The 144,179-nt window shown below is 35.3% G+C and overlaps 1 protein-coding gene across 1 annotated transcript; it reads left to right on the forward strand.

Moving 5' to 3' along the window:
• The first annotated feature begins 3,633 nt into the window (after positions 1-3,633).
• On the forward strand, positions 3,634-65,285 carry LOC127538646 (uncharacterized). Its single transcript, XM_051962418.1, has 3 exons — positions 3,634-4,033; positions 61,748-62,005; positions 65,172-65,285. Exons 1-3 carry the CDS (start codon positions 3,653-3,655, stop codon positions 65,283-65,285), a joined length of 753 nt encoding a protein of 250 aa, XP_051818378.1. The 5' UTR covers positions 3,634-3,652.
• The last annotated feature ends 78,894 nt before the right edge of the window (positions 65,286-144,179 follow it).

Here is a 144,179-nt window from a genome sequence, read left to right on the forward strand (position 1 = left end):
GTAGTGGTGCATACCAATTGAAAACAAAAAAAGATATGCTTGATGTTCAAGAACATCCCAGAAAACTGAAATTGTTTCCTGCACCATTAGATATGGGCATGTGTGTCTGCGCAGGTGAGAATTTCTTTATATTACCTAAAGCCCAGCAGGAAAAGATGGAAAGACAAATTCAATTTGAAATAATTGCAGATATTTTACCAAACATTTAAAGATCAACTAATTCCAATATTAAATAAATTATTTGAAATAATAGGCAAAGAAGGAGTCCTACAAAACTCCTTTTACAAAACAAATATGGTGCTGATATCTACATCAGGAAGAGAAAAAAAATGAAGAAAATTATAAACCAATTTCATTAATGAATATGGATGTAAAAATTCTAAATAATATACTAATCAGGAAACTCCAAAAAGTATATCACAAAAGTTATACATGGTGACTAAGTGGGATTTATACCAGAAATGCAGGCATGGTTTAACACAAAGAAAATTATGAATCAACGAGAGAGAGAGCATTGTGAGATGCAAAATGAATAACTTTGATTACATTAAATTAAAAAAAGTTTGTATAAATAAAACCAATGTAGCTAGGATTAAAAGAAAGGCAGAAAATTGGGAGGGGGGGATTTCACAAACAATTTTTCAGTTATAAGTTGTATATCTCAAATATAGAGAGAACTTTACTAATTTTATAAGAATATGAATCATTCCCCAATTGGTAAATGTCAAAGAATATGAATAATCATTATCATGTCAAATTTTTGATATTGTTTCCTTGATGTGTTGAATTTTTAAAGCAATTTTCTTGATGTGTCATTGACGTATAATTGGCATGTTGAATTTTGATACAGTTTTCTTAACATGTCATTGGCATATCACAGGCAGGTTGATTTCTGACGTGGTTTTTTTGGTGAGTCATTGGCACATTAAGTTAAATTTTTGACAAGATTTCTTGGCATGTCATTGGCATGTTAAATTTTGACATTGCTTTCTTGGCATGTCATTGGCATATATGCACAAAAATATTTATAGATGTTTGTTTTGTATTGGCAGAGAATTAGAAATAGAGAGGATGGCCATTCATGGATGTCTGAACCATTTGCAATATATGATTGTGATACTGTGATATAAGAAATGACTAGGGGAGATTTCAGATAAGTCAGGGAAGATTTATATGAACTGACACAAAGTGAATTGAGCAGAGAACCAGGAGAACGCTGTACACAATAACAATAGTTTGGTTAATTATGAATAATTGTGAAAGAGATAGCTACTCTAATCAGAACAATGATTTGAGAGAATACAAAGGACTCATTTGAAAAATACTATGCACTTTCAGAGAGAAAATTGATGGGTTCTGACAGCAGAATACATTTTTAACTTGCTTTATTTGTTTTTTTTTTTTTTTTTTTGGTGGGGGAAGTATAAGGAAATGTTTTTGTGAAGCTTTTCATATATAATTAAAATCATTTTACTTTCTGTCTTAATGGGTAGGGAAGCAGTTGGTGAGAGGGAGAGAATCTGGAACTCACAATTAAAAAAATTAATGTTAAAATAAATAAAAAGTATATATATATTTAATAGCTTTTTATTTAAAAAATATATGCATAGAAAAAGTATATTTTTAAGAAAAGAAAACCTATGGAGGGAAATTAGAAAAATCCCTTCAATATCAGTTTCAGTGGGAAGACGTGAGAATTGGTAAATGACAATATAAATTCCCATGCTTATTAAAATTGGAGCCAAATGGGAATGGAAAACAGAAATTTTGAGCAATCTCAAAATAAGTTCTTATAGATATTTGTAGAGACCCTGATAGAACAGGTAGGACTGTAAGATATGGGTGAAAAACAGCCAAAGATTTGACCAAGAAGCTGTCAATGCTCTAGTGGTGAAAACAATGAGTATCAACTTTTATCGTAGTTGCCTTCCTCTCCCCTTTCTTCCCCTAGTCTAGTGTAATACTATAAATTGTAGCAGTTGTATAAATCTCTTCAAACTAGAGGTTCCAGAAATGGAGTACTCTATGAGCTCAGAGCAAAGGTCCTGGAGTCAGCTCAAAGAAATAGAAAAGTCCTATTATCAGCTATAAAATTCTGAAGTAATAAGACTGTTCTATTTCTTTATTTGAGTTTTCTTTATTTACTACTTTCTTTAGTGGTAAAGAATTGGAAACAATCCATTGACTAAAGAATTACTAACTAGGGGCAGCTAGGGGGCATAGTGGATAGAGCACCAGCCTTGAAGTCAGGAAGACCTGAGTTCAAATCTAGCATCAGACACTTAATACTTCCTAGCTTTGTGACCCTGGGCAAGTCACTCAACTCCAATTGCCTCAGCAAAAAAAAAAAAAAAAAAAAAGACTAAATATATTCTGGTGCAGGAATATAATGAATTGTTTCTGACCCATAGGAAATGATGATGAACATAGAAAAGCATGGGAAGACTTACATAAAGTGATGCAAAGTGAAGTGATTGGACCTAGAAAACTAGATATGCAAAAGCTATAGCAACATAAATTTAAAAAACTCTAAACTGAATGCAAAATAATTATAATGATCAAAATTAGGCCAAAGAAAAGAGAGAAGAAAATTCCTTTTTCCCCTTTTCATAGAAATCTAAGACTATCTAAGTAAACATGATATATATTGTTAAATTCTGTAGCTGTAGTAAATTTTAATGAAGCTCTCTTTTTTAACGTCTCTTATGAAATTCTTTGTTATAAGAGACTGATCTCTTGGGAAGTAAAGAGGAAATGGGAGGAACAGAGAAAAGGATATATTTGGAAATGAAAGTCATTTAAACCCAAGTATTAAGACAATTAAAAAAATTAAACAAGTTCCTCAACTTAGCCATATATATTTCCAGATGATTAAGGCATATATGGAATGGAATTCCAAAACTGGAAAATTTGTGTAAGCCTTTTTACATGTGGACCAAGAAACCTGAAATGGCTGGAAAAGCTAAGACACCAGGCTTACTTGTAGCTCTCAATTAACAAAGGCTTAAAATTCAACCTGCTTTAGGAACTGCCAAGCTGTGAGTGTCTGTTCAGAGAATCTTCATTAGGTTAGAAAACAGTTTCTGTTTTTTTTTTTTTTTTTAATTTTGTTTTGTTTTGTTTTGTTTGGGCAAATAAATATTTGAAGGAGGGTGTAATGTGAGAGGGCCATGCTGTTGTTATGATGCTACTGATACACACACATTGTGCTATTATAGCAGATGTTATCAGGCTACATTATCATTAGGCTTCCAAGGTAACCTGAGGCAGCAAAGCTATTGACTCAGCACACCTAACACTGGTGTCTCTGTCCAGCTCAGGCACTGTAACCCAAGAAAACAGCCTACCTCACAGAGAATTTTCTTTAGTCGCTGACAGCAGCAGCAAACAGCATGGAGTTGCTGGGTAGAATTAGAGTTATTGGTAATAGCAATCCTATCCACAGAATCTAACAAGGGAATATAACCAGCCAGTTACCAGAGACTTCTCTGTTTTGGCTTCTTAAGTATCTTATCTGGGGATTTGTCTGTAAGGTTCTTGTCTCTGAATGAGAAGTCTTGTAGGAATTATGAGCATAATGCCTTGACCTTGCTCATACTCCCCTCAGTTTTTTCTTTTTTTCCACTGGATTTTATAACCTAGCAATGCTTCAATGTCAACGTGGAAAACAAGGCTGACTCCAAGAATGCATCCGTTTCCTTGCTCGGCCTTCCTCGCCTGCTTTGGGAACACAAGCGATAATGTGCCCTTTGATCAATCCAGTCCAGCTGACTCCCATTCCACTATCTATGTCCAGCCCTTGGCCAAAGCTGATGGTCATGAAAGTCATCCAGGAGGACCAGAGGAAATCCTAGAGGAAAAGCTGAGTTCCTGTACTCACTCAGAGAAAAATGGCAGTACAGGTAACCACGCTGTTGCTCAGCTTGCTCCTGTTCCAGAGGATCTGCCTGTGTTTCCAGCAGATGAGTCAGACTGCAATTCAGTTATGTTCCACACTTCCATACCCAGACCATCCATCATTGAAATGCCAAAGGTTAGTGCCTCTCAGTTCTACAAATTGGTAGTAAAAGGGATCAGTATATAATAGGCTCCTTGAGGATTTTTGTATCCCCATTTCCTGGTATAGTGAGTATTACATAGTTGCTATTTTCTATGTTTATTGATTGAACTATAAACCATGGAAGATAAACTCTTAATATCCTTCATATTTTTGGGAACTTTTTGAATAAACTGAATTTGACTTTGTCACCAATAATGTGACTGTGATACTACCATATACCTATTCAAGACCTCAGTTTCTTCATTCAAAGAAAAGAGAATGGGAAGACAAAATAGATTGTGTTCTGAGAGATCTTTTCTAGTTTGAACAGATCTATATTAATTATTATAATATCAATCTCATCAATAACTGGCTCAAGCAGTTCTTTCTTACAATTCTAATCATATAATGGAGAGAATTAGAGATATTTATATTTGTTTCCCCTTTCCAGGCTGTAAGCTTCATGAGGGCAGGGAATATATGTTACTTAAATTTTTTATTCTTCCTCCCTCTACCATATAGGACACTGCTCTCCATATAATATGTGCTTAATTAATATTTTTTATGATGGTCAAATGAACATTGACCTTGAAGGGAAATAATACCTTCTGGAATTAAATTCACTTCAGTAAGGATTCATTAAATCCCTATATATGTATTGTTCACTTTTTAGAAGGGAGAGGAAGAGGAGTGAGGTTGGACCTGTGATTTTATCTTTCTTCCAACATAGATTAGTGACTATTTTGCAATTTATCTTTAGAAAGTTTCTCGGGTTTCTGACAGATTAAATGACTTGTCTAGGCTCTTATAGCCAGTATGTAAAAGGCAGAATTTGAATACAAGTTGTTCTGATTCCATATCTAGTCCCTCTGTCTATTGTACTATACTATTCTACTCTTGTCTGGAGGCTACCAAGACCAAAAAAATATGGTGTGATATGTAAGAGAAATCTGCCTCTTGAAACTCTTAGGAAGTATTCAATGGATGAGGAGGAAGGAGAAGGTCAAATATAACGAGTGAAAGATAAAGATTTCAATCATCTTAATTGTTGCAAAATGAACTTTCCAGAGGACTCCATAGCTATGAAGAAATTGAACTGATATGGAAAAAAGTTAAGAATGTGGATGTTTTCAGTGTAATTTTCTGAGCTTTTTGCTATTGTTCAGCAATAATTTTGTCTTGGAAAAGTTTATAGTTTTCATTAACACTTATATTTGAGACTGGACTAATGGTGTTGACAAAATGAATATATATATATTTGGGAATGCTGAAGCAAAGATCCTTCATTGGTGTTTGGTTCACTGGGATAGTTTATGAAATTAGAGAACGTTTGAATATTTAATAAGTTTTAACAGGATGACTGTCTGAGTTTCTAGAACATTAATCATTGGAAACATCCTAGTAGAAGATAGGTAGTTATTTTTCAAAGATGTTATAGCAAGGATTAATTCACTAAGCAAAGGATTAGACTAAATGATTTTGGATCAGTTCTACCAAGAGATTCTATGATCTTCTGGCACTTTTCTTGGGCAATATAATCTACTTAGATTTCCTTAGTTGCCAGACTGGGACCCCAGATTCTGAAGTGAAAATCCCCAAATATGATGACATGATATTGTCACTCCTCTCTCTACTCTTTTAGCCTAGCACATCACCTCCTTTGTCCATTCAGATTCCCAGATTGTAAGCAGTCAGCTTCTTGTTTTATATAACAGCCAGACATATTTCTCCCTTCTCTCAGCTCCTTAAGTAGTTTTCAAACAGTTCCTTTTTTCAGATATCCCTTCCATTTGATAAGTCTATGAATATTATACTTATGTATCTACATCTATCATCTATCATCCATCTATCTATCTATCTATCTATCTATCTATCTATCTATCTATCTATCCATCCATCAATCCATCTATCTACAATTCTCAATAGTAGAACACATTAGGCCCTCTATATGCTGTAACTTCAACAAAATTTGTATTTAATGACATGTTTCAGAGAGTGCAATAACCAGCCAGTAGGTTTGGGTGCACAATTTGTTGCTCCTAGCATTATTACCAAAAGTAAGATGGTATCATGCAAAAAACACTGAATTTGGCATGAAAAAACTGATATTTGAGTCCTAGACCTGATAATTAATAGGCAAGTTATTCAACTCTCTGAGTCTGAGTCACTGCTTCCTCTTATCTCCGAATTGGAGATAATACTTGAAACACTATTTCAACATAATATAGTGAAGAAATTACTTTATAAACCACCATATATCCATGAGTTATTTATGATTTCTTTGTTCTTGAAGAATTGTGTCATGGTGAGTATGGAGACCTATGTTGAAGATGTGTATGATCACTTGCTGTACAGATCACAGTCCTGCCCCACAACTCTTGTCGTAATGTTCTCTCATCTAGAGCAAAGTTTCTTAAACTGAAGGGTGTGACACCTTAGAGGGTCACCTAACTGAATGTGGCAGGATCCCCCAAAATTTGGCAAGAGTAAAAGGTTTCTGAATGCAATGACCAAAAATTAATTCAAAATCAATTCATAATAAATCTGAAGTGGTTCTGGCAGCACTTGCCCATTTGTATACCATGACTTCCCTGCAGCTTGGTTCTGAATACACAACATTACTGCCACAAACATCTCAGCTCAAATTAAAGTTGGGGTCATGTACCAATTTCTTGGGAGAAAAGGGATCTTGAGTGGAAAGAATTTAAGAAGCCCTGTTCTAAAAGTCATAACATGATAATCTAAAGATCATCTAGTTCAGGGGTTCTTGATCTTTTTAGCATCATGACCATCTTGGGCAGTCTTGTGAAGCTTATGGACTTCCCTAGCTCTGCTTCTTGGCTTCCCTGGCTTCGTTCAAGTCCCATCTTCTACAAGAAGCTATTCCTTAATCCTCCTTAATGCTAGTATTTTCCCTTTTCTGGTTTCTTTGACTAACTTCAGCTCCCAATACCTCCAATATCTAGCATATTCCCTCTATTGATTATGCCCAATTTACCCTATATGTTACACACAGACACACACACAAACACATAGTCCATACAGAGTTGCTTGCATATTATCTCCTCAATCAGAGTGTGAGTCCCTTGAAAGAAGGGATAGTCTTTTGCTTTTCTTTGTAATGCAAGCACTTTGTACAGTGTCTAGAACATAGTGGATACTTAATAAATGCTTGTTAACTGATTTGCCTTTTTAAAATGACATTTTAAAAATTCATATAATACAGGAGATTACAAAGGAAAAATTATTTTAAAATAGTTATTATATATATATCTATATTTTTCTGAGGCAGTTGGGGTTAAGTGACTTGCCCAAGGTCACAAAGCTAGTAAGTATTAAGTGTCTGAGGTCAGATTTGAACTCAGGTCCTCGACTTCAGGGCTGGTGCTCTATCCACTGCACCACCTAGCTGCCCCAATACACACACACATACACACACACACACACACACACACACACACACACACACACATATATTTATAAGTTCATGGACCCCAGGTTAAGAATCCCTGATCTAGGGGCAGCTTTGTGACCTTGGACAAGTCACTCAACCCCAAGTGCCTCAGCAAAAAACAACAACAACAAACAAACAAAAGGAAGTATCCTTTATCTAATCCAATCCTCCCACCCTGGACCTATTTTTACAGATGATGAACATGAAGTCTAGAAAGTTTATATAGGGTTAGAGGATTATAGATTTAGAACTACAAGAGCCCCTAGAAACCATCTAGTTTACCTCTTTCCCTTTTATTTTAAAAATTAAGAAGTTGAAGTCTAGAGAAATTAGTTAATTTGCCTGAGCCAACAGAGGTTATAAGATAGGAGGTGGTCCTCTGACAGTCCAGCTGTCTTTCTCCTTCATCATGTCCTTGAATAGAAACAATCATAGATTTCTTTTCAATTCTTCAACCAAATTGTATCATTAGTAACTTTCTTAGCTTTTCTAGGTGTCTGTCTCAGGTTAGGGTATACTCACTATCTTGACTTCTCATAAACTGATAATATTTTGTTAATAGTAGCCTGGAACTGCTTGAGATCTTCCAATGAACCACACCAGAGAAGTGCAGGGCTTTATTATTATCCTAGTAATTACGCAACCCCAAGTTTTCCCTCGGCTGATGATGAATGATCTTCTATTATAATCTTGCTTGGCAGGCAAAAATATTTCCACTTAGCTTGCACTGATCTACATCATTTAGACTGACTTACTAGAGACAACAAATTTTAATAATGTTCAATACCAGGACATAATAATAGCTAAGAAATGGGGACATGTCTCTCTATTTGTCTTCAGCTCCCTGGTATTCATGCTGGAGGGCGATTCATTACAAAGGCTTTGAAAAACCTGAAATAACATCTGGTCTAAGAGGAAGGCCATGTAGACTGAGAGGGAATGAAAGATCTTGGTTTATTTTTGTATGTGTGAACACCCAGGTCTTCACATATGAAGATGTGTGAACTTATATTATTCAGTCACCAACAGTTTTTAAACCCACAAAATCTTAAAAAATCAAGACTGGGAGGATTTCAAGATTTTTTACTCTGTTTTAGGGACTTTATTTTGAATGGTCTGTGATTTTGTGCATTTAGGTATTCCTTCCATCATGAGGGATTTGGCTTGAGTAATCTTAAAGGGGCCTTTTCCCTCATCCCTAATCCCCAGTTTTAAATCTGTCTTGGTCTAAGAAGTCATTATTGGGCATCAATGATCTTCCAGTGATTAACCTGTCCATATTTATTTAGCATAGGCCTATTAGACTTTAATTTAAATCGACAATCCTTTGTCATAAATATCTTACAAATGAAGATCTACAATCCCCAATTGAAAAATGGTCAAAGGATCTGAACAGGTAGTTTTCAGAAGAAGAAATCAAAGTTATCAAAAGTCATATGAAAAAATGTTCTAAATCACAAATAATTACGGAAGTGCACATTAAAACAACTCTGAAGTACCACATCATATCCATAAGATAATGGATAAGATGAAAGAAAAGGAAAATGACTAATTCTGGAGGGTATGTGGGAACAGGTACACTGATACATTATTAGTGGAGCTGTGAACTGATCCAACTTTCTGTAGAACAATATGGAACTATAGTTAAAGTGCTATAAGACTATGTATATCCTTTGATCCAACAATACTACTAAAGTTATCAAAGAAAAAGGAAAAGAACTCATATGTACAAAAATATTTATATTTTTTTTTTTTTTTTTTTACTTTTAAAAAGTAACTCTTTTTGTGGAGGCAAAATTAAAAATGGACATGATGCCCATCAATTAGGAATGACTAAACAAATTATAGTACTGGATTGTTATGGAATACTATTGTGTTATAAGAAATGATGAAGAGGATGATTTCAGAAAAACCTGGGAAGATATATAAACTGATAAAAAGTAAAGTGAGAACAATGTGTATGATAAGAAGTAATTTTGTAAGGATGGTCAACTTTGACAGACTTAGCTCCTGATGAAAAAGGCTATCCACTTCCAGATAACTGATTAATTCTGAGTGCAGATTGAGGCACACTTTATTCCACTTCCTTTATTTCTTTTGTTTTTCTCCTCAAAACATGGCTAATATGGAAATATATTTTGCATGGCTTCATATGCACAATGGGAATTATATTGCTTGCATTCTTAATGGGTGGGGGAAGGGGTGGCAGGAGTGAAAGAATTTGGAGCTGAAAATTCTAAAAATTTATTAAATTAACAACAAAGTGGGATTAAGCTAAGTATTGAAGGAAGAAAGAGATGTAGAGGTGAGTAGGGTAAATATTCCATGCTTGGGGATCATCTAGAACAAATGTAAAGATTTGGGAGAGGGAGTATTGGATGTGAAAAACAGCAAATAAACTAGAATAGATAGATTATAGAATATGTAGAAGGGAGAAAAATGTAAGATGACTAGAAAATTAGTAAAGATCAAGGTTGTAAATAGGTTTAAATGCTAAATAGAATTTTATATTTGATTTGAGGTCACTGGAGCTTATATGGCTAGTGGGCACTTAAATTAAAATCTTTAGTAAAATCATTTCAGCAATTGAATGGAGAATGGGGTTGGAATGAGAGAGAAAAGACAGAGAGACCAATGTTTTGGGACAAATAGTCTGAACTAGATTGAAGTAAAGAGATCAGAAATACTCTCCATCATTTGAACAGTCTTTGGTCCTTAAATTATCTTGGAGAGCAGTGAGATGGTACAGTGGTTAGAGCCCTGAATCTGGAGTCAGAAAGAATTGAGTTCAGATTCATCTTCAGACACTTTCTAGCTCCATGGACCCTTGGCAAATCTGTCTCATTTTCTTATCTGGAAAATAAGGATAATAATAGCATCTACCTTCCAAGGTTTTTGTGAGGATCAAATGAGATGATATTTGCAAAGCACTTTGCTAACCTGAAAGTGCTACATAAATGTTAGCTATTATTATTTTTGAAGATGGAGGTCCTACAAAAAATGTTCATTTCATTTTTAAGAAACAGTAATTGATTGAGAAATGAAAATAAAATTGAATTTTAAAACTTTTTTTTTAAATGAGGATCTAGGTTGATCAAGGGTTTTGATTTTTGATAGCATTAAAAAAACAAAACACTATCTCATTCTTCCATGGGATCCAAACACAATTTTCTTGGGTCTTTAAAATTTTAATTGTTGAGAACTAGAAAGTGCTAAATCCATTCTGTACTTCCCACTTTGTCTACAAGCCCAAATAAGTGATGAGTAAAACTGGGATTCTGGAGGTTCCTATCCCATTTCATCAAATTTAAGCCTTGCAAATTTTTACTATGCCTCTCATTGCTGCCCTGATAGAGAGAGATATGCCCAAGTGTACTTAGACACAGGAATTTTCCAACCCAGATATTTGGTTGCATCACTCATTCGGAAAAGAGAAATAAGTTTCTTGGCTTCTATTTCAATGGAATAATGGAAAGATCATGAGGTAGTACAAAAATAATGGGCTGAGGGTCAAAGAAAAACTCTGTTTTGGTATACTAACCTTTCCAAACCCTCAGTTTCCTCAATGGTAAAGTCAAAGGTATGAATTTGATGATCTCAAAGGTTCCTTTCCAAAGCTATGATTCAATATCTGATTTCAGGGAACCAGTGAAGTTTATGGAACTTTTCATGTCTGTAAAAATAAAGTTATCAAACTCTGTTAAGATACACAAACTTTAGATGTCAAGACTGAGATGCACAAGGTTTCTAACATAGAAATAAAAAGAAAAATAAAAGTTTCATACCAGAAGAAAAAAAATCAGAGAAATATATATTTCACCAAATGAGTTGAAATTCTAAAAAATAATTTCACTTACACTAAAGAAAACTGGAGATTTTTTGTTTATTTTTTTAAGTTTGAGAAAGGATATAGTGATGGAGTAGGAATTGTAATAAGAGTAGAACTTGTTTTTGAATAGCCAATTTTAAGCTCATTGGACAAAAAGATTCCTACATTTTGTGTTTTTTGCTTAAGTGCTTCCTTTGTCCTTATTTTAGTAATGAAGATTTATTTGATAAATGGACAAATTAGTCTTTCTTAGGAGAAAGAATTTCCAATTGAAGTTCTATCCCTAGTAGTATGTAAACTTTGATGGAGAAAAAAGGAATCTTTTTTAAAAATAGAATTAGCTTCCTTTGCATCCTATACATTTAAAAACATTATTGTGAGAAAGGGTCCACAGGCTTCACCCAATAGTCAAATGAGTCCATGGCATAAAAATCCCTTGCTCTTGACTAAAATTTCTGAACCACAGAATAAACAACTAGATTTTACTCCATTACTAAGGCACAGTCTCCAAAATACTAGGGTCTGTGAAGTTGGAATTTCCATCATCTTGGTTATGTAATCTACAGTGGCACTTTAGTTAAAAAAAATTCCACTTGCTGGATGTGCTGGAAACTGCAGAAATCTTATGAGCCAGGAACCACGGGGGCCATTTGAATGAATGTGCTATATCAATCATAGGAAATTAAAGATTCTTTCCAGCCAAGAACATGTGCTAACCTGATTTGAACTGCCCGTAAGCTTTCCATTCATGATTCCTTCTTTCCAAAGACAGAACAGGACAGATCACCAAGTTAACACTTTTTCCAATACAAGGTTGAAACATTTGGTTTTGTAATTCTGCACCAAGGACAGTGAGAGGTTGGACATTAAAACCACTTTGGAAGCGAAAGCCAATATTATAAGGACAGGACGTTTATGATCCTGGTCTGGAGAGGGTGACCCTCCATTCAACTAAATAGTAAAATGATGGGTCAGGTAGAGCTCAAACACCCAGAAATGATTGGATTCTTCATAGTAAAAGAGGTGTTTGCTCAAATTATATTGAAGTGAAGAGAAAAAGAAGACAATAAATGTAACCTATGGCTAAAATTCAGACCCAGGGAGTTTCTTACAGATCACTCTTTTTGGCTCATATATCCACCTAGAAGATTTCCCTGGGAATATCAGAATTTGTCATGTCTAGTTCTTTCTGGAAAAGGTATAGGAGGGCCCTCAGCTTTCTTGTAAGCATTCAGACTAACAGCATTTCAACTATATGACAGACTTTATTTCACACAACAGAAAACACAAAATAGAAAGGACTTGGACCCAAGTTCACAAAGAGTCAAAACAACTTTTCTGTTCCAGCACGCTCTAATTTTACCAAAAGACTAATATAATCCTTCACATTTATAGTATGATCCTGTGGTTGAGACCCTAAACAAGGGGAAAATATGTGGGAGCCTCTAGAGAGACAACTCTACTTTCTCTAAACCATATAACCCACAGTGCTAATAGATGGGCACAGACTGAGTTTGATCATCCATATTTTGGCCTTATTGCATGAAGTGGCTTGGCTGCAGATTCTGCTTTGTCTCAGAACTCCTCCACTTGATCCTAGATCTCCTTTTTTTCTTTCCAGATTTTGTCCAAGAGCCCCTCTGTGTCTGGGAGACTTAGCCTCAAAAGTCTTCCACTTGTCCCTTAACTCTGACATTACTCCCTTACTCTTTCTGGGCACTGCTCTTCCCATACCCCCAAAGTTCTTTGGAGAGGCTTCCTCTCAATGGAGACAAGCCTGACTCTCTGTAACTCCTTATTCTGAATTCTCTCCTGAGTTAGAGACCCTCTACTTTGGACTTCGGGAGTCCAACCTACATAACCATATGTGTAGAGTTAAGAGACCAGCTAGCCCAAAACTTTGATTTTTCATTCAGCTCTGTCAGAGCTAAAAATGATCTTGAAAACAAAAGATATTTACTCTTTTGAAAGAGGCATGGTAGATAAGTTGATTATGAACATCAGAAGAAACTAATTTTTATTTTTATTTATATTTATTTCTTTTATTATTATAGCTTTTAATTGACAAAACATATGCATGTAATTTTTCAACATTGATCCTTGCAAAAACTTTTGTTCCAACTTTTCCCCTCCTTCCTCCCTCCCCATCCCCTAGATGGCGGGAAGTCCCATACATGTTAAATATGTTAAAGTATATGTTAAATACAATATATGTATACATATTTATACAGTTGTTTTGCTACACAAGAAAAATCGGATTTAGAAAGAAGGTAAAAATAACCTGGGAAGAAAAACAAAAATGCAAGCAAACAATAATAGAAAGAGTGTAAATGTTACGTTGTGATTCACACTCATAAGAAACTAATTTTGGAACAATTTAGTTTCAAGGAATACATAATTCCTTTAGCATCTTTGACTTGAGAGGATAATTGTAAGGATCCAGTGATATTTTTATTTATTACCACTTCTTGAGGATGGGTCTGATTGTTTGTTGTGCTCTGATGAGGGAGTCATTATGCACCAGGATCAAAGAGGGCTCATAACTGCTCATAAATGGGATTTGGCCATGCTCCATCCTCTCAGTTATAAAAGAACAGTTGGTCTATTTTCCTGAAAGAAGTAGGTATGTCAAGAAGTTGGGCTCCATACAAGTATTTGGGGTTCACCAAGAGCCGAGTTTGAATGAATATTGAAGCTGGGAGTCAGAAGATGTAAAGAACATAAGCTATCACAAGTGAAGGTGCATCTGGATACTCCAGCCTTGTCATGCCCTCAAGTGTAGGTCATGTCCTAGACCTCTTTTTGTCTTGTACTCTCTCATTTGATTTCATCAGCTCCCACTAGTTTGATTATCATCTTTATGCACCTGAATCCCATAATTTTTATGGAGACCCACTCTCTCTCTCTCTCTTTTTTTTTAGAGTTCTAGTCTCATAACATCAACTACCTTTTGGACATTTAAAAAAGGATGGCCTATGGGCATCTCAAATTCAACTTGTTCAAACAGAATTCGTCATTTCCCTACAAACCCTACAAACTTTTTTAGTACTATTGAGGGCATTGCCATCCTTCTAGTAACTTATTTTCACAAACTTGGTGTTAAACTCACCTCACCTCAAGTATTGTTCATCACTATATCTTATAATCTCTTTCTCTAGGGATATATAGATGTAACATCTTTTATGTGTGTCTCTCTGTCTCCACTCACAGAGACACTTCTTGGTAGGAATTCTAACTGATTTTTCTGACACTAATCTCATCCTACTTCAATCCATCCTTTCCAGAGCTGGATGTGGGGTATGTTTAGGGAAGATCAGTACCTCTGGTATGAGGGCTGCTAAGTCCCTGGGAGGTTGCCAGAGCTGCTTTTCACCTTTGGTGTCCACCTGATCCACCTAACTCTCACCTGTGGCTCCAAGAAGCTGTAGAATGCACAATGGCAGCCCCCAGTAAACCATTTCAGCAGACTGGCTAAGTTGAAGGTAATCAAGGGGGTCTCAAATACTACAATGAACTGGGGGATATCTTCCCCAAGTGTGTGAAGACTTCCCCTTTTGGAATGGGCAGATGAGAACAATTTGTTATTGGATGCAAAGGCAGGCTCTGTGGAGAGCTTGGAGCTTAATTAGGCATTGAAGTCACCAAGGTCATCCACTGCATCTTTTTTTTTTTTTTCCTGAGGCAATTGGGTTAAGTGACTTGCCCAGGGTCACATAGTCAGGAAGTATTAAGTATCTGAGGCCAAATTTGAACTCAGGTTCTCCTGACTTTAGGGTTGGTGCTCTATCCACTGTATCACCTAGCTGGCCTATATCCACTGCATCTTGAGCCATTATGATCCATCATGACTCTGTCCTACCCCTGGACAGTGATGATTCAGTAAGAGAGAATGAGACTGATGACTTTGTGTAACTCTGCCTTACTTAAATCCAGTCTACACCTGAATCAAAAGACATCATCCATACCATTTTACCATTTCCACTTATCTCAAACTACTGTGATGATGGGGGAGTGATGAGGCAGCAGATGTGGATACACAGGGATCTTTAGTCACAACTCTGCACACAGGTGGTCTAGAATGTAGGATCATCTCACTGGAAGCAGCAGTAGGATTCGACAGCCCATTGAGTGTCTGAGCAGCTTTTTAAGGATCACATTGTTCACCTCTGGGTGAGAGGAAGGGGATAGAAAATGTGCCCTAAAAATTGTCTGCTTACCCAACCCTGACCTGATTACCATGGCAGGCAGGAATCCAACCCTATTGAAACACAAAAAAAGTACAAAAACTTCTGCAAAGTTGGTTCCAGTCACCACTGGTACCTTGTAGACAACACAAAAACCAGGAGAATTGAAAGATGAACAGCTCTTGTCATGAAAGAACTCAATAGGCAATGCATCCAAATAACAATGCTGAGTGAAACAAAACTGGCAAATAAAGGCCAACTTACATGTTTTTCTGGAGTAGCCATAGGGAAAGAGACCACTGTGAAGTTGATGTACATTGAAAAAAAATCAATAGTATTTTATTTTTCCAAATACATTTAATGATAGTTTTCAACATTCATTTTTTTAGGATTTTTTGTTCCAAATTTCCCTGCCTCCCTTCTCCCTAAGACAGCAAGCAATATGATATAGGTTAAATATGTACAATTCTTTTTAATTCTTTTTATTTGTCATGTCATACAAGAAAAATCAGACCAAAAGGGAAAATACATGAGCAAGAAAAAACAAAATGAAATACCCCCCAAAAGATAAAGATACTATGGTTCAATACCCATTCAGTCTCCACAGTTCTCTCTCTGGATGTGGATGGCATTTTCTATCCCAAGTCTACTGGAATTGCTTTTAATCACTACATTGTTGAGAATAGCCAAGTTCATCACAGTTGATCATCATTTAATCTTGTTACTGTGTATTGCATTGTCTTGGTTCTGCTCATTTCACTCAATACCAATTCATGTAAGTCTTTCCAGGCTTTTCTGAAATCACCTTGCTCATAATTTCTTATAAAGCAGTAGTATTCCATTACATTCATATACCATAACTTATTCAGATATTCCCTATCTGATGGGCACTCAATTTCCACTTCTTTGCCATTACAAAGAGCTGCTACGAACATTTTTGCACATGTTGGTTCTTTTCCCTCTTTTATGAGGATACAAATCCAAGAGAGACTGCTGGATCAAAGAATATGCACTATTTTATAGCCCTTTGGGCATAGTTTTAAATTGCTCTTCAAAATTATTGGATCATTTCACAACTCCCTGGTGTAGGTTTTGCACTCAAAACTTATCTACTCAACAAGCTTGTATTCTTACCAAAAGGAGTGAATGACAGGCTCATGACAATACTATTGCCATTTGGAGGAAAGTGCCATACTACTGTCATCACTGTTCCCACCATGACAAATACTGTTGAGATAAAAGAAATGAAGACCTGGGAGACTTTTATTATCAATGTGTCAAAAGAGAACAAGCTTATAATTCTGAATGACCTTAATACTATGGTAGGACCTACTAGACATGACAGGTAGTCCTTGGGAGGAATGGAATTGAAAACAGCAACAGCAGTGGTCACTTATTACTGAAAACTTGTGCATCTCATGAACTTCTCATTACCATCCCTATCTTAAATTTACCTAAATGCAACAAAACTTCAGGGATGCACCCTCACAGCAAACATCTGTAGTGACTATAAGGAGAAGAGACAGACAGGATGTTACAGAAGGACAGACAAAGTGTGGTGCAGAGTGCTGGACTGATCACAGACTTATCTTCTCCAAAATAAATATTTGCATTCAACAAAAGTGGCAATTCCAAGGTGAAAAACACTCCCAGAAGAATTAATGTCAACAGATAAGAGTATTTCTCTGAAAGGGTAATTTGCTACTAATTTGGAACGTAAGTTGAGCCAATACACAGTTGACAACAATGGAGCAGAAAAGAAGTGGGAAGTTTTTAGAGATTAGAGAGTTCAACACTGCATTTGCTCATTGGGTCAGAACATTCGCAGATATCAGGACTGGTTTGATGAAAATGACAAGGAAATTCAGAAGCTGCTAAATGAAAAACAAGAATTCTACAAAATGTACCAGCAACATAGTTCATCTCTAAGGAGGCAGCATCTAATTCCACCAAAAGTAAGGTACATGCAAGGCTTAGAGAAATGAAGGATTCTTGGCTCAGTAAGAGGGCAGATAAAATTTTATTGTTATGCTGATACTAATAATCCCATGATGCAATAAAGGCTATTTATGGGCAAAGATCTATGGTACATTACTACTACAGTGCAACTCAATTCAGTGCTGAATGAAACCACAATAATTAGTGATAAAGATATGAACATAGAGAGATGGCTGGAAATTTCCATAATGTTCTCAACAGACCTTCATCAATCAATGCTAAAGCCATTGACTATTTGCCAGTCAATCCTTCACTATCTGAAGTTCCAATTGAAGAAGAGATTTTGAATGCCATTAGTCTTCTTTTGGGTGATAAAAATGGGATGTTGATTCTATGCCAGCTGAGATTTACAAGATGGAGGGTCTATTGCTTGTGCAAAAGCTGATTGAAATTTTACAAATTATATAGCCAAAGGAGATTATGTCCCAGGTGTTCAAGGATACCTCAATTGTCCATCTCTATAAAGATAAAAGAATAAATTGTCCTATGTCAATCACAGGCAGGGGGTTCCTCTCTTTTAGTCATTGTAGGCAAGATTCTTTGTAGAGTCCCACTTAAGAGGTTGATCTTACACCAGGAAGAATGTTATAATCCTGAAAGCCAGTGTGGCTTCAGAAAGCACTGAGGAACAATTGATAAGATGTTTATGGCCCGACAACTCCAAAAGAAATGCTAGCAGTGGAACAGAGGTCTGTCCACAATATTTGTAGATCTGACCAAGCCCTTTTATACTATCAATTGTCAAGGCTTATGGAAAATTATGTCAACATTTGGTTGTCCAGAAAAGTTCATCAGTATTGTATGTCAGTTTCACAATAGTATCTTTGCCTAGGTTCTGGACAATGGACAATGCTCTTGTTCTTTCCCAGTCATCAGTAATAAGGCTGTGAGCTTTTTTCCTATGCTTTTTAGCATATTTTCAGTCATGTTTTCAAATTTCTTCCATGAGGACAAAAATGGCATCAAGCCCAACTATTGCACTAATGGTAAATTCTTCAACTTGAAAAGGCTATAAGCCAAAACTGAAATGGAAGGAGTGTAGGTGCATGATTTTTTTTTGTTTGCATATGATTGTGCATTCAGTGCAGCCTCTGAAGTTAAGATGCAACAAAGTATGGGCTAATCCTCTGCTGCTGGTGAGTAAGATTGTCTGGGATTGTGGGTAGGAAGAATTGTAGAGACTGAACACGGATGATTTTTAAAGAAATTTGAATCGTAGGTCAGGGGAGTAAAAGGGTCAAAAGAAGACATTTTTGTTTATTTGATTTTATGATCAGAGATATCTGAGCATGCTTGTGACACCTTGGAAAGAACCAGAACAAGTCTTAAAATGAGGGGATGGATTGTATTATAAAAATTCTAAAGTCACTTTTATGTATATAATTTTATGATTCTGTCTTGATGGTTCCCAGAGAACTAGAAACTTGATTCCTTGCAGTGTCTGTCATTGGTTAGAGTTAGCAATTGCCATAGAGATAATTAGGGTGACTGGCAAGAGGAGGAGCAGAGAAGACTGGATCATTGACAAATAGTTTGAAACAAAACAAAACCAAACAAAACAACAAGCCTTTAACCACAGAACATCTGAATTCAAAAAGTTTAAAGAATTCTTTGTTAAGTTTGAAATTGGTGATGGAAAGACTTCTGGATTTGGAGATAGAAAACCTGGATTTGAAGCCTGGATCTGACCTTGGCAGGATAACTTTGGTTTTCTGTACTTCAGTTTCCTTATTTGTAAAATGATGGGGTTGAACAAGATAGCTTCTAAGATCTTTTTCAGCTCTAGATCTATGATCCTATTTTAATCTTTAAAAAGCCTCTCCTACTGCTATAGAGAAGCCATTTTGTGTCCATGAATAATTTGTCACTTGATGAAGGGATCAAATACCTTCTCAGACTGTTTTTAAATGCATAAAATAAATTGCTCTTATTTAGTCATTTCAGTCACATCCAACTCTTTGTGCCCTTATTTGAGGTTTTCTTGGCAAACATATTGGTTTGCCATTTCCTTTTTGAATTCATTTAATAGATGTGGAAACTGAGGTGATTTACAGAACTAGTGAGTATTTGATACTGGATTTGAGTTCAAGAAGATGAATCTTTCTGACTCTACTCCTGGTACTCTATCTACTGAACCTGTCCCATAAAATAAATATAAATAATTAAAGAGAGATCAAAGATTAGCGAAAATAGTGGTGCAATTATTTTTCCATCCAAGTTCACCAGCACCCATTGCAAACTATTTATGGACCATTTGTGGGTATATAGACAACAGATTAAGAAACATTTATTAAATTTGTGCTTACTTGAGCACTTATTTAAGTGCTTACCTGCTCCTAGCTTGCTATTATCTAAGGACAGCTGATAAAAGATACAGGTGTAATTATCATTTATGAGTCACTGTGGTGTCTGGGGAGGGAATGTATGAGGTTAGCTTTCATCTAGGAGAATCCATAAATTAAAAAAAATGAAACAAAACAAAAACAAAACTATGGAGAAGATAGAAAGGAAGAAGGTGAGGAGAAACTTCTTTCTGATTATAATTGCCAACTTTTTTTTAAGCATTACAAAGTCATTTATCTGGAAGAGGGAAGGCTTGAAAGAAACTGGAGTAATTGTTCTTTTGTAAAGGCTGGAGATAAAAGAGACAAAAAAGATGGAGATTTTTTAAATGAAGCTATTATTAAATTATTTTGCAACGAGGAAGAGAGCATTCTTTCTAAGAGACTTTGTTAGCTTAAATGAACTAAATGGTTTTAAGGCTATGTTTTCAAAAAAGTTATGTCACCTGCAGATTCATTGAGTATTTGAGGTGACTCTGGCTATGATATTTCTTATAGGTAAAATATTTTAAATAATTTCCCATTTTTATTTTATTAATTTAATTAAAAAAGTCAATAGCTTTAATATTTAGTTAATGCTAAGAGATAAAGAGGTCAGACAGATACAAGTAAATACTATTGGAATAAGAAATTTCTTCTGTTTTTTTTTTGCGGGGGGAGATGGTGAGGTAATTGGAGTTAAATGACTTGTCCAGTTTCTCACAAGCTATTAAGTGTTAGGTGTCTGAGGCCAAATTTGATGTTGGGTTCTCCTGACTCAAGGACTGATGTTCAATTCAAGTTTCTTAAAAGAATATTATGTTTAATACATTATGGTTGGAGGTCTGGACCTAGTTGAGTAATTTAATATATTTGTAATATTTTATTAATGCATGAGAAAGTACAGAAATGCACCCTTGGATTATCTAAGAGTCAAGATTATAAAATGAAATATGAGATAAGTCAAGGAGGAGGTTGAGGTCAGAAAACCTAATAATTCTTGCTATTCTATGATCCTTAAGCTATCTCAGTTCCAAACAACTATAGACCCTAAACTACTTTTCCTTAGCTCACTAGAATGCTGTTGTGATCCAGATTTTAATTTTCTTTTCAATTCAGACATTATAGGCACCTCTAGTCCTTCAAAATTCCCTAATTCAAATTCTTAGTAATTTTAGGTTTTTCCCCAGGAAAATTCACTCTCTACCTATGCATAAACTTTCAGCTCTAACCTTCCTTCTTTTTCTACATCCCAAATGGGAAGACATCAGTCTGTAGATAGAATAGAACCAACCCAGCAAGAGCCAATGATGAACCCAATCCCGGTATTATCCCTGAGTAGTACCAGGAAAGAATACTACTCCTGGCCTATGCCCTTTGATCTTATGCTTGCCCTTGTGTAGTATACTTTGGGTTATACTTTTTTTTCCTCTAAGGTCCCAGAGAGTTCTATAATCTGTGACTCCACAATACCATAGAGGCCTTTGTCTTTTGTTTCTTCCCTAGAAACGGGATCCTCACATCTCAATATCTCTTTTATTTTCATTTTGTTCTTATTATATCTTTGGAGTCATTTAAAGAATGTTTAGGCGAAAAAACCCTTTGTTTAAAATTTTTTGTGTACCATCTTGATCTCTTCAAATATATAAATCTGCAGGTGCTGACTACACAGAACAAGATATCTGACTCCATTTTGTGTCTGAGGGCAAATGGCCAATTCATTTGGCATTTTACCTGTGTTTATCTGAGAGCTGCCTAATGGCTTCCAATCTCCTGGATCTAGGATCCTGTGGCTCTGGGCTTGGAAATAATCCTAAAGGAGAAAAATCCCTAAGAGCAAATTTCTTAAAATATTTTAGAACAAAGATGTCATTCTCACTTGACTCCCTTTTTCTTGCTAGTCACTTTGCTGTTTGAATCTCCTCATGTTTCTTTCATGGCAAATGATGGATCATATCATATTTCAGGAGTAAAATGCCAATGTTAGGAAAAATTATTATTTGGAAAGAGATTTCTGCCTATAGGAGAGAATTTTGTTTAGTCATTTCAGTCAGGTCAGCTTGTGATCCCTATGGGTTTTCTTGGCAGAGATACTGGATTGCTTTGCTATTTCCTTTTCCAGCTCATTTTACAAGTGAGGAAATTGAGGCAAATAGGGTTAAATGACTTGTTCATGGTAACACAGGTATTAAGTGCCTGAGATGGTATTTGAACTCAGGAAGATGAATGTTCCTGACTCTAGACCTAGTGCTACATTCACTGTGCTACCTAGCTGCCCTTAGAAAAAAATGCCTCGTGTTAATAATACAAATAATTCAAAAATTAGAATGGTTAAACATCATACATGGAATTTTATCTTTTTATTTTGTATTCTGGCATTAACAGATTAAAAAAAATAATTTTCATGGCCTAGAGGTAGGACCAACATCTGCTAAAGCCTCTGCTACATAGATTAGGTAAAGTTTTCCCCAAAAAAGCTATATATATATGTAGCCAAATCTTAAAGAGATTATATATATGTGTGTAAAATCTAAGATATAAAGATATAAAGAGATTTTATATATATTATATATTTATATATAATTATATGTATAATATAAATGTTATATATATTATATAATTATAGAATAGAATATATATGTGTATATATGCATATATGTGTATTATATATATGCAATTATGTATGTAATTATAGAACAGAATATATATATGTGTATATATGCATATATATGTATATATATATATGCATATATATAATCTCTTTAAGATTTGACTATGGCTCACACTGTTGAAATATTTTCTTGGTCACAGAAATAGAAAATCCCATCCCACAAAGGTGTTGTAGGTTGCTCAGACTTACTTCATGATTCTGACTAGATGTACCAGCCACCATGACAAATGTGGAGGCAAGGAAGCAGCATTTAACCAAATGAATGTTGTCTCTTTGCTGAATATTCTTTCCATGTTACTATTATGTAAATGTCCTCTTATTAGATGCGCTAGTCATTTTATTCATTTCCTAAGTCTGATCCACTGGACCAAGATGAGTCAGGTGTGAATAAGAACAGAAGACTACACAGACTTAAAGTCAAGAAATCTTGGATCCACATTTTGCCTGAGACATTTACCAGTTGAATAAGCATGGGCAAGTCAATCAACCAGCATTTATTAAGCACCTACTGTTGTCAGGCACCATGCTTGGTGCTGGGGGAAAAAAGACAAAAATGAAACAATCCCTGCCCTCAAGTAGCTCACATTTTTAGAGAGAGTTAATATACACATATATAATTAATTATATAAAAAACTAATTAATTATATGCAAAAATCAAGAGAAAACTTTTGTGGAGAGATATTATCATCTGGGAGGTTTAGAAGGCTTCATTGAGTTGCGCTTTAAAGGAAACTAGGAATTCTGGCAGCTGGAAGTAAGTAAGGGATGTATTCCAAACATGGTGACCAGCATCCTGTACAAAGGCAAGGAGAAGGGAAATGAATGAGACAGCAAGAAGGACATTGTTTGGCTGGACCAAACAATAAATGAAGAGAAATTAAAGATGGTATTCCTGGAAAGGCAGGTTGGAGCCAAATTGGGAAGAACATGAAATGTCAAACAGAAGAAGTTATATTTGATCCTAGATTAATAAGGAGCCATTACAGTTTATCGAGCAGAAAAGTAACATGATCAGGCCTGTGCTTTAAGACTATCATCTTCATAGTTATTTGGAAGATGGATTGGAAGGGAGAATCTTGAGGGAAAAGACCTATTAGGAGGCTACTAATGTGCTAAGCAAGGCAAGATTTGATGAGGATCTGAATGAAGTTGGATGGTCATGTGAGTGGGGAGAAGGGGATAGATACAAAAGGTATTGTGGAAGTACAATTGACAATTTTTTTTCTTTTTTAATAGAATTTTATTTTTCCAAACACATGCAAAGATAATTTTTGACATTTACCTCTGCAAAACTTTGTGTTCGAAATTTTTTCCCTCTCTTACCTCCTCCTCCCTCCCCAAGATGGTAAGCAATCCAACATAGGTTAAACATGTGTGATTCTTCTAAATGTATTTCCATATTTGTCATGCTAGGCAAGAAAAATCAGAAAAGAAAAAAAAGAAAAAGAAAAAACCAACAACAATAATAATAACAACCACCACAAAAAGGTGAAAATATTAAGCTCTTCATAGTTCTCTCTCTGGATGTGGATGGCACTTTCCATCAGGTTTATTAGAATTGTCTTGAATCATGTCATTGTTGAAAAGAGCCAGATTTATCACAGTTGATGATCACATAATCTTGTTGTTATTATGTACAATGTTATCTTGGTTCTGCTCACTTCATTTAGGATCAGTTTATATAAGTTTTTCCAGACTTTTATGAAATCAACCTGCTTATCATTTTTTATAGAACAATAGTATTCTATTTCATTTATATGACAAAACTTACTCAGCTTTTTCCCAACTGATGGATATCTATTCGATTTCCAGTCACTAAAAAAAGAGCTGCTACAAACATTTTTGCACATGTGGGTCTTTTTCCTTCTTTTATGATATCTTTGGGATAAGGCCCTGGTAGAGATATTGCTGGATCAAAGGGTATGCAACCCTTTATTTTATTTTATTTTATTTTATTTATTTATTTTAAATTTAATTTTATTTAATAATAACTTTGTATTGACAGAATCCATGCCAGGATAATTTTTACACAACATTATCCCTTGCAATCACTTATGTTTCGTTTTTTCCCCTCCCTCCCTCCTCCCCTCCCCCCCCCCCCCAAGATGGCAAGCAGTCCTATATATGTTAAATATGCAACCCTTTTTTTTAAAAAAGCCCTTTGGATATAGTTCCAAATTGGTTTTCCAGAATGGTTGGATAATTTCACAACGTCACCAACAATGTATTATTGTCCCAGTTTTCCCACATCTCTTCCAACATTTATCATTATCTTTTCCTGGCATCTTAGGCTACAATTGACAAGTCTGACAAGTGATTGCAGATAAAAGGAGAATGAGGAACTTAGAATGAATCTGTCCCTTAACCTCTCAGTGCCCCTAGCCCACCTCTAAAGATGAAAGGTTTCAGATTTGTATTGGCAGAAGAAATTTCCATACTGGGTGCTATATATGCTAATTAAATTATAGTTTTGGACATAATCAATGGCATACAGCATCATGAACTTCAAGCTAGAGGGAACCTTAAAAGCCTATCCAGGTTAACTGCATCATTTAACAAATGAGGAAACTGAGGCTCATAGAAGGTTAAATAACTAGCCTCAGTTGACCAATGATCTAGTATTTATTGAATGCCATTCACATGCTAGACTCTGTCTTAGCCTCTAGGAATACAAAGACAAAAATGAAATTGTCTCTGCTCTCAAAGAGCTTTTACTCCACTGCGGTAGGAGAAACAGGGATGAAATGTACAATAAATAGCAAAAACCTTTTTGGAGAAGGCATTAGAACTAGAAAGGGAAGTAAGAAAGGCTTCATGGAGATGTTAATGCTTGAGCTGCTTCTTGAAAAACATAAGGGATTCCCTGAATTAGAGATGAAGAAGTACATTTAGGGATGGGGAATACTAACCAGTATAAAATGACAGAGATGGTAAATGGTATGCCATGGTGAGGAGCGGGAAAAAGGCTAATTTGGATGGATTAAAAGATGCAGAAATTAAGTAATATATAATGCGGCTAGAAATGTGGGCTATGAAGGATTTTCAAAGACAAACAGCAAAGTTTATATTCTGTTCCAGAGGCTACTTTATGGAGTAGGAGAAGAACATGATCAGTTCTGTGCTTTAGGAAAATCTGTTTAGAGGCTATTAAATTAGCAAGTTATTAAAATCAGGTGAAAGCAGATGGAGGCCTGAACTAAGATGGTGGCTATATGAGTATTGAGAAGGGGATAATTGTGAGACATGTGGAGGGAAAAGTGACAAGACTTTGCAAGTGCTGGGACATGTAGGGTGAGTGAGAGTGAGGAAATGAGAATAATACTGGGATTGAAAAGCTGGGATCTGGAAGAATAGAGTCTCCTTAGTGCTTTTCAGAAAAGCACCACTTTTGGAAGGATATTTAATGATTTAAAGATTTCTGTTTTGTTGAGTTTGAGGTGTTTATTGGATATCCAGTTAGAAATGTCCAAAAGGCAGTTGGTGATGGAGGACTGAAGCTACGAAGAGAAATATAATACATAAACTGGGGAATGAAATGCATAAAGATGATAATGAATTCCAGTGAGGCATCCAAATAAGAAAATGGAGAGAGAGAAAAAAAAAAAAAAGAAATCCCAGGACAGATATAATGATATTAGAGATGCAATTTGTATCTTAGTTCTCTGATTCCAGAAACTATGTTCTTTTTAACATACCAATTATTGATATCAAATAGTAAGAGAGAAATATCAAGTAGGAGTCATGTTTTTATTAAAAATAATGAAGAGTTCAGGATATGAGCTTAATAATACTCCACATACAACCATTTTGTGTACACATTCTAAAATTTCAGGTTTGCCTATTTTTGCTAAATAAATAAATAGTTCATTTGCAGAGGCCTCAGTGGAATAGGATAGACAATAGGAACATGTTTTAAATCTGATTTAAATATGAGGTATATGTTTTTAAAACATATATTTTTTTCCTACTTATTTTTCTACCTGTGAGAAACAGTGGAAAAAGCCTTGATTTTGAGTCAGAAGTCCCATCTCAGACTGGGATAACCATTTCAATTGTTTAAGTCTGAGTTTCTTTATTCACAAAAGAAGGATACTAATTCTGGAATTACTCACAGGGTTTTTGTGGAGAAAGCATTTTTAATTTCACATTATTTATTTATTTATTTTTAAATTAAAAAAAAAATTTTATTAAAGCTTTTTGTTTTTAAAATATATGCATGGATAATGCATGGATAATTTTTCAACAATGAAACTTTATGTTACAAATTTTCCCCTCTTTCCCCCCAACCACCTCTCCTAGATGGCAAGTAATCCAAAATATGTTAAACATGTTAAAATATATATTAAGTCCAATATATATGTGTATGTATGTGTGTGTGTATACACACACACACACACACACACACATACATAGTTATACAATAATCTTGCTGCACTAAAAAAATCAGATCAATAAGGAAAAAAGATGAGAAAGAAAATAAAATACAAGCAAATAACAACAAAAAGAGTGAAAATGTTATGTTGTGATCCACACTCAGTTCCCATAGTCCTCTCTTTGGGTGTAGATCTCTCTCTCCACCACAAATCCATTGGAATTGGCCTGAATTACCTCGTTGTTGGAAAGAGCCACATCCATCAGAACTGATCATCATATAGTCTTGTTGTTACTGTGTACAATGATCTCCTGCTTCTGCTCATTTCACTTAGCATCAGTTCTTGTACGTCTCTCCAAGTCTCTCTCAAATCATTCTGCTGATTGCTTCTTATAGAACAATAATATTCCATAACATTCATTTACCAGAACTTATCCAGCCATTCTCCAACTGATGGGCATCCATTCAGTTTTCAGTGAGAAAGGATTTTTTAAAAGAATTTAATGAAGTTGTATAAATGAGGCCTATAGAGAAAAGCCAATATTTCACACTAAGTGTTGATTCATGAAAGTTCTAGTCTTATACCTCATTGAGACATGGAGGTGTGAGCTCATTTTCTTGAGGGCTGTACCAGTCAGCTTCGATAGATTCTACCAACCTGGAAAGTCTTTGAGTGTGGTTCCCATGGCAGACTGAATCTGTTGTCTCAAGAACGACCTTGCTGACTCTAATTGTCTACTAACTGATGAATTTTTTGGCTATGATAATCTATAAAATAAAGAAGAATTTTAAAAATGAGCTGCTCACATGACAGAAAAAGGTACAGCAGTGGGTAGCCTGATACCTCCATGATATTGGAAGAAAGAGGGAAGAACTCCGTTATCTCTGATGAGTTCTGTGTGGCAAAATTTTGGGAGAAAATAAATAAGTTGGTGTAGGATGGATGGGCAGGAGGTGGGTTATAATCTGCATCATTAGAAAGAACTCTTGAGTGATTTGTCCAGGATCACAAAGACAAGCCAGCTTTCTAAACACTATGCATGTTTCCTCTCCAGGTACTCATTAGAAAAGCAAATAAAGGAAACAGTGGAGCTGGTTTCATTGTGTGCTTAATGTTAATAAGAAATATTAAGAAACCCTGGGCAAGTCGTTTACCCCTGACTGACTCACAAATAAAAGAAAAAAAAGAAGTATTAAGAAGTATCATTTCATAATATACCTGGTCATTTCATATTTCACTTCCCATAATAAGTATTTGCAAAAAGAACACTTATATGCTAGTGTTGCTGAGATAAATTTCTCAAAGAACTGGAATTTGCCACAGTGTTAATAATAATAACAATAGTTAATAGTTGTAGAATGCTTACTAGGTGCTAGACACTGTGCTAAATGCTTTAAATTATTATGTCATTTGGTCTGTCAACATTTATCATGATAGCTGGTGTCCTTGGTGTAACAATGGGCACAAATTATAATGCACAGAACAAAAAAACATTAGAAAATATGGTTCAACCAAAAATATTATTCCCAGTTAACAGCAATATTATACGATGAAGAACTGTGGATGAATGACTTATTATTCTCAGCAATACAACAATACAAGCTAATCACAAATGACTCACGATGAAGCCTGCTATTCCTTTCCAGAGAAAGAATTGATACTGTAGACTGCAGCATGCTATTTTTCTCTTTCTTTTTTAAAAATTCTTTTTAAAATCATAGTTTTCTTGTACAAAAATGACTACCTTGGAAATATTTTACATGATCACAAATGCATAAACTAAATCGCATTGCTTATTATCTCAGGGAGGGGAGAAAAGAGGGAGGGAGGGATAGAATTTGGAACTGAAAACTTTAAGAAATATTTTAATATGTAATTGGGGAAAATAAAATATTATAAAAAATAACAAGACACATAGGATGGTGTGTAAAAAATAAAATATCATTTAATAGATTGTTGATTGATGAGTGAGAGAAGGGGATGTGGAGGAAACTTGAAGAATATATTTTATATCCTAGAATTTTATAGAATCAGTAGTATGGTCCATTAAATGTTTTAGTTTTTAATAATAAATGATGTATCCACCAAAAATAAAAGAAAAGAAAAAGTATAGTTCAAGATAAATGAGTGGCCAAAAGCTTGTCAATGACCCATAAATCTCAGGTTTTGCATGCTATACTTTTTTTTAAAGAAGAGCATTGAAAGTGTGAACTGTTTGCATTTTTGTTCTCCTCAGGTTATTTTTACCTTTTGAATCTAATTCTTCCTGTGCAACAAGAGAACTGATCGGTTCTGCACACATATATTGTATCTAGGATCTACTGTAACATATTTAACATGTATAAGACTGTCTGCCATCTAGGGGAGGGGATGGAGGGAGGGAAAGGGGAATGCAAGGGATAATGTAAAAAACTACCCATGCATATGTATTGTCAATAAAAAGTTATCAAAAAAAAAAGAAAAAAATGTAAAAAACAAAGCAAAAAACAAACAAAAACAAAAAAAGAAGAGCATTGAAAGGCACTAGGCATAGTAAGCATTGAAAAACAGTGTAAAATATGAAATTGACTATTTTACACGACAAGCAATAGCTAGTTACTGATTTAGAAATCATTTCTGAACAAGTATGGTGGGGCACACCTGTACCCTGCTCCAGGATGAGAGGGGGCTAGACATGGTTGAGGTTTATGGATCATTGAGGATGGGGAGTTCTGAGATAGAGTAGGGAAAAGCCAACTTGGTGTCTATACTAAGTACGGGACCAATATGGTAAGCGCCTTCATGTAAGGATTTGGGGAAATGGGCAAACAAGGATGACTAAGGAGGATTCTGTAGTCAGAAATGGAGCAGGTCAAAGCTTCAGGACTAACTAATGTTGGAATTGGGCCTGTGTGTAGCCATTGCACTTTCAGCCTGGAGCTCAAACTGGTCTCCAAAATTTCCAAAGTCTCCAAAAATAAAAACAAAAAGGAATCATTTCTGATCAGTTATTTGTACCTAGGTATATGATAGACTAGTTAAAATAAATGGTCTAGCTCAAAAAGAAAGGAAAGAACAAAGATGGAAAGAATATGCTCCAATTTGTTCAAACCAACTTAAGAGGAAAAGAAAAATGGGAAAATGTATAAAAACCATTGATTTTGATCACCATCATTTCTTACAGAAGTTAGACTGCTAGTAAAAAGCAGATGTCATAATGAGGAAACCAAATGAAGCTAGAAACTAACTCAGTTTTAAACATTTGAAATTCTTGCCAAGGAAAAGCTAGAGCAGTGAAAGAAAAACACTGATTTAGAGGATAAATTTATTGTGCCCTGATTAGAGCACTTATCAGGGTAGTAAAAGAGGATGAAGAGGATCCGAAAACAGCAAAAATGAGGAAATGTAAACAAGTTTGCAGAAAGTCAAATTTTGGTTCTGGTACTTCATACCTGTGTGTTCATCTCTTGATTGACAGTCCCCAGTTTCTTGTAAAATCAGATTAGTTTTGATGTCCTCTGAGGTTCATTCCACCTTCAAATCTATGATCCCATGAAAGTTTGTAGAGAGACCTTACTGATGGTGTCCAATGATCCCAAGTCTTTATTGATATAGTTGGAGAGAGGGCCATACATAGTCAGTTCTTCATTTTTTGGGAAATGTGCCTTTTGGGAAACTCAAATTTATTTCAGAGTGATTGATGACAAGGATATCTTCCTCCAGATACAGTAAAAAAAACATAGAAGATGGCCTTATATCCCCAATACCTCACAAGTTGCAACCGCATTTCCTCAAGCAAACCAGATTTTTACCAAGGTAAAATGCTATATTTATTGTATATTTTCTGGTTCAATCAGAGTTGTGGACACAGGAGGCCTGAGACACTTCTATCTAGGCCCAGAGTTGAAGCCCCTGAAGCCCCTCTCTTTAACTCCATCTTTTTTGGGGATTCAGCATAGGCACAACAGCCACTGGAGGCTGGCTGCCACACTATTGTAGGTTTTATGTATTTCTTAACCATTTAATATGTTAAAAAATCGTGCCTTTTTCCTTAAAAAATTAGGTTTGTGAGTGGATGCCCATCAGTTGGAGAATGGATGAATAAATTATGGTATGTGAATGTTATGGAATATTATTGTTCTATAAGAAATGATCAGCAGGATGAATTCAAAGAAACTTGGAAAGACTTTAAACTGATGCTAAGTGAAATGAGCAGAACCAAGAGACTATTGTATACAGTAACAAGATTATACGATAATCAATTCTGATGGACATGGCTCTCTTCAACAATGACATGATTCAGGCCAATTCCAATGGTCTTGTGATAAAGAGAGCTTTCTGCAACCAGAGAGAGAACTATGGAAATTGAATGTGGATCACAACATATTTTCACTTTTTTATTGTTGTTTGCTTGCATTTTGTTTTCTTTCTCATTTTTTTCTTTTTTGATCTGATTTTTCTTGTGCAGCATAATATTTGTGGAAATATGTATAGAAGAATTGCACATTTTATATTGGATTATTTGCCATCTAGAGGGAGGGGAAAATTTAAAACACAAGATTTTGTAAAGGTGAATGTTGAAAATTATCCATGAATATATTTTGAAAACAAAAAGCTTTAACTAAAAAAAATAAAAATTAGAGTTGTATGGTTGTTTTAAGTCACTGATGATATTTTTAAAGTACTGTATCCCAACCTAATTTTCCCCATTAGCCTTGTGGTTTTTATTGCATGATTTTGAATAGTGTGGTGCTTTTAGGGAAAGAATATGTCTCTTGATCTTACCATTGTACCCAGATGGCTGGCTCTGGAGGAAAAGATGAGATTGGTGACTTTGAACAGTCATCTCTCATTTATATCCATTTACTTGCATGTGAAGGCATCACTTCCCTGATGTCAAAGTCCTCTTCCAGAACTAAGGACAAAGAACAATAATATAAATGATTAAATTAAAAAAAAAACTCATTCTTTTTATATGTGGAAAAAGTATTAACTCTAGAATCAAAGGATCTGAATGCTATTAATGCTCTTAATATTCACTATCTTTATGACCTCTGAGTCTGAGATCAATCACACACTCCTTGGAGTCCATTCTTTTAGAATCTATACTTTCCTTAAAATGTTCAGCTCTGATAACACTTACTATATGAAGCCTTACTTCATCTTCACCATTCCCCACCTTCCCCAAAGACTAGGGCTTCTCCCACCTTCATCAATTATTTCATATTGATTTTTTCTGTTTCATATCTATGTATGTACATGTTGTTGCCTGCCACTCCTCCAACATAAACTCCTTAAGGTCAAAAGTCTTTCCTTTGTCTCTGTATCCCCAATTTCTGGCTCATTGCCTGGAACGATGCTGAGTGCTATAAAATGCTAATTGATTGATTCAATTGATTGATTAATTAATTTTAAGAAAACAATACATCTTAGGACCTTAATCAGAAAGCTTTCTCCACATCTCCCACTCCTAACCACTTATCTTATAGATGTTATATGCATGTTTGTCTATTTGAGAAGCTCAAATGTTTTCCTCTCTTGTCTTGAAGATTCCTTTACCTGCCATAATTTTCCATTCTTTCAGCATCTACAATCATTGCCATCATCATCCTCATTGATATCATCATCATCCTTGTTGATATCATCATCATCCTCATTGTTACTATCATTGCCATCATCATCCTCATCAACATCATCATCTTCATCACCACCATCACCATCATTATCATCATCATCATCATCATTTCTTCCAAATCCAACCTCCATATGTGGAAATTCTTCACATCCTAATCCAAATGTCATCTCCTTTATGAAGTCTTCCCCCATCACTTGAGCAAAATGTTATCTCTTTCTGCTCTTAATCAATATCACACTTAGTGTCTGTCTCAATAATATTTTTCATACTCTGCTTTATGTTTGAAGGTAGCTGGGTGGTGTAGTAGAAAAAGTATTGGACCTGGAGTCAGAAAGACTCACTTTCCTGAGTTCAAATTTCACTTAACCACATGCTAACTGTGCGATCCTAATCAAGTCACTTAACCATGCTTGCCTCAGTTTCCTCATCTGTAAAACGAGCAGAAGGAAATGGCAAACTATTCTACTATCTTTGCCAAGATAATCCTAAATGAGATCATGAAGAGTTGAAAATGAGTAAACAACAGTAGCAATCATTTATTAAAGAAATTTCCGAGAGGAAGACAATGGAATGAACTCCTTTTCCCAGCTAGATTCCAAGCTCTCTTAACTTTCGTATGATCATTTAGAAAGCACTTCATGTATTTTTGGAATTGAATTAGGAAGTCATGTGTTGGCTTTTATCTTTAGTTGCTAAAGGTTTGTCGTTTATTGAATTAGAGTCACCACTAGAAATTTTGGTACCATGAAATGTGCCCAGAATAAATAGCAAAAATAAATCTTCAAATTAACTTTTAAACACAAATGTAGTTTTTGGGGGAGACCTCAGGAAGAGCTCAGGCAGAACCTTTAGACTTTACATGTAGGACACAAGGTCCTGGATTTCCACATGGATGGAAAGAAATCTCAGAGGGCCTGGAGGTATCCTGATACCGTAAGGCCATTGCTAAAGATGTTGCCATAAGAGGAAGAATTCACCTGGGCAGCAAGGGAAAGAAGCATCTTCTGGTAGTTTCCTATTTAATAAAATATTTTTGCTAAGTCAGTTGCTTTCAAAGTGCTGAAGGAATTCAAAAGCTGTCAGCACCCTCTAAATTTCAGCTCCCTGATGTAAAGCCCTGATTTTCCTGCCCCACTTTCATCTCTTTAAAGAATTTAAGAATTTGATTTCCTTTTCCATAAAGCATCTGCCTATAAATCACTATAAATCCCACCTTCATTGTCATAGTTTTTTTTTTCAATTTCTCATCCAAATGATATAGTTCCTTCAGTAATGTTTTAACTCTGACCATTCTGTCTCATCATAGTTTTTGCCTTTTACATAATGTACCCTTATGTTTGTTATGGATTCTGTGCTTATTAACAACCAGCACTGCAAAGTAAGTAAAAGAGTGTTTTTAATTGTACTCTGGGGAGGCTTGGATGAAGATGAAATTGATATTGGAAAACATGCTTTCATGTTTAATGATTAGAAGCAGGCCAGTGGAAGTAGTTGCTGTGGCATTGTTAGGTTTAATGGCTTTTTTTTTTTTGCCTGTTTTTATTTACCAAATCACTTTTGATTTGATCATTGACTGAATTACTGCCCTAGATTCATCTTTTGATTATGTGATGTACTATTATTCAAAAGAGATTTTTGACAGAATCATCATCTCATTCTAGGTCTTGGTATACTGCTGGTGCTCAGCAAACCTTAGAAAGGTCAAGTCATGGAATCTATTCTGCTGGCTTAGTGCCTGTGGTCATTTCCCAAGTTTCTGCTCTTCTAATTCCATTTCACTAGCTGTGAAAATTAAACTGTCATTGAAACAGCTCTAATTCATGTCCTGGCTCTGAAATCAAATAGGATCTCAGTTCTATTTACTCAATACACTCTGTATTTAGCAACTGACCCAAACTTTGCTAATTTCCAATTATGTTGACACATTACTTTAACCTCTTTCATATTTGAGTTGAAAATTTCCATTTTGAAGAACTTTAAAGATTAAAAAAACCTTGAAATTTTAGTTTTAAAGTTAGCAGAAATACAGAGGGTACAAAGTAACTAATTGCTAGGTGGCACCTTGGATAAACTGTCAGAAAAATCTGAGTTTGAATCCAGCCTCAGACACTTCCTAGCTGGGTGATCCTGGCAAGTCACTTAATTTCTGCTTGTCTTGATTTCAACTTCCAACTTTATATTTTGAAATTTTCCCATAGAAATTTTGGGAGGGACAATAGCCATGAAGTTTTGTTGTTGTTTATTTTGTTTTTCTAGAATCCACCAAATTTGAATCAAATTTTTATATGCCCAGAAACTGCAAGTCTTGTAGAAAGAGAAAGGGAATTCTTGGTCAGATAAACTTCTTGGAGAGAAGAGACTTGTATAATAGTTCCAGGATCTGAAAGAATTACAGGTAACTAAAGCCATGACATGGAGCAGTGAAAGATTGAGACTTAGTTCTTAGCTATGATTTTAAATATCTGGACAATGGGATTGCTTCTCTAAGCTTCAGAGTTTGTTTTCTAAGAGAGTTCTCAGCCTCTCTTAGATCTCTAAGGCTGATAAGGGTTTGTGAGGGTAAAGTAGGGCTCATTAGAATATTGGGAATTGTCTGTATCTCAAGCACATTCCCACTTCTTGCCCAGGGGAGTCTAAGCCTTGAAATTGGAAATCTACTTGGGTTTCTGGGAGTAAAATGGAATGTAAAAAGTTACCAGTTTTTATAAGGGAAGTCCAACTCCTCAGGGCTATAGCATGGATCTAGAAGACCATAAAAGTCTAAAGAACAGTGGTGAGAATCACTGGAGATTGGAAACAATTAATTGGTTTGAAGTTACTGTAAGTAGTTTTTTTGTGGTTTTGCATTTTCTGGAGGGGTGGAATAAAGACTTTCCTATACCTGATGATGTCTGTTGCCTAGAATGCTTGGAGAGGATCTGAGAGCTTTTTATATACATCATTGGAATCCTCAGCCTGAATTATGTTCTGAAATTTTCCTATAGGAATTTTGGGAGGGACAATAGCAGCCATGAAATTTTGTTGTTATTTATTTTGTTTTTCTAGAATCCACCAAATTTGAATCAAATTTTTATATGCCCAGAAACTGCCGTTCTGATCCATAGAAATAGAAATAGAAATAAATATAAATTTGGGAGAAATAAATTTCAAAGTTTCCAAAAATCATTATCTCCAACAAACATATTGTAATTCATCTAGAAAATGATGGGAAAGTAGAGGATAAATGACAAAAAGTTTTTGAAACTTTCAAAGTTAAAGATACATTTTTTGCCCTCTTCAGAGAGTGGATTATTTTTTAATCTTGTAAACCCAACTCTATTATGCCAGTCTTAAATAAATAAGCCAATAGCAGTGATTTAAGCATTTAATTTTGACCACATTTTTTTCCTTTTTGAGATAATAAGTAGAGCAAAGGGATGGAAAGCATGGAAAGCCACAGGGTTTGAATCTGATGTCAGTTCCTAACGAATGTTGAACAAACACAATGGTTGAGTAAGCACATCTGCTTACTCTCTGAACCTAAGTCACAATTTCTTTCTTGACACGTGTCATTGTCTCAGAGGGATAGCTTTGAGGGAGAGTCCTTTAGGTAAAAAATGATTTTGGGGAGGAATAGGTTTCAAGTAAATGCCAATTTTTAGAGTAACCCAGTCCTCTATTTATATCTCCTAATCACTCTTGTCTTTTGAGCTGTACGATTTTAAACCAGGAGAGATTTGGGACATGTTAGGTTCTAATGAAAATAAGGTTCATAACATCATGGTTTGAATGGGGAGAGAGCACCTAAAAGGGAACTAAAAACTTGCTTGGAGCATGGTAGAGAAACTCTAGACAGTCAGGACCTTGGAGACAATGATGTCATGACTATCCCAAGACTTCTCCTTAAAATGCAGATTTTGGTAGGAACCAAAAAAAAAATCAGAGGAAAGACCAAGGTAGCCTTCTTTTTTAATGACATAAAACTGTCATTGACTTAACATCTCTACAGAATGAATGTTCTGTTTCTGAACATTAGTAATTCATAAAATACATCTGAGGTATTCTTTAGTTTTGTTTGTTTGTGAACAAAGCAATCAATATGCATTTATCAAGCACTTATTGTGTGTAGAGTTGCATTAAGTGATAAGGATACCAAAAAATGGCCCTTACACTCTGAGAATATACACTCTAATGGCAAGTTGGAAGTAGATTCTTAAAAATTATTGGATAGCTAAACTTCCATGGGCTCTTTCACTCAGTGTTACCTCTTTTAGACATACAAATACACATAGACTGAGCCTATGTCACAGTAATGGCTTTTTTTGGATTTGATTGTCCATAACCTTGTTGTATTATATCAAAATCCAATATTGTTCTTTATCATTATCTAAACCTGGCTAGAAATTTACAGTTTTAGGGACCTGGAATATGAACTTCTAGGAGAAGGGGTGATAAGTAGATAAAATATTTAACTCAACTCCTAGGAAGTCAGAAAAGGAAACAGATCTTTGGACCATAGAGATGAAAAATAGGATAAAGGGACTGCATTATTGTTATAAAATAAAATATTTCTTAAAGGAACTATATGTGTGTGTATTATTTGTATAAATGGATAGACCTATGACTTATGGAATGGCATGAAGATATACAGTGTCACTTTGGTATTAGTCTACTTCAAAACTCATCAGATTTGGTATCTGACTCAATTTTTTTTTAATTTAATTTTATTTAATAATAACTTTGTATTGACAGAATCCATGCCAGGATAATTTTTACACAACATTATCCCTTGCAATCACTTATGTTTCGTTTTTTCCCCTCCCTCCCTCCTCCCCCCCCCCCCAAGATGGCAAGCAGTCCTATATATGTTAGATATGTTGCAGTATATCCTAGATACAATACATATTTGCAGAACCGAACAGTTCTCCCGCTGCACAGGGAGAATTGGATTCAGAAGGTAAAAATAACTCGGGAAGAAAATCAAAAATCAAATAGTTCACATTCATTTCCCAGTGTTCCTTCTTTGTGTGTAGCTGTTTCTGTCCATCATTTATCCAATGAAACTCAGTTAAGTCTCTTTGTCTATCTGACTCAATTTGATAAGAAAAACTTTGCTTCAGCATTTGCCACTTGCTGCTGCTATTGCCCTCAGACATGACAGTGCCTCCCCAGCAAAGACATTGGTGGGCAGGACTGCCAGGTACTGAAATTGTGAGTCTCTGTAGGTAGGTCTGGGGGGCAGTCTCTGCAGCAAATGTGGCTGTAGCAAATAGTCTCCCAGCTCCCACAACAGTAATGCTGGAATGAGCATGGGCAAGCTCAGCAGGAGGAGAAGTAGCAGTAGCAGCAGCAGCAGCAGCATGGCAGAGGACCCAGGACTACTGGCAGCCTCGAGCCGTTGTTAGCTCCAGAGCCCTGGGCTACAGGTGGAGTGCAAGACCATAGTTTCTGCCTCCACACGCAGATCCCTTTTTCTCCCACCAAAGAAGCTTGGACAGCATGAAGTGGAAGGAGATTATAAATTATAAAGGAGATATATCTCAGAAAGTGAATTGGGTCAAGATGGGAGGAGGTAGGCTGGACTGGATTGACTTGTTTTTCTGTAGCTAGAAGCCCTACTTGCCCCTTTGAGAAATTGGGTATGTAGGAATGGTCAGTCTGCGGGCTGGAGATGTACTCCTATGGGAAAAAATTTACTCTCTGCTTGTGAATTTTTGCCACTTGTCATGCTTTTCTGTAATCTGATCCACTTCTCTGTAAGAGAAATGGAGATTTTTTTTTTTTTTTTTGATGGAAACAAGCAGAATCGGAAGTGGCCTGGACTGGGTGCTTGCTTTTTCGGTTGCTCATATCAAAAATGGGTATCAGACTAGAATTTTATCTATTTGTCCCCTTCAAATAGGAGAGGAGATGATGATGATAATGATGATAGCTTTTATATGGCACTTTAAGATTTGCAAAGTGCTTTACAAAAGTTATCCCATTTTATCCTAAAAACTATCTTGGGAAGTAGATACTATTATTATCCCCATTTTATAAATGAGGAAACTGAGGTAAGATTGAGATTAAGTAATTTACCTAAGATCAGAGGCTGGATCTGAATTCCAATTTTCCTGTGCTCTGTTTCATCCTTCAGCTCAACAAAAAGGGATGGGGATGTGGCTGATGTCACCCAAGAAAGTTTTCAAAGTCTCTAAATTGAAAATTAGAAACATGTTGATTGTTCATGACCTAGTTATTCTATATCAACAGTCAATATTTGTTCTTTATTACTAGGCTTTGCTGGCCAGAACCCTTACATGTCTGCTGCTTCCAAAGGTTATTTTCCTTTACAAGGGCTTCTTCAGAAAAGTTTTTTGGTGGAACATGTGTCTCTCTTCTAAGAAGCTCTTGCACCAATTATATCTCTTAACATATGTACACAGCCTCCTGTTCAGTCTTCTCTCAATCAACTGGAAGTCATGTCTCCTTTTTCATACCAGCAGCATAAAAAATGCACCACTCTTGAATGAAAACCTGTTTATAATTAGATTGGGTCCTGTATCATAAGAAGTTTTAATAGCTTACCTCTAACTACAAATGAGCACTCCTACTTAAGAACCACTCCTTCCCCTGAGGATCCCTATAAACACTAGTTTGTATAAACATGCTACCCTTCAATTTAAGAAAGTGTTGTGTCTAATATAACCAAAAAGAAAAATCCTTATTTGGGAGATTCCACATCCATCCTTCTGTTCTTTCTCTTCTAAAATAAAATTAATATATCCAAGTGAAATAAATCTCTAAGCCTTTACTTCCTTGGCAATATCATTTATATATTTCTATAAGGACCCCATCCCATATAATATAAGAAGTATTGTGAAAGCCATGTAGACTTAGGCTGCACACTAGGGGACCATCTTGCAAGTAAGAACATATTATATAATTGACCCCAAACCCTAAAAAGATTTAGAAACAGAGAACAAGAAATCATGCCTTGTTTCCTAAATGATTACAGTGTAATGTGAAGCACATAGTACGTGCTTACTAAATGATTGTTTAATTAAATTATATTCAGTTGAGTGCAAGAAAGCACAAAAGAGGAGATTAGGAAACAGGAATCTGAGACAGTATCCCAAAATAGTGAATATAGACAATTAGTCTTTTAGTACCTTTAGTCATAAATGTGACATCATATCACACAGACCTAGGTGATGTTTCCTTTGAGAAATTGAACTGGCACATAATCATTTGGAGATGGGATTTTCTTTGGGACATCACTGAATAAAAGTGAATGAAGGGCATGGGTGTACTTCCTATTAGTTATATATTAAAGGGAACATAGTATTTGATTACTGAGCAACCTTCAAGGTAGGAGAGATCGATCATTCCACTAAACTTGGTGAGACAGCCTAGTGTGCTCACTCTCCAAGCACTATGAATTACATCCCCAAACCGGATGTCATATTAGTCATCCCATTTACAGGATCAGTAATCTCTTTATGTAAACTCTCCAGTATGGTGTGGCAGCAAAAACACTATATTTAGAGTTAAAAGACCTAGGTCTCTATTCTAGCATTGCTACCTAATGCCAGCTATGATTTTCAGAAATTTATTTTTCTTTTCTGGATCTCAGTTTCCAAGGTTTGAAAACTCTGGTTGATTTTTGGTCTCATCAATATGGATATTTTCTCTAATGATGCAACTTGCATGGTGGTCTATATTGTGTAATTCTTGTCCATATTCAACCATATATTTGCAATTGTGGGAGAGGAACTTCCTTATATTCTCTTGATATCACATGATGTCAAGAGAGTATAACTGACCAATGGTTATCTTTCATTCTTGCTTCTCCCTTCTTCTCCCACCCCATTTCTGTCTTTGATGACACAATTTACTCCACTTCTCTTGCAGAGTCCCTCAATTGTAATGTGTTATAACCTGATCTTCCATTGCCTTTGAATGATCCTTGACTTCAATTCCTTGGGGACTGAAATATTTCCTGACTTGTAGACATACACCATTAATTCAAAGAACATTCATATTAAAAAGATAGACTTTAGTTTCAGAGAGAAGTTTGGGAAAATTAAAGGAATTATGTGTTTTTTTAGAGATGATCTAATATTTTCTCTTTCTCTAATTCAAGTCTCAGTTTCATTCATTATTCATTTACAATGTCTGTCTGAGATGTATGCATGGATATATGTTGCCTATGCAACTTAATATAGTTTGACCAATGGATATTCATCACTCCATTTTTTTCCTATGTGGTTTGTTAAGCCAAATTTTTTTTTTTAGGTTTTCAAGAATATCATGTAAGAGGTTCTATACTATTCCTGGGCTTGATGTATTCAACACAATATGATCTATAAAGGGGAACCTCCAGAAAGCCTTACCCACTCTAGGGAATCCTTCTTTGATTTGAATATTGAACTAGACTTCCTCCATGATGCAAGCAAAACGCTTTGGGGAACATATGTTCCTCTGTTTTATGTCCTATTTTATATTAATTAGAAGATCACTGAACAAGATTAGCTCATATGACTTTTGCATTTACATGGTATGTACCTTACTGGAGGAGAGCTTTTAAAATATCAGATTTTTTTTCCTCTACCAATAACAGTGTTTTAAAAAAATCAACAAACAATTAGGACAGCAGGCTCTTATATTCTTTATTTCAGTTGTGATTGTAAAGATGTGGTTTACTATGGAACAACACTTGCAAAAAAGACTATCTGTTCTCACGGTGGATATCTTTAAAAGACATGTTTACTTTCCTAAATATTTTGTATATATAAGAAAGTAAGCATGTAGATAAATAGTTATTAAATAATAGATATATCCTAATATCTATTACCTTTTTGAATAATAATAAGCTCTAAGGTTTTCTCCCCATGTTTTTGATACCCTCATACTTTTCAGGGTCTTTAGAGTTGAATCCCAACATTTAGCACATTGGTTACCTTATAGTATATGCTTAATAAATGTTTTTTCATTCATTAATTTACTTTTGCATTATTCAAGAGTCTAAAATGAGAGGCTACAATTGTGAACTGCTAATCTTGGGAATTCTCTCATCATGGGATTTGCCAAACTTGCTCTGCATTAATTGGCCACCTGTGACTCTTGATCAATGGGATCTAAAGAAGAAATTTTCCTAGTTCATGAGAATCTTACACATCAGAGGGCTTCAAAAAGGCAAGAGCACTTTTAGCTACATGCAGGAAGAGTGCTATAGAAATGGAAACTGTATAAGAGGAAACCCATTTTTAACAATGTCTTCTAAGTAGGAAAGCACCTGTGTGATCCATATTTGTTGGGTCTATTTTGGAGCTGTCTCTTCTTTAGGGAGGTTGAGTGTGAGGATCATTTGTGTTTGGATCCAGAGTTTCTCAAGGGATTATAACCAGGAAGGAAGTATCAAGGATGTATACACCCCAACTGCCCAGTTTAGGCCAGTGCTCCAGGGCGTCCCTCTAATTACCTAGTACATGTCAGTGTTAAGTAGCAGTTGAGAATAGTCATTTTTACAGATGTGTTACTCTAAAAATAACATCCCAGACCCATAATTTGTAGTCATAAGGAGTCCAATGAAAAAAATCTGTGCCTTTTACTTGAACTTCTATATCCAAATGCTTGGTATTTTTACTATATGGAAATATAATAAACACCTTTCTTTGGGTGTTTAATTAATGAACAAGAAGAGCCTGCAGAATAACTTGGTTATCTAATTTGTCTGGAACATTTGATACATGAAGAGGTTAAATGTCGAATTAGGTTAGAAAAGAAGGATTATTGATCTAGAATTGGAAAGGACTTGAGAGGTTATTTAGTTTAATGCCCTTAAACAAAGTCCCAGGGAACTTAAATGACTTTCCCAATGTCATAAGGTAGGAAGTATCAGAGGCAGGCCAGTTCCTTTGACTACTGTTGGGGTTGCCTCTATTGTACCAAAGCATAGGCTTCAAATAACTAACTAAGGAGTAATCTCTTTTATACTATACATAATAAGGAAACTCTGAAGGAGAAACACATGCATAAGGAAAATTATTCGGTAGCTAATTAGGCTATTAGAATATTCTAGGCAGATGATAAAGTTTAAGTAAGAATGGAATTGTGAGAGGAGCGGGCATCGATACATGAGGTGTTATAAATAACAAAATAATAAAATAAAAATAATAATACCTAGCATTTATATAATTCCTGCTCTATGTTCTGTGCCAAGTGCTTAACAATATATGTTCTATATTGTATAATTTGATCCCCTGGGAGGTAGGTGCTATTATTATTATTATTATTATTATTATTATCCCATTTCACAGTTGAGGATATTGAAGGTAAATGACATGCTCAGGATAAAACAGTTGGTAAATGTCTGGGGCTGGATTTCAGGTTATATTTTCCTGACTCCAGGCTCAGCACTCTATATAGTATGCTACCTACCTGCCTTTAGGTGTTATAGAGGTAAGATCTATATCTACATATTGTTGCAAGACTGTATGTGTAATGGATAATGAAAAAAAAAGAGCTGAAGATGCTTCTGAGATTTTGAGACTACGTTATTAGTGATGCCATTTCAAAAATAAGAAAATTAGGCAGAAGGGAAGATTTGGGGAAAGAGGATGTGTTTTGGACATATTGAGTTTCAAATACTGGAAGATAGCCAGCATGGTGAGATGGTTAAACTGGCACTCAAAATAGTCAGTCAAAAATTAAGTATTTACTAAGTGTCAAGTGTTAAATGTTGAGGATACTTAGAAACACAGTAGAATAAGATAAGGAGAAAGAATAAAGAATGGCGCTCCATATTTAGATTTTGGGATCACCTGCATGGGATCAAAACTGAATGCATACATATAGATGAAATCATCTAGCATTAGCAAGTAGAAAGGTAAAAGGAAAGAGTCATAGAACAAGCCTTCCAGGAGAATTTTGAAAGACACAAAGTTGGAAGAGGAGAACCAGAAAAGAAGCACAGGAAAAAGAAGTACCATGAAAACCAAAAGAGAAGTATCCAAAATAAGGAATGTTAAATATTATAGAAAGGTCAAAAAGGGGAGTAAATGAGAAAGGGCTGATGGATTTTTACCCCCCCCCCCAAAATGATCATTGAAAATTTTAATGAGAGAGATTTTAATAGAGGAATAAAGTCAGTGAATTAGATGAATTAAAGATCAACTATTCTTTCTATAAATTTAGCATTAAAGGAAAAACTTTTAAAGCCCTTTAGAAATCAATGCCAATCTATCATTCCAGACTCATTGAATATTACATCTCTTCTCCCCTGTTCTGTAATTTAGCCAAACTGACCTTATTTATCCTCATTCACAACACTCTAATTTTCATCTCAGATGTTGATGATGTTGGCTGTCCCCTGTCTCCTCCCTCCTTATCTCTATTTCTTAGTCTCTCTCTTTTTTAAGGTGCAGCTCAAGAACAATCTTCTGCATGAAATCTTTCCTGATCCTCCAACTACTAGTGTCCTCCCTTCCCATCTATTTAGATATCATGATATAATTGCTGAAGAGGAAGGTATAGAAGAGCAGTAAGAAGCAAAGAATTTGCCAATACTCATACTTTTGTGTTTGAAAGAAAGAAAAAGCATTAGGTAAGACACCCAGGAATATAACATGTTTAGGAAAAGCCATTTTTCAGTTAACCCCAGGAAGTGAAAGAAATCCAAGAAAGAATTAAGATGGAGTTAAGTTTGTTAACTCAAGGTTAGTTAACTCAGAGCAGTGTTCCAGAAAGTGCAATTGAAGGGGAAGTAGATAAGGATGGGTGAGGAGGGGATTAGGTTGTTAGATAGGAGAGCTTAAGGAACGGTGATAAAGAAAAGATGTTTTCCTTTAGCCAGATGGTAATTCTGCGGATTAGAGAAATAATAAACTGGATTTACTAGTCACTGCAGAGGTAGTCTACAAGTAGGCAGCGCTTGTAGGATGAATTGACCCAGAATCTAATTAGAATGTTGGTTTGATGGAAGTTTTCCCAACCATACTTCCCAGGTAGAGTCTTGGGTGATTGTAAAAGTGGAGGAATGTACTTTAGGGCAGCTGCTAAGGTCATAGAATTTGAGAAAGTATCTTCCACTGAATTGTTCTATTATTAGGGCCAATTTTAAGCTAAAATGTATATTGGACAAGTGTTGTCCTAAGTGTACTCCTTGCTTCATTGACTGCTCCATCTTCTCTCATCAAAGCACTCTCTATGTTCTTGCTGCCCACCAAGCCCAGTGTCTGCCACTGGGACACCATTCATGTGCTTGGCTTTCCTGGCAGCACTCCACTTACCTGGTCTATAAAATGCGTCAGTCCTTTGTTCCATCTGTGACGAGTTCTACTATTTGTCATTGGAAAGAAGTGCCTTTTCCCTTATTATATGTCCTGCCCCTCCCAACCCCAACCGTTAACATAGTTACATCTTAACAGGAAAGAAGGAAGCTTTTTGGATAATGGCTGAATCCATAGGAGTTATCCTTTTTATTTCAGGCATTGTAGCCACCCCATGGGGGAGAGATATTATCTATTGTTTGTTGCTCTTTAAGTCATAACACAAAAAAAATCATCTCTTCTGTCCATGGCTGAGGTTAACCTTGCTTATAACAGTGGGTGAGCAGACTAAAAAAAAATATAAGAAAGGGTGTTGACATAGAGAATCTAATTTACTTTTGACCCATTTAATTCTGCTACTAAGGTCTTTTTGCAAACTAGTTTATATAAGAATTTTTTTAGCTCAATCCTTTAGCCTCATCCTTACTTTAATCAGGACACTGAATTATTAATTAGATGAGGGAGTAAGAAAGGTCAACCTGGAGAAAAGCATTTTATGAGGTATATCTTTTAATGAATTGCTAGGATAGTGATTTAATTTGATGGTTAAAGTGAAGATTGAAGCCAGGAAGGAAAGAACCTCAGCATTAGGAGGAATGTCAGAAGTCATTTAATAAAATCTGTACCAGAACAAGAAGTCACTGTATGATATTTCTGATTATCACTCATCAAGCTTCTGGTTGAAGACTCTGAGAGACAGATAACTAATTTGAGATGATATCATTGTATCATATTTTACATATATTTTATATTACTAATAATATATCATAAGGCTAGAGAAAGAATTGTGATTTCATTGGAATAAGGAATTCGGGTGAGAAAACTCTATACCAACCCCCCTCCCCAAAGTTTAAGAGAATTGATTAGGACCCTGAGAGGTCTAGCAACTTGCTCAGTATATGTTAAAGGCAGGATTTGAATCCAAGTCTTCTTGGCTTTAAGACCAGTTGCTTTCTCTCATTGTTATGACATTATTATAATATGACATTATGACATTGTTATGTACACTTTCATTGTTATGAGAATATATTCAAGTAATTTTGCAAATTAAAGTTCTATGTAAATGTTAGCTATTATTATTAGTTATTCCAAATCAGCCTATTCCACTTTTGTACAGTTCTTAGGTAATTATCCCTTATATTGAGATGAACTTATATTGAGATACCTACCTTATTCAGTATCTTAGTACTGTCCAAGTTCTGTCCAAGAAAAACTCAGTGTACATCTCTCTTCCATTGTCCTCCATACAACCTCCCTAACTCTTAGCTAATGCAGTTGGGGTTGGGGATCTGTGAAGGAATTTTCCCAGGTAAGTTCTATGGAACAGACTAATGTTTTCCAAACCGGGGAGGTAGCTACCACTGGGAAGTTCTTGAATTCTTACACAGGAGAAGGAGCAGAATGATCTTGGAAACAAACCAGATGAGGAGTAAGAAATATAGGTCATGAGCTGGAGTCCTTAAGCAATGATGGAAACAGAAGCAGGATCACAAAACTAACATCAACACAAAGATTAAGGGGGTTGGGGAAAGGTGAGATCTGGAGTCCAGAAAAAATAGCCTTATAATGAAGCAAGTATTCTGGAAAAAAAAAAGTTCTCTAATTCTTTTTTTTTTTTTTTAAAGAGCTCTTTTTTAAATTAAAGAAGAATTTCTCATTGTTATTAATGATAAGGGCATATTCTAAGTAATGGCACACAAAACATGAGTAATTTCTAATTTTCTTAACAGTCTTTTAAATACTTGAGGATAACTCTTATTTATACAGTCAAATATTCTCCAGATTAAACTTCCCTAATTCTTTAAACCAGTCTTCATTTAACATTATTTTCCATGCTCTAACCACCTTTATCAATCTCCTCTTGACATGATCAGTTTTTCAGTGTTCTTCCTAAACACTGAAAAACTTATTCTATCTTCCTAAAATGTTGTTTCCAGAAATGAACATAATCCATTAGATATGGACAGAATATAGAGAGACTATTGTTGCTTTCATACTTGATGATTTACTTCTATTAGTGCAGTCTTAAGTAATATTAGATTTTTTGTCTGTCATACTATTGAATCATTTTGAAATGTACTAAAATTAACTGGTTTTATTTTGCAGTCCTCCTTCATCTATCCTATGATCATGTAATCACAGAATCAGAGGCTTGTTTCAGCTCAACACAAGAAATAACTTTTCTTTATATTTTATCTTTTCCCTGGGATTTTGAACCCAGGGCTGCCAACATACAATGCCTTGTTGAGTTAATATTTTGTATTCTCATGCCTATCTAGCTCAAGTCTACCCACCCAAGGTCCCACTCAAGATCAGCCTAGGTCTTCCCTTGTGGTCTTTGAAATGCTTGCTCCAGAATAAACAAGCTTCCTTTTTATTCCTTGTCATTTGTTCTACCTTCTAGATATGATTCCAACAACACATTCTTTCCAGCATTTTGGCTACATTTTCTCCTCTATCCTTGATTTTGATCAAAATTTGCCACTTGTAGAAGGTTTTTTCTAGTTCCCCCAAATACTAATGCCTTCCTCTTTAGTTTTACTTTCCAATTATATTGGGGTATATCTATCTATCTATGTAGGTGTATATGTATGTAGATATATAATATAGATCTACATACATATGAAATAGTGTCTGGCACATAGAAATTATTATATGTACATTTTTATATGTTGTCTCAATCAACCAATCAACAAACACTTACTTAGTACATTCTATATACCATGTATTTTGTGAAGCACTAGGATATAATAAAAAACAAAAGATAGTATCTTACTTACTGTCAAATAGGGGAAATAACATACAAATCTATCTATCTACCTATCTATCTATCTATCTATCCACATACACATATATGTAGTTATATGCAGGATAAATAGGACATACTCAACAAAGGAAAGACACTAGAATTAGAATACATACTCTTTGAGGGTAGGGAATATTTTGCTTTTCTTTGTCTGGCAGACAATGTCTAGCAGAAAATTAGCACTTGATAATTGCTTATTGATTGTTAGAAGGGACCTCCAAGGCACTATAATACCAACTATGTCCTACTGAGAATAATTTCTCATCATCTCCAAGAAGAGCTTTCTGTTTGAAAGTTTCTCTCCAGTGAGGGGAAAGCCACTGTTTTTGGAAATAGTGCATTTTCAGTTCAGATTGCATTTTCATTGCACTTTCAGTTCAGATTATTGGGAATATCTTCCTTACATCAAGTTTAAACTTCTCTGCTGTTTTCATGCTTTGGGCGTGGTTCTATCTTATGGAAGAGAGCCAGAATATTCTCTCAGTCCTAGAAGACAGGGGAAGTTTCCTCAAGTCTTTTCTTTTTCAGGCTAAAGTATTCCCAATTTCTCCTATTGGTTTCATATGTCATGAGTTCCAGTCCTTTCTCCATATTAACCACACTTTTTTGAACACATTTCAAATAATCAAAAATTTTCCTAAAATGTGCCCTTCAGAACTGAACAAAATATTTCAGACATGGTCTGACCATCACCTTCCTCAATCTGGATACTATAATTTCATTAGTGTGTTTGGTTGTCATTATTCACTATTCACTAATATTGAGTTTTAGTTCAATAAACACTCCCACCACAGATCCTTTTCAGTCTAGCTATGACCTATCCCATCTTTCCTTGTGAATTTGACAATTGTTTTTAGCCCACATATTTCATTGTTATTTAGTCATATCAGTCATGTCTGATTCTGCGAGATCCCAATTGGAGTTTTCTTGACAAAGTGGTTTGCCATTTCCTTCTCCACCTCATTTTATAGTTGGGGAAATGGAAGCAAATAGAGTGAAGTGACTTTATCTAGGGTCACACAGCTAGTAAGTGTTCGAAGCCAGATTTGAATTCAGGAAGGTGACGCATTCTGAAGCCCTGCTCTCTAACCAGTGCACCATCTAGCTATCCTAGCTCACATATAATCACATATATCAAAAGACAAATTAGGGAATTATACAACATATCAGCCATATTACTGAATATAGTTTTATCCTAATTAAAATAATCAGTACAAAGTGGGAATATTATTGTGGTGTAGGAAATGATGAGCTTGTGGAGTTTACACTTATTTCTATTTTATCTTAGGTTTAACCCAACATTTTAGTGTATCTTTTTGTATCTTGCTGTCACACAATGTGTTAGCTACCCCATTTCAGTATAGTATAATTTGCATATTTGTTAAGCATACTATGGGTGCTTTACATAAGAAATTGAAAAAAAAATTAAATAGCATAGGATCAAGGACAGGTAGGGATCTGATTTACTTGATCTTAAATAACAACAGGAACCACGTTTATTTATTTATTTTAAATTTAAATAGAAAATATGAAAAAACCCAACAACAAAACATTGCCATGTGCACTGCAGAAAATGAGAGATTCAAAATATAAAGCAATGAATTTCCATTTCAAGAATGCCTATATAATAAATACTTCCAAATGTGTTCAGAGGTGTCCATTTTTCTTTGTTTCCCAGTAGGTTTTTTTTAGTTCTCTGTTGTGTACTTTTTACTTTATTCTTTTTTCAGCTCTTCTCTTCACCCCCAAGAAAACTACAGTTAAGAGCAAATATACTCATATCTTTATACATATTCACATACATATAGATCTATAAACCATACAAATACATACCCATTTACATTCATATGCATTTATTTAAGAATGTAGTTTGTTTATTCCCTGATTCTCTGAAGGTGGATTGAATCTTCTTTCAAAAGTCCAAGTCTTTCCATATTTTTCTAACTCCACAAGATCATCATTTCCTACACCACAATAATATTCTGACTTTGTACTGATTATTTTAATTTGTGTAAAACTATATTCATTAATGTGGCTGACATATCCATGTAGTTTCCTAATTTTATCTTTTGATTAAATCTATTTTAGCTTTAACATTGTCTGGGATGATTACTACTCCTGCTTTTTTTATGTAGTAAATTCTATTCCTGATCTTTATTTTTATGTTTGTATCTCTTATTTCTTATCCCTCCTGACTCCTCTACTTTATTTCTACACACTATCCTGCTGTCCTATTATTTAACGTACTTCCCCAAAGAATCTTCCTTTATTCTCTCCCCCTCACTCTATCCCTCTTTAACCCATTCCTGTTAATTTACACACACTTCTATGCTTCCCCATTGTCCTATTCCCTGATCCTCTTATTCCTTTACAAATTTAGAAGACTTTTATTTCCTCCTCTCTTTAGCACTGATTTGATCCCTCCCACTCCATCTTTCTATCCTCTTATTTCTTTTTGAATTTAGAAGACTTTTATGCACTTCTCTAAATATATGTCTTGTTCTTTCTTTAACCCATTCCTGATAAGAGTAGGGTTTCAGAAGTACCAGTCTCCCTCCCCTAATTCCCCTGTGTTGATTCTTCTTCTTGTACCTCATTTATATAAAATATAAATATAAATGTATATAAGGTAAAAATCTTTTCCTAGAGGGTTTTGCTTTTTAGAATCACATCATACCCAGTTCTACCACAATCTTTCTTTTGAACTTCCTAATTACTAATTATAATTAATATTTCCACATGTAAAACAAAGTTTGTCCTTATTGAGTCCCCTGTAATTAGTCTTTGATGTTTATCTTATTTTTTTCTTAAATCTTCTATGTCACATTTTATATTAAGTTCATGTCTTTTAGCAACCAAATCTTGAAAGTCTGGCAATTCATTGAATGTTCTTGGGTTTTTTTTTTCATTCAGGATTATTCTTAACTTTACTGGATATGTTATGTGTGTATATACATATATATACACATACATACACACACACACACACGCGCGCGCGCACACACACACACACACACACACATATTTTCTTTTTTTTTCTTATTGCTCACAATATATTCTCCTTGATCTAGAGGTTTCAGAATTTAGCTATGATGTTTCTTTGGGTTCTCCTCATAGAATCTCTTTTAGGTAGTGATTATTCAGTTTTTTTTTTCTTTTTCTATTTTACCCTCTTGTTAATAATTCTTCAGGATTCAGGATAGTTTTCTTTTATATTGTATCAAGATTTCTATTTTTTCTGTAGCTTTCAGGTATTCTGATTATTATGTTTTCTCTTTTTGATCTGTTTCCTAGATCAATTGTTTTCTTTATGAGATGTCACACATTCTCACATATTTCCATTAATATTTTGATTTTATTTTATTTTTTTTGTCTCCTATAACTTTACTGGCTTTTCCCTTTTCCAATTCTAGTTTTCAAGCAGTCACTTTCTTCCTTAAGATTGGATTTCCTTTTCTAGTTGGTTGACTTTCTTTTCATAATTTTTTTGGTTTTCTTGGAAATTTTAAAAATTTCTCTCAATCTCTCTCATTGGATTTTAAAAATCTTTTTAAAGTTCTTCTATGAATTTTTTTGGCAGATGACCATTTAATGCTATACTTTTTGTTTCAGAACCCAATTTTGAAGATGAACCTCACTATTATCTATTCTTAAAATAACTTTCTATGGTTTGGTTCTTTCTCCTTTGCCTGTTCATTTAAAAAAAATGTTACTGTAATAATGTCTAGTCTTAGGGTACAGAAGATGGTGCCTTTGGTGTCTGGTCCTTCTTCAGTTCTTCCTTCTGACCTGGAGCTAAAATTAAAAAACTCTGCTCTCATGGTCCACAACCATCAGCAACCTTGTCTCATTTCTTCTGCACTCATCAAGCACATGCTGATTTCTTGGGTGCATCTTGGCAGCACAGCTGGGGTTAGAATTCCCTCTCAGCAGAGGTTCCCTCAATCTTTCCTGACTCAGATGCCTAACTCCCCATACTGTGGGGGTCCCTATTCCTGTGACTGGAACTAAGGCTGTCTCCCAAACTCAGTAGCCCCAGGATTCATCAGGCTGTTTTAGCTGAGCTAGCCTGGAGGTGTTTACACTTCATAGTGACTAAAACTCTGTCCTGGTATCTTTCTTCAGATCTTCTCAGATTGTTCCAAGAGGACTGCTGTTCTGCCTTAACTCTTGCTTATTTTTACCTCTCTATGTTTGCTCTGAGGCTTGAAATTTTCTGAATCACTTCTTTATCTTCCCCAAATCCTCTCTCCATTTGATCTTTTGACTATATTCAAATCCTAAATTAGATTTCACCTTTGATTTGACCATTATTATAGTATTTCAGGTTCTTTTTGGACCATAATCCTGCTACTTAGACTTTTAGCTATTTTTCCTACCTTTATGACACTCACAGACTAGTTAATTCTGTGTGACATTTCTTTCTTTATCTAAGCTATAGATGAAAATGTAGACTAAAGAGGCAGCATGACATAATAAATTTGAGGTCAATAGACTTTGGCTTTTACTTGTATGACTTGGGCTAATCACTTAATTTCTGCACTTCAGTTTTGTCATTTATAAAATAAATAGATTGCATTAGATGATATCTAAAATGTTGTCCATGTCTTTGTCTATTATCCCCTGAACAGATCCAAGGACAGAACACTGTGACACTCTCTATACCATAAAATTCCTGAATGGTTGACATTATTTCATCATTCACCTTTCTTTCTGTCTATCTTTAATCAACATAACTACTATCATCCACCTTTCTGCAAGGTGTGAATGTGAATAACATTTTCTTATTGGTCAGTCTAGTAACCTTATCAAAAAAAGATAAATGTACTTAAAGTTATGATTTATTATAGATGAACCTATGATGGTTTATAATGAGTACTGTTTCCCTTTCTAAATATTCATTAATCATCTCTTTAATAATGTGTTCCAGAATTATGTAAGGAATCAAAAGCAAACTCACTGGTTTATTTTTAAACAATTTGCCACATTGACCTTTTTCTAAATTAATACCTTTGCTCATACTCAATCCTGTAGCACCTCTCATTTTCTGCATGATTTTTGCAGAGACCAGTAGCAGCTCAAAATAATGGGTTATAGTTCATCTAGACATGGTGTCCTAAATGTACTGAAAACAATTAGGTGTTTTAATTATCTTCTTTATCCTTTTATTCTTTGTTAAACATTTTGTAATACACTTCTTATTCTAAATCTGATCCTCCTTTGGGAAGAGAAGATAAACAAAAGAGGAATGAAGCAGTTTTGCTTTCATTTCATTGTCTCATCTTACCCAAAGTGAACTCCCATTCCTGGATATAAGTTGGATATAAGAGTTTCCTCTTATATCCAACAGAGCAAAATAAGCAAATACAAAAAACATTTTTGATGCAATTTTTGGTCTTCATTGGAAACCCTAATTCATTTTGGACTTAATTATTTCTGGTACTGTATAGAATGCCAGGCCTGGAGTCAGGAAAACTCATTTTCCTTAGTTCAACTCTGACCTCAGACACTGAGCAATCACTTAATTGGTTTGCTTTAGTTTCCTCATTTGTAAAAGGAACTGGAAAAAGAAATAGTAAACCACTTCAGTATTTTTGACAAGAAAACCCCAATGGGGTCATGGAGAGTCAAACAAAACTGAAAAAAAAAAGTTAAAATTCCGGATGCTATTCTAAAGAGACCATATTACTTTTCTTCAGCTACCTCTCATAGTTTCTACCAATTTCAAGTCTTTCAGGAATCTAAGTAGGTCCAGAAGTGCCCTATTGTTATTCTTTATTTCTTTAGATAGCTCCTTTTTCCTTCCTCAACAAAATAATGTGGTCCTTGAAAGAACTCCATTATTCTTGGGTCTCATTACCTTCTAAAATTCTGAGGGATGGCAGTCATTTTTCCTTTGAACTCTTTGAATCTAACTCTATTGTATACAATAGGCTTGCAGTTCCATGTACAATCATATTTTTTTCTATTTTACTATGCTGTAAAAATGCTTCTTGTAAGTTCAGAAAAAAAATAAATAATTTTTAAATAAAAAAATAAATCTTCTCTAGCCTGAATGTCAGGTATGACTGTCATTTAAGGATGGGAGACTTTTTTTTTTAATAATTTTTTATTGATAGGACGCATGCCAGGGTAATTTTTTACAGCATTATCCCTTGCATTCATTTCTGTTCCAATTTTTCCCCTCCCTCCCTCCACCCCTTCCCCCAGATGGCAAGAGTCCTTCACATGTTGAATGGATTGCAGTATATCCTAGATACAATATATGTGTGCAGAACTGAACAGTTTTCTTGTTGTACAGGGAGAATTGAATTCAGAAGGTATAAATAACCCGGGAGGAAAAACATAAATGCAAGCAGTTTATATTCATTTCCAGTGTTCTTTCTCTGGGTGTAGCTGCTTCTGTCCATCTTTGATCAATTAAGGCTCTCTTTATCAAAGAGGTCCACTTCCATCAGAATACATCCTCAAACAGTATCATTGTTGAGGTATATAATGATCTCCTGGTTCTGCTCATTTCACTCAGCATCAGTTCATGTAAGTCTCGCCAGTCCTCTCTGTATTCATCCTGCTGGTCGTTCCTTACAGAACAATAATATTCCATAACGTTCATATACCACAATTTACTCAACCATTCTCCAATTGATGGACAAGGGATAGGAGACTTTAAAATGAAGTGGTAACTTTTTTAAAACAAGGGTCCCATAATTTCTACTTCATCAACTATTTTCTTGATTATAACCTGGTCCAGAATAGTAGTTCTCCTTGTTACTTCCTCTTCCTTTTGAAGAATGAAATTGTTACCTAAACAAGTCAAGAATTTGTATTGGTTTGCTTTTAGCTGGGCAAGAATTCCATCATCTGACTGTATAGTTTGAAGTGACTCACTGTTACTAAATCATACTCCCAGGATAGGTTTCTGATGTTTCCCAAACTTATCGTCCATTTCTTCCTATTGAACAGGTGATTTGCAATATAATCACAATATATTATTACTTGTGTTTCTTCCTCCTTTAGTCTTCTTCCAGATACTTTATACCATCCTTCCTTGTTCAGGTTCCTGGATTTCCTCTCAGTAATATATCTTCTTGATTAATAACTCTATTTAATAATTCCTTTTATTTATTCTGTTCCTTTTAAATATATTATCCCTTTCTGTTGCCTATTCTAGTTATGAATTACAATCCATCAAATCTCAAATTTGCCTTTTTGTATTATTACCTTTAATTCACAGTGCAGTTGTATACAGATGTTAGATGTTGTCTACAAAGACAAAGTGATACAGCAGAGAGAGGGGGTGGACCTTGAAATCAGGAAGTGCTGGATTTAAGTCCTGCTTCTGACACATATTGACTATGTAACTCTGAGCAAGTCACTTAACTTTTCAGCGTACTAAATTGCAGAGACTATTCTTCACAGAGAAGGTGCTAGTCTACATTGTTAAGGATAACTTCTTCATCCAGAAGTTCTCTATGCTAATTAAATCACAATTCCAGTCCTTATCATCCTATTAGAGGTAATATTTTTCTTTCTGGATGTTGCTTCCTGTGAAACTACTGATCTTCACTTCTACTCTTCTCTTCATATCCTACTTATTGCTCTTTATAAATGTGACATAACAGATTTAGGTGGACAATTTATTTCTTTCCCCGCCTAATATTCAATTGGACAAGTGTTTATAATTCCTATATCTTAATCCCTGGTTTAGAAATCCAGGTCCCTTTTTTCAAATACCATTTTCTAAAAGAGTTTTTCATTTATCATTTTTTTCCTTTTTCTTCTGAAGGCCCTTCTATCAATTGGCAGAAATAAGGCAAACACCATCTCTGCTACTGTAGTCTTTAGTTTCTTCCCAAGACTACATATTTCTGAGAGATATTTTCAAGCTCTCATGAGAAGCTTTCAGTTATATTCCAAATATATATACTAGGACTACTTGACTTTTTGTTTATAGGATCTGATTTGGAACTGATTGTCATGTACACATAATGTTTATATGTCTCTCTGTCTATCATCTATCCATCTATCTCCTTCTATCTATCTGTCTGTCTGCTGTCTGTCTATTTATCTTTATCACACATACTATTTTTCAGTAGTTGAGTTGCCAAGCATCAGGATTTTTACCTCTTCTTCCTGTAACTAATGTAAGGTATCTTCTCCTGGGAAGAAACTTCAGATCTTTCTTATCATTCTGTAAAACACCAGAAGCTAAGTCCTCCTCTACTGTCTTGGAGAAGAACCTCAGATTTATTCTGAGATCCAAGAGTTCAGTGTTCTTTCTTAGCTTCCTTTCTTGTATTACTTCTTTCACCCTCCAACCTGCTGACAAAAAGTTCTGACTGTTCTTGACTTCACTTGGAGTTTTCTTGGCAAAGACAGAAATATTTTTCCATTTCCTTCTCTTGCTCATTTTACAAAAGAGGAAACTGAGACAAATAGGAAGTGATTTGCCCAGAATTATACACTAGTAAGTGATTGACTTTGAAGCCAGGAAAATCTAGATTTCATTCCTCTCTTATATGACTATTCAAGTTACTTAACTTCTCAATGATCTAGGGGACTCTCAAAAACTTTAATTTTCAGAAAACTGCACTGGAAGAGAGAGTATCCTCAGAGGGATTTCACTATGCTGGGAAAAACACAGGTCTAATTCTTTCCCTATTCATTTACTCTGTAAAATCATCATGGTGACTCCTTCAACCAGCCCATTTATAACTTAGGAGATGTCTTAATGATTTGCCTGAGTCTCAGAGAAAGTAAATTACCATGCTTATATACCTAATGAGTGCCAGAAGTGGGCCTTTCCTGACTCCAAATCTAGCACTGTATTTATTATAGCCACATTACCTCTCTGCTACCTTCCAAAAGACTATTAAATAAAAGATCTGGGCTTCTGTTTTGCCGAATGGCTTTATTTCCTAGCTTGTAACAATTGTAGTACCTTAAAAATTCATCTGGCTCTAAGAGGAAGACTCAGGCAATTTAAAATCTTCTGCAATCCATTAATATAGCTCATCAGGTACTAAATTTAAGAACACCCTGAGATTTATTTTATTGAAGAGATTCATAGTCTTTTTCTACAATAAGCAGTCAGAACCTTTGTTTTTTTCAAGGTGTCAAATTTGGATCTGAAAACTATAATTATACCTATACTTATACTGATGTGGTAGAAAATTTGGCATATTTTTCAGGTAGTTTCTTTGTTCAAGCCTAAATAATCTTTTCCAAATAGGCTGAGAAACATTTTCCATGCCATATCCCAGAAGATGAAATGGCCCATTTTGTCCTTGAAATGAAAATGGTTTTGGATTAAAAAAAAAAAGGGTCGAAGGTAGGACAGGAAGAGACAACCAAGGCCAATTATTGTTTAGACATATAGGTCATACTGTAAGCCCCACTTACTCTGCTCAAGCCTCTTGGACCTTGGTGTTTAACCCTCAAGCTTTAGCCAGGTCCTACATTGAGCCAATTATGGGAAAGACCAATAACAGTCACAGATGGGATTCAGTGGGATGTTGGCAAACCCAAGTCATGCTTGTAATGTGACACAATACAATTTATTCACCTCTTTTCTTGTGCCATTACCACTCCTTCCACAGTCTTACAAATGTTCTTCTGATCTGTTTTGTGCCCCTGCCCCAATTTCCCTCAATGTATCCTAAGCTCAAAGATTTTTTTTTTTTTTGGCTTTTGTCAAGACAACTTTTTGACCCAACTAAAAGATGCTAAGGGTTGGTCCCCAAATTCTGTTCACTCTGTTTGACATTATATCTGCTATCTTCCCAATTTTACACAAATTGTCTGTTCTTCCCATGCCAGAAATGTTCTCTTTCATCATCTCTGCTTCTTTGAAACCATAGCTTCTTTCAAGGGTTCGAGTCAAATGCCAGTTCCTACGAGAAGCTTTTTTCTGATTTCCTTTATTCTCTCCTACCTCCATCTTCCACCTCACTCCCCAACATTATTTTATTTTTCAATAATTTTTGCATTTATATATATAGTGTTTCTCCCCCAAAGGATGTAAATTGCTTGAGAGCAAAGACTATTTTGATCTTGTATTTGTATGCTCCAGAATCCAGTGCAGTGCCAGGGAAATGACAACTAATAAATGCTTGCTGAATTCAATTGTTCATCTGAATGGGTGTCTAATGGATAATCAAGATGCTCAAAGCCCACTGCTGGGAATTCTTCCTTAGAGAAGTATAAAAAGTGAGTTCAGGAGTACAATTTGGATAGGCAGCAAGCACTAAGCTGAATCTGACATTGGTGACTACCTCAATTTTAACCACATTTTTGTGAGCTCTGTAGTACTATTAACCACAATTCAGGACCAGCACCTGAACACTACCATGCAAGAGGAAAGAAGAAAGCCACAGGCAAATTCCATATTTACTATATGTTTACCATGTTTCTCCACCTTACCCCCCAATTTATCTATTCCCTATATTTACTACAATGACTCACTCAATTCTCTTTCATCCAGTAAAGGTCAATTTGATCCAAGTGATATGGCAGCAGCTTTTTCTTTTCTCTCTAGCCCCTTAAATACCTCCATGGAACTGCCAGGGCAATCAGCTGCCGTTTCCTTCAGTCATTTCCTGTAGTCCTGTTATTATGGGCATCATCCCAAGGTAATCTTCCATACACGCGTCAAAATGCCACCTGTTCTCTCTTCTGCTCCCTGCTCCCTGCAGTGTGCTATAGAGCCCAATATACTGGACAGAAGGAAAAAGGAAAAGATTAATTTTCAACTTTCAATTCACATTGGATTAATATTGCATCGTTACCTTTAATTAAAATTGTGAAATACTTTGAGTTCTAACACTCAACTCTGGGTTCTTAAACCTTCTTTAGTTCCAATCTTGAGGAGAAAATATTTACCATGTTGCCTGGGTGAAATTTTGCCATTGCATCCAAGTTACAGATGATATTTTTGGGCAGTTTCTTTATAAAAATTGGGAATTTTATGTCTAAGAGAAAAAAGATGGTGAGAGTTCAGGGGATGACATCAGGGAAAAAAGAAGCCTCTAAGATTGTTAATGAATTAGGTTGGCAATCAAGGATCATACTTGGAAGGAAATCTCACAGGATTTCAGATTTGATGCCTGTTTTTGACAGAGTTCAAATAATGTGCCTTTTGGCTAGCTTGAAGTGTGGGAGAATTGAGTCTTTCTTCTGTTCTCCAAATCCATAGTTCCCTTTCCTATAACTTTGTAATCAGAAAAAAAATCTTCAATTAGAATGTGACTATTTCACAAAATACTTGATTTATATCAATGATATGTTTGTCATTCATAATCTATAAGGACTCTATCAGCTTTCAAATCCAAAACTTATGGACTTGATGAACTGAGATTAAGGGCATATTTACTGTTTAAAACTGGTCAGCCTACTTTAAAACTTGTTTGTGCTTGGAATCCATTTATTACTTAGCATTTTTATGCTTGTTTGAGGGTCTGGTAGTTATGAATATTCCTCTCCTCCACCCTTTTAGGTGCTACTGACCTCATTCTACATTCTCTCATCTAACCTTTTTTTCCAGATGAGGAGGTGTGAGTCAGTGTGAGCTGCTTCAGGCCACACACAGTGAATTAGGGTTAGAACTGGGCCTGCTGCTGACTAATCCCAATGATAATTAGAATATTTTTCCCATCAACCTTTTATTATTTGTTCTCTAATAAAAGAAGTCATTGTAGAGTGTATCACAGCAGAGTCATTTTGGAATGTTAAATATTATTGTTATTTTTAGTAGATTTACCTTCCGGATTATGTTTTGCTTGGATTAATATTAATTTGTTTTCCTTGAGGTCATAAAAGCCTAGAAATATGCTGGTGTGGCTGGGCAAGAGCAAGCCAGGATGAAAACTTTTCAATGGAAAGTCCACTTATAAATAATCAAGCATTAACTAGATATGGCTTTTGTAGTTTAAGGTCCTGAATGCTTAGTTCTCCCCTAGTAGTTATCATCTATCCATTTTAAGTGACAAATGGGCACACTGGACTAATGATCTCTTCTGATTTACTCAGAGAACCAGAGCAGAATAAAAAGAGACTAATGATCTGAAGGAGGGGATTTAGCCCACTTTTCTGCATTTACAAAGAATAACACTTGTTTAAAAGACAGTTTTGTAGTCATAGGAAAAAAGAGAGAGGGATATGGGATAATTTGTACCAAACAATTTGGCTATAGATTATGACCAGTTTCTTAGAGAAGACAACCAATATCCTTAGAACTAGTATTTTATTTTTCCCTATGCTTGGGATGAACTCTCTCTTTTTGAGATTTTTTATGATTCAACTCAATTGTTATCTCTTACAAGGGACCTCTCCCGATTCCTTCAATTGTCCCCCAATTCCCCATCATTAAATAATTTTCTATTTAACATATATTTTCTATTTAATTATCTATGTACTTATTTCCTCAATAGAATGTGAGCTCTTTGTATACCAACTACCTCACATAGTCTCTGGTATATAGTAAGTGCTCAATAAATGCTTGTTGAATGCAAGGATTTATCACTCAATGGAGGGTGATAAATAAAAAAGAAGTATAAGGATTGTATGAGCAAAATACTACAGTAGTGTTTGTCTTCTCTAGCTAGTTGGTTAGCATCTATGATTTAATGGAAATTATTCCATGTCCCCCTTCCCTTTTTAATTCTCATTTCTTGTTCCCTAATCCTTTCCCTCTGTTCATGTGTGAATCTGCACAACTTCTTTCCTCAAGCAATGACATCTGGTTGTGTGGCTTTTCACCAGGCTGCCAACCACTGGACCACCTAAAGAGGGCTTGATTCTTTTGTTCACAAGGGGAAAATTATCAAGGTTGTTCTTGGGCTCCTCTGCAGACTTAAATTATGATACTATGATTTGTGGTCCATGGATGTTCCTACAAATTGCAATTTCTTCTTCCAACAGGAAAAAAAAAATCTCTTCTTGTATATATCCTTTTCAAGGCTGTAGAATTGCCTATCCAAAAATAACAATGAGCACTTGTGAGCAGCATAGTCAAGTCCAACAATGTCTCCCGGGTCTAAGCTGAACTTTGGAAGGGATCAGTTAATGGTTTATGATGTTTGCATTAAGTTTAGGTTTTAAATGTATCTTGAACTTTAAAAATGTCATTGATTTATAGACCCAGTGAAGAAGAATGAGTGATGATGGTTCTTTTTAAGTGAACTCATTTTCCAGTTTGACCCAGAAGGGAGATGGAGAATGCAGGAATGGACATATTCTTAAACATAAGCCTATCAAAAATATACATAAAAATAATTTGGAGAAACTTTTCAAATGGGAAAAGAGTTGCTACAGCATGTCAGTATAGGACATCATTGAAAAAGTTGGCATCAAACTGGTTCTTCTCTTACTTTCTAGAAGCAAGTACAATATAATTAATATTCTAGGTTATAGGAGGGGGTGGAGAGTGAAGAAGGTAAGGAGGTAGAGAAGTGGGGAGGAAGTACCACATTGTTATCATATTCCCTAAGAGAGAATTGCAATAATGGTAAAAAAAATTCTTCTGTTTTAGAGTACTTCTAAACTCTACTAAAAACTATCTCAATAAAAGAGTAACAAACAACAAAAAAGATCTATTTATCCTTTTCTTTAAAACTTTCTGGTAAGTTTTTTAGTTAATTGTTGTATAACCCTTTAATTGTAAAGGAAATGCTTGTTAGTGTAAAAAAAATCTAAGCTTCTTTTAATGAAATTTAAATATGGAACTAATTTAGATCTGTTCCATTTCATAATGCTTACCAACTCAAGAAGATATCTAGAGTCTTCTCCCATCTAAAGGGCCACCACTAAACAATCCCAAACTGATTAGTATTTAAACTATTTTTAAAGACCTCCAAAGGAGATTTTATTGCCTTCCTGGATAATCTATTTTATTGTATAATAATTTACACTAGCAGGATGTATTTTTTTCAGATTTCAAAAATAATTTTATTTATTTTGTTTTTAATTTATGAACTAAAACATTCCAAAATGCTTGTTTTCTAAATTTAAGATTTATAAATTAAGTAGAATTTTAAAATAGCTAAATTGCACATGAAATTTCAAATCTATTATGTCCAACTTGCTATTCCTTTTAAATATAGAATAATTACATACATTTCTTTTTTTTCCTTTTTTTCTCCCTTCCTTTCCTCTCTTCCTTCCCACTCTAGACCAAATCCCTAAAACTGAAGTTTAAACTAAGATATGAAGAACCATCAATTATGTATCTGAATGACAAGGTTCCAATGCTGGCAGTTGCAGAAGAATATGAATGCTGCTATCAATCATGTTTCACAAATAAATTCAAATTAGTCACCAGCATTACTAGATTTCTTATCTTGAACCCTGACATGAACTCTGTTTCTATATCCCACCAATTAGATGACATCATCCAGCCCCTTGACTTTCAATGCGATTTTCTCCCTCATGTATGGATTTCCATTATTTCAGTCCCTGGAAATTATTTATTGAATGTAGACTCAATATCTCTTCCTTTTCTCCTTCCCAAACCCCAGATTTTCCTTTAGTACCTAGTTTCTGGTATAACAAAACTCCTCAGAAGCTCCTGTACTTTCTTTGTTGACCTTCCTTTGCCCAGATCTTGTCTGCTTCATGAAGAAAATTATGTGAAGATTCTTTGATCTTCACTTTTTCATACTAAGAAATACTAATTCCTTAGTTCTTATTATGTCAATGTGACATAGTAGTTGGAACATAGGGCTTGGAGACAGGAAAACCCAAAATCAAATACAACATTAGATACTTGTGAGCCATCTGACCTTGGACAATACATTTTATCCCTTTGTGTTTCATTTTTCTCATGTACAAAAGAGAAGGTTGAACTTGATGATATCATGGACCCCTCTAAATCTCTAAATATTTGACTTATATTCTAACCATTTTGTCATTTTATGAATTCATGAATCCTGTCCATATTTTCTTTAGTTATAGAGCACAGATAAAATATAACACTTGACTATGGGGTTGATCATTAAGGGAAATGACCTTGTCATCCCTACATGAGAGAGCATAAAAATTAAAAAATTCTAAGTTGGGAAGATCCTGAATCCAGTCTGAAGAGTGATCACTGAAACATAAATTTCAGCCTAATCCCTGTGTATAAGACAACAGGAAATATTTCCTAGAACAACAGAAAAATTGCTGTATTTGGAGTGAGAGAACCTGAGTTTAAATTTATAAATACTTAGTACTTTTGTAAGTTTGTGTAATAACCTATCCTTTCTCTAGGTCTCATTTTCCTCATCAGTAAAACAAAGTAGTTGGTCTCTAGCTTTCCTTCTAATTCTAAATCTATACACCATTCCAAATTCAGATTATGATCACATGCCCATCAAATCTTCTCTTTTCCAAGCTTAAAAAAAACTGATTCCAACAGATAATATTTATGTATCATGATTTCTAATCACTTCTTCATTGGATTAAAAGAAACAGTATCCTAAAAGATTATACAAATGTATGATCTTCTTAGCTTTATATCACTTACTGATTTGATATGTAATTTATTGGCTTACCCAATTTGTTGGAATCTTTACAAACTGCTAACTCATTAGAGTTGATGTTTTGGGCAGAACCTGAAACAAGGTACTAAGTAGAACTAATTGATACAATGCTTGTGTTCACACCTTTACTCATTGGAGTTCACACGTTTGGGAGATTTCAGGGTTTAGTATAAGATATCCGAATTCACACCTCCCTTGAAGCTCTTAGGGCCAGAGAGTACTATGGGAGAAAACCCATAATCCCTCTCTCTCATATCCCACAATTCTTCTCTCTCATATATAAGAAACAGACAGAAGCTCTCAGACAGAGTTCAGCGGAAGACTGAGAAGGGAGCATCAGTTCAGTTGAGGAGAAGCCCTCTCTCGGAGGCACAACCAGATTCATCTTCATCTCACACCACTGTGGTGGCTGAGCTCCTGCACTTCCCCCACTGAGATCAAGCTGGTCTGAAAGACTCACCAGAAAGCTAGCCAAACCCCAAGTGAAGGAGACAAGAGATTCATTCCATCTTTGTGCTGGCTGGAGGCTGAAGAAAGCAGAGGCAGAGGCTGAAGGACAAACCTTTGGATTTGGAGACATTTGGAGGGAGCTCTTGGAACCAAGAGGCAGAAGCAAAGGACAAAGCTGCAAGAGCTCCTGGAACCAAGCAGAGAGATAGGACTCTAAGCTAACCAGAATATATTGGAGGCAATAAAAGATCTGAACTTTTCTCACCTGGCTGCATTTTGGAGTGATTATTACTTTCAACTGCAACTAAGGCTGCCTCCAGAAAACCCCCCTAAGAAACCTACCTTCTCCCAGAGAGAACCACCATTATTTTATTTTAAAAAAAGAAAATCACCACACCAATTACTGATAAAACAATATTTTTGAATAGGATAAGACTAATGGAGTGGTATCCAGGCTGATATTCAAGACTATAGGATGTGTTCAGGGAAGACTAGTACTTTTAAGGTGAAGGCTGCTGAGGGGCTACTTTCTATTTTTGGTGTCCATTTGATGCACCTCTAACCTGTGGTTCCCAGAAGCTGTAGCATGCACAGTGGACATAATCCAGTAAACAGCAGACAGGCTAAACCAGGTTGAAGATAACCAAGACTCTGTCCTGCCACTGGAGACTGATGGTTCTAGAAGAGTGAGGGTGATGACTTTCTGCAATTCTGCTTCACTTAGATCCAAATTACACACAAATCAAAAGACATCAGCACACCATTTTTGACTCTAACATAGCAGTGTCATTTGATCCCCTTTGAGAACAAATAATAATAATCCAGATTGACTCCAGTTTGGGACCCAGTTAATTATTCAACTAATTCCAAATCTACCTCCTTATACTAGCACATATCTCTCCATTCTTTTGACCAGGTTATTGTGAGGGATTTTGTTAAATACTTTGCTGAAATGTAAATATATTATATGTGTCATTTCTTTGAATCTACACGGTCTAGAAATTCTATAAAAAAACGAAAATATTAGCATGGTATGATGTGTTCTTCATGACTGTCATGTTATACTGACTCTTAATCATCACATCTTCCCCTTTTCTGTGCTTAGATGTACACTCCTCTATATCCAGCCTATAATTTAAAAAAATTGACACAAAATTGACATTCATCTTTATGCCATTTTTTGAAAATCAGCATGAAGCTTTCTTTCTTTTATTTACAATGATTTCTCAAAGACAATGGATGATAATTCAGTGATCAACCCTGTAAAATCTTTCAGTACCTTGAGATATAATTTTGTCAATGTCAGATAATTTAAATTCATTAAAGGCACTGTCCTCTTAGCTCCTCATCACATATTTTAGATTTTTATTTTTAGTCAACCATTTTGTTCTATCTATATCATTTTTAAGATAGTCCTTCTTGATTGAGAACACCAAATTAAAATAGAAATTTAGTAATTTCTGGATATCTAGGTGACTTGATATATAGGGTACTAGACCTGGAATCACAAGACTTAGATTTAAATCCAGCTTCAGACACTTACTAAACTCTTTTTTGCCTTAGACTCTTAGAGAAGAAAATGGCAAACCACTCTAGTGTTTTTGCCGAGAAAACCCATTAACAGTATGGTTCCTGGGGTCATAAAGAGTCAGACATGACTGACCAACAGCAAATTCAGGAGAAGAAAATGATCAATAGTATCAGAGGCTACAAAGAGGTGAAGAAAGATGATGACTGAGAAAGTCAACTCAGTCGATAGAGCATGAGATGCAGAATGGTGAGTTCATTTGGGTCTATCTTTTTATACCACCTAGTATAGCTAGGTGGAATAGTGAATAGAATGCTAGACCTGGACTCAGGAAGACCTGAGTTTAAACACTTACTAGCAAGTCACTTAACCCTGTTTGCCTCAGTTTCCTCATCTGTAAAATATTAGAAACAATATTACAGTAAAAACATACATTCCTGACCAAGCTTCTGATGTTCTTTTTTTGTCTTATCTGATCTGAAACATCACATCTAACTCTCTATGAGTACTTAGAAAAATTCATTTAGTCAGTCAACACTTATTAAGTACTCACTATGTGTCAGGCACTATGCTAAGCACTGTAAGGATACAAAAGAGGCAAAAAACAGTCCCTGATTTCAAAGAGCTCACAATCTAATGGAGGAGACAAATATGAGAAAATGCACTAGGATGAGAGGGGATGGGAAAGACTTTCTGTAGAAAATGACATTTCAAGTGAGACTTAAAGGAAGTCAAAGAAGCCAGTAAGTAGAATTGAGGAAGGAGAATATTACAGGCATGAGACATAGCCAGGGGAAATTCCTGGAGCTGAAGGGTGGAAGTTCTTGTTCATGGATAGCCAGAAGTACAGCATTCCTGAATTGAAGAATCCATGTCAGGAAAGAAGGTATTAAAAAACTGGAAAGGTAGAAAAGGGCTGGGTTATTAAGGATTTTGAATGTCAGAGGATTCTTTCTGTATTTGATTCTGGAGAAGATAGGGAGCTACTGGGATTTATTGAGTAAGAGAGTGATGTGGTCTGACCTATGCTTTAAGAAAATCACTTTGTTGGCTGAATGGAGGTTGGATTAGAATGGGGAGAACTAGAGGGCAGACCTACCAGCAGGCTATTGCAATAGTCCAGGTGTGAGGTGATAAGGGCTTGCAAAATAGTGGTTGCAATGCAAGAGAAGAGAATAGAGTGTGTTGGAAAGATGTATAGAGATGAAACGGACAGGCTTCGGCAATGATTAGGATATGGGGGGTGAGAGATAGTGAGAGTCCTTAATGACTCCTTGTTTTAGAACATGGAGGAATGGAAGGATTGAGGTTGCTCTGTATAATAATAAAGAAAGGACGAGGAGGGGAGAGGTTAGGAAAAGATTATGAATTCAATTTCAGACATGTTATTAATCACACAATATTATTTTAATTTAAATTAGTCTATCCATGGGATAGGAAAAGGATAGGAGCTTCAAGGCTATTAAAAAACCAAACAAACAAGAAGATGTTTTGTTTTTCCTTTTCTTTGACTCCCTAGGGCTTAGCACAGTGTCACAATAGGCACTTGGTAAGTTATTGACTGACTGGTTTGAAGGTCTCTGTCTGAGTTGGAGCACTGGAAAGACCCTCAAGTTCTGTGGGAGAAATGCTATACAGTCGAACTTGGCATCTGGAAATTTGTCTTTTTTTCATATTTTGATGACTGAATTTCAATATAATTAGTTTCTTTTGTATTCTTTGTATTTCATTTTATATATATTTTAAAAGTCTGAGAGGAGATCCATAGGCTTCTGCTTGCCAAATCTGAAATTAGAAAACAGAAGGGAATAAGAATAAGCCATTTACTAGAGAACTACTCTGTCAGACACCATGCTAAGAACTTTACAAATATTATTTCAGTTAATTGTTACACATTTTGTGTGTGTGTGTGTGTGCGCGCGTGCACGCACACATGTGCTAGTATGACCCCATTTTACAGTTAAGGAAATGGAGGCAAACAGAGGTTAGGTGATTTGCTCAGGTTACATGGCTAGTAAGTGTCTTAGTTCAGATTTGAACTCAGGGTAGAGCTCTGTACCCACTGTACCATGCAGATGTCTCAAAAATGGTTCATCATTCCTGTTCTAAGATTCAAGATCTGTACTTACATTCCTACTTTAAAACAACATTATCTTATGGTGACATTCTCACATTCTTCAGAGAGTATCTTAATGGTTAACAGATTGACTGACTTCATTTTTCCTCTACGATGTCCAGACCCTCAAAATGACAAAGCCCTAACCCTGACCCAGATCAACCAGAGAAATAAATCTTAGTAAGGCAGGTTGCAAGCAGCTTGCTTACCGCAAGTATCTATAGCAATAGACACTGTTTGGTCCACTCACTCCTGTGCTGACTTGGCAAATTAGGGGAAAGCAGATGGGCTTCACCCCACACCAGAGGGAGATTATGTATATTCATTTGTTTTATTAAAGGGATTTAGAAAACAATTCTGACTATACTTTGTCATCAAGATCTATCTAGTACATAAAACATGTAAAAGACTAAAACATTAAGAAAATCCAAAAGACCTAGTCATATTTATTTTCCTAGCAGGAGGAACAGAGCTTTGATTATAAGCATTATGTCTCAGTCCTGCTAATTGTTTGTTTGTTTGTTTGTTTTTTTGGTAAGACTTTAATATAATTACTCGAGCTCTTCTAATCTCTTGTAGGTTAGGGATATGCTAACAAGGAAAATAGAACCAGGCTGTAGAATTGCTTTGGCAATATTATCCAGGTGAATAAATCACTGTCATGTAGGTTAATCATTTTGTCTGGTAATGAACTTGTCTGGTAGTGAACTTGTCCAGTAATTGGCAGTTAATGCTGTGGAGTCTCTGTTCTGTTTATCAAGCTATTTCTAACCCCCCCCCCCCAATAATCTTAACACATGGTTGGTTCATCACAAATTGATTTGTATGGTTGAAGGGGAGAAGAAGCTTTTTTTGAGATAGTTTTGTGCTTCAACATATCAAAGCAAAATGTTATTTAATAATAATAGTTATATTATTATATAATAATAATAATAGGAAATGTACTTCCATTTTGAAAGTTAATATAATAGCTAATATAATAATAATAAATAGCTAGTATTTATATAGCATTTTATAGTTTCAAATTTTTAGAAATATCTTATTTGCTCCTCACAACAATCTTGGGAGATAGATGCTGTTATTATTTCCATTTTACAGATAACTAAGGTGAGGCAGACAGTAGTTAAATTGGATAGCTTAGAATTATGCTGATAGTAAATGTCTGAGACTATTTGCGTTTAGGTCTTCTTGACTTAACCACTCTCAGGATTTGAGACCTTTAAGAAAAAGATTTGAGAAATGGCAATAAATTTTCAAAATATAAAAACATTTCATTTGTATGCATCCCACAGCCTTTAGTGGCAAATATGATATCAGTGTTGATTTGGAGCAACTGAAGTAGCCAAAGTTTTTCAGATCATGCTGTTATATATACATATACATTTATATACCGTGTTTCCCTGATAATAAGACCTATCTCGAAAATAAGCCCTATTGAGATTGCTACTGTAGTGAAGGTGAACCCCTGTGCTACACCTACATTTCGGTACCCTCTGTATGCACCGTGTCTCTTCCCCCCTCACCCCCTCCACCCCCCCCCCCCCCCGTTTCCCCCGGGTTGAAACGCACGCCGTGCTCTGAGCTGCATCCAATCAGAGCTGCAGCAATGAGTGCGTCATCCTGTTCTTCCCCAGTGATTTGCTTGCTGGCGTCATTGAGAGCATTAAAATAAGCCCTCCCCTGAAAATAAGCCTTCTGGTGGTTTTTTTTTTCCTGTCCAAAAAAATAATAAGACAGTGTCTTATTATCAGGGGAACACGGTACATGCACACACATTTAGAAATATGAGTCTTTTTCTTCTTTATTTGATCTCTTTAGCGTAATGGGCTGAAGCTCGAGTTGATGCACTGAGGTCCCAAGCACATAAGGCTAAATAGTAATTGGACCACACTCTATTCATATATATGCTTGGAGAAAGAATGGCTCCCTCCCACTCTTTGTGCAAGTCCTGATGTGTTGTATAGGAAATGACGATTTTGGTGGGTGGAGACAGAGGGGCGGGGAGAGAAGCGGAATGCTGGCTGGCATCTTGTTGCAGCTGCTCACATTGCTAATCCCCCTCACCTCAAAAAGAATAAAGATTGAAAATTTTCCCTTAACCTGAATTCCTGACTCTAGCTGATTTTAAAATATGTGATCATCACACTTTGGTGTATAGGCTTGGTAATAGTAGTATTTAGTCAAAAGATATGCCCACTTTAGTTACTTTTGAGGCACAGTTGCAATTAATAAAGTCTTGCATTGCCATATGCCTGCTTTCAGTGGAAACCCATTAAAAATAGTCATTTTGGGGCAAAAATGTGTCAAATTCATCTACAAAGTAAAAAAAAAATAATGTTTGGTTGTAGAGTGAAACAATTACAAAGGATTTTTGGATTTATAAAGTGAAAAGATGTTGGTTAATAGCTTTGAAGATTCTTATATTCCATGTTTGCCTCTAATCTTTAACTTCAGAACGTCCCTGTTATGGGAAAATAGAATGATCAATAATTGATCAATTGTTGGTCTGAATTTGTGTACTTCCATTTCAAAAGTTAATTTCTTTCTTATATGTTTATAATAATGACGTAACAACTATAATGCAAAATTAAGTTCATTTGTATAAAATTGAGATATATGTTCACAAATTTTTTTCATATTAAAATTGATTCGTACCACTTTCTGTTATAATTATGAGCTATATATCAATTTCAAAAACTTACTAAGCAGTTGGTAACTAGGACTGCTATTTGGCTGGTTTATAGAATGTAGGAATGACATTACATTGATTTGCTACTACTTATGACCTAGAAATATACCGAATAAAACATCTTCCCCAGTTAGTATATATTCTTTCTATTAAATGTTAGAAAATAATATTGAAAACTAGTAACTAGTTATAATTAGCATAACTACTAGTAACTAGTTATACCATCAAAGAAGTTACACAGTAACATGGGAGGGATACAGTATGATATGATAGAGAAAAGGAGGTGTTATATGTTGTAGAAGAGATAATTTTATCAGAGGGTAGTCCAGTTACAGCCAATAGAATAGAAACGAAAGTAGGAGTTCTTGCTAACTTTACAATAGACACATATTTTTGAAGCTTTTATCTTATTATCCCTGGCTTCCAGGGAGAGGGCAAAGTGCATGCCCAAGGCAGTTATTTTCTGAGGGACCCAATCCATCCCCCCATCTAAACTTGATAGAACTTAGTAGAAGTGACTAAGAGTCATTGATGCACCATGAAGAATACCTTGCCTTTGTTCTAATCTTGGTCATGTCCAATTTAGGCCAGAGTTGACATCAGGAAAAATAAAAAGTATTCTATACTTTCCTTTCCCCCATATAAATGTGGTTTGATTGTGTTTTTATATTTGTACTGGATCCTATTTTTTCATATTGGGAGAAAAGGAAGGGAGGGAGGAAGCAAAAGGAAGCAGGAAGGAAGAAAGAAGGTGGGAAAATAAAGGGAGGCAGGCAGGAAGAAAGGCAAGAAGGGAGAGAAGGGGAAGGAAGGAAAGAAGGAAGAAAGGAAAAGGAAGGTAAGGCGGGAAGGAAGGAAGGAAGAAGGGAAGGAAGAAAAGCAAGTGTTTACTATATGGCAAATACTATGCTAAGGACTGGAGATATGATACAAGTTCAAAAGTGAAACAATGCTAAAGAGAACTTAAGAGATTGTGTTCTAATGTGTGTGTGGGAACAATATGTATGGGGAAGTCTTCAAATGTAATTATTGTCTGAGAAGTCACAAAAATAGTTGGTTGAATAATAGTGTAATCAATTGACTTGTTCTTTCCAAAAACAAAAAAAGCTGATTTTATTATAATTTCTCTTAGAAAATGGGGATGTAGGAAGGAAAGGGTATATGAGTAACAGGCAGGACAGAAAATGGAGAGGGTAAAGAAGAGATCATAAGATCTGGGGTGTCCAGAGTTGAATGGCTTAGCTCTTTCAGGCATGGTCTCTGCTGGTCAAATTTGGAAGGTGAAAAACAGCAGGAGCAGAAGCAGAGAGGAAAAACCAGGAGTATTGAGTCAGATTATACTCATTCTTTTACTTCTTTTTCTAGGAAATAAGACTGAGAAAAACCATGCATGTATGAAAAATATTTTGTGTTATTGAGAGTAGCTCATAAAATATATAGTGCTTTAAAATTTGCAAATCTCTTTATGCATCTACCTCCTATGAATCTTACAACAATTCCATAAGACAGTGTTATTAGTATCCCCATTTAATAAAGAGAAAACTGAAACTGTATATATCTTGTATATATATAGTAGCTTGCATGTTGCTTCTCTCTTTTAGAATGACTCTTATTAAGGTAAGAGACCATGTTTTATTCTTTATCTGCATCCCCAGCAGTTAGCACAATGTGTGACAGATAGAAAGCACTTAATAAATGCAGGTTGCCTGACTCACTCACCCAGCATTATGTAGCTCATAAATGTCTGAATTAGAATCTGAATTCAGTTCTCCCTAACTTCAGGTTTAATACTATTGACTACAATACCTGATATACAAGTAAATAAGGACATTTTCAAGGTCTCTCTGAAGAACTTTGGAATAGATTGTGAGATACGGGAGAGATTGATAAAGGATTGTCCAGGATAGACAATCATGCAGATATATCAAAAAAAGAGTGTCAAGCCAAGCAAAATTGTAGTAGCTCAAAAGAAATGTGAAATGTGCAAATTTAGACGCATCTTCACTCCACATGCTAATGAGGACTATATTGGTAGACTTTGAGGTCCTATTGGTCTGATTAGCCACAGTTGGACATACTGTACCTTGACTTTAAAGTGATGTCATCTGGTCCTCTTTGATTAGGAAGGACAACAACCAGCCACTTGGCTGCCCTAGCAGCATTATAATAATTGCTATATAGTTACTTCTGCTAAAGTTCCACTCTGGTGGATGGCTCACTGAGGCATGGAGGTGATCCTCAGTTCCTGAAGGCTGTCAGTGGAACTTGTCCTTTGCCAACATCTAATATACTGCAAAGGTTTTGTGAGTGCCAGCCTGGTAACAGATTGCGTGTCTATTATTTGAAGATTAAGCCTAGCCAAGTCGGAGAGCCTTGTCATCAAAAGTTAATCACCAAGTTGTTTTTTTTTTTTTTTTGCTATGTCAACTTATTAAATTTCATATTAAGTCATAGAAGGATCATAATCCATTCCAGGGGAGGGAATAGCCACACTGATAAAATCCCAGATTCTTAGAGTAGTGGAGTTCAAGCCTAAGTATGCTTAGGAAGATCCTGTTTTCTTTTGGTGTCTTTGGACGTCTGCCTGCGGGCTTCCTCTCAACACTCTGGATTTCTGTAATAAATCACAGCAGTGATGGGAGTGAAACCCTGCCTGTGACCTTGTAACCTCACTAAATGAAGGGAACCTAATATCCTAGTCTCTTAATTGTACATCAGGGTAGGGGAAACTGTTGACAAAAGAGTAATTCTTGTAGTCCTCCCTGACAGATCATTGACATAAATTACCCTGTTAACCCAGCTGGTTTCCCCCATCACTTGGAATCAATACTCTGGAGGTATTTCTCTCTGTTATCCCTTCAACTCTGTCCAGAGAGCACCATATATAGATTTCCAATTTATTTGTTATTTCATTTTTACTCCTACTTCTAGCTACAAAAATAAGAAAAAAGGGAAAGGAAAAAAAAAGAAAAGGAAAGAGGATAATTGTTACCTACTCCTAGGGAAAGATGCTATTTCCTTTAAGAATAGAAATTCCACCTATGAGCAAAGGAAGAGAGTGAAGAAGGAATAAAATAATTTTAGAGAGAATGGATCCATGGTTAAAAAAAAAAAAGATATCCTAGCATTTTAACTCTCTACTTGGTATTCTAGAGATTTTTAAAGGAAATTTTATTGCTGAGCTTCTGCTGCAGTTTTCCTTGCTTCAGCAGTGTTGCCCCTGAAGTCACCTGAGCCAAGTTCTTTCTTAAGTACACAGAACAGGGTTTTGGTATTTAACTGAGAATCTGGTGTGCATGGCAGGAATCATGGGGATCTATCTTAAGCAGCCCATAAGCCTATCCTTCAGGAGGTCTCAGGAACATACTCAATTTCCTTCCTCATAGAATTAGAAAAGAATTTATGACATTATCTAGTTTTTCATGTTACAAATGAGCCAATTAAGGCACAGAGGCATTAAGCCCAGGGTGTCAGAACTAGAATGCAAGTCTTTCCCTATACTTTTTCATCTGGATCTCTTTTTCAGTAAATAACACCATCTCCAGAGCAAGAATTCTTGGGTCATATGAACTTTTAAAAAATTTCAACTCATTAGTGAATTTGATATAATTAGTTTCCTTTGTAATCCTATATATTTTATTTTAATAATTTAAAAACTTTATTCTGAAAGAGGGATTCATGACACATAAAAGGTTAAGAAACTTTGATCTAGAAGTCATATACAGTGGAATAGTTAGGAAATGGGGGACATAGAAGCTATTGAGCATCCTGAACTGAAATGAACCTTAAACTAGACCAATTAATCTTATTTCATTTTACATATCAGAATATTGAGGCATTGAAAAGCTAAGTGATTTACTCAGGATCCTAAAGGTAGTACCTGGAAAAGCTGGCATGAAGACCCAAGTTCGTCAACTCCAAATCTTGGACTTTTTACAGCAATGTTAGGCATAATTTTAGGAATACATAGGGTATCCATAGCTTTATAAGTTTTCAAGGTATGCAAACATATATTGTATCTAGGATATACTGCAACATATCCAACATATAAAGGACTGCTTGCCATCTAGGGGAGGGGGTGGAGGGAGGAAGGGGAAAAAAATCGGAACAGAAACGAGTGCAAGGGATAATGTTGTAAAAAAAATTACCCTGGCATGGATTCTGTTAATATAAAGTAATTATTAAATAAAAATTAAAAAAAAAGTTTTCAAGGTAGCAGGAACAGTACACATCTTCTCCACTTTATTTTATAGATGAGGAAACCAAAGCTAATAATAGTCATCCCTGAGACTTTTTCCCTTTTCAAGTATAAATTTTAGGTTCAAGTAAACTTCTAACAAACCTGGTATGAAATTTAGATCTTATTAAGAAATTGGTTTGAATATAAATTCAGAAGAAAAGAAGGAGCATGAAGAACTAAGGTGAATGATGAGGATAAAAAAGGGATAAGACAACTTCTTCAAATATCCTCTCAGATATGGTATTATGGATTCAAAGTTCCCCAGAATTAATCTCCAGGAGACTTTTACTTCATTACTCGCCCCCCCCCCCCATTCAACCTTTTAAAGTAGAAATCCAAACCTCATGTTTCTGATTCACTGGAATTGAACTCATTGAAATGTTGTTTCTTTGGAGATATTTGAAGTAATAGGTGATGTAGGGATTGATTAGCCAAATATTTGCATCAAGCCTTTGTTTCTCCTTGCCTTTGTTTTAGAAATGGCTGTTTATTTTTTTCTCCATAATTTTTCATGTTCCCAAGCTTAAAGACAAGGAATCAGAAAAGCCCTTGTATAAAAAGTAGCTCTTCAGTCAAGCCAAGAATGGATTCCATGGAAGAATTCTTAAAATATTCTCTTTGGGGGCAGCTGGATGGTGCAGTAGAGTGTTGGCCCTGAAGACAGGAGGTCCTGAGTTCAAATATGGCCTCAGACACAATACTTCCTAGCTGTGTGACCCTAGGCAATTCACTTAACCCCCCATTATCTCAGCAAAAAACAAAACAAATACTCTCTTTGGACTCTAATTTATTTTCTGTAATGTTAAGAAAATTATTTAATCTCCCTGTTTCTCTTTCCTCATCTGTAAAAAATGAGACATTCTGACTAGATAACTTCAAAGATCATTTTCAGTTCTAAATCTGTGATTCTGATTAAAAGAGAGTTATAGCTTTTGGAAATAAAAAAAAAGAAATAATCCTGCTATAGCTAGGTGGTATGATGAATAGAGGGCATAATCTGGAATTAGGAAGATCTACTTTCCAGATTTTAAATCTAGTCTCAGATTTACTAGCTGGATATCCCCAGGCAAGTCACTTAATCCTGTTTACCTCATTTGTAAAATGAGCTGAAGGAGGAAATGGCAAACCACTCCAATATCTTTGTCAAGAAAATTTCAAATGGGGTCACAAAGACTCAGACACAACTAAAAAAAAATTAAATGACAATCCTGTTTCACTCTTTATTGGTCAGACATCTGGATCATTATATTTGAAGCATTATATTCAGTCTTAGACACTACATATTAACAACAGCAAGATCTTTGAGAGCCTTGATGGATTTTTGCTTCACACAATAATTGGCACCAGTAGGTCCTTTGATAAATTTTTGTTTATTTGGTAAATTGGAAAAGGTTCAAATGAAGAAAACCAAGATGGTGAAGGACCTTGAGTCCAAGCCATATAGTGATCATGTAGAAGAAGTGTTGACATTTAACTCAAAGAATATAGGTCTCAGTGAAGACACAATAGCTATTTTCAAGAATTTAAAATTTTGCTGCCTGGGAGAGGAATTAGATTTATTCCACTTGGTCCCAAAAGACATGACTAGGAGCATGAAATGGAAATCACAAAGAGATGAATTTAAGTGTTTTAAATGATGAATTTAAGAATTTATATAAAGAGAAAATTTTCTTTAGCACTATACCAGAGTGGAATAGGCTACCATCTGCCAGATATGTTTTAAGGGTATTCATTTTTAGGATAACTTTTGGATCAGGTGTCCAGTGAGTACTTTCCAACTCTGAAATTCTGTGATTCTAGGAATGGTTTTTCCTGTGTTCATTTGAGAATTTTTGTGAAGCTTCACAGAGCTAGTTCTTCCTTCTAGCATGTTTCAGTATCAAGATTCTAAGTCTAAAATTATGAGACAATATGCAAATAATTCCTCTAATAAATCTGGGAGAACTAAAAGGTTTTTAATAATAGTAATACCAATTTATATAGTGTTTTAAAGTTTATAAAGAATTTTTTTTCTCTCTGGGAATGAAAGAGAATAAGTATTGTTGTCCCTGTTTTTACAGAAGAAAATCTTAGAGATATTCAATGACTTGCTCACAGGCTGAGTAAGATTCAAAAACAGGAGATTTACCATACAGTCCTTTTCCTACCATCACTTTCACTTTTTTTCTCCACTGTCTCTCTTCTAAAATAAAATTGTAAATTACACATTGATCAGCTCTTTGAACAGATGGGACATCTGGTAAAAAAAAAAATCTGCCCTCTATTGTAGTGCATATATGTATTTCATAATTTACATAGTCAAATCTTACTTATCTATATGTAGTTCATTTACTTAGATAATCGATGGCACATCTTAGATTTCAGAATGGCTTTTCCTTGCTACTGCTCTGGCTAATTATCCCTGTTGTCAGTTAATGTGAAGTTAGAGAATACGAACTAATTTTAATATGAAACAAAAATATAACTCTAGGGTGTATGCCAAAATTGAGTATAAATGATTTCTGCATTATACATTGTATTTGGGTTGTTTGATTCCTCCCTTCATTATGGCAACACTATAATCTATTCCCAACCCTCATATATGTGTATATAAACTTACATCTAACCAGGGTAAAAACCATTATGGTATAAACAAGAATTTTTTGACATGTTGATGTTCATTTTTAATTAGGATTGTTTAATAGGCATAGGCAGGGTCAAGGATATCCGGATGTGAGAGCTGAGGGGGAGAGTTGAAGAGAAAGGGAGGGTGGAAATAATTCTTAAAAAAAGAAACAGGAAGCTCTTACGGGAAACTGGAGGTCAGAAAGCAGGATGATTTGATCAATGGTGGAAAGGTTTCAAGGGTAGTTTAAAAAAAAAAGTGTACATTTGCTGACCAGAGCAAACAGTGCAAGAAACAGGAAGCAGCTACAGTAATGAATTTGTCTAGCTAGGCATAAAGGTAAAGAAAAAAAGAGACTAGATTGGGGGAGATTTCTCTAAATGTCAGATGAGGGAAGCAACATCCATAGCTTGGGTTTTTTTTTGAGGTAGTCTGGGATGTTATCTAACCAGAACTTATATATGAGATTATAGAAAAAAGTCCAGGAGGTGCTTGCTTTCTCAGTAACCAGAGAAACTAATAGATAAAGGGCTCAACTTTGGACTGGAGGCAGAAGTAGTGATGGAACTTGAAAGTAAAACAGAAAGATGGATGTAAACAAATGACTGCTGTTCGAAACTCAATTGGACTGTACTCAAAGAATTATCTCTGTGCTTGTAAAGATACTTGCTCCTCTAAGATTTCCTCACTTCCTTATAAAAAGGAGCTTGGTATTCTAAACAGTTGCCTGAATGTATGGTGTATGTATGGATCCCCAGTCCCATTCCTAGAGTAAGGACATAGGAGAGAAGAATTCACAGAATTTTAGAATTCAGGGAAGGACAGCAGTTTTTAACTGCTGCAGTTTTTAAACATGGATTTTTTTTAACATTTTTGTTTTTATTTTTGGTCATGGAACCATTTGGCAATGAAGTAAAGCCTACCAACTCTCATAATTTGCCAACTCCTAAGTTAAAAAGCATGGAAAGCAATGGAAAAAATATCAGCAATGAAAATTAAACTTAAAACTTAATGTTGCATTAGTTTTTTTTTTTTTTTCTTTTCTTGGAGAGCCAGTTGTTAAACATTTATCACTACATCATTGCTTTCAGGCAAATAATAGCTGGAATTCTGGGGAACAGAAATACAAAGCTCAGCTGGGACTAACCAGCAAAGGAGTCATCAGACTAGTGGCTATGGCCATTTAGATCCTGATGTTTCCTATTGTCACCTTAGAATCTCGCTTCCAGTCCTCCCTTTGAGACTCACACACACAAACACACAGCCCTGACAATCTTCTCCATAAGTAAAGCATGAAAATCTTCATCTACTTAACAAAGGAAGGAAGGAAGGAAGGAAGGAAGGAAGGAAGGAAGGAAGGAAGGAAGGAAGGAAGGAAGGAAAAAAGGAAGGAAGGAAAAAAGGAAGGAAGGAAGGAAGGAAGGAAGGAAGAAGAAGGAAGGAAGAAGGAAGGAAGGAAGGAAGGAAGGAAGGAAGGAAGGAAGGAAGGAAGGAAGGAAGGAAGAAGGAAGGAAGGAAGGAAGGAAAAAAGGAAAGAAGGAAAGAAGGAAGGAAGGAAGGAAGAAGGAAGGAAGGAAGGAAGGAAAAAAGGAAAGAAGGAAAGAAGGAAGGAAGGAAGGAAGAAAGGAAGGATGGAAGGAAGGAAGGAAGGAAGGAAGGAAGGAAGGAAGGAAGGAAGGAAGGAAAAAAGGAAGGAAGGAAAGAAACCAACCTGTCTCAGACCCAAGACAAAAAAAAGATCTCCAAATGCTTGGAAGAAGGCACTCCCAATGAGTATTGCTATGGGCAGCACAGGAAGAAGAGATTGCTACAACCATATACATCTGGTTTTAATAACACAGAGATTTCACCTTGCCACATTACAGTTTCTTTTGCTGTTTTTCATTTTTGGCATTGATGTTCCCTTCATACATTATAGAAAAGCCCTTCCAAACAACTTCACTGCTTTGTCTAATTAGAGAGAATGAACTAGGCTTATTGGATGTAGAGCAAATGCAGGAGCCATTTACTAACACTTCAAGGGAAATCAAAAAGGAAATTCATTTAGAGCAATAAAAAATAATGAATTAATGTGCTGAGGGCAAGATAGAGAAGAGCTGGCCTTTGCTAACTGGAGTTTTTTTCCACGGAGGTGAGAAGAGAGGAAAATGTTTTAATATCTTTCATTAGATTATAGATTTAGAGTTGAAAGTACTTATGGAGACATATATTTGACATATAAGAGGAAAGTGGGGATGCAAGAAGATATGGCTTATTTAAGGTAAGATTTGAGAGAGTGACAAAGTCGAGGCTTGATTCCAGATCCTCTGACACCAAATCTAGCCCTTCTTCCATGACACCATGCTACCCCACTTTCAAAAGGTTAAAAGAGACATCTCATTGCCAGCATGCATTTGTGTACAGAGTTTCTATTCCACTTCATTTTGGCACATCAAAATCACAGAATGTTAGAAGAAACCAGTTTTCAATCATTTAAATCAACTTTGTTTCACATGTGAGGAAATAGAGGTCCAGAATTGCTTAAGGTAAGTCCAAACTCTATAACTAGCTCTTTACAACTAAAACCGGTAATATTTTTGTTAAATGCATCCTTCCTTAATCCTTACTTGCCCAAGGACCATAAAATTGGTCAGAAAAAAATGAGGTTAATATATGACATTGTTGGTAAACTTAAAAGGACATTAGCTAGTAATTGCATAGTGTTTTAATGGGCCACATTTATATAGATGCACATTTATATAGTTATGTGCCCATTAGCATGCTGATGATCAATAACTATCAACTTTAGGGCTGGTTAATAGAAAGCTTTTTTTGAAGTTTAGAGTGGACACTGATTGCAATTTTAGTCCTTTAGTTGCACAGAAACAACAATTTAGTTCTTGTTTGCAACAGGTAGTAACCATATCTCAGGTGAGCTTCTTCTTGGACCAGCCCCACCTTATTCCTCACTATCCTTACTCTTTGGAAGTGGCTTGATTCTCTCTAATCTGGCTTTGAAGTTCCTCAGATCTCTACTATCCCTCTACCTGAGATTAAGCTTGTATTTCTATTTCATGCCACTTATCCTAAGAAAAGATTGTTAGTACTTTTTTTCTTCTTAATCAGAGGGCCAAATTATTGTTTCAGTCAAATGTTGGATTGGTATTGGGAAGATTCAACAGAATTGAGTGTTGAACTTGGTTAGACTGTGCGGAGAGTTCACAGTGAGTGGTCATACTTGCAAATCATAGAAAGTCCTACTTGACAATTTTCTATTGGGATAATAGTAAGGAATTGTTAATTAGTTCATTTGTCTTATTCTGTGCTGTGAAATTTCAATTAAATTACTTAGACTTTGGGTAAACTAATAGGCTTCTCCAGTTTGATAAAATGAGGATCTGTTATTCTTCCTAATGCTATATAATGGTAAGTTATTCTTACTATATTCTAAAATAATGTTTTTCTGTGTCTTCATTAGGATTAAGATGTATATCTTTATATTGTCAAACTAATTTTTAACCATTATCAGCTCCCCACTCCCTCCAAACCCTCACCAATGATACCTAAGAATTAGGTATGTGTTCTTATTTTTGAAAAAGTGAAAATAAATGCACAGTCAGTCTTTTATGCAAAATTATGAAAGGAATGAATCCAGGCTGGAACTCCATATATATAATTCCCAGTTCTGAGTGTAAAGTATAAGGAACAACTATGTTTAATAAGCCAGAACTGGAAGAAATAGATCTCTAGCTCTATTTTTACTAACATTCCGAGATTTGAAAGCCAGTCGAATTAAGAAGAATATGCCATCCCTGGATGCTTAGCTTAAGCATCATTTGTTAAAATGGCCCCTGCTGTGGTCCTTAACCAGAAGAAACAGCATGACTTTAAGTACATAAAACTGGCCTAATCTTCATGTTTCATTCACTGTATTTCATGAAAGTCTGGTAGGTAATGCCTGCTAAATCCTCTTACTTAAACCTCATTAATGGAAAACTATAGTTCCACATTTAATCATTGGATGCTCATTTCTATGAGAAGGTTTTTAATTTCATGAGAATTGACTCCCTTCTACCCCTCCCACATACTGAAGCCAGTAAATCAAATTGTTAATGGATGTGCTATGAAGTTAGTGATTCAGAAACATTTCCTCCCCAGTCTAGATATGGGCCCTTCCCTTCCTGCCTCCCCACTTCATGAACTGGAAACCTAGATATGAAATTCCATTCTCTATACATAATGGAAACATTATGTACATATTAACAAAATTCCACAATCTAGGTTTCTCTAGGTTTTAATTAGAAATCTCATCATCATTCAGCTGTACTAGAAGGGATAGAAATTTTATTTAGTTGTCCCCAAACTGAGGGTGTTCAGAGTTTTATTTTAACCCCTTTAGGTTCTAGCTTGGGACTTTGCTGCAACTCTAGATGGAGCCACACACTTTACTCTTAAAACATTTGGATAAGATAAATATCTTTTTATTTTGGGTGGTGAAGAGATTTAAGGATTAAAACTGCTTTCTTTTAGCATGCTTATAAATTCAATAGAAGCATCGTCCATGCCTTGACTAATAAAAGCATTGAACATCAGTTTATGGATAGAACCTATGTCACCTAGAGATCTCCATCTAAACCTCATTAATTTATCAATCAACCTTTTTTATTAGTGATCAACTAATTCTTCCTGAAGCCAATTAAATGGCATATATGGATCTTAGAAACAAGAAGAGAGAAGTGCATGTCCATTTCAGATGCATAGTAGCTATGTGCCAGGGATAAGTGACTCAACTGCTCAGTTGTTCAGTTGAACTTAGCAACTGCTAAGTTGCTCAGTGTATGTATATATATATACATATATATAAACTGTATTCTCATAAAGTCTATGTCAATTCTTTTTGCCTGGAATATACTCCCACCACAGTTGGATTAGCTAGCTCATCTATTTTAATCCTTTTCCTTCAAGGCCCAGATTAGTAGTAATATCCTCCAGAAAACCTACTCTGATGTCTTCCCAGTAATAAGTGTTTTCTCTCACCTGGAATATCTCAGAATATACTCTGTTTGGACCTTTCCTAGATCCTTAGCATAATATAAATTGCATAAAATTATTTCTGTTTGTCTTATCCCCATTCCTTGATTATAAGCTTTTTCAGGACAGGGAATACATCTTATTTTATCTTTTATTTAATCCTTAACACCTACTATAGAATATAAACTATTGAATATAAAGAGAACTTAATAAATGTATTTTTTTGTCTTTTTTATTATAGCTTTTTATTTACAAAACATATGCATGAGAAATTTTTTCAACATTGACCCTTGCAAAACCTTCTGTTCCAAATTTTCCCCTCCTTCCTTCCACCCCCTCCCCTAAATGGCAGGTAGTCCAATACATGTTAAATATGTTAAAATATATGTTAAATCTAATATATGTATGCATATTTATACAGTTATCTTGCTGCACAAGAAAAATCGGATCTAGAAAAAAAAAAAAAAAAAACCTGAGAAGGAAAACAAAAATATAAGCAAACAACAACAGAAAGAATGAAAATGCTATGTTGTGGTTCATACTTAGTTTCCATAGTCCTTTCTCTGGGTGTAGATGGCTCTCTTCATCACTGAATAACTGAAACTGGTTTGAATTAACTGATTGTTGAAGAGACCCACATCCATCAGAATTGATCATTGTATAGTCTTGTTGCCGTGTATAATGATCTCCTAGTTCTGCTCTAAATGTTTGTTAAATTAATTGAAATAAAGAGCTGGATTAGATATTCTCTTAGGTTTCTATCAGTTCAGAATCCTGTGATTTTATGATTTAAAGAGATTTTAAAAAGATAATTTGTCAATGATGAAATACTTGACATCTGTTAGACCCTGGTCTAACAATTTAGTAGTTCTGTGTTTTTTTTAAAAAGAAAGAAAAGAAATGCAAAAAAGAAATGAGGTTAGTCCAATATAACATTTTTCATGAACTTAAAAAGACTTTAGCTAGTAATTACATAGGATTTAAAAGGTTACATTTATGTAGCTCTCTATATTTCAAAGAACTTCACATACACCAGCTCATTTGATGCTCCCGACATTGTGAGGTAGATATTATTATTATAATTTTTATTTTATAGATGAAGAAACCAAGTCTGAGAGCTTAAGTGATTTGACCTCAATCACTAATTATATTTGTAGGATTGTAATTATATATCATACATATTACATATGATACATGTTACAAGCATACATAATTATAGCAACATGATTATAATAATGAGTGATAGGACTAGGACTTAAACCTTCTCACCCTGGGTGATCCCTATGTCCCTGTCACCCTTTCATCTGACTGACTGATCAATTCCTCCTGGAACCTCCATTTTAAGGAAAGCATTCTGGCCAACCATATTTACCTTCATTCCTTTTTGGGCTACATTCTTGACTCTGGATTTCTTTTTTCATCAGAAGCCTCATCAACTTAAAAGATTTCCATCTTCAACTTCCTTTTATGGATTGTCTTTCTACATTAGAACAGGGGGATCAAAGTCAAATAGAGAATGGGGCTACTAAACTGTACCTAATGATCCCTGCCAATCAAATATTGACTTGAAATTATGACACATTAACATTATCTGTGTCCTACTGTATTTTTATTTATTTTGTTAACTATTTCTCAAGTACATTTTATGGTGGTTTGGGAGTGTGGTCAGCCATCTCTGCATTAGAATGTAAGCCCTTTGAGCATTGCACAGCACAGGGGCTATCTTTGTTTTGGTTTACATTTATATACTCTGCTCAGCATAGTAACTGATAGAGTATGGACTTAAAAAATAAATGTTGACTTGTTATTGAATTATGGATTCTAAACTCTTTATCTTTTCTACACTTTCTCATAGTAGTTACCTTTTCTTTTTGTAATAATAATTTCATAATCCCTTCTAGACCTTTTCTAGAATTAATTGTTAAATATGAATATAGGCTGATAGTTTGAAATATCTACTTTCTTCCCCCCCCTTTTTTTTTTTCAATTTAAACTTTTTTTTTTATTTTATTTTATTTAATAATAACTTTGTATTGACAGAATCCATGCCAGGATAATTTTTACACGACATTATCCCTTGCAATCACTTATGTTTCGTTTTTTCCCCTCCCTCCCTCCTCCCCCCCACCAGGATGGCAAGCAGTCCTAGATATGTTAACTATGTTGCAGTATATCTAGATACAATACATATTTGCAGAACCGAACAGTTCTCTTGTTGCACAGGGAGAATTGGATTCAGAAGGTAAAAATAACTCGGGAAGAAAATCAAAAATGCAAATAGTTCACATTCATTTCCCAGTATTCCTTCTTTGGGTGTAGCTGTTTCTGTCCATCATTTCTCCAATGAAACTCAGTTAAGTCTCTTTGTCAGAGAAATCCACTTCCATCAGAATACATCCTCACACAATATCGTTGTCGAAGTGTATAATGATCTCCTGGTTCTGCTCATCTCACTCAGCATCAGTCCATGTAGGTCTCTCCAAGCCTCTCTGTATTCATCCTGCTGGTCATTCCTTACAGAGCAATAATATTCCATAACATTCATATACCACAATTTACCCAGCCATTCTCCAATTGATGGGCATCCATTCATTTTCCAGTTTCTAGCCACTACAAACAGGGCTGCTACAAACATTTTGGCACATACAGGTCCCCTTCCCTTTTTTAGTATCTCTTTGGGGTATAAGCCCAATAGAAACACTGCTGGATCAAAGGGTATGCACAGTTTGATAACTTTTTGGGCATAATTCCAGATCGCTCTCCAGAATGGCTGGATTCGTTCACAACTCCACCAACAATGCATCAGTGTCCCCGTTTTCCCGCATCCCCTCCAACATTCATCGTTATTTTTTCCTGTCATCTTAGCCAATCTGACAGGTGTGTAGTGATATCTCAGAGTTGTCTTAATTTGCATTTCTCTGATCAATAGTGATTTGGAACACTCTTTCATGTGAGTGGTAATAGTTTCGATTTCTTCATCTGAAAATTGTCTATTCATATCCTTTGACCATTTATCAATTGGAGAATGGCTTGATTTTTTATAAATTTGAGTCAGTTCTGTGTTTTTTTTAAAAAAGAAAGAAAAGAAATGCAAAAAAGAAATGAGGTTAGTCCAATATAACATTTTTCATGAACTTAAAAAGACTTTAGCTAGTAATTACATAGGATTTAAAAGGTTACATTTATGTAGCTCTCTATATTTCAAAGAACTTCACATACACCAGCTCATTTGATGCTCCCGACATTGTGAGGTAGATATTATTATTATAATTTTTATTTTATAGATGAAGAAACCAAGTCTGAGAGCTTAAGTGATTTGACCTCAATCACTAATTATATTTGTAGGATTGTAATTATATATCATACATATTACATATGATACATGTTACAAGCATACATAATTATAGCAACATGATTATAATAATGAGTGATAGGACTAGGACTTAAACCTTCTCACCCTGGGTGATCCCTATGTCCCTGTCACCCTTTCATCTGACTGACTGATCAATTCCTCCTGGAACCTCCATTTTAAGGAAAGCATTCTGGCCAACCATATTTACCTTCATTCCTTTTTGGGCTACATTCTTGACTCTGGATTTCTTTTTTCATCAGAAGCCTCATCAACTTAAAAGATTTCCATCTTCAACTTCCTTTTATGGATTGTCTTTCTACATTAGAACAGGGGGATCAAAGTCAAATAGAGAATGGGGCTACTAAACTGTACTTAATGATCCCTGCCAATCAAATATTGACTTGAAATTATGACACATTAACATTATCTGTGTCCTACTGTATTTTTATTTATTTTGTTAATTATTTCTCAAGTACATTTTATGGTGGTTTGGGAGTGTGGTCAGCCATCTCTGCATTAGAATGTAAGCCCTTTGAGCATTGCACAGCACAGGGGCTATCTTTGTTTTGGTTTACATTTATATACTCTGCTCAGCATAGTAACTGATAGAGTATGGACTTAAAAAATAAATGTTGACTTGTTATTGAATTATGGATTCTAAACTCTTTATCTTTTCTACACCTTCTCATAGTAGTTACCTTTTCTTTTTGTAATAATAATTTCATAATCCCTTCTAGACCTTTTCTAGAATTAATTGTTAAATATGAATATAGGCTGATAGTTTGAAATATCTACTTTCTTCCCCTTTCTGAAATTGAAATGACATCAGCCAAACTACAGTTCTCTAGTCTTTCTTGCAATTCTGTTTCATTTATGTCAAGAGAACAAATACTGAAGGTTCTGAATTTGGGTTGAATGATGTCTTATTTAATGACAGTTTGCAATTATTGAAAGCTTTAAGGTCTGTGAAGTGCTTTCCCTACACTACCCTGTTAGGTATGTAAATAGGGGATTAGGATCAGAGATGTTCTATAGTGGTCCTCAAAGTGTAGTCCAAAGAATTGTTACGGTCTCTGAAACCCTTTCAGAGGGTCTACAAATTCAAAATCATTTTTTATTTCTAATATAGTAAATAGCTATAACATGGGTTATAGTTATAGCTAACCCATGTGAACAAAAACTCTTTGAACAGATCCTCAATAGTTTTTTTTTAACAACATGAAGATACTGAGAACAAAGGTTTGAGAACCACTGTATCTAAGACATGCTATATTATGATATCAACACACAGTGAAGTGGATAGCACTGGACTTGGAGTCACGAAGATGGGATTTCAAATCCTGCCTCTGACACATAGCAACTGTGTGACCCTCGGTGAATGGCTCAGCTTTTTTCTGCCTTAGTTTCATTAGTCAGAGAGTAGTAATATTGATAACAACTGCTTCACAGGGTTGTTGGGAGAATCAAATGAGAAACGTTATAAAAGCTTTGTAAACCTTCATATACTACATAAAAACTTGCTATTATAGGAGGATCATTTCAAAAATGGATGTTATTTCTTCTGGAGATGAGAAGACAAAGATACATGATAGCTATTTTCAAGTTTGAGGGGCTCTTATGAAGAAGAAGCTTGGCTCTCAAAGGACTAAACCAGAAATAAAAGAGTGAAACTGCAGAGAAGATTTAGTGTCAGAGAAAACTTCACAAGAAATAGCTATGGAAAAGGGAATTGACTAGCTTGAGAGGTTGTGATTTTCCTCCTCATTAGAAGTCCTCAGGCAAAAGGATGCTCCTAATTGTTGGAGGTGTTGTAGGAAGGGATTCTTGGTCAGGGATCCATTGAATGGTACTCCAAGGTCCCTTTGAGTTTGAGATTCCCTAATTCTGTAATTTGCCCATAGGAAGACTGCTATCAAATGCCTAGAAGTTGCAGTTGCAGAGAAGTTGCCCAACTGTGTCAGTGGAAGAAATTTCCACATAGGGAGCTCCCAAGCTCAGGTTTCTGAATCCAGTTCTCTTTCCATTACATAATGCTGCTTTATGCTTAATGTTATATCAGCTCAGTTCTATAGGTATTTCCCAATTCATATTTGTAAACATACTCTATCAATCTTCTAATTCTCTATCCCTCCTACTGTCACATTCCTCTAAATCCCATGAAGTAATTAACATATTTTATTTGAGGAGTTAGTTTGACTTGTAGGCAGAGAGGCCTTGAATTTAGGTTTGACAGTGATTTCAGATTGCTTACACATGCCACAAACATGCCACTGAAAGATTAATATCATCTCAGCTATCATTTTAATATCATCACACTCCTAGATTCCCCATGGCAGAGTAACTCCTTTGGGTTAAAACTCTGCCTTTGGAAAATCCTGGTCATACACATAAAAAAAAAAAAAATTACCTGGGAATTTATCTCCATGACAGAAAAGTTTATCTTATGCAAAAGCATTAGTAAGAAAGGGGAATCAGTGATCGCGGTAATCTGTCATTTCATGACTGGTTGAGAGACTATATCATCCATTTGCAGGGATCAAGGACAGCTAGTAGGAGGAACAATATGGTAACAGGATAGCAGAACCCATTAACAGGTGAACCTATTAGAGCTTATGACAAGGGTACAGATGCTTATATGGGATTAGCTATCACCTAGTAAGAGAAGGGTCCTTGGGGACTGGCTCACAGGATTCCTAAATTTTAACTGGATGTGTGATGGAAAGAGGAAGGGTAAAGCAGAAGAGGAAAATATTATATACTTGGAAGGAAAGAAATAAGCATTTATTAACTGCTGTATATTGGGCAATTTACAGGTATTATTTCATTTGTTCCTCATCACAAGATGCTATTATTATCCGATTTTATAGCTGAGGAAACTGAGGTACACAAGGGCTACCAGAATCACAAAGCAAGTTAGTGAAGCTGCATTCAAACTTAATTCTCTGTGGCTCCATGCCCAGCTCTCTATCTACTGTACCACTGTGATGATTCTTATAAGATACTAAGACAGTGGAATTGATAGAGACAATATTTTTTTTATTTTAAATAACTTTTTTATTGACAGAATCCATGCCAGAGTAATTTTTTACATTATCCCTTGCACTCACTTCTGTTCTGATTTTTCCCCTCCCTCCATCCATCCCCTCCCCCAGATGGCAAGCAGTTCTATACATGATGAATAGGTTACAGTATATCCTAAATACAATATATGTGTGCAGAACTGAACAGTTTTCTTGTTGCACAGGGAGAATTGGATTCAGAAAGTATAAATAACCCGGGAAGAAAAACAAAAATGCAAGCATTTTATATACATTTCCCAGTGTTCTTTCTTTGGGTGTAGCTGCTTCTGTCCATCCTTGATCAATTGAAACTGAATTGGCTCTCTTTATCGAAGAGATCCACTTCCATCAGAATACATCCTCAAACAGTATCATTGTTGAGGTATATAATGATCTCCTGGTTCTGCTCATTTCACTTAGCATCAGTTCATGTAAGTCTCGCCAGTCCTCTCTGTATTCATCCTGCTGGTCATTCCTTACAGAACAATAATATTCCATAACATTCATATACCACAATTTACCCAACCATTCTCCAATTGAGGGGCATCCATTCATTTTCCAGCTTCTAGCCACTACAAACAGGGCTGCCACAAACATTTTGGCACATACAGGTCCCTTTCCCTTCTTTGGTATCTCTTTGGGGTATAAGCCCAGTAGAAACACTATTGGATCAAAGGGTATGGACAGTTTGATAACTTTTTGGGCATAATTCCAGATTGCTTTCCAGAATGGTTGGATTCGTTCACAACTCCACCAACAATGCATCAGTGTCCCCGTTTTCCCACATCCTCTCCAACATTCGCCATTATTTTTTCCTGTCATATTAGCCAATCTGACAGGTGTGTAGTGGTATCTCAGAGTTGTCTTAATTTGCATTTCTCTGATTAATAGTGATTTGGAACACTCTTTCATATGGGTTGTAATAGTTTCAATTTCATCCTCTGAAAATTGTTCATATCTCTTGACCATTTATCAATTGGAGAATAGCTTGATTTCTTATAAATTAGATTCAATTCTCTCTATATTTTGGAAATGAGGCCTTTATCAGAACCTTTAACTGTGAAGATGTTTTCCCAGTTTGTTGCTTCTCTTCTAATCTTATTTGCATTAGTTTTGTTTGTACAAAGGCTTTTTAATTTGATGTAATCAAAATTTTCTATTTTGTGATTAATAATGGTCTCTAGTTCATCTTTGGTCACAAATTTCTTCCTCCTCCACAAGTCTGAGAAATAAACTATCCTATGTTCCTCTAATTTATTTGTAATCTCGTTCTTTATGCCTAAATTATGGACCCATTTTGATCTTATCTTGATATACGGTGTTAAGTAATGGTCCATTCCTAATTTCTGCCATAGATAATAGACAATAATTATCTAATTTAGCATGGTTCAATATGATTGATCTGATCCTACAAGGAGATGTTATGGGCCAGAACTTGAAATAAAGTACTAAATGGAATTGAGGAGACAATGGTTAAATCTAATTTAGCATTGATTTAATCCTACAACAAATAATGGTTTCCTAGTGATGTAATGTAATGATTGGAGTATACTCAGTGCACAGCATATAAGCAAGAAGCTCTCAGGGCCAGACACAGAAGACCACAAGCCCACTCTCGGAAGCGGAGTCAGATTCATTCCAACTTCTACCTTTGTGCTGGCTGGAGATTCGGAGGTAGAGAGGCTGAAGCTGGCAGAGGCAAAGGACTAGCGGCAGGAACTAAGGAGAAAGATAGGCCTCTAAGAAAGCTAACCGGGCCAAAGAAAGGAAATGAGACTTAAAAGGAAACAATAAAGGATTTGGACTTTAACTCCTGGCTGAATTTGAGGTGATTATTACTCTGAACTGAAACTAAGGCTGCCTCCAGAAGCCCCCCCAAGAAACCTGCTCTCAGACAACATTATATTTTAGGGAAGAAAAACATACAACCTAGCTGTCTCTGAGATAAAGCATCACTGACCATAAATCTAGAGTTGAAATTCCATCTAGTCCATCTCCAACTCATTTTACAGGTGAGTAAAGTCAAGATCTAGAGAAGTAAGATGGCTTGATAGCTTCAATTGCCATTGTAGCAACAGAAAGATTTGAACTGAGTTCCTCTGACTTCAGAATCCATACTTTTCAATTTTACCATACATCCTAAAGGGACTACCAAAAGGTGGCAGAAAAGTACCTAATGAAAACGGAAGTAGTCCCTTCAAAATTAAGGAAGCCCTGGAATCTTCCTCTTCCCTTCCTTTCCTTCCCTTCTCCCAATGAATGACTCATTCCATGAATGTCTACATTCTAAGATGAAGCCATGAGCTGGGAATAGAGTTTTGGATCAAATCTTCTGGTCTAATGATTTGATCAGGGCTGCTCTTTAAACCTTTCCCCAGTTTCTACTTTGTAAATCATTAAGCTCTAAACATCAGAAGTGGATTGGCCTTTGCTTCAGTCCACTCATCTTTGGCCCTATGGTTAGTTGCAATGTAAATAAACCAGAGTTTTTTTTTTCCCCAAAGCTGGATTGACATTATGGGGTTGAAAAACCTGTTCTCTAGTGAACACTGGGATACACTCTAGAGAGAGCATGTAAAGTATCCCTGACTCCAGGCAGAGACATAAATTAAGGTTTAGAAGTTATTTCAGATTTTTGCCAGAAAGTCATAAATGATGTGAATTATGGAAAATATCCTATTCTGAAACCCTTACAACAAAACTGGGTGGAAGGTGGCTTCTTTCAGCTATCAGTCTTTAAGCCTGTTTCACTTCTGAATTTGATCAACAGATATCCTAAGAGGTTATCTTCATGACACAAGGGTTTATCTTATGCAAAATCATTGGTAAGAAAGGGGAATCAATGATCTCAGTAATCTGTCATTTCATGATCCTGGTTGAAAGACCATATCATCCATATTTGCAGGGACCAAGGACAGCTGGTAGGAGGAACAATATGGTGACAGGATGACAGAATCCATTTTCTCTGAGTGGAACCCAAACTATTCAGAGATAACTCTAAGGGTAAAGAAAATTTTCTTTATATTCAAGCCTAAATCAGCCTCTTTGCAACTTTTACTTATTACTTAGAAAGCAAATTCCTTGAAAGTAGGGATTTTTACATATTTATATTATCCACTTTTATTTTCATATTCCTATCTCCTAGCACAGAGCCTAGAATTTAGTAGGCATTTAATAAATAACTCTTGATTTACTTATTAAAATCTTAATCGAATCCTTTATCTTTGAAAACCTTCTAATAATTGCAAACTATTATCTTGCCCCTCACCACTTTCAGATTTCTAAATCATATGATTCATACATAGTAGGTGATTCATATAGTATGTATTTCTGGCCTAAGTTTGGAAATCAACTCTTTTTCCATAAGCTTGTTACATCCCTCTAAACGTAAGATCATAGATGGAGGGCTAAGAAGGACCTGAAAATCCTTCTGAGGATTTTCTGAGGTTTAAGGGGTTACCATGTCAATAAAAAGTCAAGATCAAATAGGTAACCTATACTAGTTTATAGACAGGTTTTCTGACAATAGAACTGGTTCTTTCTGTAATCTCCCATTTCTTTTTAATGGATCTTTTCTTTTGTTGTTGTTTTTTTTCAATTCAAGTATATTTCCCTATCATTACCAAATAGGAAAAATGAGGGAGTGGGGAAAAGAGAGAAAAAGAACAAAGTGATTTTAGCAGATGCAGAATCAAAAACTAGGAATAAATATTCTATACGTCATACATATGGCTATAATGTGGTGATTTAATCCATCCCAGCTGCTAATGCTCATTGGGGGGAATGGACTTTTTTTTTCCTGTGAGAATAGCATTTCCCTACTTGAAAGAGGGAATATGTATATCACATCAATATGAGCAAATTCTCCTAGCCATTTCTTCCACAAACCAATATTTCTCTTTCTTCTCTAAGATATCATCTTGCCAGATTTCTATCTCCTCTTCTTTGTCTTGGAAAATCTCTTCTGCCACACACAATGATAATATTTTGGAGTTAGGGGGGACCTTAGACATAATGTCATTCAATCCCTGTTGATAGGCAAGTTCTCAGCATAAGATCCCTGACAAATGGCGGTCCCACTTAAATACTTTAAAGAGTAGCAATAAAACTCATAGGGCAGCTTATTCCATTTGGGGATGGCTGTGCAGGTGCAGGATGATGATGGTGAAACTGACCAACAGTGTGAGTCAAAATTACAGTGAATAAATGAAAGAATAAATGAGTACTTACTATGTGCTGGGCATTGTGCTAAGTGATACTATATTTTCAGAGCCTAGCTTAGTATCTGACATATAGTAAATGCTTAATAAATACTTCTACTTCCTTATTCTACATTCAAGGGCTTGCTGATAATTCTTTTCCCTGTAGAAAATTAACAAACTCATGTAGTTTGATTAACTTTGTCTGGATAGGTCAAGCAATTTGTCTGTGTCTCTAGGAATTTCATATGGATCACTAGGATCTCTATTTGGTGTGACTCAAGAGCAGCCAATGGGTAAAAGTTACAGGAAGACAGATTTTGGTTCAGGATAAGGGACATGGCTTTTTAAAATTACAATAATTCTGCTCCAATTATGGGCAATATCCCCTAGTAAGCAGAACCTTCTAGGTACTCCTAAAGCTAGCATGAAGTAGCAGAGGATAGATAGTCCTAAAAGTTTTTTAAAACCAACATAAAAAAATCATACAACAAGCATTTATTATATATTTTTTAAGTGACAGGCATTGTGCTAGATGCCAGAGATACCAAAGAAAAAAGTGGAATGATCTTTGCCTACAAGGAACTTAAATTCCATTAAAGGTAGAGAGTTTGGCTCCATATCAGCACAGATGTACTAGAGATTCTCAAACTGGCAAAAATGACAAATCTGGGCTTGATTTATGGTTTTATTGAATGTCTAGACTTAAGAAAGTGATGAAAGTTAATGCAGATTATATTTTAAAGTGAGTCATGGGTATATAAATATATATGTACGTGGGTGCGTATATATTAAAGAGACCTGGTTGTTATTTACTGAAGCACTTCTGAATATAAGGAACATGAATTTCCAGTGTTAGGATAAAGTTATGGTAGCCATAGCATCTCCTACAAGCCATGTCCTATATTAGATAGAAACTTCAACCCTAGGAGTTTTAATGAAGGGGAAAAATAAATAACTAAAAACAAGATATTCTATGTTTTAGAATCCCCTCAGATGAAACAAAAATGACTCTTTTACCCTATTAGCCTCTCTGAGGTTTCCCACTCTTGGCTTATCTCATTCCAGATGAGCTCTATAGAAAATCAATAAATCTTTGTTAAATTTAACCTATTCTTATTTCCCCAGGGCCTGTCACTGGGCAGACCCATATGCCTATTTCCACAATTTGTGCATTTCTCATATTTGGTCGAAAACTCATATACATTCCCCATTTAATTCCTTTGTTAAAAAGGACAAAGAAGTTAATTCTGCTTTGTCTACTTGTCTATTTTACACATAAATTTATAGCAACGCTTCATTTATCTGAACTTTTGGGGAGGGAATGAAGTTTTGCATGGAGAAATTTCCAAATAATTAAAATTTTAATTGTTTCTGTTAGATTTTTTTTTTCAAATATACAATTCCCAGCCTCAGCGAAAAAAATTAATTGATATGAAATTGATAGAAAGAACATTGCCTTTGAAGTTAGAGGATGCAAGTTCTAATTTTGCCTCTGACACTCATTTTCTATGTAAAAGAGAAAGATATTTCACCTTTTTGAATTTCAGTTTCCTCATCTGTAAAATGATAAGATTAGGGAATCCTCTAGATTCCCCTAGAGGAACATTCTGGCTCTAGCTCTGTGACCCTTTAGGATACATTGAATATAATTTATCTTGTTTTTGTTGAATCTGGGTCACAAAAGGTTCTGTGATTATAGACAATAATTTACATCAAAGAAGACTTGAATTTCAATTCCCAGATCTTCATAATATCTGTATGATCTTGGGCAGGTCTTTTCTCCTTGCATGAGTATAAATTGCCTTATCTGTACAGTGAAGCTGAGATATTATGCAAGGTATCTATGCTTTTTACTGGAAGATCTTATGAATTCGAGGATCCCTCTCAGCTCTGGGATTATAAATTATTACTTCCTTTCAGCTTACAACAAACCAATGAAATAGGTTAATGAAAAAATCCTTATCTCCACCACACAAATGAGGAAACTGAAAAATATAATTTATATAAGGTCACTCAAATAATGGCCAACATGATAGTCAAGTATAAGTCTTCTGAATCTAGTGTCTTTTCAATCATATCACTCTGGTTTTTTAATTAGAGAAATCTTAGAAAAATTAGAGAAAAGCATTTACAAACTTGTTTTTTACCCAGCTAGTTTACTTTATACAGATGTTGTGAAATAATAGGATCATGGATCACAAGTCAAGAAATAAAAGGGCCTAAGAGGCCATTTAAGCTATTTCCTTCATTTTACAGAGGAGAAGAATGAAGCCCAGGGAAGTTAAGTGTTTTGATCACACAATTAAGATCATACAGTGACAGGACTGGAATTTGAATCTGGGTCTTTTGAATTTCAATCTATGGTACTTTCCCCTGTACTGTGATGCCTCAGATAAAAGGCTAAATGAGTAGACCTGGAGTCAGTACTGTTCACAGAGGATATTGGTACTTAACAAAATCCGTATTTTGTGATCTCCTAGATAGTATAAATTTGATGCCTTGCTACAAAATTAATTAGAGAATCAAAAGCTGAAGCAGCCTTCTCCAGAATAATTTTTCACCTTCCAGAAATTCACCTTCATTGTCATTTTTCTATGTGCTTTGTCTTGTGAGCAGCTTCCATGACATGTTATTTTAATATATCCTTACTTAGCAAAGTGTACCAACAATATTTCCTTGTCATTTTAAATCAATTATTTCTTATAACTTGGCCTGTTTGGGTCTTTGATGAATTGTTCACTTATTCAAGAATTTGGACAGAAATGTTTGAAGAACTCACTGAAAAACTTGCTGTTTGGTACAGTGACAAGAGTACTAGATTTGGTGTTAGGAGAATTGGTTTAAATCTCGTCTTTGTCAAAACTACCTATGTAACTTTGGGCAGCTATTTAAGCTTTCTAAGCATCAGTTTTTTATCTTTAAAATTAGATATAAATCTGTGATCTTAGTATTTGGCTATAAGGAGTAAAAAGGGTCATTCTCCCCAAAGCACTAAATACTTTCTTAGTTAGAATACTTAATTTTTTTTTTCTGATTTATCTTACTGACTTTGTGTCTTTAACTAAATTATGTCTTTATCAAACTGTAAATGCCCTTTGAACTAGCAATACCACTACTAGATCCGGAGCAAAGATAAAAGGAAAATGATTCCTATGTACAAAAATGTTTATTGGATCTCTTTTTGTGGTGACAAAGAATTGGCTATGGAAGGAATATCCATCAATTGGAGAAATGACTGAATATGTTGTGGTATATGATTATGATGGAATACTATTATTGTACTATTAAAAAATGACAAGGGGATTTCAGAAAAACCTGGGAAGACTTTTATGAACTGATACAGAGTGAAGTGAGCAGAACAAGAAAAACATTGTATCCACTAATAGCAATACTGTAGTGATGATTAGCTATGAAAGATTTAGCTATTCTGATCAATATGATGATCCCAGACAATTTCAAAGATCTCATGATGAAAAAATGCTATCTATCTCCAGAGAACCAGTGAACTCTGAATAGAGACTGAAATATATTTTTTTAAACTTTACTTTTCTTGCTTTTTTCCCAGCATGCCTAATATGCAAATCTATTTCATATAACTTCACATGTATAATTGATATCATATTGTTTGCCTTTTTAAAGGGTGAGGAAAGGGCTAGAGGGATGGAGAAAATTTAGAACTCAAGAAGAATATTGCCATTTTATTATCTCCAATTCTACTTAGCCAATCCACCTCCTTTTTAAATCACACATTTCTTTAACAATACTTTTTATGCCCTTTTATTCTTACAAATCATTACTGGTTATGCTGTGTCCCAGCAGTGTAATAATTTTTTGGAAGAACTAGCGCTATAAAAACAAAGAAGATAGATCCTGCATTAAGGAGCTTACATTCTTAAAAGGGAGATGATGTGAGTCATGGATCTTTTTGATAGTCTAGTGAAGTTAATGGATCTCTTCTTAGAATCATGTTTTTAAATGCATAAGATAAATACAAAGGCAAGTGAAAATAAAGATGTAATTTTTTTTCAACCAAGTTCACATACACCCTTACATCTGTTATCCTCAGGTTAAAAACCCTTGTACTAAAATGTTAATTGATATCTCTTTTCCAATCCTCTTCAACCCATATGCCTTATTACCAATATAATCAGCACTAGGTTATTTGTTCTCCTTTTCTTTTTACTTGTCTTTCGGGACCCAAGTGCTTTGCTTAAGAGTGAGTGAATTAACACTTCACCCTGGGAGTGTTAGAGACTTCATGCATTACCTTAGTGGAGGATTATTTGCATTTTAAAAGCTGAGGTAATGAAAAGGATCTTTTAACAGAGAAAAAAAAAATGATGTGTGAAATCTCAAGCAGCAATAGGAGATAAATGTTGGGGATGGGTGGGCAGTCTTTGAGAAAGCCCTAATGGGTAGATGCTGCTACTGCCCTGCACAGGAGGTCAAACCAGCCTATAGCTACTACCACTTCAAAGTTGCATTCCACCTAAGCTTCCCCATCATATGTCAATAAAGGAAGGAAATGGAATTGGGTCAGCAGCCTGAATCCGTTTCTCCTTTCTCCCACTTTCCCTTTCTTCCCCATCATCATGGACAGTATTTGGGTCAGTTAAAACTCTCTCTACTGTAGAAACATGTTCAATTCTGGGGGTGATTGGTACTATGATAGTTTGTTGACTGTGAGAATGACTATTTCTATTTCAGAACACAGTTCCAATGTGAGAACATGAATTTCTATTCAACTAAGAACATTGAGTTCTCATTATGTACAGAGAACTTGACTAAGTACTATTGGAGGCTATAAAAGAAATAAAAAGCAGGATCCCTGCTGAAAAGGAACTATCAATCTTCTTGTTCTGGACAAACTTTACCTGTAATGTCAAATGCCTCAGGGAGGGACTTAGAAACTGATCTTGCTGACAATCTATCTCTGCTTGTTTTTTTTTTTTTTTCTGACTAAAATTACATTGTATAGGCCACCTGAAGCTGCATCAACAAAATGTGGTACTATTTTGTTATCGTTAAGCAGTTTTTCAGTCATGTCCCATTTGAGGATTTCTTGATAAAGACATTGAAATGGATGGTCATTTCTTTCTTCAGCTTATTTTTACAGATGAGGAAACTGAAGGAAATGGGGTTAAGTGACTCAACTGAGGTCATATAGCTAGTAGGTGAACTCAGGAAGCTGAGTCTTTGCTCCAGGCTCATATTCTCTCCACTGAGTCATCTTTTGTCGTCCTTTTATTTGTCATGAAGGAAAAAAATAAAGCTTTGATAAATAAAGCTCTAATTCTACCTCTACAGCATTTCTCCCACACATGCTAGTTCATTATTTCTCACCAAGACTATTGTAATATTTTTCTTATTGCTCTTTCTATAAGATCAAATAGAGATGCTCAATTAATGTTGTTTGATAAACAAGATATTGAATAGTTAGGTGGCACAATGGATAGAATACTGGGCTTGGAATCAGCAACTATCACCATCCAGAGTTCAAATATGGCTTCAAATTGTACATGTTTAATCTATATTGGAATGCTTGCTGTTAGGGGAGGGGAGAGGGGTAGAAAATTTGTAACACAAGTTTTGCAGGGTGAGTGTTCAAAATTATTTTTGCATGTATTTTGAAAAATAAAAAAGTTATTATTTAAAAAAAAATCAAATATGGCCTCAAACGGTAGCTATGGGACTCCCCGCAAGTGACTTGATGGAAATGCCTCATTTTCCTCATCTATAAAATGAACTGGAGAAGGAAATGGCAAACTTCTCCAGAATCCTTTCCAAGAAAACCCCAAATAGGATCATGAAGAGTCATATACAAGTGAACAACAACAACAACAATCAAACTGTTCCCAGCTTGTGATCCCAATAGTGATGCTGTTTTCAGAGCCTTATCTCCCTACATTACTTATTCTTTTAGATCTATAGTAAATATTTGAGACCTTTTCATGAAAAACAACTTAGAAATCAGAATCAAAGATATGTTTTTGAGGGCTTATTCAGAATTTCACTTGTAACTTAAGCTTTAATGTTTACTAAGTACATTAAAATACTTGTTTCTTTAAAATAGCATATTTGCTGTCTTTTACGTTATTTCTTCTTTTTCCCATATATAGCTTGTTTGCACATAATCATTTGTATTTTGTTTCCTTCATTTCATTATGGGCTCCTAGAAGGAGCTGTCTTAGAGTTATCTTTTTTGCTTTTCTTTGTATTCTTAGTGCTTAGCTTAGTGCCTGTCAGAATCATTAATAAGAACTTTATATATATATATATATATATATATATAATTAAGTAATTATTAAGTAATAATTTAAGTACATAGGATGCTGGACATAGTGTCAGGAAATCTGAATTAGAATCTAGCCTCAGATACTCTCTACCTGTGTAATCCCGAACAAATCATTTAACATCTATTTGACTTATTTTCTTAATGATAATAGCGCCAATCTTCCAGGGTTATAGTGGGAATTAAATGAGATAATATTTGTTAATTCTCTTGGCCCAGTGCCTGGGACATAGTAAGCACTTAATAAAGCCTTATTTCCTTCATTTCTTTATTGATTGATTAACACAAACAGTTGGGAGATTTGACTGTGAAGTAATGAAACCGATTCTATAAAATGCATCCTATCACTTTGGAGTTGCATTTTCATATTGAACATTTGGTTTTGTAGCAGTCTTGGAATATAAATGAACTTTTTTGGGAAAACAATATGTACACAGATAAGCAAATCTATAAATGACATAATAGTTACTATATAAATAAATACTATGTCATATATATTATAAGAAAATACTATATAATAAAAATAATATGCATCATATAATATATCATAATATAATAAGTAAATAATATATAATAAATGAAACAAATATAAAAAGCAATGGGGATTTACCAACTGAAGGGCATCAGGAAAGGCTTCCATAAGGAGAGATGCTTGAACTGAGCTGGGAAGGAGCTAGGAATTCTTTGAAGAGGAAATGCATTCCAGGTATAGGAGATAGCCTTTGTAGAGAAACAGAAGTCTGAGATGGAATTTCATGGAAATAGGAAGACAAGCAGAGATCAGTTTGGCTGGAATGTGGGAACATGAATGAGTCATGTACAATAAGCTTGGAAAGGTCGATTAGAGCCAGATTGTTAAGGACTTTAATTGTTGAAGGAAGAATTATATGTAATTCTGGAGGCCAGTGGCAGACTGGAGTTTCTGGAGCAGAGGAATGGCATGCTTAGATATGAACTTTAAAAGGAATATCTCTTTGGCAATTGGACAGAGTATGAATTGGGGAAAGACTGGAGGCAGTGATATAAATCATTGTTTAGTAATTTTCAGTTTTCCAATTATTGTGTGATCTCATTTAGGGTTTTCTTAGTAAAGACACTGAACTGGTTTGCCATTTCTTTCTTCAACTCATTTTACAGGTGAAGAAACTGAGTTAAACAGGGTTAAGTGACTTGCTCAGGATCACATAGCTAGCAAGTATCTAAGGTCACATTTGAACTCAGGAAGATGTTTTCCAGATTCCAGGTCTGTGCCACCTTGCTGTCACGATCATACAAATTAGAAAGCAATTATGAGTCCAGGTGGTAGGATTTGAGCTTGAGATGGCTGTAGGAATGGAGAATGGATAGTAGGGGAGATACATTGTAGTGGCAGAATTGATAAGACTTGGAAACTGTATGTATTAAATGTGGGAGAGTTGAGGATGACTTCAAGGGGGCAACCTAGATGACTAGAAGAATAATGGATCTTTTAACAGGAAAAGTATCATTAGGAATAGAGAAGGTTTTAGGAGAAAATGATAAAACTACCCCCTCTTTTTTCATATAATGTTTCCCCTGGTGGATAAGTGGCACAGTGGATATGACATTGGACCTGAGTTGAGATCAGACCTCAGACATTTACCAGATATGTAAGTCTAGGCAAGTCACTTGACCTCTATCTGCCTCAGTCTTCTCATCTGTAAAATGATATTAATAAAGGACTTCCTTCCCAGCATTTTAGGGATCAAATGAGATAATATTTGTAAATCATTTTGCCAGGCTTAACATACCATATAATTTCTAGCTGTTGTTATTATCAATGCATATTTATGGAGTTGTTTGTTTGATACTATTTTTAATTTTGTCTCTCTGTCTCTGTCTCTCTGTCTCTTTCTTTCTCAGTGATTTCCTATACTAAACTGTGGCTGTGATCTTTTAAAGTTTGATAAGAACAGAAGAAGTGAGAATTGTTTTTGTTCTCTCCAATTAGCTAACTGTAAATTCTTAACCCCTCTCGACACCATTTCAGTGGCACTTCCCAAGAGGTGCCCTCAGAAGCTCTGATGCAGAGGAATGTCAGCTGAGATTCAGCAATGCCTTATGCTGTTAAAGCAATAGCACAAAATTATTTCCTTTTTTTTTTTTTTTTTTACTCTCCTTTTATTGGAAATTTAAAAAAATAAAGGACAGCGGCCATTTTTTTTTGAGTATTATTGCTATTAAAAGAGGCAAGGAACTTGACTGTAGTGACCAGAAATTTGGCATCAAAAACAGGAAAATCTGGGTTCAAGTCTTCCTCTGACACATACTGGCTGTATGTTCCTGGACAAACCACTTATTCTCTAAGTACCATAGACAATAAATATTTTATAAGACAATAAATTATAGGTACCAACCTGTATTTGGTAGAAGAGTTTTCCTATGTCAATTTCCTATGTCATTTAATCACAAGTCCTGTATCTATCCCTGTAGAGGGCTGGAACTCTAGAGAAGTATACTTGAAACAAGGATAGTTACAACAAGATGTTAACTCAGTGTGATGAGATGATGGTTCTTTAGTATACATATACTTAATACTTAGCCTGGTGATGTAATGATTCTCTAGTTCACACATATTCAGTATACTGTAATGATGTAATTGTAATACAGTATTTAAGGGCGGAAAGAACTAGAAATGAGACATTCCATCTTTGACCATCCTCCTAGTGGCTCTCTTGCCTCCTGCATTCCTCCATAAGATCAAGACTGGGCCAGAATAAAGACTCTAGACTCTATTCCTGACCATTCTTGTGGTGTCTATCCTGCTAAGACCAAGACCAATCTGAAGGACCTCCAGAAAGCTAGCCTGAACATTACATATCCCTATTGTCATTATAATTTACATAGGAAGATATGAATCGGACATTAATAAATAAAAAACTCAGCAGGAGAGGTAGTGTCAACATAGATAGAAAACAGGCTCCAGAATTGGGAATATTCAGAATGGGAGTTCCAAATTCCACCCCTGATCCATATTGGCTTTGTAACCCAGATCAACTCATGTAAACTCTCAGTTGCCTTTATGATTTTCTGAACCTAAAAGGTGAAGAACAGGTGGTTGTATTTATATCGGTAAATGGATTTTTTGGGTAGAGGGAGTTTCTGTTCTGGGAGCTGCCTAAACCAATGAAATTACAAATCTGGGGAGGGGGAAAAAGTTAACAACAAATCAATTATAGTAAAGAGTAAAGAGAATCCTATGGAAATTGTTATCTAAGCAAGGGAACATGAAATTGAAATATGCCAGTCGGATGACCTAGATTCCAACATTATCTCTGATGCTTTCTACTTGTGTGATCATGGAAAAATTCCTAAATCTCCATGAACCTGAGTTTCCTCATATGTGAAATGAGTGGGCTGGAGCAGATGACCTTTGATATCTCTCTAGTTTTAAAGTTATAGTCCTATGAAAGTTTCTCAAACATGTGACTTCTTATCTGGATCAATCAAAAAAGATAGCAGAAGATAGCAACAAAACAATTGCCAGTTCTCAGGAAAATCTACCCTCATTTCATTTTCCCACTTTTAACTCTGGCAGTAAAATGAAGATGTTTTTCCCAGAGGTTCATTCTTGGTAGTAGAATCATGTCACTGGACAACCTAAATGGAGTGCAAGAAAAGTTCATCATGGAATCACTTTTCTGAATCATAGGTTCTTTGAATATGGTTAGCTGTGTTCCTCATCAAGTGGCTAGCTATTCCTATAGTAGATCCAGACTGTCTTCCCTCACTTCCCTTCCCTATTTTTTCAAATAATAATGACTATCAGAGAAATCAACCAAAATGGAAGGTTTTCCAGTCCTTTTCAACATCTGGGACCTAGAGTAGCTGATGAGTTAAAAAAAATCTTTGATCTGGAACCTATGGCAGATTTTTGAATCAAAATTCTAATACATTTATGTAAAACCAAGCTCCTGATCAATTTTTAGCCTTTTTTCCCTTCCAGGATGGAGAACATTCAACTTTTTATTGGATTGCATCTGTTTTGGGTCCTAATTACTCTCTATATGTTGAATTCTATATGATGGTTTTAATGCCCCAGGGTTTGCATCTAGGAGAAAATTATTTGTGCCATTTTTTTCTTGGATCCTGAAAATCTTACAAGCCTGGGGACCATCTGCTCACCCATCCTCCAAGTATTCTACCAGATGACATACCTAAGTTTGCCCAAGATGACAGTTATTTCCCTTGAGCTTTCAAAAGCCAAAACTTTTCCCTTGCCCTAAAACTACAAGCCTTGGTAGACTGCTGAAGGTAATGGCCACCTTTCAAAATATGTTTGGCACACACACTGATTTTTTTAGATAAATTTTTAATCATTGTTGCTTTTTCTCTCCTGTGAAATGATTTGAGTATCTCGTGCTGCACCTCATTTAATCATCCCTGTGAAATATCACGGTACTTTTTATTGCTAATATTTAAGGTAGCCTGGACCTATTATTTCACTGATATATGGAGCTCACAGTAAATGTCTTCATCAATGCAGATCATTACCTGCTCTGCATCTTGTAATCTTAGAAAATTGTCTGTGGCAACGAGAAATTAAGTGACTTGTGTGTGGGCCATATAAATAGTATGTATCAGAGATGGGGATTAAACTATGGCCAACTTTTTTTTAATCCACTATGTTATTTCTATTAATTTCATACAAACATTAGTAGTGAGGTAAGCATGGGTAGTTGAATAAAGGACTAGCTTTGTATTTAGACCTTGGGGCCAAATCCTGTTTTTGACAAATAGCAACTACTGCAGCTAAATGACACAATACACAGAATATGTGAGGAAGACTCCTCTTCCTGAATTCAAATCTGGCCTGGGACACTTACTAGCTCTCTGACCCTGGGGGGAGTCACTTAACCCTCTTTGCCTCTGTTTACTCATCTGTAAAATAAGCTGGAAAAAGGAAATAGCAAACCACTTCACTGTCTTAGCCAAGGAAATCCCAAATAAGGTCATAAAAAGTCATTTATGACTGAAAAATGGCATTTGTCTTAGAGGGGTACCTATAGCACAGAAAAGTTAATTGCTAATTAGTAGCTTCTTACCAAGGTGGGGTTTGCACCTACGTCTGAGATAAGTTACCTACTTAACTACTCTATTTTGCTGCTTTCCAGTCTTAAAAATAATTCTTCAAAAATCTTCAGGTTTCAAACATATTTGTCCTACAAACTGAACTATCGTTTTTTTCCTCTTTCTATTCTATCATACTTCTTTTGTGGATTAAAAAACTAAAAGAATTTGAGTCATTTTGTGCAGCTCGTATAGCCTGAGGCCTGTCACCTGCTCAGAATGCTAGGAAAACAAATCAAGAGGGAACATGAGGAAAAGGAGAAGGAAGGCTGGCTGACTGTTTTCTGTCAAAGCCCAGGCTGATTTTGGTGGGCCTTGGGCCAAACATTTTTATAGATTACTTTAATTATTCATTGTTATTGCTGATATGACTTGCCCTTCTACCCATCTTTGTGTTCTTATTATAGAACTACTGTGAAATTGGAATCTGGGGAAGGATAGGACAAAATAGGCCCCAGTTTTTAAAGGATGCAGCCTTTCAGGTGCTTTCAAGATAATGTTTTACCCAGGTTGAGGAAATGATCACAAAACACTCTAGTTTAAGAAGGCGACTGATTAAGTCAAAGAATTGTAAGTTCCTTACTAAATTCCTAAGATATATTAGACCTTATATAAAAGAAAAAAATCATATTTATGAAATCTTCCATATATTCAGTTCAAGAAATACTTAATAAATTCCTTACTATGTGGAAGGAATTTCACTGGTTCATCTTGGTAGTAACATTATCAGAAAGTTTTTGCTATTAGCAAAAACAAAAATAACTTTCTTTTTATCAGGTAGGCAGCTCTTTAAGGTCTTTCTTTGTATCCCTCAGGCTCAACACAGAGTAGTGGGTGCTTAATGAATGTTTATTACTAGGTATCTAGAGGGTGTGATGGCTAAAGGTCATTTTGATCTGCAATCAGGAAGATTTGAGTTCAAATTTGACTTCAGATGCTTATTGTGTTGCCCTAGGCAAGACATTAACTTCTGCCTGCCTCAGTTTCCTTAACTGTAATTGAGGGTAATAATAGCATTTTCCTCTTCAGGTTGTTGTGGGAATCAAATGAGATATTGCTAAATGCTCTTCTCCTAGCATAGTCCCTTGCACAAAAGAAGGAGCTTATTGGATTGAACTGGATTTTATTTTTATTTACACTGTACCAAGGTGTCAGCCAATAAGTATTTAATATGTGTCAGTCACTATACAAAGCAGTTACAAAATTACAGTTACAAAGAGTGGCAAAAACAGTCCTTGCTCTTGTGAGGGAGATAACGTGCAAATAACAATACAAATAAGATTTTCCTCTATGTGTAAACACACAAAGACACTCATAGGTATGTACATACTTGGATATACAGTACAAATAGAAGGTAATCTCAAAGGGAAGGCTCAGAGGAATCTCAGAAGGAATGAGAGGGACTGGGAAAAGTCTCCTGCTGAAGGCAGGATTTAAGATGAGTCTTGAAGACTTTTGGAGGAAGGCAGAGGTGGAGATGAGGAAGCAGAGCATTCTAGGCACAGGGGAAATGTGCAGAGTAGGGCGATATTTATAAGGAACAAGAAGAAGGCTGTTAGAGAAGACCAGACAGGTAGGCAGGAGTCAGTTGTGAAAGGCTTTAAATCCAAAGGATTTTACATTTGGTTCTAGAGGGAACAAGATGTTCCTGCAAGACTGATGGAGGAAGGAGATCAATGCAATTTGGTAAATTAAAGAACACAAGAGCTTGGCAGCACCAAGTCCTTATTGCTTTATTATTTGCCAGATTGACCTGTATACCGCCAAGGTTCTTATTAATCTAGGATCTTTGGGGACATGGCAAATCCACTGAGTTTATCAATGTTTTCAGCCAAATAAAACCTGAACCTTAGAAAATGTAGTTATTTTGAGAACCGGATTATGATTGAGAAATCCTAAATGAGAAAGAGATAATAAACCCCCAAATTAGGGCAGTGGTTTTTTGAGTAGAAAAGAAGGAACAGATACAAGACATAAGGGCCTAGCAGCTGATTAAGTGTGTGTGTGTGTGTGTGTGTGTGTGAGCACGGGCATGTGTGTTCATGTTCATGTTCAAGGTAGTTTGTAAAGGAGATGGGAAAGTCAGCAAACACTTTTAGTTTCCAGACAGTGACTGGGAAAATGATAGTTTCATTCTTAGAAAGAGGGAAACCATAGGAAAAGAAAATATTGGGAAAGTTAAGGAGTAGCCAACAAGCCAATTGCTACAGCAAGATCTGGACATTTTGGAGAAGGAATCAGTAAAGATGTCCATGCATATAGCTCTGATGAGGAATCATGAGCTAAAACTTCAGTAAAATAGATGTAATTCCATTACATTTATTTGTTTGCTTGGAGATTGGGTCCCCTTATTTCATCCAGCAGATCCCACTACTACTCAGCTAAGAAGCATTGATCTATTTATTCTATTTCCAGCCTGGGCCAGATCCCTTCTATAAGCAACCTAATGAACCTCCTTCTTCCTCCCTCCTCCTCTCCCTTCCATTTTCTGAGATCACTATGATGATGCCTAACTTAACAGAGCTGACTTTAAGCTCTTTCTGTAGCTCAGGAGTCCCAAGGGACTCCTCCAAATCTCAGTCTCTCTAGGAATGAATCGCCAAGTCCTACCTATCCAATTCAAGTTAACAAATATTTATTAATGCCTACCATATACAGTCAAATCCGTATCATTAAATCCCTTCGAAAAGACTAGCAAGTAGACTAGCTTCCATTGGATAACAATTCTCAGCTAGATAAAAAAAGGCTTACATAGTCAAGCCTTTAAGCTTTATAATAGGTAATAATTTCTAATACAGTTAATCTCCAGATCTCTCCAAAGTAACTGAGAGCAGCAGCATAGATTTATTGCATTCTTGTGATTATTTTTGCACTAAACATTTCGATAGTATTTCTTAGGAGCCAAAGTGACAGATGATCGCTTGAGTTCTCTTCAAATTCTGAGATTTGATGAAGTGTCTCTCATACTTATTCCTTAAAATAGTCTTATAGGCTGTGATTTTTTTTTTTTTTAAACGTAAGCCTTAGAAAGGTTAATTAAATTGCCTACGGTCACACAGCAAGACAACAGTAGAGCTGAAGAATGAAATTCCATAACCTGGGCTGTTTTTTGGCTCCATAGGTCTCTTTCTCACTGTTTCTGTCGCTATCTGTTTTTATTTTTTGTAAGTCACTTTGTAAAGAAGAGGACAAAGACTCAAAAATGAATGTGGGGTTCAACAGAGCCAAACATTTTTGGCCTGAATTTTAGAAAAAACTCTGCTCCTTAAAGCTGTGCAAACTTATGAAAGCCAATTAAATGTTCTTAGCTTCAGTTTTTCTATCTATAAAATGGGTACAATACCTACTCCACAGGACTATTATATTGTTACAACTGGAAAGGACTTTATAGATTATTCAGTCCAAAGACTTCATTTTTAGGCAACAAAAATGAGGCACAGAGATGTAAAGAAATGTGTTCAGGGTCACAAAGGTTGTAAGTGAACAGCAAATTGGGGGTTTAAATTCACGTTTTCTGATTTCAAATCAAGCACTATTTCCACTTATATCAGATTTTCTCTCTTTTTTCATACTCAGTGTTCTTAAAGCATTTAGAAACCACTTAACAGATTTAATTTTTATTATCTTAAAACTACAATAAAATCAATTATTCTTTTTCACTCTTTATGCAATTATTTAAATTTAAAATTATCCTGTGAGGGTGTTCCTGTATTTATGCCAAGAAGAAAAAGAAGGCAAAATTCATTTCTCATTGGGATGTCTAGCCAAGGCAGCCAAGTCTAGAATAGTTTTTAAATACTCAGACTCCGTTACTTAGCTCACTGACCTCTAACATCTCAAGGAAGTCATAACTCAAGAATTGTTGTTGTTTATCCTTCATTTTTCCCCTTAATTTTTGAAGAGAACCAATGATCTTATAGGATGATGTCCTGATTTGCACATGAATTGGATTTAAGTGAGGAAAGTGACTTTCCCTTCCAGAGTCATATAAATCCACTGGCAGGACAAACATCAAGATAACTGACAATTACCCCAAATGCAGTGGATAACCCTGGTATCTTCAATGTCTGAGCAAACTCTAAGGATTTCACAATGCCTGCGTCAGCCATCTTCATGGTTGTTGAAACAAATTGGTGTCATCTTCCCATTTCTCGGTGGATATCTTCTCGTGTATGGTTTATATCCCCTCCCCCCACCTTACTATTGGGTTTAAGACCTATTGGTTACCCTCAACTTTGCTTAGACAATTTGCCAAGATGATTGGTATGGCTATAGCAAATGCTATAGTTTGTTGGAGGCACAGGTGAAAGTGTAGTGACTGGTTAGATACTAAAAGTGGAAAAGCAGCCCTGAAAAACTTCTTGACAAATCTTTACCCAAGAAGTGCTAGTCCTTCCTTAACAACCCACACATCTCAATTCAATGATCAGAAGGAAACCAGAACTCCATCAAAGGCAAATCTCCTTTTAGTAGAAATTGGACATATTACTTGCCTCTCCTTTCCCTTCTCCTCAATGCCAGGGAAAATTGCTAGCTGATGTGTAGTTCCACTATATAGATCCAAACAAGGAACACTATGATTGATTCTTTAGCCTATTTCTTGCCATGGAGTAATAACATCAAAGATAAAGTCAAAATTACAGGATGAGCTTCTGCCTTAAAGCCTTATTATTCCACAAAAATTTCTTTCTCTTGTTGAAATGTCTTTGCTGCTTTTGATTTAAGTATCAGATTCGATGTACAGTGCTATTCTCATTAGGTGCCCTGAGTATATCTTTTCCAGATATTTAGGAACAAGGCTTGAGATGCTGGGTTTTCTTTCTGTCCCAAAGAGTTCCCCTGAGTTCAGAGCTTCAAAACATAAAGTGTCAGCCAGTATTCTTTTAGGTTAAAAAATTATAAAGCAGATATCCAGGTTTGGCTCTATAATAAATCACAGGAACATGGGGTAGAGGATAAATAATTAGACAAATAATTGATATGAAAAAGAACAAGGGCATCCAGTGGCCAATTAGTTCAACATGAGGCAGCAACAGAATATGGCAGCCCCCCAAAACACAGGATTCTTTTATATATATTTTTTTCTTTTTTATTATAGCTTCTTATTTACATGGGTAATTTTTCAGCATTGACAGTTGCAAATCATTTTGTTCCAACTTTTCCCCTTCTTTCCCCTATCCCCTCCCCCAGATGGCAGGTTGACCAATACATGTTAAATATGTTAAAGTATATGTTAAATACAATATATGTATACATATCCATACAGTTATTTTGCTGCACAAAAAGAATCAGACTTTGAAATAGTGTACAATTAGCCTGTGAAGGAAATCAAAAATGCAGGCAGACAAAAATAGAGGGATAGGGAATTCTGTGTAGTGATTCATAGTCATCTTGCAGAATTCTTTCACTGGGTGAAGCTGGTTCAATTCATTATTGCTCTATTGGAACTAATTTGATTCATCTCATTGTTGAAGAGAGCCACGTCCATCAGAATTGATCATCATATAGTATTGTTGTTGAAGTATATAATGATCTCCTGGTTTTGCTCATTTCACTCAGCATCAGTTCATGTAAGTCTCTCCAGGTCTTTCTGAAATCATCCTGCTGGTCACTTCTTACAGAACAATAATATTCCATAATATTCATATACCACAATTTATTCAGCCATTCTCCAACTCAGTTTCCAGTTTCTGGCCACTACAAAGAAGGTTGCCACAAACATTGCACATACAGGGTCCTTTCCCTTCTTTAAAATCTATTTGGGACATAAGCAAAACACAGGATTCTTAAGCAACATTAATAGAAATACAATGTCCATAATGAAGGAGCATAATGGGCCTTCTATACTCTATTCTAGTCAGACCATATTTTGGAATTATATATTCATCTATGGATATATAGGTGACCAAAATGGTGGGGATGAGGATAGAAATCGTGCCATTAGAGAATGGGATCAAAGGTTCATAGCTCTAGAGCATTCTATTCAATGGCCTAATTTTACAGATGAGGAAACTGAGATCCACACATTTTAAATGATCTATCCAAAGACTCTCAGGTTGTAAGCATCAGAAGCAGGATTTGATATAGGTTCTCTCGTTCTACATCTACTGCTCTTTCTATTGGTTGGTAGAACTGGGGATATTTGTCCTAGAAAATGAAAGATTTTCTGGTATTCAAAGAGTTATCAGTTTGAATAGGGATTATATTTCTTCTGTTTGACCTCAGAGGTAAAAGCAATGAGAAGAAGTGACAGATTAATTCTGATCCATGTAAGGAAAAATTTTATAATAAATAGACTTCTTTCAGAAGTGGGCTGTTGAGGGTAGGTGATACCAGGACTTCCTCCTTTGGTACCCATTATATAAATTATGAGGTCAGTCAATTGATTCACAAGTACTTATTGAGGACTTATTATGTGTTGATGTTGGGTATACAAAGAGAAAGAAAAATAATTCCTATCTGCAAGAAGTATGCATTCTAATGGGAGAGACAATATATACAAACATCAGTACACACAAAATCAATGAAAGGGGAAAGTACCAGCAACTGAGAAGTTAGGAAGGATATCCTGGAGAAGATATTATTTGAGATCAGTCTTAAAAGAAGCCAAATGTTCTAAGAGGAGGAGATTGGAGGGTGAGCAATTAAGTCATGGAGGACAGACCATGGAAGAGCACAGAGCAGGAAATAGAGCTTCATGTGTGAGTTACAAAAAACAGGCTAGAAAGGCTGCATGTTGGAATGTGTGGAAGGGTGCAATATTAAAAATGATTGAAGAGATAGGAAGAAGGCAGATTGCAAGGAGTGTTAAATCCCAGAGTTTAGACTTGATCCTAGGGATAAAAGGAAACCACTAGAACTTCTCAAATACAGATGACATGGCTTTGGGAAAAATATTTTGGCAGTTTTTTGATTCTATAAGCCAGGCTTTCATAAAGTCTATTTATAAACACACACATATTCACTGTGCCCTATGTCACATCAATTCTGATTCTGCCTCTGACTAATTCTAGTTCTCATTTTCCTTTAGAATCATCATCAGGCATTTTCATGACTAAATCTTGGAACAGATCAGGATCAGAAAATTACAGCTAGAAGGAGCTTAAAGGTCATTTAGTTTTGTGGTGTCAAATTCAAACAGAAACTACTAACCATACACAAGGATCCTTGTAGCTTCTATGTTGCCTCGGTTTTAAAATATACAATTATTTAAGTTTCATAGCATTTTTGTTTGTTTCATTAAATATTTCCCAATTACATTTTAATTTGGTTTGGTTGGCACTGGACAGTGTTACAGGCTACATGAGGCCTACAAATCGTGAATTTGACATTTCTGACTTAGCCCAAACACTTCATTTTATAGATGAAGAAATAGTGGACCTGGAATTGAGTGATTTGCACAATGTCACACACATAGTAAGCAATAGTACTGAACCCATGATTATTCCATCTAAGCACTTATGTGTGCATGTAGGGATAAAGATTATTTTATGTCAAGCTTACAAGGCTTTAGATATCACCTAATTCAAACCCTTTATTTATTTTTTTTTTATAGAGGAAGAAAGACCAAGGATTTGAAGACAAATCTTTCCCCTGAAGAATAGCTAGGTGTTGCAGAGGATAGAGCACCAGGCCTGGAATCGGGAAGATTCATTTTCCTAAGTTCAAAGCTGGCCTTAGACACTTCCTAACTTTAAAACCTGGACAAGTCACTTCATCCTGTTTGCCTCAATTTCTTCATCTGTATAATGAGCTAGAAAATGTCAAACTACTCCAATATCTCTGCCAAGAAAACCCCAAATGGGGTCATGAAGAGTTGGACATGATTGGAAAAAACAACTGAACCATAACAACAAACTCTCTCCTGCCTCTCAGGACAGTGCTTTGTCATTGTATAAATCTAATAGATCATAATACTTCCTATTTATGTCATAATTTACATATTATAAAATAATTTCCTCATAAAAATCCTAGGGAGAAGCAAATATAAATATCATTTTCCTCTTTTTATGAAGGAACTCAGAGAGGTTGCCCATGGTCACATAGTAAGTTAAGTAGAAGGATGGGATAGAGAATAGATGTCTTGAAAGTCACTTTTCCTGACTTGCTTGTGGTTGACTTTTAGCTGTCCTCTTTCATCCTCCCTAACTTTTATCTCCCCAGTGCCCACTTTTAGTCTGATCCCTAAGCAAATTGATCTGGATCCCAGAGAAAGAAGGAATTGGTAAATATTTAAATTGTCCTATTGTAGATGAAGCAAATCCCTCCCCCAAAGCCAAATCGATGCACCTCTGTAGTCACTGGATTCAAATACTCTTTGTGTCACATATTCTTGTGTGACTCTAAGCCTGTCCCTTAACCTCTTAATGCTCTAAGCTAGTGGTTCTTGAACTTTCTAGTCTCAGGATCCTTTTGTATTTTTAAAAATAATTGAGCACCCCCTCTTTCCCAGAATTATTATTTATAGTGGGTTATATCAACTAATATTTACCATATTAGACTCAGAACATCTTAATATACATTATATGTAATAGTTTTGACCTTTTAGACCCCATGAAAAGATCTCAGGAATCCTGTGGCTACATTTGAGAAATGTTGCTTTAGGCAACTCTGTAAAGCCTGATGTATATCTAAATTGGTAAAGGGAATTTCTTTAACTGTTCTCAATAACAATGAAATCAAAGATTCAGTTCCTGTTTTCTTTTTCCAGAAAAAAGTAATAAAGCATTGTTTCTAATATAATAGACTATACTAACTGGGCTGCTTAGCTTGCTTCATTTGTTCCATACAGAGCTGTAATGAGCAATTCTGACTCCTGTAGTGTGCAATGAGGCAAATTCTGGCTCCTGAAGAATGTGTGGCAGGTCCTGAACACCATTAAGATAAGCACTGATATGAAAACAGAGTAGGGCCTGGCTAGGCCCTTTCAATTTTAACAATTTTTTAACCAGGTGTTAAACAACATTGTTTCTACTAGCTCAAGAAGAACAATGCAATCTCTACATGCTTTAATTTCTGGCACCGTGGGCTAAGATTCTGCCTAACCACTGAGAAGCTCTTAGATATAGGTCCCCTGGCTCATAATCCCTGAGATGTAATATTGTGTGTTACACAGCAAAGTAAAAGTGAATGTGATCTCAAAAGTTTGGCTTTTTAAGTTTGACAGTCTTATGAAATATTTTGTTTTTGTTTTTGTTTTGAGGGGCAATTGAGGTTAAGTGACTTGTCCAGGGTTATACAGCTAGTAAGTGTTAAGTATTTAAGGCTGAATTTGATCTTAGGTCCTCCTGACTTCAGCCAGTGCTCTATCCACAATTCTACGTGCTGTCCCCGGGGAGTCTTATGAAATGACAAAAATGTTTGATATACCCTGGAATCAGGGCAAAGTAGATAGAGCACCAGGCCAAGAGTCAGGAAGACCTGAGTTCAAATTCAGCCTCATTACTGTGTGAACCTGAGCTAATCAACAAAATTTACTCATTTTCTCCAGTTTCCTTATCTGTAAAATAAGCAGGAGAAGGAAATGGCAAACACGGCAATGTTTTTGCCAAGAACCCTCAAAAGGAGTCATAGAGTTGGCCACAATTGAACAATAGAGAATCTACTTTAGAATTTCAATTCTCCTTTGTACTACCAGTATCAACTTGATCAAGTCACAACTTTTAGAGCCTGAGTTTCCTCCTTAGAAAATGAAGGGGTTTAATAAGATGCTAAAGCTTTATGTCCCTTCTAGCTCTGTATCTATATCTATGATCCTTCAGCATTCAATAAACATTCATTGAAGGTGAAATCCCCCATTTGGGGCCCAGGATCCAGTCTCTTTACCAGTAACTCTGACTAGAATTTGTGAAAAGCTTCTTTTCTCCCCCAGAAATAGCCAAGTGAGACTAAGCAGCAAGAGGTTAAAGACCATTCTGAACTCAAGCAGCTGGGGAGTGTTAGCAATGAGTGAGGGCCAGCATCAAAGCCAGCAGGACTGTGGGGGTGGAAGAGTAGGCTGGCTATGGGAAGGCATTTGGCAAGAGGAAATGAAGATTATTTATTCCTTGAAAAGAAACCTTTCTTCATTTTCTTAAATTAACATCTTAACAATATCATAAGCTTTTTATTTGAGGTTTACAAAGGAGAAATATTAAGATAAACTATGTACATCCTCACGTATTAATAAATTTATCCTGAGAAAAGCAGTTTAACTCATCTGGGAGAATTTCTGAGGGTTGGGAGCAATACAGGAGCTGGTGATAAGTGTATACTTTGTTTTGCAATTTAGGCAAATCCACAAGATTGTAGTGTATTCAGCTTGGGGAGAAGACTAAGGAAAGAGGATCATTTATTCTGTGAAGGGGAAAAGGACATATTAAGGAAGCACACTTAAGTGTGAAAAAAGAGGGGCTGAACTGTCAGACTGTTGAAAGGCTGGCCGTTTTCCATTTCTGCTCACTCAGTGTGGTTTCCTGAGTATTGAGGCCAGGGCTTCCATTGTGAGTTCAGCTCATAAGCACTTAACTGTATGAATAATAAGTGCCTGCTACTGTACTGAGCCCTGTTTGCTAGCTTTATTTATTTATTTTTTCACACCCTGTTTAGGTCTTATGAGTTAAAACAATCTATTAATCTAGTAAAATAGGAAAGAATAGGTGTTATTAGCTCTAGTTCATAGAGGAGGAAAATGAAGCCCAAGAAATAGTCAAGTTCTTTATTTTGCTAACCTAAAGAAATCTGTACAGTCTAAATGTCTACATCTTAGTCTAAGACTAAGGACAATCATATGAAGCTGAAATAGAACTATTTTCAAGACCAAGTAATTTCCATTAAATCATACTACCTTCTTGAAATATAATAAATAATTTTAGGAGAGAGCATAAGAAAGAAAGTTGCATTTGGAGTCAGATGATGTAAATTCAAATTCTAAGTTATTTATTAACAATGTGATATTGATCAAGTCACTTAATATTTCTGGGCCCCAGTTTCCTCATCTGTAAACTTGAGGGGTTGGACTAGGTGCCCTCTGAGATCCTTCTAGTTCAAATTCTATAATACCTTGGTTATTTCATGATGATTTTTATTTTATTTTAAAGGCTAGGAAATCTCTCTGAGTTATAGCTTATATGTTTCAGGTGATCTGGATACAAAGAACCAATACAGTCTCATTATGCAAATTCTATGAAATTTATGACTTTTAAATTATGGACCAAAATCAACAACAATATTCTTATAGTGAGGCTGTATGACTGTGAATGATGGAATTCAATGATTTCAGAAGAATCAGTTATAGATGATCCAAAAAGGTAGGGAAAACCCTCACAGTGACTATTAGGAAGGTACAACTCATTATAGTTCATATTTGTGTCCCTCAAAATAAGGAGGCATTAAGGACATATATCATGGGAAAATAGCTCTCAAAAATTAAATGAAGGGACAGGGTTACTTAACTTAGAGAAAGAATAATATAAGTGGGACATGAAAGAAACACATTAAATAATATGTGCCAGATACTGTGCTAAACAACTGGGGATACTTATATAAGCAAGTTCTTACCCTCAAGTAGCTTATATTTGACAGCCAGAAGGAAACACATATGGTTTGAAATTGCCTAGAAAATGATTCAGAGGCCCACTTTGGGGCAAGATAAGGCAAAACAGATTCCAATGGAAGGAAGTTGAGCAGGTTGGACAATCTGCATAGCAAAATGGTTTGGAAATAGTAGAAAAGTAAAGTAGAATCCTAGCTCCAAACCAGACAGTTTTGAAAGTTGATTTCTGCAAGATGAGAATCTCATGACATCTGTCTTCCAACACTTGAAAGGTGATAATCTGGAAAGAGAAGTAGTGCAATCTTTAGTTTGACCAAGGAAGAATACAGTAGGATGCTTAACCTTTTTACTTCAGAACACTTTGCCCTTTACTACAAACTAATGTCACATTAGCTTTCTTGGCTGCTATTAAATAAACAAACAATTATGTCATAGTAAGTGAGTTTCAGAAATCCTCTGGGTCTTTTTCAGAATACTCAATCCAGTGATAGCTTTTTTTTTTTTTTTTTAATCTCTCCTTTTTCCTTTCTCGTTCATTCTAAATGTCCCAGAGCTAGAAAGAACCTTAAAGATCATCTAAACCAATATCCCTTTTTTAAAAAAATAGATTACTAGACAAAATTCCAGAGATTGAACTCCAGATTTGATCCAGTAAATGACAGTTAGGCTTCTAGCCCAGATCGCTTGCTTCCCCAGTTCAGGGCTTGTTTCACAATATACTGCCAAGACCACTTTCTATAATTGACTCTGTATAATACCCAGTTTAGCATTTCTTTCCAGGGTGTATTTAGCCAACATTTTAGTTCAGCTGAGTAGTTTATAAACAGCATTCTATAAATACTGCTTTGTATGTAACTATTTTCAATGTTAGGAAAATAGATATATTGACCAGTCTTGAATCTAAAGTTTCATCTAATTTATTTACCTCAGCATCAACTGAGTCAAGTTTAGAGACATTGAAGGTTACATACCTGTTTCCACCTTATTATGTAGAATCCTTCATAAGATGTAAGGGACCTGTTTGGTAATTCTATTCCTGTGACATTATGTATGGTTACTGGCATAATTTTAAGCTTGTGAAAAATTAAGAAAGAGATTCAGAGAAGAGAAATTGAGGCAGAAGGTTGTGGCACTGGTTTAGCAATGAAATGTATAAAGCAAATATGTGAAGTAAAAAAAGGAAAAGTTTTTAACATGTAAAATGCTATGCTTTTCATAGTACCCCAAAATTGGAAACTTAGGTCCATCCTCTTGTTAAGGACTGACTAAACAAATTGTGATAGGTGAATTTAATAGAATTGTATTGTGCCAAAAGAATTGAAGAAATTGATAATTTTAGAAGAAACTGAAAGATTTTTATGAACTGATGAAGTGAAGTGAATTAGCAGAACTAGCAGTTAGCTAGAACCAGCTAATGTGGGAATTTATTTTGCCAGATGCAGCTATGTATTAAGGCATTTGTTTTTATTTTTTTTACAAAAATTGCTCAATGTAGGGGGAAATAATAGGAATGACAAGTATATATTTAAAAAATACTTGCTATTTAGAAAATTTAAATATTTTATTAAACTACTTTTTACAAAATAAAAAGATGTAAGTCCTAAGAAATTATAAGTTTATTAATGGTCACTGCAGGGTAGAAACCAGAAACAAATTCTATTTTTTGTAGGTATCATTTATAACTAATGATGTCAATATTTATAGAAAGACATTTTTCATCCTTTCTCACTTCCTAGAAAGCATAAACTGTGACCACTACCCAGTTTGAGAGGGAAAATGTAATTATTTGAGTGTACATTGTATATACAATGTTACTCATATTCAGAGGATCATAAAATTTAGATTCAAAGAATAGTTAGTTATAAATGCTTTAAGGTCATTTTGGTAGGAGAGGAGTCATATAATCCCACAGAATTTGGTCCCAGGTTGTTCAATATTGTTATCAATGACTTGGACAAAGACAAAGGTAACACTTATCAAATTTGTGGAGACAGGGAATTGGGAAAGAGAGTTAGCATACTGGATAATTAAGTAAGATGCTTAATGGATCAAAACACTGGAATGAAAACAAAAAGATGAAATTTAAAAGAGTTGAGTGTAAAATCATAGGATTACAGTTATAGAACTAGAAGGGTCGACCAATTCAACATTCTTATTTTATCAATGAGGAAACAGACCCATGGATATATGACTCACAAAGGCAAGTCAGAAAGGTAACAAGAGGCCAAGATAGGAGTCAAAACCCGGTCCTCCAACTCCAAATCCAGCACTCTTTTAATATCTTTTTCCTGCACGCAGGTTCAAGAAATCGACTTCCTTAATACAAGATGGCAGGGAATGAAGTTGTGATTAGATAACAGCTACTTGGAAGAGAACTGGAGATTTTAGAAGACCACAAGCTTAAAACAAATCATTGTTGTCATATAGCAGCCAATAACACTCATGCAGTAATTTGCTGAATTTTTTTTTTAAAGCATATTTCCAGAATGGGAGAAGTAATTGTTTCCCTGTATTTTTTCCTGATCAGATCATTCCTAGAAGCTTATATTCATGGTGCCACATTTTTAAAAAGGGCGTTGCTCTACTGAAGTGTTCACAAAGTGGGGCAATCAGAAAAACAGAGGGCCTCCAGATCATGCAATACAAGAATCAGTTGAAGAAATTAGGGAATACCGAAGAATAGAGTAGGGGTGGGATAGCTATTCTGTCTTCTGGTATTTGAAAGTTGTCACATCAAAGGATTAAATGTCTTCTGCTTGACCTGAAAGGTTAGGAAGAGGAGAAATGTGTATAAGGTGCAGATAAAGTGCTTTTGGTTCAATATAAAGAAAATTTTCTAATGAGAGCCAATCAAAAAAAATTGTTTTTAATTATCCAGTGACTGCAAAAGAGTGGGAGAAAATTATTGATTAGTTGAAATGGTTGTTGTAGAGCCTTGTCCTTAAGGCTTATATACGCATAGACTTCATTTATAGGAAATGGTCACTCAGAATCTATTTATTTTTGTTTTGAAGAAGTGGGGGACAGATCTGTGATTTCACACTGATATAGAGAATGCTCTACTACTACCATGGGCACCTGTTCTACAGTATAGTCTTATAGAATTGCCTAGAATATTAGGAGGTTATAGTGGCAGACAGAATGTTAAGGTCATTCTTTGAGATTCCTAGGCTCAGCTTTCCATTACCTTTTCATACATGATTATTTAACAGAGCCTTTGCATGTGATAGTTAATCAATAACTATTTGAACAAATAAATGGATTTTACACACAATTCTAATCAACTGGATTATCTAGTTTTCTGAAAGAAGATCAGGAGAAGCAATTTAGAAGAGAGCAGTGAGGAAAGAGTATGGAACAGCAGCAAAAAGAAAACCTGACAGGGCAGAAAGAGACATAAAATGTTTTTAAACTCTAAAAATCAGATTTATGAGATCAAGGCATAACATTCTGATGAAACTTACTACAGGGGAAGACAATCATATATATACCTCATTAGCTCTTGAGGTATTTTGAATAAAATGTAATATTATTCATAGTAAGAATTCTCAATAATCAAATGAGGGTTGAATTATATGAAGGATACACTATTTAAGAAGGCAGGGAAGCCTGGGATGTATTTCATTGAAAATTGACTTAAATAGCATAGTTGTCATCTTAAGAAATAAGTTCTTATTAACCCTTTGAGGTAGTTATATAAGCTAGATTGGAGAGGTAAAACATTTGAGATAGGAGAGATGAATTTACAATCTTAATAATTTTTATTGTTTAATTCAGTCATTTCAGTTATTCTTGACTTTTCATGATTCAATAATCAAGATGGGGTAGTTGGGTGAGTAGAAAGAAAGGGGTGGAGACAGCAGATGTGAAGGTAAAAGGAGCAAGATTTGTCAACTAATTGGATAGGCGGAGTGAGGGAAAGTGGAAAGTTCAGAAATAATAGTTAAGTTATGGAGCTTGAGAGGCATCTTGGAAAGAAATAAGGAAACTTGAAAACCAACAGGGAGGTTATTTTTCTACCAACATCTACAACTCATTTAATGTTTGAGCATGCCAGAAAAATGAAGGCTGCTGTATTTTGCTTTTTCCTTGCTGCCCACTCAGTTGCCTTAGTTTAGTCACAGATTGACTGCATGGAGGACAACAGAGACAGAAACAAATTCCCTGTCTCCAAACAGAGATGATACGATCCTAAACACAGATCACCAAATGGTTCAGCTAGTATTTAAAGACTGGGAGATTTTCAAATGCTAAAAATGCTTTGACCCAGACATGTCGACCTATATTAATTCAAAGAGAAACACCAATGAAATTTAAGAGAACTCTGGATTCTAAGAAAAGCCTCTATACTTCTATATATCATATGATTATGATTAATTGTTGAAAACACTAGGCTTAAAATGTTCCTTGGATTTCTTAAATCTACAGTTTTGCAAATGTTTGTTTTTGCATGTTTATTTCTCATTTAAGCTGTGCTTTTTTTTCATCCAGGATAAAATATGAGTTTATTTGTCATTATTTAACACAATTCTGGAAGGCTATTCTGAATTTACTCTCCAAACTATGATTATTGAATATATTTTAAATTTGATTAAATGAACTTTGGTGACCAGAATGCTTGGTATGGCACACTGGGGTCTCTGGCCACCTATCTATGATCACAGAGATCTAGGCAAGATCATCAGAGAAACTGATAGGATGCTAGAACAAGAAGAGATCTTAACAATCATCTTTTGTGGGAGGCAGAGAAAAATAGTAAATAGGGTGAGCGACTTTGAACTATAAAATATGAATCAGTTCACATGCTGGTTTTGATACTTATAGATGTTACCATGAGTATATCACTCTTGCTGACTTTCATTTTCCTTCTCTGTAAAATAGAGAGTATAATATTTGTCATGCCTACTTCATAAGATTATAAAGATATTATAATTATCATATATTACTCTTTTCTCCAACTCTGTGATCCAGTCAAACTCGTTTTCTTGTTCTTCCTGGGTATGGGAACAAACTCATCTCCCACCTCCATGCCTTTGTACTTGCTGACTCCACCCCCATGCCTGAAAAGATCGCTTTCCTTATTCTGCCTTTTGGAATCATTTGCCTCCTTTATTACTCATCCCAAATACTACCCTCTACTTGAAACTTTCTTCAATCCCTTCCAGAATTACCTTGACTCTCTTTCAAACTCTATATCATAGAGACATACAACTAATCTCAATATGTCTAATATCAAACTCATTTTCTTTTTCCCCAAGCCCTCCTCTCTTCCAAACTTCACTAATTCTATAAAAGATCTTTCAAAGTTCATAACATCATTGTTGTTCTTGGACTCTTCCCTCTCCTTCACCTAATCTATCCTCTTTCTATTTCTGTCTCCAACTCCTTCTCTCCACTCATATAGCTGCTATTTTAGCTCAGACTTTCATCAGGTCTCACTTAGATTATTGCAATAGCCTGCTAATTAATCTCTCCCATCTCATTTCTTACTGCTCCAATCTAGCTTACACATAGTTGTAAAAATAATTTTCCTTATTCCTTCTTACCATGTGAATCCCTTGCTCAACCAACTCAAGTGCCTTCTTAATGTCTCTCGAATAAAATAGTTCTTAAAGATTTATACAACCTTTCCCCAATCTCACTCTAGACTCATTGGACATTATCTCCTTTAGTTTGTAATCCAGCCAAAATGATATACCTGACACCTGCATACCTACATGAAACTCTTTTTCCTGCCTTGGGACCTAACCATCCCATATGACTAGAATATATCCCTATCTTTGCTCTGTATGAAGAGTTACTTTTGCAGTGCAAGCACTATCTTTTGAATGAAAACATGCAGATTCCCTCAATTGCTAGTATCTTCCCAAATGGTTCTATATCGAACTATTTTGTATATATTTGCATTTTTTACTTTATATTTATGATGGATAGATTTACAAATGTGTACTTGTAGCCTCCCCCAGTGTATATAAGGTCCTTGTGAGTAAGGATTGTTTCATTCTTTGTAATAGTATCCCCAGTGACTTGCACAGTAACTGGCATATGGTAAGAGCTTAATAAGTACCGATTGATAAATTGAAAGGGATTCTAAGAGGAAGAGATGAGGATGGAGTACATAATAGCCAGGGCAAAGCGGGTAAAGAGTTTGGATATGAAGTGTCATAGGTAAGGAAGAGAGAGGCCAGTTTGTCTGGATGGTAGAGTGGGGGAGTACAGGCTTAGGAGAAATTTGTGAAGGACTTTTAAAAAGTCAAACAGAAAAATTTGTCTGATACTGGAGGTATTAGGAAGCCACTGGAGTTGACTGAATAGGGAATTTGGAGCCTCAGATATGTGCTTAGGGAAAATTACATAGATAGTTTGTAAGATGGACTGGAATGATGAGTCTTGAAGCAGAAACCACTTGGGAAGCTGTGGCAGTTATCAGGTGAGAGATAATGAGAGTTTATACTTCAGTGGTAGCTTTGTGAGAAGAGAAAAGGGGGACATATGAGAGATGCTGTGGGAATACTGTTAGCAAGATTTGGCAACTGATTAGATATGTGGGATGAAGAAGAGCAAGGAGTTGAGAACAAGAACACTATTGTGAACCTGGGAGACTGAAAAAATGGTGGTATTTTCAATAGAAAAAGGGAAATTTGGAATATGATTGGGTTTGGGAGGGGAATAATGAATTTTATTTTGGACATCCCAAGATTCCCTCCATTTGACTTAGAAACCAGGATTTTCTAGTTCACTATTTAAAGTTATTCCAGTCTCAGGGATAGTAATGCCATAACTTCCAAAATCTAGGTCCATTTACTGCTTCTTGTCCTATCTTGCCATCAAATGTAAACTCCTCAAAGACAGGGACTATTCCATTTTTGTCCTTGTATCACTAGTAATTAGGAGAATATCTGGCATGTAGCAGGCTGCTAATAAATGTTGTGGATTAATTGAGATTCATTTTATAGATGGAAAAACCTAAGGTTTAAGAAATTGAGTGTCTTCACCATGGTTACATAGGAAATCTGTGGCAAAAGTGAAAATAGTTTTTTATTCTTGGTTCAGTGTTCTACCAATCTCCAGGTTAAATTGCCTGTTAAGACTCCTTCCCATTAATGAGCATGTTTTCCTTCAGTGAACTACCAAACATTAATTTAGAAAAACAAGATCCCAAGCTATGATCATGACAATGACTTAAAATGCACGAATGAGGTTATGCCATTAAATTTCTTTTAAAGCCATGAGTAATAAACTGAGTTAATGTAATAAACCAGATCAGCTGGGTAGATCACAAGAAAATCAAGCTCATTTGTACTGCTAAGTCATTTCTTTAAGGATGCTCATTAACCCCAAACTCCTGATGACATTTAGACATAGTAACAACAAAATACCATGTGAGAACACTCTTGGTGGTTTTTCCAAATTTTACACAGCCATGCTATCCATTCATCATCACTATCATATATGATTTATTAGCTACCATTTTCCACATGATGCTATTCAAAGTGCCACATGAAAAAGAACAAGCATGCAACAAATATACTAAAGCAGGAATATTGTCAGAGACATGTGAACTATAGAGTCATAGGTTTGGAATTGGAAGAGACTTTAGATATCTTCAAATCCAACACCTATCCAAATTATGAATGCCGTCTACAGCAACTACCATCAATCAAACATATTTATAAAGCATCTTCTATGTGACAATCACTGTGCTAAGTGCTGAGAATACAGACACAAAAATAAAATAGATCCTGCCCTCAAGAAACTCACACATGATTAGGGGAAATAGCACATACAGATAGTAAATTCAAAAGAATGGTATGGGGCACTAACTGCTAAAGGGGATTGATTGAGAAAGACTTTAGGAACACATAAGCTTTGAAATTGGAGCTCTGAGCTGACCTCAGGTTTCTAAGAAGTAGATGTAAGAAGGAAGTAAATGGTGAAGACATAATCTCTCTCCAGTCTATTTTTCCAGGTTTATTGAAACATTTTTCTCCTTCTTTATTAAACTCTTCTGAAAGTCAGTGGTTTTGTTGATGTTCCTCATACAATATTGTATCTTCCTTTTTTATCCTCTTTCACAGGCAAAGCCTGTATGTGTTTTTCATGTACTCCCTCCTCACCTCCACCTCTTAGATCTTTAAATGGGAAACAGATAATTTTTGTATTTGATCCATATTGTGTAGAGTTGAGAAAATTTCAGTATTTGATTCCATGGAATAGAAATAATGACAAAGATTTTCAGAAGAGGGGTGAAGAGAGACCATATGTCTGGCCTGTATTTTTAGAGTAAAATACAAATCTACTGAGACAAAGATGAGAGCAGCAGTATGGGAAGCTTGAGGAGAAGTTTGGAGAATCCATTGTGGGGATTGCCAGTAAGAGGCAATTAAGAAAGATGAATGATTGACTTGAAGGCCCAGATAAGATTAAGTAACAAATCTATCATGGATTTAATTGACATAGTGAATTCCTCCAGCATATTTAAGCAGCAGATAAGTAGGAACATCAGAGGTGGATTGGGCTGGGCAGGGGTGAGATTTTCATTCTAGGTAAACCTTAACACATAGTGATCTTTAACACTGCTTGAGGATCTCTAGTGATCTGGAAATTTACTTTCTCCCAAGCAACTCACTTTATTTTTGTACAATTTTAATTCTTACAGAGTTTTTTTTTTTTTCATATGGAGTCTAAATCAGATTTTCTATAACTTTCAGTCATTTGGTGCTACTTCTGCTCTCTGGCTCCAACAAAACAAGTCTAATAATCCTTCATCCACATAGCTACTCTCTAAAGATCTGGAGACTCCTTTGATACTTCTCTTTTCCAGACTAAAAGCTTACAGTGTCTTCACCTGATTATTGAATATTATGCCTTTAAATCCTCTTTCCAATCCTAGTCATTCTCTCTTTGCAAATTTAGCTTTTAACGTATGGTCCCCAGAACCAAAACCATTACTGTAAATGTAGCCTAGCTAGGAGAGCAGTGAGGCTATTTATTTATATATATGTATAAAAATATTCATTTTTATGAATATAGTCTAAGATAACATTTAGTCCTTTGGGCTGATACAGCATGCTTATGCCCTATATTAAACTTGCCCACTAAAATCTCTAGATACTTTTCACATGAATTACTTTTCAGTTATTTTTCCTCAATTCTATTTATGGGCACTGATTTTTTTTTTTAATCTAAATACAGGAACTTTACATTTATCCCTGTTTAGTTTCCTTTTGTTAGTTTCAGCTCATCATTGAGATCTTTTTGGGTTCTATTTCTGCCATCCAGATATTAAACATGTAGATATGAAGATGATATGGCCATAATTTAAAATTTTAAATGAGTGTATTTTATTTTAGCTTTTCAGAGAAAGTTACTGAGAGGAAGTTCATCTATCTTACCCAATCTTTGAAACTCAGCTCATTCCCCAGTTATCTTTCATTGATTCTCCACCCCTCTTCCACAATTGGAAATTACTTTTCTTTCCCTTAACTTGGTATGTTGCAGTGTTCTGATGTTGAAAGTCATGATAAGTTAGATGGCAAGAAAGCACCTCATCCTCAATATATTCAAATGATGAAGCCCATATGAACTACATGAATGAATAGCAAAGAATTTCTTAAGCCATTACTCGCTATCAGATACTGAACTAAGTGCTGGTTATACAAATACAAATAAGCAAAATGGCCTTTCAAGTGGCTTACACTTTAAAGGGAAAAACAATACATATTGGGCAGTAATAGTGTTTTGAACAGGAAAATCAGAGGGAATACTGATTGTAGTCATTGTACAACTGATTGAAATATCTTTACCAGTAATGGTGGTACTGATTTTCATACTGTTCTATAACTTTAAAAAAGTAAGCAGGGTAGAAAAAGGGCCAGAACAAGTAGCACAGCAAGGCACAGAGATGATTGGAAGGTGACAGACCTGAAAACTGGGACAAGGTAAGATGAATGGTCATCAAACAGAGGCTAGGACCAGGGAATGGGATTTTTCAATTGTAGATGGAGTTGGAGACTGGAATTTCAGTAACATAGCACAGATACCTTGGGACATGGTGTGATGGGACTAAGATGGCATAAAAAAAATCTCAGATAACAAAGAGCTAGAGTATATTATTCCTGTGTTATCTCGTATTTTTTGAAAGATAGTGGAGAACAGGAGTAGTGCCCCAGGATGGGAAAAGAAAATTTGTCTCTTCAATATCTGGTAAATTCTAGAATCAATATAGTATATTTATAGAAATGGTTTATGAATATATAGAAAAGGATGATCACAACTAGAAAAGGTAGATCATTTCAAGAAAAGTCATTGTTTATGCCTGTTAAGCCAGAGATCCCACTGTAGGGTATAAATAGCAAAGAAGTAAGATAGAAACAGAGTGTGTGTGTGTGTGTGTGTGTGTGTGTGTGTGTGTGTAGGTAGGTGGTTATATGGTGTGGTGGATTGAGTGTAGAGCCTGGAATCAGGTACACTCATCTATTTGAGTTCAAATCTGGTCTCATATACTTACTACCTGTGTGACTCTGGCAAACCACTCCATTACCTCTGCAAAGAAAACTTCAAATGAGGTCACACACAGTGGGACACGGCAAAAAAGACTAAATAGCCACAAAAATAAATACATACATACATACACATACATATGTCATATACATGTATGTACGAACAGTTTAATGACTTTTATTGTAATGATCCAGTCATGCAAATATTTGTATATATATAAATTTATGTAATATACATATACATCTATATCTATATAAATATGCATAGTATTTTTTTATAGCAGAAAAAAAACTGGAAACAAAGCATATGCCCTTTAATAGGGAATAGTTAGTTTTAAAAATCTATGATAAAGGAATTCAATGAATATGATTACACTAAAGAAGTGATGAATAAGAGAAAATCAGGGAAATATTGGAAGATCTATATGAAATGCTACAGATATCAGGAATAAGGAAAATGATATATGTAATGATGTCAACAATGTAAATAAAAAGATCAAAAAACCTTATACTGGGTAATTGTAATGATCAGTCTTGGCCATGGAGAACATATGAAGAACTCAATCTTGAGACGTGAGGTGCTATAGATATGAAATGCTGATTATATTATCAAATATGGTAGCTGTGTCTGTTTTGCAGAAATACTTTTCTTTCTTACAAGGGGACAATCAGTCAATCAACAGTAAATAAACATTTGTTAAGAACCTTCTGGGTTCCAGGTATTGAGATAAAAAGAAAGGCAAAAACTGTACCTGCTCTCAACAAACTCAGTTTATTTAGTGGAGGAAACAATATGCAAACAGTCATATACAAACAAGATACAAACAAAACAGAATAAAATGAAAGTAATAAACTAGAAGAAAGGGGCATGGAAAAAGCTTCTTGCAGAAGGTTTAGCTGGGCCTTGAAGAAAGCCAAGGAATCAGGAACAATGAGAAGGAAAAGAATTCCAAGCCTGGGGGAGAGCCAGTGAAAATGCAGAGTTAGAGGAAGGAGAGAGAGTATCTTGTGCCATAGAAAGATACTATCTATAAATTATTGTCATGTAAAAACAAAAGACATCAATAAACCTTTAAAAAATTAAATTAAACAAGTTACACATAAGTTATACAAGACTAACACAATTTTCTCTCTTTGTCAGGTAGACCAGGGAAATGTTATAGATATAGAAAAAAATTGACAAAATTTCACATGCTATCCTTTTGGATAAGACACAAAAATGTAGTTTATCAGGGCTTTTTAAACACTTTTCTCATGATCCCTTTTTGCCAGAGAAATTTTTACATGACCCTCGGTATGTAGGTATATAAAATAGATATACAAATCAAATATTTACTGATAATTAGTCATAATTTTGCAATTCCCCTCCCCCATGACCCACAGCTTAAGAAGCTTCGATTTAAATGATGATAATTGATTTTAAAATTGACACTGAGTAGTCACAAGTGGTCAACAAAAAGTAGTTAATGCCATCTTGAAGAGAGAGCTCTAATGGAATGCCCCCAAATCTGTCCTTGACTCTGTAGTCTTCAATATTTTATTAATGACCTGGATTAAGTCATAGATAGTGTGCTGATCTATTTGCAGATGTATTAAAGCTGCCAGCGACAGCAAACACACTGGATGACAGGATTAAGATTCAAAAAAATCTCAGTTGGCTAGAATGATTGGTCAAAACTAATATGTTAAATGCATGAGAGATAGATGTAAAGTCCTATATTGTATTTAAAAATCATACTCACGGATACAAGGTAGGGGAGACATGACTAAGCAGTAATTCCTGTTAAAACTAACTGGGGTTTTTATCAGAGTAAAATAGAATGTAAGGCCACAGTACAACATGAAAATCCAAAAAAAAAAAAAAGTGAAATAAATCTTGGACTACATGAAAGTGACATCAAAGACATAAATTTGGAAAGTTGGAGGTGAGAGTCCCTGTTGTACTTTGTCAGGACAAAGTTCAAGTATTTTGTTCAGTGCCCTGGGTCACATTTTAGGAAGGACACATGATAAGATCAACTATGTTCAAAGGAAGATAATCAAAATGTTGAGGGGACTTGCAACCATGTTATGTATCATCTGAAGAATTTGGAGATATTTGGCTTAGACAAAGGAAGACTTAGACTATGATAGCTGTCTTCTTGCTTTTCTAGATTCTAGAGGGAAGAACTAAGAACAACTTTTTAAAAGGTAGATTTACAGTTGACCAAGAAAGACATTCTTTTTTTTTTAATTATAGCTTTTTATTTACAAGATATATGCATGTATAATTTTTCAGCATTGATAATTGCAAGACCTTTTGTTCCAACTTTTCTCCTCCTTCCCCCCCACCCCTTCCCCCAGATGGCAGGTTGACCAATACATGTCAAATATGTTAAAGTATAAGTTAAATATAATATATGTATACATGTCCTAACAGTTATTTTGCTGTACAAAAAGAATTGGACTTTGAAATAGTGTACAATTAGCCTGTGAAGGAAATCAAAAATGCAAAAATAGAGGGATTGGGAATTCTATGTAGTGGTTCATAGTCATCTCCCAGAGTTCTTTCACTGGGTGTAGCTGGTTCAGTTCATTATTGAAACTGATTTGGTTCATCTTATTGTTGAAGATGGCCATATCCATCAGAATTGATCATCATATAGTATTGTTGTTGAAATATATAATGATCTTCTAGTTCTGCTCATTTCACTCAGCATCAGTTCATGTAAGTCTCTTCAGGCCTTCAAGGAAGACATTCTTAACAGAACCATCCAAAAGGGTAATTAGCTGTTTCAGAAAGTTGCTTTCCCTTCATAAAATGTGTCCAAGCCAAGATTGGATACCTTCCTCTTGGAAGTGTTGTAGACTGGATGGTTTCTAAAATTGCTTCCTACTCCTATATTGTGTGATATATTGTATCCTTCCTACTAAACACCATAAGGGCAGGAACTCTGTTTTACTCATATGTGTGTGTGTGTGTGTGTGTGTGTGTGTGTGTATACCACACACATATAAACACACAAATATATACACACTCCCTCTCCCCCCCCACCACTTTGTGCAGTATTCTGCGCATAGAAATAGGGATTGGCCCTATGAATTCTCTGAGATAAATTTCCTTCTCAGATGAGGAAATTCCCTCTATTAAGGCAAACTGGCACCTTTTCTACAATTTACAGTCTCCAAAAACTGCCTAGAGCACTGTTAGATTAAGTGACTTATCTAAGATCACACAGTTAGTATATATCAAAAGCAGGATTTAAACCCAGAACTTGTTGGCTTTGAAGTCACCTCTCTAACCAGTAGGCACCCTTGAACATATTTTTAAAATAAAATGTTATCTTAGAGACTGAAGGAACTTCAAGAAGCCATAAATACTAGCCCCTTCCCTCTAAATAGACTATCCATACCATCCAACTTAGCGTCCTCAAAGAGAATATTTAATTTTATGCTGCAAGTTCTCTGGGGAAGAGCAATACAGAATATCTCTCCTTATGGTGCCTTTCTCAGTATTTAACAACCTTTACTAGACAATTGGGATATTTAGAAAGGGACAGTTGAAAATAAAGCAATCAATACATTTGAAGGAAGTCTAATTGGTTGATCTTTTAGTAACTTTATTAGATATCCAAAGAAAAGGAAAAGCACAATAAGATTGTATGTTGTCTTGTTCTTCCAAAGGGTCGGGTCTTGCCATCTGTGAAGCAATTTAATTTTTATTATCCTGAAATCCAGTGAGACAGTCCCGCAGTTCTTTTATAAACAGAAACCATGCTTTAATCACACTCTATTCCATTGGGCCTTATTGAAATACTACATTATTCAGTGCATTCAGCTTCAATGGGATGAGGTTCTCCTATAATTTATATGTCCTTGGGGTAATGCACACTTTTTATAGAGATGTAATTTTGGAAGCAATTTTCCATAAAGTCACCATTAGCTTATAAATTTAAGATAATTGGACACAAAGCTCCCTTACCTAACTTGTCTATACCAATAATACTTTATTGATGACAATGCTAGTTCTAAAAACACAGGACAGATTTTGAGAAAAACTATCTCCTGATGATGAAAAGCTTCAGTGGGCTTTTTGACTTTTGATAAACTCCTATATTTATGGTACATGCAAAGTAAAAATCTCTGTGAATTCATCCTGAGGTTGGTTTAATGAAATCAATTAATTCTCTTTTAGCTAAAAAAAGTCACTTATGAATCTCAATAGCAAAATGTATTAGATTTATAGTGAGAAAGTGCCACTATTATCCAAGAACATTAAAAAATTTAAGGCAATTTTGGTTGAATTATTATATTGAATAAATTAATAATCCTTTGTTCCCCTTTTAAGACTGATTTTCTCTGGGGCCTTTAGCCTTTGCTGATTGGTATGACTGAATTTTAAGTGAATGTTCTATTAATTCTCTTTCTCTTTCTTCTCTCTCTTTCTCATTTATTTTTCTCTTCTGTCTTTCTTTTCTTTCTGCTTTTGATGGGGCTGGAACTTTTTAGGAAGAAGAAGAAAAACAAGGAGAGCCTCATTGTCTCGTGGTGGAACATAAGGTTACAGGTAGAGTACAATAAATGGGACCCAGGTAGAGTACAATAAATGGGGCCCATCCTTCCTTTCCTGACTGCAATTTCTTGTTAGAGAATCAAGAGCAGATGATAGCTTTGTAACTCACAAAAGAGTCTGCTTTTCTACAATGACATGTGATCAGAAGTGCTACAGCTGTGATATATTCCAGGCATGTCATCTGGATTGTCTGGTTGCAAATTTAGAAAATTGTTATTTTCAGGAAAAATGACTGTATTCGTTGGCTAAGAAAAGCTGGTTGTAAGAGTTTGATGGAAGAGTTTAGTATTAAAGTAACTAATACAAGTTAATTATTAAAGAAAAAGGTAAAATTTGTGATGTAAGGTTTTTTGCTTGTTTTCTTTTGCTTACATGAAAATATAACTCTGCTATTAAGGTGGCAAATTGGAGGAAGAGAGAGAGAGAGAGACAGACAGACAGACAGACAGACACACACACACACACACACACACAGAAAGAGTTAAACTTAGAATAAGAAATCAGGGTCAAATCTGGCCTCAAATATTTAGTAGTATAATTCTGGGCAAGTCAGACCTTGCCTGTTTAACCTCTGCTTGCTTAAGTTTCCTATCTGTAAACTGGGGAAAATAACACCTCTTTTGCTCTCATGATTGTTATGAAGATAAAATGAAATAGTATTTGTGAACTTTAAAGTATTATATAAATGTAAGTTTTTATAAGTGATATTATTGTTTTAGATTGTCTTGTTATAATGTTTTACAGTGGTCATATTAATAAATTAGTTTATAATTAAATTTATGAAGATGTAAGTTTATAAATTGGTTTATAATTAAATTAAATTATGGTTAGTTTATAATTTATAATTAATTTCATTAATGATAATGCTGTCATGAAAATAATCACTGCTCAAATGGACTAATATGAAAAGACAAAGTCTTAATGTCTTTTACCTCAACTTTCTAATTTTTTTAGTTTGATTTTTCAACCAAATCAATCAAATCAATGCTGAATGGGGGTTATCAAAAGAATATTTTGCTATAAGCAAAGGATCCTTCTTTTGTTCAGTCATTTTTCAATGCATCTAACTCTTTCTGACCCCTTTTGTGATTTTCTTGGCAAAGATACTAGAGTAGTTTTCCATTTCTCCAGCTCACTTTACAGATGAGAAAACTGAGGCAAACTGAGTTAAGTGATTACATAGAGTCATACAGAGAGTGTCTAAGCACAGATTTGAACTCAGGAAAATGACTCTAGGCCCAACATTCTATGTTACTTAGCTGCTTCAACCTAATAACATTGAGAAAAAAGAGAGGGGAATGGCTAGGACAAAGGTTGGCCATCTTTGAAATTCAAGGTGCTAAAGCTGACTTCTGGCATTTTGTTTTAATGAGCTCAGGAACATCTTGACTTTCAAAAGCAGTTTTAGGATAAGGACTATGAATGTGAGCCAGTTTTAAGTTGTTGGTAAGATGAACAACTGAGTTGGACATCATTTAAAATTGTTATAAGGGCTACTTTTGATACTTATGTCTTAAGTTTTTATTTCTTAGGTTAAAGTATAATGGGAAATATTATTGGTAAATGGGAGGTGGACAATATAAGTTTTGCAACTAGTACAAGTTTTGAGATTTACTGCAGGCCAAATGTCTTTATAATACATTACCAGATGGGCTTTTAGATAGTTATTATCATAATTCGATGAGAAAATTAGCCTTATGTCTAGAGTGGAGAACTATGATTCTATGACTCTTCATGCAAACTTTTCCTAGATGTGAGCTTGTGAGTTGATTTTTCTGAAGCAACCTGTGAAGCATTAGAACAGTGGTCCTCAAAGTGTAGTCCAAAGAATTGTTGGGGTCTCTGAAATCCTTTCAGAGGGTCTACAAATTCAAAATCATTTTTTATTTCTAATACAGTAAATAGCTATAAATATAACCCATGTGAACAAAAACTCTTTGAACAGATCCTCAATAGTTTTTTTTAATAATATGAAGATACTGAGAACAAAGAAACTGCATTAGAACAAGAAACTGAATTTTTTTTTTAAAGTATTACAGGTTCCCTGAATTTCCAGGACCTTAAGTTTATTTTTATCAGAAGTATTTGATTTGATTTTAGGAGGGCAATTTCAGCACCAAATGATATGTTTGAGATTCATCACCAAAAGATGAGATTGATGTAGGCATTAAATGTTGGAGTTTGGTCATGTGAAGAATTCACAATGGCCATTCTCTTTGGGAAAAGGTAGGTTTATTTAGGAGAAGAGGTTACAGACAAAATGAATAGGTCAAATAGGCCCCAGAAATGATAAATATGAAATAGAGTTGGGAGAGTATATAGTTAGCAAGGAAAGGGGTTTTAAACAATCAACAATAGAAAAGACAAGTTCCCCAATGGAATCTGCAATAAGCCAGGAGAAAGAGAACATCCATGAGTTGGAGTGTGCCCTTAGTTGGTAGGCTAAATCTGTAGAGAGATGTAGCATTGTAAAAGAGTTAGTTAACTACAAGAAAGAGAAAGACACCATTTGTGGGGGAATGAAATGAAAGACATCATGAGGAATGGTGGGAATGGGATTAGGGGAAAGATATTCCAAAAGGGATTCAGCAAAGATGGCATGGGACATGGGCCATGAGATTTATAGGAGAAATTTAACCTCAGAGGTTTGACATAATTTAGGTGGCTGCATACAGCAAGGTGTGACTACTCACTACTTCCACAAAAGGTGGATAAAAAGGTTAAACTGATCCCCATCTGTGCCCTTCCCTGTTTGCCTCAGGATGTAATTTAATCAGCACTCTATCAACCTCACCTAGTTACTCAGCACCTTATCAGTATTAGTTTTCTTTTATAACTCTTCTCAACTTCATTCAGCCACTTAAAAACAACCTTGGCATCTAACTGCTTCAGCTGACATTTGCCCACAAACACATATTCTCTTGAAAATTAATAAGGAAGGCATGAGAAAGACGAGACAACTTCCAACTTGTCTTGTTACGATGCAGAGTGGTATTTGGGCAGATTCTCAAAAATAGCACTGGGGACCATGAGGAATCATCAACCTAATTTTTTTAGGTTGAGCCTGTTTTTTTTTAAAAAATTCTCACTATATGATTAAATGACTTATTTAAATGATGCTTCTCAAAGCTTTCTGATCATTCCTCCTGGTATCCTCCAGGTAGGCATTTTAGGAACTTGAGACAAGCAGGTTTCCATTCTAGCATTAAGTTTATTGGCCTTTGAACCTGTTTTGGAGCAAAATTTCCCTTAAAGTTTGATATAACTAATGTCCTTAATGTGCTTTCAAGTTTTATGATTTGCATTCACTCAAAGACCAAGATAAATAAGGGTAGTTAAAAGCTGGGAGCCAAATACTATAAATTGAGAGAAAAATAAAGCTGAAAAAGGATTCACAAAAACCTAAGTTAAAGCCATTTGGAAATGGACTCTTTGTTGTTGTTGAGCTTTGTTGATTGTCATTTGGCTCCTAGCAGATAATGACCTAATCCCTGAAATTCTATCCTGAGGTCTGTAATTCATACCTGAAGGAGCCACCCAAAGGGCAGTGACCAGTCAGGCATAGGGACATAGATTTCTACAGACACTGAAGGAAAGGGCTCAACATCCTTCTCTCTGAATGGGTAAACGTTGATCTGATTGGGGAATATATTGCCTTGTCTATGACAGATACCGAGTCTCACAGAAGACCAGCTATCATTTTCTCCTGACTCTCCATACATGTTAGCTCAAAGGATAAGGTGACCTATAATAAGAGGCACTATTTAATGCTGCATAGCTTGAGCTGATCTCATTTCTGCAGTAAGTCCTAGACTTAAAAATTAGGCCACATTTGCCTTTGCCTACACCCTCTTTTTCTGCACCCCAGTATTCATTCCCTAATTTCATGCATGCTCTCTGTGCCCTTTTGATTTCTCCTTTCCCATAAAAATAGCATTAGAAAGGATTTAATATCAGTCATTTATACCTTGATATGAATTATTTTAATGAAAGTCATGTCTATCCTTAGGAAGGTTTTTATTTTAAGTCATAGATCTAACTTTTTAAATACAAAGCTTCATTCTTGTTGAAGCAAGATCTGAGATTTGAGATCTCTGAGATCTCAGAACCTGAGATCTATGAATTTATGAGGGTACAATGAAGAAATTTTTATGGACTGATGAATTAAAAACTATTTTGATAATTGTATTTCTATATAATTGGTTTCCTTTGTAATTCTATGGATTTTATTTTATGCTGGTAAAAACAATATTCTGAGGAAGGTCAATAGGTTCCGCCAAACTGCCAAAAGGGGTTCATGACTCAAAAAAAAAAAAAAAAAAGATTAAAAACTCTCACGTTAGAGGAATTTGAAGCATCAGCTATAGATGGTAGTCACAGAAATATTTTCAGAACCAAGAAGGCCTTCCTGATCTTTCTTAAGTCCCACCAATTATGTGAAGTGCTACTCTAGTTCAGCTATTTATAAGGGGAACTTTATATGTTAGAGTAATACAGGAAAGCTAGGTTAGGCTATCTTAATAATGTCTCACTTAAGGAGTGATGTCTCACTAGCATCCCAGTGCTAGTTATGAAGCTACATTTCCTAATAACTAAAGGCAAGTGTAAAAAAATCTTCCATACTTATCAAAGAGCAGGTTGCAGGGCCTGATAACAATCACCTAGGAGACTGATACCACAACAGTTCAAAGTGTAAGAGATAATTCCTGTGAAAATAATAGGACAAAGAAACACATACATTTCCATTGAAAAAATACACACAAAAAAGTTCAGAAAAGGACAAGACAATTTTGTTACTATCTTATTAAATTTAACATGTACTTAAAAACTAAATCACATAATAGAAATTTACAGCTTCATGTATAATCCTTTTTATGTTCTTTTGAAGTGTTGAAATGTTTGTTGAAAGTTCATAATAATATAAAGAACATTTTTTAAAATCACATTTACATATCCTCTCTTTTCTTAGCTATAATTAGAAAAATTTCCTTTTCTCTTCTCCTGGAATTTTTTTCTTTTCTTCTAATATTTCTAGAAGTCATGTTCTTTTCTCACTGATGTGTTGGGCTGATCTAGGACATGTGTGATGAGAAGTGTGTGTGTGTATGTATGTGGGGGGTAGGTAATAGATACTAACTAGAGAGTAATGATTAGAAAAAATAATTAGATGAAGTATAGGGATGACCAGGAGCTGGGCAAAAACCACTGCTAGGGAGGTAGAATTTTAAAAAGAGAATCTTTGCCAATTTCCCAATTCTACTTAGGTTCAACTGGAATGGAGCTACTAAAAATTAATAATCTCAAATACCAAATCAAATGAAAGAAACAATTTGCCATCAAGCAGCTGGTGGTACAATGGATAGAGCACTGGGTCTGAGATCAGGAATACTGGAGTTCAAGTCTAGCCTTAGAAACTTACTAATTTATCTTAACCTTGTTTGTCTCACTTTTCTGAACTGTTAAAATAGGGATGATAGATAATATTTGTAAAGTGCTTAGCACAGTGTCTGGCACATAGTAGGTGCTATATATATATATATATTATATATATATATATATATATATATATATATCTACATATATAGACATAGATATATATATCTATATCTTTAGTTTACTTATTGTTATGGCAGAGTTGATGGAGAGACAGCCTGGGATTCCAGAAGGTCTCTTTCCAATTCCCAATTCTGATACATACTAGTTATATGATTCTAGATAATTCACTTAACTTTTCATCACTCTAACCAATTCTAAGTTTATAAGCTTAATAAATGCTTACTATCATTATTACTTTCATGCTCTAGATACATATCTATTTCTACATATTTTCTTCCTTATTTTTCATATATTATGATTACTCTTGGATTATGTCCTAGGTGAGAAAAATTATTTGCACAAAGAAGTTACTAAATATTACTTTAGACCAGAGGCCAATGAACTTGTATAAGAAAAAGAGTGACATTTTTGTTTTCATGAAACTCTTAACTTAAAGTTAGCCTTTTCTTTCATTATTTAAAAATGTTATACTAAGAAGGGGTCCATAGGTTTCATTATCCTGTTAAAAGACTAAAAACACTGAGAGCCCCTCAATTTTAAATACTTTTTTAGATTTTAAATAATTTAGATAATAAAAACTTTAGATAACAGAAACTGCAATTACATGTTACTTTAAAGTTCATAAAACATTTTCCTCTCAACACTAGGTAATACAAATAATATTATATCCATTTTACAGATAGGGAAACTGAAATCTCAAGATTTCAAAAGGCTTGTCTCAGTCACTAAGCAAGTATCAGAGATGAGACTCAAACTTAGTTTTCTGACTCCAAGAACAAATGTTTTTAGTCATAAATCATACATCAAACTCTTAAAGGGACCGCCCATGCCTTCTGTACAAGAGGAACATGAGACTCAGAAAAAATTGAGACTTGTTAGAGGTCACTTGGGTAGCAGAGCTGGGGTTTGGACATAGCTCTGATATAGCATCAGAAGTGGTATTTGAAGCTAGGTTCTTCTAGATCCAGCATGTTTCCCATTGAATCAAACAGCATCCTCCCTTCACTGTGTTGTTTGGATATTTATGAAAGGGCTTGAAAAATAGGAAAAGATTGGATTCTTTTTCTCTAGTCTTGTTATTTATCTATATTTGAGAATCTAAATCATAAAAAACCTTTCCAAATTACCAAAAATTATTTTATAGAACTAGAAAAAATAATTATAAAATTCATCTGGAAGAACATAAAGAACTTTCTTTTTGGAATGATTGATAAAGTCTTATGTTTAAATGCTTAAATCACTTAGGTTTAAAAAAAAACCCAATAATATACAGAAACATATTTCTCCATTTTCTCCCACCTTCTGTATATTCAGTCCTAGGAATGTGAATTTAACTTTCTCAAAGTTTTCAACTGTTTTGATTCTCAAGGGAAAATAACCCAGCTAGCCTGATCTGTTTTCTAACTGTGAGAAGAATGTAACAAGAGCTTTGTACTTTTGGAAAAAGATGGGTTTATAAAGATCCAATACTCAAGAATGACAGTTTGTTTATCATACTTTCATTTCCTGTGGTTTATAGTGCTCTGAAGAAAAGTAAGTCCCAAGTCAAAAAGTGGTTGAAATCTTCAGACTAAAAATGGGTGTAGTAAAACAAAAAACAAAAAAAACAACATATATTTCTGGACCTTCTGTGGGGGAAGTGATACTGGGGCTCCCCAGGAACTTCCTGACAGTTGTAATGTGGTTGTTTTATGTCAAACAGACTTGCCTTGGGGGATGTGTACGCCCATGGGACATGCTTTGCTCTCAGAGCTTCCAGTATCTCAGCCAGAAACTAAACTCTGGCCTGTATTAGCCTTGCAGCTTCCCCATTTCTTCCTTGTGATGTTGGCAATTTGGCCATATTTCTGTTCCTTCTACATCACCTCCCACTTCCATGACTTTGCATTGGCTATCCCACATTTTCTTTCTCACCTAACTTTAATCATTGAATGGGCTTTCCCTTAGTCAAAGTGAAACTTGTTGAAGATCTCAATTTACAAAGGCCAAAGTCTCCCACTGCACCCAGGGCCATCTTCAATTGTCCTGATCTATATCTTTGCACTGGACATTTTCTTCTGGAGGAGATAGTGAATCTGGTGACTTTGCACAGCTCTCCCTAACTTAAATCCAGTTCACTTGCATGTCATGTCATCAGCTCCCTGAAGTCATATTCCCTTTTAAGAATAAAAGAAATGCCCTCCCTCCTAACTTCTTTCTGGTAGAGTTCCTCTTTTCCTTCAAGTTGCAATTCTAGCACTATCTTCTCCCCTAAACCTTTAGTAATCTACATCCCCTCTTCTCAAATTACCTTATATTTAACTATCTTTTTATTTATTTGTAATTATTCAGTTGATAATTATGCTGTATGTAGAGGCAGCTCATACAGCACAATAAATAGAGCTCAGGGCCCAAAGTAGGATTATCTGAGTTCAAATCCAGGTTCAGACACTTACTAGTTGGGTAATCCTTATCAAGTCCCTTAACTTTTGTTTTTTCTTTAACTATAAGTGTAATAATAACATTTTTCTCCCAGGCTATTATCAAATAAGATAGTATCTTAAAAAGCTCTTAGCACAGTGTCTGGTACATTGTAGGTGCTATATAAATGCTTATTCTCTTCCTTGACTCATCTATCTATACATTTATTTATTTTCTCCTCCATTGAAATATAAACTCCATGCAAGTAGGGATTGTTTCATTCTTTGTATTCATATCCCCAGCACCAATAGTAGGTGCTTAATAAATGCTTAAGAATAATTCTTACAAGTTGATCTCCTGCATTGCCAATTTTCTAGAACCTTCACCAAGATATGTACAAGAAACTGCTAAAGATGGAAAAAAAAGGAAATGGAGTTTTGCTGTCAGTTTCTAGATGGAGCCAAGAACAAATTTAGTCTGTCATGTGAGATAACCTCTAGTGTTCTGTTAAATTGTCACTGTTATTGATCAATTCACTTGGGGGCTGAAGCTCCTTTTTTAGAAGTCCTTGATGGATGAGGGGAAAAAAAATCTTAATGTTCTTTCTTCACACAATCACTTTCCTTATGTCCTTTTCTCATGAGGTATTTCATTTCAAATGTGATTCTCAGAAGACTTTTAGTTTAAATCCAGCAAAGTAAAGAAAGATCTGATGTACAAACTGTCCTACTTGACTTAATTATCACACATTAATTACCTCTAATTTGAAAATAAGATTATTTCTCTATACATTAAGAGCAAACCATTTGAACTAAGTTATAATTGGATTTTTGTCATGCAGGTTTTCCTAAAAAACAGATAAAGCCCCTGCACTGACCATTTCTTATATTTATCCTAAGACATGATGAATGAAACCTAGAATTAAGGCACAATAAATGTTCTTTCACCCAAACTGGAAGAATTACTGGATAAAAGCAAATTGCTTCCAACATATATCCCCTGAAGTAAGAGAAGGAAAATTGGGCTTTTCCTTTCAGATTATGTGTTAACATATTGTGTGATCCTTAATGAGAGGCAGCCAGTAAATCAACAAACAATTATTAGTGATCTACAGTGTTCCAAATATCATACTAAGTGCTGTGAATACAAAGAGAGGCAAAAACAAATACTTGCTCTCAAAAAACTCACAATCAAATGGAGGAAACAACATAAAAACAATAAGGTGCATACAAGATATGCAATCAGTTCTGCCTTCATGAGTGTTTTGAAAACATGAAGTTGTTCCAATGTGATTGATATATTAGGGAACATATTGATCTTAACTCGAATTCCAAGGTAGCTTCTGCTTGATTTCTTCTGTGAGAAATAGCAAGAATGCAGAGACTGCACTGCTTCCTAGTAACTTACAGGTTTACAATCCTGCTAGTGTCTACTTCCACAAGCAAACTCTAGGTCTTTGTCAAGGTAAAGTACCATGTTTATTATATCTCTTCTGTCGCAGCAGAAGCTGGGAATGGAGAAGGGCTGGTTCATACCATTTCTATTTCCTTTTTTTTAAACTGACAGGCAGAGCCCCTAGTGGCCTCAGTCCCAGGATGTGGCCACTATTTATTGCATTTATGTATTTCTTATTTAACATTATAAAACTTCACATATTTTATAATTAGCATGTTCAAAACTGTGTTACTATATGCATTAGGTTTCTATCCTTTTTAAATGTGACATTAACAAAGCCCTTAAGTGTTGTATTCCTAACCTCATTTTCTCCATAATCTCTGTGGTTTTAATTATGTGATTTTGCTTAGCAGAGTGTTTTTTGGAAATGTATTTATCTCTTTATAGCAGAACTGATTGTATACAGGATAAATTGAGGATAGACTCAGAGGAAAGCCATTAACATTAAGGAGGACTGGGAAAAGCTTCTTGTAGAAGTTAAAACTTCAGCTGAGATTTAAAGGAAGCCAGGAAAAATAGGAGACAGATGAGGAGAGAGAGAGTTCTAAGCATGAGGGGGCAGGCCAGGGAAAAGGCTCAGATAGAAGATGATATCTCTTGTGCAAAGAAGGATGCTGGTGTCTTAGATTACAGAATATGTGGAGGGTGCAAGAAGACAGAAAAGATAGGAAGATGGGGTTTAAAATTTAAATAGAAGATTTTATATTTGTATTTTGGAGGTAATTGGAAGCCACTGGTATTTACTGAATAGGGGTAGAATTTGGTGGGGAAGGGAAATGCCACGGTCATATCTAAGTTTTAGGAATATCAATTCAACAATTGAGTGGAGAATGAACTAGAATGGGGAAAAAACTTGAATTAGGGAGGTCAACCAATAGGCTATTGTCTTAGTATCAGATGATGAGAGCCTGCACCTGTAGCAGTGTCAGAGGAGAGAAGACAAATGTAAGAGTTGTTACAAAGGTAGAAACAACAGAACTTAACAACTTATTGGATATTCGGGTGGGGGAGAAGGAGAGAGAAAGTGGAAAAATGAGGATGACATTTAGATTTTGAACCTGAATGACTGGGAGGATGGAGAAGTTAGGAAGAGGGAAGAGACTAGGTGGGGTGGGTAGGAGAGAAAATTATACATTCAACAAACGTGTTGAATTTGAAATGTATTGGCCATCCAGATCAAGCTGCCCAGTGTGGTTCAGAGAATAAACAGATGGTCTTAGAACCAGAAACACTTGGACCTACATCCTGCCTCTGACACATACTGTCTGTGTGACCCTAAGAAAGCCCCCTGACTTTCTAAGACTACAAGTTACAGACATGGTCCTGATCTGCACTGGTAGAGGAAGCTCATCTAGGAGTTTTTTTTTTTTTTTTTTGCCAATGGAATTTCAGACCTAGTCCTTATCTTTTAGAGACATCTTAGTGCCAGACCCTGAGTCAGAAAATTGTTGCTCTGTTATTGTGATTCTATGAACCATAGCATCCCAGGGCCTTCTATTTTTCATTATCTTCCAATATCTGTTCAAGCTTATATTCATGATCACCACAACTATCCATTTCATCTTGTTTCCTTCAATCTTTCCTAATATGAGGGGCCTTTCTAGTGAGTACTCTCTTCTCATGATGTGGACAAAGGGGAGATTCCAGTTCAAATCTATCCTTAGGCACTTACTAGCTTTGTGATTGTAGATAAATCACTTAACTGCTATCTGCTTCTATTTCCTTAACTGCAAAATGGGGATAACAGCAGCATCTATCTCCCAAGGTTGTTGTGAGGATCAAATGAGATAATTTTTGTAGAGTATTTAGCACAGTTTGTAACACAAAATAGACACCATATAAATGTTTATTCCCTTCCTTTCTCCAACTCTGAGTAGGTCATTTTCTCTCTGTGTCCTTGTTGTTCAATTTTAAAATAGGATTGGGATTAGCTAGGAAGGTAATTGGGTATTTACTGCTTTGATACTTTTCTAGGAAGGAGGAAGTTCTGATGGTAACCCACTGGTCTTGTAGCCCAATATTATGAGAGTTTTCATTGTTTTGTGAAGATATCTCTAACCTGTTACCAATTCACTGTCATGGATCTGAATGACTATGAAATCATGATTCTAAGCACTCTGAGCTCTTAGGAGAAAGGATTATATAGACAAAAACATGTTTGCACTCTCACCACCCACTGTTCTAAATTCCCAGGATCCATCTTTCTTGGGGTCATTAGTAGTGCAGCAACCCCATGTGCCCCAGCCCTCTGCTTTCCATGGGGAGAGTGCTAATTATTACCAGATTTTATTGTTTAAGAAATCCAACATACTATTTATTCATGCTCAGAAGGGAAAGCACAAATATAAGGGAAGGCAAGCATGGGGTTCTGTACACAGTGTGCACCTGATAAATATTGTTGACAGAGCACTCATTTCATGCTATGGCTCAAAATGTGTGCTTTTTAACATCTTTGTATAATATTGTTTGTATAGAATAACTCTGTAATCAACATTGTTTCCAACACACCTGGCAGGCAGGCAAATTAATAGATTGTTCTATTATACAGCTGCCTTTCTTCCTTTGACTTTAGAGGGGAAAATGAAACAGATTTTCTATGAAATTTGCTTTACCTAATGGATTAAGATTAGAACTCAGAAATTTCAACCAACTCACAGGCTGCTGGTTAGCACAGTGGTTAACTTTGTTTCTCTGAGTTTCCCTGAAAGTGCCTTCACTTATTTGATGCTATAAAACTTAATCTTGCTACATCACATTTTCTCTTATTATCTATTTGCTACTTCAATCAAATAAAATAGCTTTTTGATCTTGAAATGAATGGATAAGAAGTCAAAACTTGGTGGTTTCAGCCGTTGTCTGATTGTTCAGAGAAGGAAGCAAAGAATATAGATTCTATGGAATCTATACCTCCGTTGTGTGGAGTCATAGTGGGTCAGAACAAATTGGTGAAGAGCTTATCAGATGCGACTTTTAACAAAGGTGTCTTATTATACAGTCAATTATAAGAATAAAAACAAATCCGGACATGACTGAAAAAGAATTTGGATTTCAAAAAAATCAAATTGCAAAAAAAATTATCCTTAAAATGAAATCATATAGGCAATGTCTTTCTTCAATTACTAGATAGATTAAAAACAAACAAAAATGGATCATATTGTCACCAACTTAACTTTAACCTTACAAACATTTAAAGAAAGAGAAGCTTCCAATTTTGGACCATTTAATCAAATACTTAGCTTCTAAGTAAATCTGAGACTTCCATCCATCATAGCTGCTACCATGTGATTCAAATATATTCAGATTTGAGAATAGTGGCATAAGAATGATCATAAATATATATGATTCCATGTTACTTCCATGAAGAGACTATTCTAATGACAAATATACCAAACAATTCTATCATAAAAATTGACCATGACAGGTAGCTGGCATAGGGAATAGAGCACTGGGCTTGAAGACAAGAAGATCAATTCAAACCTGACCTCAGATCCTGTGCTCAGTTTCCTCATCTGTAAAATAAGGATAATAAAATACCTACATCTAAGGGTTTCAGGAGCATCAAATGAGATAATAATAGTAAAATGCTTTGCTATATTGTAAACACTATATAAATGTTAGTTATTATCATTATTATTGTCCCAGACTACTTTAGCTTGACTGTTCCAATGAGTACTAAAATCTTTACCTCCCTTTCTCTTTCGTCACATGTAATCCTCAGAGAACAAAGAATTGCTTAGCATGTGCTGCCATATAGTAAGCATGTAATAAATGCTTATTGACTAATTGACTTCCTTTGGCTTATTGTTTATCCTTTGTTCTTGAAGAGGACCACGACTACAGGGAGATAATGAAGTGAAAGGATTTAAGTGAAGGGGGAAGTCACCAGTCTCACTTTCTCCTCCAGCATCATCTGGGGACAGTGACCAGATATAAATAAGGACAGCTGGAGATGGCTTAGTATATTAGTTAATCAACCAGGAAATGCTTCCCAAAGCAGCTACTTTATCTGCTTCTTACTTTAAAACCTGGGCTGCACTGCGTATTCTATAGTGCTAACGTTACATGTCCTACAGTGATAGCCTAGACTAGGGGGTTCATAAGATAGACAATAGCCTAGGATATAACACTGAAGAGTAGAATGCAGAACAATTTTGTATTTTATATATATATAAAACAGTGATATCATTGATTTGGGAAACTCCTGGTAAGAACTCCTCTATCAATAGAGATCAGCAACTTCTACAAATGGGGTACTGGGAGGTTACATGACTTGGGTGAAACAGACCTAAAATCAAAAATAGGACTTGAACCAGTTTTTCTGATTCCAAAAATAGCTTTCTTTGTACTATAACACTGTCTCAAAAGCTTCTAAAGATAGAAAGTTCTGCTTTTTATGGTGCAGGGATATTTATTTGTGGCAGGTCAAATTATATGTGTTAAGTAATAATGAAGG

Source organism: Antechinus flavipes, chromosome 5 (assembly GCF_016432865.1).
Source record: "Antechinus flavipes isolate AdamAnt ecotype Samford, QLD, Australia chromosome 5, AdamAnt_v2, whole genome shotgun sequence".
NCBI lineage: Eukaryota > Metazoa > Chordata > Mammalia > Dasyuromorphia > Dasyuridae > Antechinus > Antechinus flavipes.

Coding starts and splice junctions, on each gene's coding strand:
- LOC127538646 (XM_051962418.1), top strand. CDS start 3,653: ATGTCAACGTGGAAAACAAGGCTGACTCCAAGAATGCATCCGTTTCCT. Junction 4,034..61,747: donor CCATCATTGAAATGCCAAAG/GTTAGTGCCTCT, acceptor TTCCCACTCTAG/ACCAAATCCCTAAAACTGAA. Junction 62,006..65,171: donor AATGCGATTTTCTCCCTCAT/GTATGGATTTCC, acceptor ACCCATTAACAG/TATGGTTCCTGGGGTCATAA.